Source organism: Chiloscyllium plagiosum, unplaced genomic scaffold, assembly GCF_037043375.1.
Source record: "Chiloscyllium plagiosum isolate Xiang-an unplaced genomic scaffold, Cpla_swu_hap1 HiC_scaffold_42, whole genome shotgun sequence".
In the NCBI taxonomy this organism is placed as follows: Eukaryota; Metazoa; Chordata; class Chondrichthyes; order Orectolobiformes; family Hemiscylliidae; genus Chiloscyllium; species Chiloscyllium plagiosum.
The window spans coordinates 83,547,900-83,692,078 of record NW_028270180.1 but is presented as its reverse complement, the minus strand read 5'-3'; the positions used below and the strand labels follow the sequence as shown (position 1 = coordinate 83,692,078).

Genomic DNA, 144,179 nt, shown 5'->3' with positions numbered 1-144,179 from the left:
ACAAGGGAGAGGAGCATTCCCCTGTTTTTTATATTTTATTAACAAGTACAAAAAAGAGGTTACAGCACAACAGTTAACATTTACAGCTGTATACAACAGCAATTTTACAAGGGAGAGGAGCAGCAAAGCTAGGCCTCAAGCCCTACTGTTCAACCAGTTTACAGGGAATTGAGGACAAACCACAAATCCCAATTTCAAATATCAAAAGACAGCAACAATGACATTTATGCATAAGGCAATCCTGTTACATTAAAAAGTGCAGACAATATAGACCCAGCAAGCCCCCGTCCCTCCCACCTTCCGACCACTCGAAGGCAGCCTGCTCCTACGCGCCTTCCGGCTCTCGGTCCGCCCTGACACACCTTTCGACCACCTCTAGGACTGTCCGCCCCAGTACCCACCTGGAGTGACAGCGCTGAGGACGGCTGCACACCTTCTAGCTCTCGGTCTGCCCCTACGTATCATTGGGCTCTCACCCACCCCGATGCACCATCTGGCCAGTGGCCTATCCTGGCACACCTTTCGGCCACCTCTAGGACAGCCTGTCCCCTTCCCTGGGACGACAGCGTGCAGGGCAGCCCACAAGCCTTCTGGATCTTAGCCCGCCCCTACGCGCTTTCTGGCTCTCGGCTGCTCTGACACAGCTTTCGACCACCTCTAGGACAGCCAGTCCCGATTACCCCTTTTCAGGATGACAGTGCTCAGAACGGTCTACCCACCATCTAGCTCTCAGGGAGACTGTCATCAGGGTGGCCTACCCACCATTCGGCTTTCGGGACAGCCTACCAACCTTCAAGTTCACAGGATGGCCTACCCACTCGCCGGCTCTTGGGGTGACAGCTTTCAGGACGACCCATGAGCCTCCCAGCTCACAGTAAGACCTGCCAGACCCAGGGACATGCAAGACAGTGCAGGTGATAAGCCCAACAAACCATATGACAGTTAATTACCAACAAACAGAGTCCTTTCTAGTCCAGAGTCTATTAGTACAGACATTTTTCTTCAAAATGTAGAGCCCATTTCCAGGCCTGAGGGGTGGAGAGAGTGCCATATAAGGCCTTGATGAGACCACATCAGAATCAGTCTGTACATTTTTCTCTCATTTAAAACATAAAATAATTACATTGACAGCAAGTTTCACCTGCCTTTTTCCTGGGATGAAGGGTTTATCTTATGAAGGAAGGTTGAACAAATTGGCTTTTACACATTTAAGTTTGGAAATCTGAGAGATCTTTTTGAAATGTATAAGTTTCTCTGAGGGGACATGATAAGGTGGTTGATGGGACACTGTAGAGAATCTAATGTGTGGTGTTCTTCACTCTGAGGGAGGAGCTTTGGATTCAAGTCCTACTCCAGGAGCTGATGGCCATAGGAAGGTGTCTTCATTGCTATTGTGAGACACTCAAGGGTATGGGCCAAGTGCTGCAAAATGGGATGAGAATAGCTCGGAGCTTGTCTTTTTGACCAGTGCAGACACGATGAGCTGAAGGGAAACTTATTATTTTGGTGCTCTAAACCTCAATAACCAGAGAGCACGGAGTCATAACATCATACAGTATGGAACAGACCATTCAGTTCAACCAGTCTGCGCTGACCAGTCATCCCAATCTGACCTAGTCCCATTTGCCAGCCTTTGGCACATACCTCTCTAACCTATTCCTAATCATGTACACATCTAGATGCCTTTTGAATATTGTCATTGTACCAGCCGCCTCCACCACCTCTTGGTAGCTCATTCCAAGCACACATCACCCATTGCATGAAAAAGTAACTCCTCAGGTCTTTCCCCTCTCACCTTATACCTATGCTTCTAGTTTTGGACTCCCCCACCCTCGGGAAAAGACCTTTGGCTATACAGCCGATGTGGAAGGAATCAAAATGGGGCAAGAACAGAAAAGGAGGTCAGCTAAACAACTCTGATCAGCAACAGAAAAGTGCAGCCAAGCACGTACGTAAGCTAGCTAGCTTACTGAAACTGGCTCCAGTTAAATGAGAAGACAGGAAGACCGAAACAACACTCAACAGGTGTTGTAGAAGTTTAAGGTCAATGATCTAATGCTAAACGTCACGTACCTAGATCAGGATCTGATTGATCAGTTGTGTTGCTAAGGCTTGGAATCAAAATGTAATTCGTGAAAGGAGAACGCCGATTTGTGTGTAAAAGTGTGATTGCAACTGCCTGTTTCAGACTCTCCAGGCAAGGGTGGGCTTTGATCCGGCTGGTTGAGTCTTCTTGCATGTATGTGATTAAGTAAGCTGTGTGAAGTGTACTATCATCCGGCTGATCATTTCAACATCTATCCATGCTCCTCCTGATTTTATGAACTTCTGTAAGGGTACCCCTCAGCATCCGACACTCCAGGGAAAATAGCCCTAGCCTATTCAACCTCTTACTGTAGCTCAAACCCTCCAATCTTGGCAACATCCTGGTAAATCTTTTCTGCACCCTCTCAAGTTTAACAACATCCTTTCTTTCGAAGGGCGACCAGAATTGTATGCAGTATTTTAAAAATGGTCTCACCAATGTCCTTGACAGACAATAGATCACACTTGGTAATGGCAAAGGCATATCAGAGATAGTCAAAGATACTCCTACTTATAGACAATAGGTGCAGGAGTAGGCCATTTGGCCCTTCGAGCCAGCACCACCATTCATTATGATCATGGCTAATCATCCACAATCAGTATCCTGTTCCTGCCTTATCCCCATAACCCTTGATTCCACTATCTTTCAGAGCTCTATCCATCTCTGTTACAGCTGCAATATTACATCCCAACTCCTATACTCAATGCACTGACCAATGAAGGTAAAGGTATCAAATACCTACTTCACCACCCTGTCTATCTGCAATGCAACTTTCAAAGAACTATATCCCTGCACACCATGTTCTTCTCTCTAAGGCAAAAGCTCTGTGTTCAAGTTCCATTCCAGGAGTTGATGACCACAGGAAAGTGTCTCCATTGCACTGGTGAGGCATGAAAGACAATGTTCCCAGTGCTGGAAAAATGAGACTGGAGTAGCAAGGAGCCTGTTTTGCCAGCGCAGACACGATGGGCTGAAGGATTTATTTTTCTGGTGCTCTCAACCTTTATGACCAGAGGGTACAGCTTGAAGTGTATTTTTGGAGCTAGATCCACTGGGAGAATTTGAGGATGAATTTTATGTTTGCTCAGCGAATGAGCATTGGGAGATGGTTTGAGAGGCAGGGATATGGGGAAATAGGCAGGTGACTGGCACTAGGCAATAGGAGTGAGAAAGGCCTGAGGGGCTGAATGGCCTTGTTCTCCACTGTAAGGTGAGTAACTGAGAGAAGGAGTGTGCATGGATCTTGCTGGAGCTGGGGGCGAGGAGAGTGCAGAGGAGTTGGGGAGGGAAAAAGCCATAGGCGAAGTTGAAAAGCTATCATTTCTACTTTCTCGTCTCTCTCACTCTCTCTTGTGCTTGCCTTTTAGAAACGTTGGCAATACCACCATGATATCCTCGACCAAGTCGTCTGGACGGCGCAACTGAAAGACCAGCCAAACATCAGCACCTCCATCTTCGTGGGCAGTGCCTACTTCATGGCCTCCAGAGAGTTTGTCGGCCATGTGTTTGACAGTGCCGAGATCCAGGCCTTCCTCAAGTGGTCGGAGGATACCTACAGCCCGGACGAGCATGTGTGGGCTACCCTGCACAGAATGCCCAATCTACCCGGCTCCATCCCATACACCCAAGGAGCCACCAGGACACTTGGCCGGGCAGTAAAGTGGTCCTTTGAGGCTGGTGACATTGAGAGGGGTGCCCTATACCCTCCCTGCACAGGAAGGTATCGCCACTTGGTTTGTGTGTATGGGGCAGGAGATCTACAATGGGTGGTCCGCCAGAGATGTTTCTTTGCAAATACATTTGACCCCAACATGGACAACACGGCAGTACAGTGCATGGAGGAATATCTCCGAAACAGGACACTTGGTAAAACTGGGGCTGGGTTGGAGGTTGGGACAGAGTAAACCTCAGTGATGGTGGTCGGGGTGGTGGGTGAGACATCGGAAACACTGAGAGACTGGGCACTGTGAAACTGGGCACTGTGAGACTGTATACTATAACACTGGCTGCTGTGAAGGCCAGGCACAGTGAGACTGCATGCTGTAACATGGCCACTGTAACACTAGACAGTGTGAGGCTGGGCACTATAGTGTTGGGCACTGTGGAGATTGGATACCTTAATACTATCCACTGTAACACTGGGCACTGTGAGACTTAGCACTGTAACATTAGTTATTGTGAGAGTCAAAATGTGTGGTGCTGGAAAAGCACAGCAGGTCAGGCAGCATCCAAGGAGCAGGAGAACCGATGTTTCAGGTATAAGCCCTTCATCAGGAATGTGGGGGAATAAGGGGATTGGGAGATAAATAGAGTGAGGGTGGGGCTTTTGGGGAAGGTAGCTGGGAAGGTGCTCGGTAAATCCAGCTGGGGGGTGATTGTGATTGGTCAGTGGGGAAGGTCGAACATATAGTTAGGAAGGAAGATGGACAGGTCAAGAGGGGAGAGCTGACTTGGAAGGTTGGATCTGGGATGAGGTGGGGGGAGAGGAGAGATTTGGAAACTAGTGATGTCAATGTTGATGCCATGTGGTTGAGGGTCCCAAGGCAGAAGATGAGGTGTTCTTCCTCCAGTCGTCAGATAGCTTGGATTTGGTGGTGCAGGAAGTGTCATTGTGGAGTGGGAGGGGGAGTTGAAGTGGTTGGCCACAGGTCGATGGGGTTATTTGTGCCCAGTCTCACAGGGACACATCCACCAATAATACTCAACACTGCACGAGTGGGCACTGCATTACTGGAACACTGCACGAGTGGGCACTGCATTACTGGAACACTGCACGAGTGGGCACTGCACTACTGGAACACTGCACGAGTGAGCACTGCATTACTGCAACACTGCACGAGTGGACACTGCATTACTGGAACACTGCACGAGTGAGCACTGCATTACTGGAACACTGCACGAGTGGGCACTGTACAGCTGGACACTGCAAGACCAGTGTTGTGACCATCTCTATTTTTTTATTTTTCTCATTTTGGTTTGGAACTGTGAGTCCAAATTGAGAATTGAACTTTGAACAGTGGCTCGTTCTTCTTAAAAAAAACTGGAGAGATAAAAGACTGATGTTTGCTGTTAGGGTCTGGCCAGGAAAGATAATGCAGGTGAATTACTGCTCTCTGAACACAGCAGACGCTTCAGCACCGAGATGTAGTTCTGCTCAGGGACTGACAGCTGGATGGATATTGAATGGGTCAGTCAGGAAGAGGAATGCTTCCAGGCAGGTAACCACAGAGAATAGTGAGAAAAAAGCAAAAACCATGAGTGAGTGAGCTCTGACTGGATTTTGGGCTTGGAGGAAGTGCTTCTTTGGAAGTTGCTGGACTGGTCTGGTCTTCTTTTTGGTTTGACTTTGTCTAGTTATTTCCCCAGATGTTAACTGGTTAAAAGGTCAAATGTGAGTCTTCGGGAATGAGTGTTAGTCTCCACAGGTCTGCAGAATTTGTTCGCATTGACTGGTGACTTTAAGTTCAAACATGGTGTACACTTCTTGTGCCTGTAATACAACCCATCATCAAAGGATTTCATGATGGCCTACTATTTATCATTGAAACTGTTATCAACTGGCAAATTAAAATAATAAACAAGTTTATCTCTTAATTGTCTGCTGGTGTGCGAATTGGAGGAGTGCATGGGTTTATGATCGTCTGTGTTCTGCTAAAGTGACATAAACAGAAATTAACAATTTATTAATTTATAAACTTGATATCCAAGATCTGTTATTTGTAAATTCTGGTAAGGAACAATTGAACGATTTTGAGGGTCATTGAATGGTTGAATGTCACTGTGTTGCAAATCCAGTGATCAGGAGGCTGGTTTTGGTTCAGCTTCATTTTCCTGTGTCACTCTGGACACCGTACCTCCAGGCCCAATAACTGTGGACATTGTCACTCTCTGTATGACACTGTCACGCCGGATACCGTACCTCTGGCACAATAACTCTGGACATTGCCACTCCCTGTATGACACTGTCAGTCCGGACACCGTACGTCCGGGCACAATAACTCTGGAAATTGACACTCCCTGTATGACACTGTCAGTCCGGAATCTCCAATGCTTGACACTGTCACCCTGGTTACAACACTGTCACTCTGGACATTATCACGAGATACTGTGAGATCAGACTGTGACACTGGACAGTGTAATGCTGGACATTGCGATGTCAGATGTTTTAACTATAGACACTAACACCAGAAATAGTGACACTGGATATCATTTGGATGCAAATAAAAATGAAAACAGTCAAAAAGAAAACAAATGAGATAGAATATACTTGTAGAAATGGGAACTAAATGGGACTGAATGAGAATGATTATGGCTGTTTAATGAACAGAAATCAGAACACTGCAATAATATCCACATCTAATTGAGGGTCTCGGGGTGGTTTGTATAAAGAATACCAGATATGCGGGAGTGAGTTTCAGACTGGAATCTAATCAAGGGGTTCGGGGTGGTTTCTGTACAAATGACGAAAGCTGACCTATGTGTGTGAATGTCCCGTGTTAGTCTAACATCCAGGGATTGTTTAATGGAGCTTGCTTCATACTTCAAGGACTCAGACATCTCCATTTTATCCATCTCGCACCAAAATTGACAGGGCAATGACAGCAGAAGATATACAAAGAGAAATGTTGCCTCTGTAATACCACATGTAATGCCAACTGTATACATCCAGGACAGGAACAATCCTGGGATTGATAAGAGTAAATCTCCCTCCACTCCATCCTATTCAAACACTCCCAGGACAGGGACAGAATGGTGTTAGGTACAGAGGAAGTACTCACCTTGACATTGTTCCCATCATTGTTCCTTTGGCCATGGGTTTGAAATGCCATCCCCACACTGTCATTGACCAGAGATCTGTCTCTGAATTTTGTTTCATCATTTAGGGATGTATTCAGCCCAGTGAGCCCTCACAGGCATAGACAGTGTGTCTGTCTCTCCTCTTCTGTCTCCTATTTCTCTCCTTGTGTGTGTGTCTCTCTCTCTCTCTCTTTGCCCCTCACTTCTCTGCCTCCCTCCCTCATCTCTGCTTTCTGTGGGTTTTCTGTGGGTTCGTGACACCATTGCGATGTTAAGAGAGACTGTACCATGAATGTCACAGTGTTTGCTGTGCCCTGGAGGGTGGAGGACTAGCTGGTGGGCAGTAAACAAGGTCATTTCCAGCTTGGTGAGCTAGTACCACCCCAGCCTCAAATTTACCTGCACCGTCTCAGACTCCTCCCTCCCCTTCCTAGACCTCTCCATTTCTATCTCGGGCGACCGACTCAACACAGACATTTACTACAAACCGACCGACTCCCACAGCTACCTAGATTACACCTCCTCCCACCATGCCCCCTGTAAAAATGCCTCCCATATTCCCAATTCCTTCGCCTCCACCGCATCTGCCCCCAGGAGGACCAATTCCACTACCGAACAGCCCAAATGGCCTCCTTCTTCAAAGACCGCAATTTCCCCTCCGACGTGGTTGACGATGCTCTCCACCGCATCTCCTCCACTTCCTGCACCTCCGCCCTTGAACCCTGCCCCTCCAATCGCCACCAGGACAGAACCCCACTGGTCCTCACCTTCCACCCCACCAACCTCCAGATACATGTACCATCCTCCGTCATTTCCGCTACCTCCAAACAGACCCCACCACCAGGGATATATTTCCCTCCGCACCCCTATCAGCATTCCGGAGAGACCACTCCCTCCGCAACTCCCTCGTCAGGTCCACACCCTCCACGAGCCCAATCTCCACTCCACTTCCCCTGCAACCACAAAAAGTGCAAAACTTGCGCCCACACCTCCCCCCTCACCTCCCTCCAAGGCCCCAATGGATCCTTCCATATCCATTGCAAATTCACCTGCACCTCCACACACATCATTTACTGTATCCGCTGCATCCGATGTGGTCTCCTCTACATTGGGGAGACAGGCCTCCCTCCAAGGCCCCAATGGATCCTTCCATATCCATTGGCGGAACGTTTCAGGGAACACCTCTGGGACACCCGCACCGACCAACCCAACCACCCCGTGACTGAATACTTTAACTCCCCCTCCTACTCCGCGAAGGACATGCAGGTCCTTGGGCTCCTCCATTGCCAGACCTTGGCCACACGACGCCTGGAGGAAGAGCGCCTCATCTTCTGCCTAGGAACCCTCCAACCACACGGGATGAATGTAGATTTCTCCAGCTTCCTCATTTCCCTCCCTGCACCTTATCTCAGTCCCAAACCCCGGATTCAGCGCCGCCCTCTTGACCTGCAATCTTCTTCCCGATCTCTCCGCCCCCACCCCTTTTCCGGCCTATCACCCTCGCCCTCACCTCCTTCCACCTATCGTATTCCCAGCACCCCTCCTCCAAATTCCCCCCCAACCTTTTATCTCAGCCCACTTGGCAAATTAGCCTCATTCCTGAAGAAGGGCTTATGTCCGAAACGTCGATTCTTCTGCTCCACAGATGCTGCCTGGCCTGCTGCGCTTTATCAGCACCACACTTTTCAATTCTGGTCTCCAGCATCTGCAGTCCTCACTTTCTTCGAGTTAGTACCATGTGGGGCTGCCTGAAGGGTCACTGCTAAAGACACAGGCACTTACAATTGATAGCAATGAGTAGCTGAAGGGAACAAATGTAATGTTTCAAGGTTCACTGAAAAGATCTACAGTGAGTGGGAGAGAAGGCTGTGGACCAAAGATATGGGCAACTTCATTGAGTGAGGAAGGAATTAGCAGATGGAATATAATGTGCAGCAGATATTTCCAAGCTAACTTAGTGACTGATTAAAATTCCCATTCCTTGCCCAGTCCATCCTTCTACACCCAAAGGTGATTTGTCGCTGTGGGACAGCTATGTAGGTCAAACTGCGGGATATGAAGATGGGAACTGTGAAGTGTTCCCAGTCTGAGCCACAACATGAGGAGCACAAGGATTGAGATTATTCTGTCGTGAAAGTTGAATGAGTTTTGGAAACAGGGTCCCTGTGATTGACAACACTATAAACCTGGCAGCATCCAGAACCAAAGTAAGGCATCAGAGGAATCACAGATGGAAGTGGGAAGGGACTGGGTAAGGGCAGAAAAATTCGAGTCAATGTTCTGGGGACATGAGTTTGAATCCTATCATGGCAGATGGTGGGAATTGAATTCAATTTCAGTGGAAAAGGAAGGAGTCTTCCCCATTAAAACATTGTTGTGAAAACCCGTCTGATACACTCATGTGCTTTAGGTAAGGAAATTTGCCATTTGACCTGGTCTGGCTTACATGTGACTCCAGACCCACAGCAATGTGCTTGACCTTTAACTACCTTCTAGGCAATTGGGGAAGGAAAATAATGCCAGCCCAACCAATGATGTTCCTATTTGGGAACAAATTTACATAAAGTCCTCCAGCTCTGGTACCGTCCTGGTAATCTTCATGTGCCATCTCTCCAAGATTGATGATTCTTTGGCAATGCAGTTCAGTTCAGTTCCCAGTTCAACGTTTAGCTCAATTAACAGGGTTTATGTAGCTCTAACTTTTAATGTTTGCTTTCATGATTAATTGCATTAGGTACTTATCTGTGATCATCACTCAACTTATCAAAGATCATAGAATCCCTACACTGCAGAAAGAGACCATTTGGCCCATTAAGTTAGTATCGACCCTCCACAACCCAGGCCCTGGTCATGACATGGGCTGCTTCAGGCACAGCCAACTCCATTTTCACCTGTAGCTCCATGATCAGCTTGTCTTTCTCCCTGCCTCACAATTATTCATCCCTTTGTCTGCCAGACTGCTCTTCTCTCTCTTTCTAGGCTCCATCTATTGGAGGAGCGGGACACAAGTAAGTTGTTCTCTCTTACTGGTTCCCTTCATGCGAGTTTCAGGTCTAGTCTGGTTGACCATCTCCTCACGAATTGACGAATTTGGTCCCTAGTGTTGCTACTGCGAATCTGATGCTCCCCAGTCAGAATCTGTTCTCCGTCTTTGCCATTTGAAGCACGTCTTTGAGGTGGTGTTTAAAGGGCAATCAACAATTAGGAGTGAAGTTATGTAATAATCAGCAAAAACAACTGAGACCATGTCTGTCCTGCTACCAGTTGTTAGGAAGAAGTACTTTACTGTGTTCATTGTGTGTGTTACCAATTTCAATGTCGAAGCTGAAACCGAATAGCATTCCTGTTTTCATTGCTCACTCATGTCTGAAACATACAGCTTTAACCATGCATTATATATCAGTCAGAACTATTTAATGTCTTCTGAAAACACTTCTGGGCCAGACCAGGTAAGATTCCCAGATTCCCTTTGGTGAAGGACATGAGTGAAGCAGATGTGTATTTATAGTAATTGGTGTTTGGTTCTGCAATGGGACTATGAAACTAACTTTCAATTCCAGGTGGATTAATTATTTGAGATTAAATTCTGCCAATTGCGCTATTTGTATCCTGGGTCACTGCATTATAAGTCCAGTGAGGTTCCCCCAGTCCAACTACATCACAATTTAATTATTCCCCAAATATCAACACCTTAGTTTCCTACAGTACTGTTTGTGTGTGCAGCAGCTCATTTGATTCTCTCTCCCCACCACTTACACCCATTTGTTACAGTGAAGCTGCTACAGTTTGATCTCAAAATGTGTGCATTTCAGTTGGAAAAAAAGAAATGATTCTGAAATTTTAACTTTATTAATTGGTTGGTTATTAATCATTTATTTCATTCTTAGATTATGGATAATCAGTTCATTTCAGATGGAAAGAAGTAGCTCTGATCACTGAGATAATGCAGGGCTGGTGTCTGAGTATTTGTGTGATCAAAGGATCAAAAAGTTGCCAACTATTTGGACTCGATATTACAGTGTGGTGTATTTCTCTCACCTCTATAAAGGATAAAGCAAAACACATGAGACATTACATTGGCTCAAGAAAAGCAATTCCTGGAATTCTGAAATAAAATGGGAGTGATGTGGAGTCTTCCTTGTTTCAACAAGATTCGGTGGAAAATTTCAGTAGCAGCTGGTGAGCATTGGGGTGTGGGTATAGTCACTGTCAAGCAGAGGGAGATGGAGCTGTGATTGTGAAGGTTTTATAGAGTCCTAGAGGTCTACAGCATGGAAACAGGCTTTTCGTCCCAATTTGACGATGCCACTCAGTTTTCACTGTTAAATAGTCCCATTTGCCTGTGTTTGGCCCATATACCCCCCCAGTTGTCCCTCACTCCCAGAGAATATGGATAAAGGGGACTCAGTAATAGCAGTGCCACTGAATTTCATGATAAAATGGTGAAACTTAACAATAAGTCTCGAAACAGAAAGTAATCCTTCATGTCGAGGAAACAGCAGTAATGAGGTGAGGTGATGTAATGCACATGAGCAGGACAAACAAGACAAGGAAATACACGATGAACAACAGGACCCTGGGAAGCATTGACAATTAGAGAGATTTGGGGTGAATGTACACCAGTCTCTGAAGGTAGATAAAGAATGGAGATAATATACTTGCTTTTATTAGCCTGACATCTTGTTTCTGTCCTTGGGATTTTCACTTGCGATCTCTTCCTCCCTTGAACTCTCTTTCTCTCATTCCCTCCCTCTGACTGTCATTATCTCATTCTCTCTCCCTCTCTCTATCTGTTGGTTCTTCTCTTTTTCTCTCAATGCATTTTCTCTCCCTCTTTCTCCCTGGCCCCTCTGCTCTGTCCCAGTTGCAGGGAAGGGGGATTGGGAAGATTTGGACTTCCCAAATGCAGTTAATGCAGTAGGATACACATTTCCCCTGTCTCTCCCAGGTTTTACCCTCACTGTTGTCCAAACCAGGCCAGGGGGTGGAGGGATGAGTGGAAGGGGCATAAAGTACCTTTCTCATTGAATGTGTGATTGGTTGGCTGCAGACTGGAATCTTGCTGTGCATTACAGCAGTCAGTCAAAAGACCAGTTAGTCTCTGAACATACTCACCATGTCCTTCAGCCCAGGGGTTGTGAGTCTGTGAGGGGAGGCGGAGTAGCCATGCCCCTGAGTTCTTGAGCAGAGGAATGGAAAGCAAGGAGGTGGTGAGAGAGAGCCAGGGAGAGGGGGAGTGTTTGATGGGGCTTGAGGGGATGAAGGGGCTGTTGTAGGAGAGAGAGAGAGATGGAGGGGTGAGAGGACAAAGAGGCAGAGTATGAGACAGGGCGGAAGAGCGGTCTCCCCAGGTGGGGGATTAACAATGCCATTCGGGGCAAGGCCTGAGTAGCTGGACAGCAGCAGGATTATTTAATGGGGGGTGTGGTGGGAGGATGGGGGGTTGTTGGTGGTTGTGGTGGTAGGGAGGCATGATGGGCTGAAAGGATTATCTATGTGATGTGAAGCTTCCATAATTCTGGGACTGTGATCTTGCTGTGCACGAAAGCAGTCAGCTACAGGCCAGTTAGTCCAGACAAACTCATTAATCTCTACACCAGGGAGTGGGGCTCAGCATGATATGGGGGAACAGCAAAATATTTGTGAGGGTACACATTTGATGAGGAATATATTTGGGAGGGCAAAATAATTGGGGAAGGGCAAACATTTGGGAGGGGAGTAAAATGGGAACAGAATAGGGGGATGCAATATTGTGTGGGCACTTTCAGATCTAAGAGAAAAAGACAGGGTGAAAGAGAGAATGAGAGAAAAAGAGACAGAGGGAATAAGTGACAGAGAGAAGAGAGGAAGAGTGGGGATGAAGAAACAGGAACAGAGAGAGAATAGAGAGATCGAGGAGGAGGAGAGCAAGCGAAGAACAGAGACGGGAGAGCTGGAGAATCTCAGAGAGGGAGAGAGAGAGAGAGAAGGGCAGAGGGAGAGATAGGGAAGAGAGAGAGAAATAGAAAGATGGAGACAGAGAGAAAGAGAAGGACAGTGAGAGGGAGATAGAAAGAGGGAGGCAGACAAAAGGACACAGAGAGAGAGGAAAAGTCAGACAGGAACAAACAGAAGTTAAGACATGGACAGACTGAAGTGGTGATACTCATATTCCAGTTAGTCCCAGCTCTCTTGATGGTGTCTCATATTCCCTCTCTCCCATGAGGTTTGCTTCAGCCTGGGAATGTATCAGTGTGTTGTATATTTGTGAGTAATCTCTGTGTCTGTGTCTCTGTCCAATGGAGTGTCTTTTGTTTTGGGGGTTAATTCCCTCTTTCTCTTTCTCTCTGTCTTGTGTTTAAAATGATACCCTCTGCTGAACACCCCATGCCATTGCACAAGCATCAACAGCATTTTCTTCGAGTGAACCTTTTTGGAATTGAAGTAACAGGTTGTTATTCCATCAAAAAAGTCTGATCCACTGCATTACTCCCTTGATGTAAAACATGCTGTGCCAGCAGCTACCCTGACATATACAATGTACTGGGGGAATGTTCAGCTCAGTGTTGTTGTTACTGCAAACATTTATAAACTTTCAATTGTTAGCTGGCAATAACAAGTCCTTTCAATACTACCTTACTCCCACCCTGATATACTTTCCAACCATGAATAACCACAAAGCAGTCTGGGGTTATTCAGCACCTAAATGTGATCTTCAATAAATCACCTCACTTTCACACAGTGATTCAAACAACATGAAAAATGACAAATAAAAACTGAAAGAACTGAGGATGTTGTAAATCAAAAACAAAAACAAAAGTTGCTGGAAAAGCTCAGCAGGTCTGGCAGCATTGGTGGAGAGAAATCAGAGGTAATGTTTCAATTTAAGTGGCCCTACCTCAGAACTGTCATCCAAACAGGAGCTGAACATACTAAACTGCCCTATGTGAGGTCAGTTCCCTGAATAGCCATCCCCAACCAGCAAAGGGTCTAGTCATGAACAACTACCCATAAAGTGAACACGGGCGAGCAGTCATTCCCACTCACCTCCTTTCCAATCACCCAGAATGCAAGGAAGATGCAATAAAAATTCTAAGAAGCAGATTGGCTAAAATTGCCCAGCAAGATCTTGAACTGACTTGTACTACAGCAATTATAATGGTTGGAATTTATATATCTATATAAATCTGCCTCTGTGGTGTGAATCACCATCACTGCTTGGACAGACATCCCATATGACAATTGGTGCAATGATGTCCCACACCATGATGCAAAGAGCATCATGTAAATCACGGTTGACAGATGATTCATATTCTTTTAGCAGTGTGCAACTGATGGACTATGAATCAACTGGTGATCCATTTACAGTTTCCAACTCACGAGTCTCTCAATGTTGAATTTCAGTTCAACTGGAGGGCACAACAGAGAGAAAGCACTGCAGATGCTGGAGATTAAAATTAAAGAGTGTGGTGCTGGAAAAGCACAGCAGGTCAGGCAGCATCCGAGGAGCAGGAGAATCAACATTTTGAGCATAAGCTCTTCATCAGGAATACACAATAGCAGCACTGACTTCCACTCTGTCGGGCCAAATGTTCTTGATCCTAATTGGAGCCTTGGAGCAGCACAAAAATATCAAATATCCAAAATCACACGTCAGTCACCATAAACCAACTTGGCTTTCACCTGTGAAAAATCCTTTTGGACCAAACAATTTCCACAGTGGTGAGGCCTCTGGACCAGGTCCAATAACAGAGATTTCACAAAGTTGATGGATTACTGCATCAAGGTGTAACACTATGGCCTCACAGTGAATTGGTCTAAAAATATATCCGGGCATTTATCTCTAAAATGTCAGTACCAACAAAATAATAAATACTTATGCAAATTAATAGCCTAAAATGAAATAACAATCCCAAGCAAATGTACATGGGAGTATCTTCACATAGACCATTATCGTTTGGTGAACATCAAAGGATAACAGCAACAAAGGGCAAGATGGGAAACATCCTGTTTGACAAAGTTGTTTGATCCTCTGTGGGACAGCTGCTACCACAACACTCCAGATCTCAGTGTTTGTCCTGTTAAACTGTGCACCACAGCACTATGCCTCTTTCTACAAATAGCATAACTCACACGTCTTTTTGAAAAACAAATAATTCAACAATACACATCATAAATGGAACCCTGTGCTTAACACCGCTCCCAGTGAGCTGTCCTCACAAATACTGTGTCCCCACACATCCACTGATTGATGAAAACACGTAGATAGTCAATGCCATCTGTGCTCACCATCAGTTATCACTCCATAATGACCTGCTCAACTCACCTTTTGCTAATATTGTAGCTGGGCTCCCATTTGGAGCAAGCTGCCTGAGCAAGATCCACTAACAACATCTCTTTCCATCAAGTAATGGGAAACACCAGGTGTCATTGAGAAGTGGGTCATTACAAAATCCATCTGAGAAATAGCAGGCTTTAAACTACTACAGGGAAAGACCATCTTGCTGAACACTTTCTTGACCAGATAGGGTCAGTGCTCAGCCAAATTCCATCAATGTGGCCTCAGTGTATACACATTCTGTACAGCATAGAGAAACCCACAATACTGCATATTACTCAGGAGCCTCCTATCTGAAACTATTCACTTTAAACTCAGTTAGTGAGCATACTGTCATCTGGCATATCAGGCGTACAGTGGAAATGTAGAGATTTATATAACTTAAGTTGTTACAAGATTTACTAGGCATACTAACAATGTGAAGGATGATGTAGCATACTTTCAAGATAACTAGCCTTCGAAAGTACATGTTGTTGTTTGTGAAATAACCTCTCCCTTCCTGCTGCTGGCAATGTCTCAGAATTGGAGAATGATCTCAAAATTGAAGAAGAGACAGTTTCAGAGACTATTTTATCTTGTCTGGTATCTCATTATTTTTAAAATCATTGAATGACAGCAGGTTTATTTTAATGATGTGATATCCAAAGACTGGATTAATTTGATCCTATTAGGTCTCACATGCTAATTCCAACTTGTATTCAAACAATAAGACTTGCAGATTTCACACACTATCAGTCCCATCAATATTGAAATATCTTTCAATATTCTTTTCAGCGATGACCTTTATTTTGCTGAGGCTAGTCAGCCAATCAATACCTCATGTTCTAGAACACCCTGAAAGCTGTTTTACTAAGTACTGTTATCCCACTGCTTTTCTTGTTAATTCAGTTTTGCACTAGGAGAAAGTGAGGACTGCAGATGCTGGAGATCAGAGCTTAAAAATGTGTTGCTGGAAAAGCGCAGCAGGTCAGGCAGCATCAAAGGAGAAGGAAAATCGACGTTTCGGGCATAAGCCCTTCTTCAGAAATGAGGAGGGTGTGCCAGGCAGGCTAAGATAAAAGGCAGGGAGGAGGGACTTGGGGGAGGGGTGTTGGGAATGCGATAGGTGGAAGGAGGTTAAGGTGAGTGTGATAGGCCGGAGAGGGGGTGGGACTGAGAAAAGGGGGAGGGGAAATGAGGAAGCTGGAGAAACTCTCCAACCACAAGGGATGAATGCAGATTTCTCCAGCTTCCTCATTTCCCCTCCCCCCACCTTTTCTCAGTCCCAACCCTCAGACTCAGCACCGCCTTCTTGACCTGCAATCATCTTCCCGATCTCTCCGCCCCCACCCCCTCTCCAACCTATCACCCTCACCTTAGCCTCCTTCCACCTATCACATTCCCAACCCCTCCCCCAAGGCCCTCCTCCCTACCTTTTATCTTAGCCTGCTTGGTACACCCTCCTCATTCCAGAAGAAGGGCTTATGCCCGAAACGTCGAATCTCCTTCTCCTTTGATGCTGCCTGACCTGCTGCGCTTTTCCAGCAACACATTTTTAAATTCAGTTTTGCAACCCATTTAGGAAATTCTATCTGGGAATAAGCACTCTGGTACAGAACCAAAAGCTGATGCTGACTACAACAACTGCTCGAAATCACACTAGGTAATACTTTCTTAAAACAAATACAAAGATAAACAGGAACAAATTCAGATCCTTATCCTCAGAATTCTCAAATAACAGAATCACATCGAACAGGAGAGGCCCTTTGGACCATCATTTTTGTCCCACCAAAATGGCACTAAATCTACATCAGTCCCATTTTCTACCACTTGGCCCATAGCCTTGAATGTTATGACATTTCAAGTGCTCTTCCAAGTACTTTTCTGAGGTTTCCGATTTCAATTTCAGGTCCCTTACCAACCTCTAGGTGGGAAGAATTTTCCTCATGTCCCCTCTGAACCTCCTGCCTTTCAGCTTAAAATTACACCACCCCGTTATAGGCCCTTTGACGAAGGGGAACAACTGCTTTCTATTCACCCTGTCTATGGTCTTCATAGATACTCCAATCTCTGTTCTTAGTGAAGCAACCCGAGTTTATCCAGCCTCCCTCTTCACAGCTAAATTGCTACAGTCTAAGCAACATTCTGCTGAACCTCCTTTGCACTCCCTCCAATGCAAACACATCCTTCCCATGCTGCGGTGACCAGAACTAAACACAATAGTCCAACTATGGCCTAATCAAAGTCCATCAGCACTTCCCTGCTCTTATAACCTACATCTTGACTATATCATCTACGCCTTCTTAACTACCCTATTAGCCAGTCCTGCCACCTTCAGAGATCTGTTAACAAGCACCTTAAGATCTTTTAGTTGCTTTATGCAGCCTGGTGTCCTCCCATTCACTGAGTACTGCCTTGTCTTGCAACTTCTGGCAAAATGTATCACGTCAGGTTTATCAGGATTAAATTTTATCTGCCGTTGATCTGCCTGTTTGACCAATCTACCTATTTTTGTTTGTAGCCTTAGAATATTTTCCTCACTGCCAACCACCCAGTCAATATTTGTGTCATCACAAACTTACTTAATATCCCCAACCACCCCCACCCCCACCCCCAACAACACACACATTCACTCACATACATGAACACACACACATATGCAGACATAGCTGAAAATGTGTTGCTGGAAAAGCGCAGCAGGTCAGGCAGCATCCAAGGAGCAGGAGAATCGACGTTTCGGGCATAAGCCCTTCTTCAGGAATCCTGAAGAAGGGCTTATGCCCGAAACGTCGATTCTCCTGTTCCTTGGATGCTGCCTGACCTGCTGCGCTTTTCCAGCAACACATTTTCAGCTCTGATCTCCAGCATCTGCAGCCCTTACTTTCTCCTCCCATATGCAGACATACACACACACACTCTTTATTATCATTTATGAATATCACAAACAATAAAAGATGCAAAATTGATCCCACTGGATACCAGTCTCCAATTACACTAACAGTCTTCTTTCAGCTTTGCCTCTGCTTCCTCTGACTGAGTCAATTTGCTAATTTATTCTGAATTCCATGTGTTTTTACTTTAGTTGTTAATCTCCTATGTGTGGCTTTGGGACAGTTCAGTGACTCAGTGCTTAGCACTGCTGCCTCACAGCACTAGGGCCCTGGGTTCGATTCCAGACTTGGGTGACTGTCTGTGTGGAGTTTACACATTCTCCCTGTGTCTGTGCGGGTTTCCTCTGGGTGCTTGTTTTCCTCCCACAGTCCAAAGGTGTGCAGGTTAGGTGAATTGGCCATGCTAAATTGCCCATAGAGATAGGTGCATTAGGCAGGGGTAAAGGTCGGGGAATGGGTCTGGGGGGCTAACCTTTTGAGTGTGGACTTGTTGGCCTGCATGGCCTGTTTCTATACTGTAGGGAATTGAATATAATCTTGTCAAAGGCTTTGCTAAAATCCATATAAACTACATCAATTGCCCTACTCTCCTCCAAAGACCTGGTCACTTCCTCGAAAAATTTCATCACACTTGTGATGCATTTTGTCCCTCTGACAAAACCACGCAAACAAAAAAGAACAAAGAAAATTACAGCACAGGAACAGGCCTTTCAGCCCTCCAAGCTTCTGCTGATCCAGATCCTCAATTAAAACCCGTCACCTATTTTCCAATGATCTATATCCCTCTGTCCCCTGGCCATTCTGTAGCTGTCTAGATACATCTTAAACAACGCTATCATTTCCATCTCTCCCTCCTCCTTGCGTAAAGAACTTTCCACGCATATTTCCCTTAACCCTTTCCCATCTCACCTTGAACTTGTGACCCCTAGTAATTAAGTCCCCCACCCTGGTAAAAAAAAAAGCTTCTTGCTATCCACCCTGTCTATACCTCTCATGGTTTTGTCGACCTCAGTCAGGATCCCCCCCCTCAAACTCCATCTTTTTAATGAAAATAATCTTATTCTACTCAACCTCTCTTTATAGCTAGCACCCTCCATACCAGGCAACATCCTGGTGAATCTCCTCTGCACCCTCTCCAAAGCATCCACATCCTTCTGGTAATGTCGCAACCAAAACTGTATGCTGTATTCCAAATGTGGCCAAACCAAAGTCCTATACATGACCTGACAAATCTTGTACTCAATACCCCATCCGATGTAGGAAAGCATGCTGTATGCCTTCTTGACCACTCTATTGACCTGCATTGCCACCTTCAGGGAAATATGGGCCTGAACATGCAGATCTCTCCGTATGTCAATTTCCTCAGGGCTTAAGTCCAAAGATGTGCAGGTTAGGTGAATTGACCTTGCTAAATTACACATCGTGTTTGGGGATATGTAAGCAAGGTGCATTAGATAGGGGAAGTCTAGACTAATTGGTGTAGGGGACTGGGTTGGTGTGGACTTGTTGGGCCAAATGGCCTGTTTCTACACTGTAGGGATTCTAATTTACTGTATAGTTTGCTTGAGAACTGGGTCTTCCAAAATGCATCACCTCGCATTTGCCTAGACTGAACTCCATCTGCCATTTCTCTGCCCAACTCTCCAATCTATCCATAATCTGCTGCATTCTCTGACAGTCCCCTTCACTAACTGCTACTCCACCACTGGTCATAGTTCTTCATTTTGAGAAACTCCGTTCCACTATTACTCACAGTCTCCTGTTGTCCAGCCAATTCTCTATCCACCTAGCTAGTACACCCTGGATCCCATGCAACTTCACTTTCTCCATCAGCCTGCCTTGGGGAACCTTATCAAACGCCTTATTGAAGTCCACGTATATGACATCTACAGCCCTTCTCTCATCAATCAACTTTGTCACTTCCTCAAATAATTTTGTTAAGTTGGTATTATCTCAGAGAATAGATAAGGGAGATCTAGTGGACATGGGTATTTAGATTTTCAGAAATCTTTTGACAAAGTCCCACATGAAAAGTTAGTTTGCAACACAAAGCAAATGGGATCGGGATAATACACTGACTTGAATTGAGAATTCATAGCAAACAAAACGTATATTGTTTGGAGTGGAAGGTAATGGCACTGGGTATTATAAGGTTCAATGCTTGGGTTCTAGTTATTCGCAATAGCCTTTGTGAGTTTTTTTTCATTCATGCGATGTATATACTGGGTTCTCTAGACTACTCTCAGATATTTTGTTTATTTATTAATTGGATAATTAATATGACAGGATACTTCATTTCTTTGACTTGCAGTCTGAACTTGAACTGAGTGTTTATGCAGCAATTTAAATTCACCAGTGAAACGCCAACCATTGCAAATATAAATTCTGAACTGTTGTAATGTCTCAGGTATGTTCCCCGAATGTTATAATAAAAGAATTCTATAATTCTTGCACCGACCACAGAATGATGAAAATGTCGGATAACAACAAAAGTAAAATCACAGACTTTCTTCTGCTTTCCACCTCTGGGTCACCGGGATTCTCTCCTTTGCTATGGCCCTTCAGTCTCTGATGGGCCCGACTTGTCACAAAAATATGTCTCACTGTCAGTACTGAGCGACAGAATTAAAGTGTATGGAACCAAGGGCATTAAAACCCAATCAAAACAGTCAAATCCCACCCAACGGGCACAGAAAAATAATTCTGCTTTGGATAACAGAAACAATTGGCAATTACCTCTGTCAGTTCGTATCTATAGTAGAAGGGGATGTTTTTAAAAATAGACCAGAATGCATGTTATTCAGAGGACGACAGCTGCATTTTTCTTGGCGCATTACTGTGTATCCACGTTCTGGAAACAGATGACAATTACATCGATCAAAGGAGGAGGTAACTATCAACCAGACAGAACAGTTTTTGGCTGAATGAATCAGAGCATTGTGAACACTACACATAGTGGTGAGATCCAGGAAAGACAGGGGAAATTAATACATTGAATCTGCCACAGAATAACCTCTGTGATTATAATAAATAGATCTGCTGTCACCACAGCCATGAGGTAACGGCTAGTGCACGTTGAGAGGCTGCACTTTCCTTTGGCCAGTATCATAATGCCGAGTAAACAGGTCCTTCTCCTGTTTAAGATACCCCTTAAAATTCATGTCTTTGAATAAGTTATTGTCATCTGACATAATATAGACAATAGGTGCAGGAGTAGGCCATTCTGCCCGTCGAGCCAGCACCACCATTCATTATGGTCATGGCTGATTATCCTCAATCAGTATCCTGTTCCTGCTTATCCCCAAAACCCTTGATTCCACTATCCTTAAGAGCTCTATCCAACTCTTTCTTGAAAGTATCCAGATACTTGGCCTCCACAGCCTTCTGGGGCAGAGCATTCCACACACCCACCACTCTCTGGATGAAGACGGTTCTCCTCAACTTTTTTCTAAATGGCCTACCCATTATTTTTAAACTGTGTCCTCTGGTTCGGGACTCACCCATCAGCGGAAACATGCTTCCTGCCTCCAGAGTGTTCAATCCTTTAATAATCTTATACGGCTCAATCAGATCCCCTCTCAGCCTTCTAAACTCAAGGGTTTACAAGCCCAGTCGCTCCAATCTTTCAAGTAAGATAGTCCCGCCATTCCGGGAATTGACCTCGTGAATCCAAGCTGCACTCCCTCAATAGCCAGAATGTCTTTCCTCAAATTTGGAGACCAAAACTGCACACAATATTCCATGTGCAGTCTCACCAGGGCCCTGCATAGCTGCAGAAGAACCTCTTTGCTTCTATGCTCAATTCCTCTTGTTATGAAGGCCAGCAAGCTATTAGCTTTCTTCACTGCCTGCTGTATCTGCGTGCTTGATGGGTCAAAATTAACTTCATTTAATCTGTCATGATAAAAGTGGGTGACATCAGCATCAGGCCAAGATGAACTGAATGGAAACAGACCAAGTAAAGTATTGCTGAAAATGCATTTGCAATCAAAAGACACAAATTTTAAAAAAGTATGTGATTTAATCTTTATAATGGAGCAAGTTGTCCTCTAAATTCTCGAATTTACATTCTCACCTGTTTACCTGTATTCAAAATCTTCCATGTTCATCATTAATTTATTTGCTTTCTTGGACAGGTGTGAATCACGTTTTGTAAAATCTCTATGAAAGTGTTAGCTGTTCTGTTATGATGTAAATGTTACCATCTGCTGTGATCGTGAAAGAAATGACCGATTTCATAGAATTAAGTGAAATGAAATGCAGGTAAGAATGCCAGAAACAACAGTAAGTTTGACAATTGGGAACAATCCTGTGTCACTGCACTGTCCAAACTTCTCGATTCCTTCTCTAAGTCCTTCTGATTATCCAACTCCGTCTCCTAAACCTATACCCTCTAGGTTTGCACTCCTCTCCCCTGGGAAAAAGACCTTGGTGATTCACCCTATCCATACCCCTCATGATTTTATTAACCTCTATAAGGTCACCCCTCAGCCTCCAATACTCCAGGAAAAATAGCCTCATCCTATTCAACTTCCCCCTACAGCTCAAACCTTCCAACCCTGGCAACATCCTCGTAAATCTTTCCTGAAACTTTGAGTTTAACAACATCTTTCCTACTACAGGGAGACCAGAATTGCACACAGCATTCCAAAAGGTCTAACCAATGTCCTGTATAGCCGCAACATGACTTTCTAACTCTCATACTCAACACGCTGAACAATAAAGGCAAGCACACCAAAAGCCTACTTCACTACCCTGTCTACCTGCGACTTCACTTTCAAGGAACAATGAACCTGCACCCCAAGGTCTCTTTATTTGACAACACTTCCCATTAAGTGTATTGGTCCTTTCCTGATTTGCCATACCAAAATACAAACCACATACTTATCTGAATTAAACTCCATTTGCCACTCCTTGGCACATTGGCCCATATGATGACTATTCCATTGTACTCTGACATAACCATCTGTCCTGTCCACTACACCACCAATTTTGGTGTGATTTGATTTTGATTATTATTTTATTGGCATGTGCATTTTACATAAAAAATACAATAAAAAAGTGAAAACATTTCATTTGTCACAATGACACAGCACTACTTTGAATAATTTAAGAATAAGAAAAAATGGAAAGATATGGCTGAAGATGAGCCGGCTAAACACGGTAATCAATGCCTATGCCATCATCCTCCAGTTCTTCCTCTTATGTAATGTGAACTGTTTTTAAAGTATCAATATTTATTTCCCGGAGTTCTCAAGCCCCCATTTCTTTTCAACAGTAAAAATTGATGTGAAATATTCAGTTACCATCTCTCCCACCTCCTGAGGTTCAACACAAAGACAACATTGTTGATCTTTAAAGGGTCCTACTCTCGCGCTCTCTCTCTCTCATTGCTCTCCTGCTCTTGAAGTGTTTATAGAATCTTTTTTGGGTTATCTTAAATCTTACTTGCCAAAGCTATCTAATTTTCCATTTTTGCCTTTCTGATTTCCTTTTTAAGCATGTTTCTACCCTCTTTATACCCTTCCAGCAACAGGACCATATGCTTCTGAATTCTCATTATCACACTTTTAAAGACTCCCACTTGTCAGTCATATTTTTACCTGTAAACGGTCTGCTCTAATCAACTTTTGAAAGTTATTGCATCATTCCCTTAAAATTTGCCTTATTCCAATTAAGAGCTTTAACTTTTTTGGAAGATTTATCCTTTTCCATAGCTATTTTAAAACTAACAGCATTACAATCACTAGTTCCAGTCACTTGCTCTGCCTTATTTTGCAAAAGATATTCAAGTTTTGCTCATTCTCTACAGGAACATTTATATATTGATAAAGAAAATTTTCTTGAACACATTTAACAAATTCTTCACCAACCAAAACTTTAACACTATGACAGTCCCTCAGAAATATCTATTCTAATTGCAGTAGTAATGTATTCCTTAATTAAATATGCCATTCCCTCTCCTCTCTTACTATCCCTCCTATAACACATAAAGCCTGAAATGTTGAGCTGCCTCTCTTGTCAATTCCTCAGCCAAGCTCCTGTAGTAGCTTTGACATCCCAAACCCACATTCCCATACATGCGCTGAGTTTATCAGCCTTACCTGAAAGTTAAATCATTCTCTGACCGCTCATGTCTGTCTTTTCGAATTAACTTGCTCTTTTCTGATTCAGAACCATCCTCATATTTCTGTCTATGCACTGTTACTTAGAAGCTCCCACCTCACCACTCGAAAAATGTTGGCAGGATCCGAAAGTAGAACTAGCAAATCTCCCCAGTCGGATATTGGTCCCTTTCCAGTTCAGGTGAAACCCATCCTTTTTGAACAGATCTTTTATGTCCCAGAAGAGATCCCAACGATGCAAGAGACTGAATCCCTGCACATTGCACCACCTTTTCAGCCATTGATTTATCAATCCTCTCCTTCCCTCAAGAGAAACCCCAAAAACGCAGAAATGATGTGCCGTCCACATTTCGGAAATAAGCCCTTCATCAGGAATGTGACTTGTTTTCAATAGATTCCAGTATCTGCAGTAATCTGCTCCTACATTTTCCCCTGTATCAGCTTTTATTTCTCCCTGCCTCACAATTATCCATCCCCTTTATCTGCGTCTCTTCTCTCTCTTTCTGGGCTCCATCTCCACCTATTGCAGGATTGAGAGCCACTAACTGCACTTTTTTCCCGAGCTACTTTCAGGACTGATGAAGGGTCACTGAATCTGAAACGTTACCTTTGTTTTAACTCCACAGAAGCTGCCAAACCTGCTGAGTTTCTCCAGCGATTTCTCTTTTCATCCACATTCACTTCCAGATGACGTTCCCAACGTGGGACCGCACTTGTATTGGCTATAAGCACGAGATTGACAGATGTTCTGATCAATCAGAGCTGGCTGAGAGTAAAGGCCCGCCCCAAGGGCTCACGCGGGGTCTCGAGGCGCGGCCGTTTAACCGACTCTGCGCGAGCTCGCGGTTAGGAATTTGGAGAGTTTATTTTCAAATGTTCCCAGTGAAGGTGAGAAAACATCTATGATACTAATCAGTAAACTGCTAATGTGCGGATACACTGAGGAGGAAAGTTTTTCTATCCAATTACCTGTCCAAATGATGTTGGCGCTCGGGGTTAACAGGACACCAGATCAGGATGAGATACATCCAAGGATTCTGATTGAAGTGAGAGGGGCACTGGCCACAACATTACAGTCTCCTCTGGACTGAGAGGAGGTGTCAGGAGACTGGAGGGTTATCAACATTATGACCTTGTTCTGTGAAGACTTGTAAGTTAATCCTGGAATTGACAGCCTTGTCAGTTTAACACTGGTGTTGGGAGAGTTTCTGGAAACAACTATTGTGATAAAACTGATAATCACATGTGTGGGATATTGGTAAAGTAGTGTTACTTCTGCAAGCTTAATTGCTTATGCAAGGTGAATGAGCTAACCTACACCAGTGTATAATGGTTTCAGCAAAGAACTGAGTCAGCTAAAATGTGCATACAAGAATGGAACATGCCTGCAAACACTGGAAGAGGTTACAGACAAATAGATAAGTTGAAAAAGAACATCAAGATATTCTAAGCTCAGCAAACTTCCCTCATGTCAGCACTGAGGCAAGCCAAGTCACTGATAGGGGGGAGGGTCACCCGGCTTGGAGTAGGGGAGAAGTAAACAAGGGCGGAGCACAGCTGGGCAGGGGCAGAACACAATAAGGAATATTGATAGGTTTGAAGGCCAATGAGGTAAACCGGGAAGTACTGAGAATTAAACTGTATAAATTGTGGAGTAATATTTGGATGGGGGTGGTAACTGCTAGTCACCCCTTCTTGCAAGAATGTTTCAATAAAATTTGCTGCTTCAGAATTTGACTCAGACTGAAATTTATTATATTGTGAGCTCTGTTTCTCACATCAAAAAAGGTGGGTTGGTTAAAAAATGTCAAGGGGAAATTGTGTAAAACTATCTTGCTGAAGTTTTCTGATGACTTAACAGAAAGGGTCAATGAGGGCAATGTTACTGATGTGATTAACATGGATTTCCAGAAGATAGCATACAACAAATTGTGCGGAAGATTATAAGTCATGGTACAAGAGGCATGGGCAACATGGATACAACATTAACTGAGTGATAGGAAAGAGAGTCAATGGTCAGTGGATATTTTTCTGGCTGGAGGAAGATTTGGAGTGGAGTTCCCAACGGGTCAATATTGGAACCGGCATGTTCCAGTAAGGAGAAAGGATAAGGATAGGGAAAGGTAAGGGAACCTTGGATAAAGAAGGAGGTTGTGAATTAACTCAAAAAGAAAAAAAGCAAATGGAAGGTTTAGGAAGCTAAGATTGGACAAGGACTGTAAAGAATATAAAGAAAGCAGGAAAGAATTCAAGCAGGAAATTAGTAGAGCAAGAAGGGACCACGAAATTGACAAATAGGTTTAAAGAGAATTCCAAGGTATTCTAGGCATACATTAAAAATAAAAACAAGAGGATAATGAGGGAGAAGGTAGGACCATTTGAGAATAAAGGAGGAACTTGTGCTTGGAGGCTTGCAAAATCCTAAATGAGTACTTTGTGTCAGTATTGACCCAGAAGAAGGATTGAGAGGATAATGAGATTAGTGTGGAGCATGCTAATGTGCAAGGGCATTTTGAGATCAAGAAAGTAGTGGTATTGGGTTTTTTGAAGAGCATTCAGGTTGATAAGTCGCAAGGACTTGATGCTTCCTACGCCAGGTTTTTGAGTGAGGCAAGAGAGGAGATTACTGGGACTTTGACCAAGACATTTGTATCTTCACTAGCCACTGGAGAGGTACCGGAGGACTGGCAAGCTGCTAATGTTGTTCCTCTGTTCAAGACTGCAATTAGGGATAATCCAAGAAATTATAAACTGGTGAGTCTTTCGTCAGTCATTGGGAAGCTATTGACAGAATTCTCCAGGATCTAAGCACATTTGGAAAAGCACTGCCTAATTAGGGGCAGTGAGCATGGCTTTGTGTAGGGCAGGTTGAGTCGTACTAACTTGGTTGAATTTTTTGAGGAGGTGATCGATGAGGATAGAGCGGGTGGATATTGTCTCCATGGACTTTAGTAAGATTTTTGACTAGGTCCCTCATGGTAGGCTCATCCAGAAGAGTATAATGCATGGGATCCACAGTAACTTGGCCGCATGGATTCAGAATTGGTTTGCCCATAGAAGGCAGAGAGTAGTTGTGGAAGGGTGTTTTTCTGGCTGGAGAATGGTGACTAGTGGTGTTCCGCAGGGAATCATACTGGGACCTCTGCTTTTTAACAGATATAAATGACTTGGATGGAGTTGTAGATGGGTGGGTTAGTAAGTTTGTAGATGATGCAAAGATCAGTAGAGTTGTGGATATTGTAGAAGGTTGTGAGAGGATGCAGCGGCATATAGATCAGTTGCAGATATGGGTGGAGAAATGGCAGATGGCGTTTAATCTGTCTAAGTGTGAAGTGCTACTCTTTAGGAGATCAAATGTTAAGGAAAAGTATATAGTTAAGAGCAGAACCCTGAACATATCGATGTACAGCAGGATATTAGGGTTCAAGTTTGTAGCTCCCTGAAAGTGGCCACGCATGTAGATAGGGTGTTAAGAAGGTGTCTGTCGTACTTCCAGTATTGGTCAGGACATTGAGTCCAAGAGTCAGGATGTCATGTTGCAGCTTTATATTATGTTGGTTAAGCATACTTAGACTATTGCATTCGGTTCGAAGTTAAAAATCACACAACACCAGGTTATAGTCCAACAGGTTTATTTAGAAGCACTCGCCTTCGCAGCGCTTTCGATGGTCATGGAATATAAGATCGTAAGACACAGAATTTATAGCAAAAGTTTACAGTGCGATGTAACTGAAATGATATATTGAAAAAGACCTGTGTCTTATAATCTTATACTCCACAACCACCTGATGAAGGAGCAGCACTCCAAAAGCTAGTGCTTCCAAATAAACCTGTTCGACTATAACCTGGTGTTGTCTGATTTTTAACTTTCTCTTCCATCATTGTATAATTTGCTCTAGAAATAGACTTGCCTCACCTATGAGATAGTATGCTTACTCGCATGACTTATGAACTGCCTTATCTGGACACTGTCGCTAATCAGCATTTGAATATAGAGTATTGACCCAAGTCGTGAGAACAATGCACCATTAATACCCACTCTTGGCAAGGTCTCAACTCTGCTGCATGCAAGTGTAAGTCGGCCATCTAGTGGCTAATTGTGGTACTGAGTCTAGTTAAGCAAATTGTCGTTGGGCCATTTATAAATCCCCACTGGACTGGAGCTTTTCGATGCAGTCGCGATCCATTTGTTTTATGGACTGGCTGCTACCCATGACATATTATGAGATGTAATAAGCTTGGTCAATTCCCAAGGTCTGCATCTGAGATTTTCTTCAACACCGTCCGTACGCCTTCTTGATCACTCGGTCGACCTGCATTGCCACCTTCAGGGCCTGAACACTCTGTATGTCAATTTTCCCAAGGGCATTTCCATTTACCGTGTAGTTCGCTCTCGAATTGGATCTTCCAAAATGCATCATCTCACATTTGCCCGAATTGAACTACGTCTGCCATTTCTCTGCCCAACTCTCCAATCTATTTATATTCTGCTGCATTCTCTGACAGTCCCCTTCATCATCTGCTAACCCACCAATCTCAGTGTCATCTGCAAATCAGACCACCTGTACATCACTCCAGATCATTGATGTATATAACAAACAACAGTGGTCTCAACACTGATCCCTGTGTTCTCCATTTTGAGGAACTCCCTTCAGTGCTACTCTCTGTGTCCTGTTGCCCAGCCAGATCTCCATCCATCTAGCTAATACACCCTGGAGCCCCCAGCAACTTCACTTTCTCCATCAGCCTACCATGGGGAACCTTATCAAATGGGAAAAAGTGAGGACTGCAGATGCTAGAGATCAGAGTTGAAAATGTGTTGCTGGAAAAGCGCAGCCGGTCAGGCAGCATCCAAAGAGTGGGAGAATCGACGTTTCGGGCATGAGCCCGAAGATTCCTGAAGAAAGGCTCATGCCCGAAACGTCGATTCTCCTGCTCCTTGGATGCTGCCTGACCTTCTGCGCTTTTCCAGCAACATATTTTCAGCTCTAACCTTATCAAATGCCTTACTGAAGTCCATGAGTATGACATCTACAGCCCTTCCCTCATCAATCAGCTTTGTCACTTTATTTTGAGATAAGATTAGATTTCTCAAAGAATTGTCTTCAGTTTTAAAAAAAAGCCAAGCTTTAAAATCCCTGTTTTGAATTAGATTACCTACAGTGTGGAAACAGGCCCTTCGGCCCAACAAGTCCACACCGACCCACCGAAACGTAACCCACCCAGACCCATTCTCCTACATTTACCCCTTACCTAACACTACGGGCAATTTAGCGTGGCCAATTCACCTAACCTGCACATTTTTGGATTGTGGGAGGAAACCGGAGCACCCGGAGGAAACCCACGCAGTCATGGGGAGAATGTGTAAACTCCACACAGTCAGTCGCCTGAGGCGGGAATTGAACCCGGGTCTCTGGCGCTGTGAGGCTGCAGTGCTAACCACTGTGCCACCGTGCCGCCCACTGTTACTCTTTCTTTCGTCAAAGCTTCCAATGGAAGTATTTCAAAATACGAACTATATTGCACTACTGTTACTTTAACTTGAAGTAGTTAAAACTCTCTTTGCTCAAAGTTTTTTGAAAAGAAACAAGCATTTGGAAAGGCCTTGGACATAAAGATGCAGGTTAGATGGAGATCTAAATGAAGACAGAATATACTCAAAATGAATTTCACTTCTGGTGAGAATCCAGAAGTCATTCAGGAAGGGCACTGCAAAACATCATTTTTTTCCCCAATCACTGCATAGTCAATTGCTCAAAACAGAAGAGACCTTTGAGATGATATTGTAAAATCAGGCAGTCAGTGGAATGAAGAAGGGCTCATGCCCGAAACGTCAATTCTCCTGCTCCTTGAATGCTGCGCTTTTCCAGCAACACATTTTCAGCATTTTTACATCATCCTTAGCTGCAAAATGCAGTCCAATTACTGAGCATGGGGAGAAGGCAGAAAGGTTTCATATTTAGTATGATTTTTATTGCTTTTGTAGGATGTTTCAGACAAGCTGACCAACCAATTTAGTTTTGAAACCTGTTGCGTCTTATGAAAAGTTGTCGGAGTTGTAAGATGTTTACCTGTTTTAAGGACATTCCCAGAACAGCTCCAATTATCATGCTCTGCTCCCAAGGCAAAACGTTTATTTCCCTCTACAGGAACTAAATAGTGCATCTACAGACCGAGTTATAACATAGATTAGGCAAACAATCCAAAATTGCACCTCATAAATCCATAATTTGAAGGTCTCTTATGGTAAAATCTGTGTGTCTTGTCAAGGAGGCCTGGGATCAAATCCCACCTGCTCCAGAGCTGTGCAATAACTTTGAACATAGAACATATCTACAAACAATGCACCTGAAATGGAGCTCCATTTGTGTTGAGAGGTTATGGATACATTATTTTCCAGCAATCTTGTTTTTAACTTACAGTTTAGCAACAGGGCCAACACTAGCAAGGCTTGTCATTCACTTCCATTGAGACAGTGCTGGTGAGTTGCCAACTTGAATAACTGGTCTATCTGGTGAAGATGCATCTGTACTGATATTAGGCAGGGACTTCCATGACTTTGATTCAGTGACAATGCAGGAATACCAATCTAGTTCCAAATTAAGGTAGGACACGAATGTGAAGGCACCTGTCAACTTTGTCTTTTTCAATGATGGAGATTCCAGAATTGGAAGCAACAGCTTGACAAGTGGCTCCAGGATACAGTAAGGACAGGAGCTGCACATGGTGCTTAACATTGTACGGTCATCAGTAAATATTCTCACCTCTGACATTATGAAGGAGCAAATAGATGCAAAGATTACAATAAAGCAAAAGATTTCCTCCCGATTTTGAAAAATCATTAGTTAAGTCCCAGTCAGAGAACTCTGCTCAACACTGGGTAACATAATATAGGACGAATGGCAACACACAAAAAGGGGATTCACTGAAATGGTATTGAGGATAAAGGATGATAGCAAGAATAGTTGGAACCAAGAGAAGCTAGGAATATTCTTCTTACAGCAGAGTAGGTGAAGGGAAGATTTGATAGAAACTATTTATAGAAAAGGAAACAGGCTCCACTGACAGCAGGATGAATGGCCAGTGGATGTATTTGATGGAGGAATGATAGTTGATCAAAGGTGGTTTGGTTCCAAATGGGACTTCCCTCCAAGTGTCCCTCTTCTCCATCTCCATTTACCTTTTCCCCAGGCAGAATTCAACCCTGTTCCCTATTCTCCCCCCATTCACCAATCCTTCCATTTCCCCTGCTCCCTATAGTACCTTGACCTCCACATCTCCCCCCAGTCTCCCTCAAGCCCTCCAACTTCCCTTTTGCTCCACCCTCAGTGAATGGAAGTTGGTTTATCTTGCTCTGTGACTGCATGGATAGAGCGTGCAAAAGCAGATAAGTTAGGAATACCATGCAAGAGGAATTGCTTACCTCTGCAGGGGCGATCACCAATCCGGCCAACCAAGGTGTTGGTTAGGCCTCCAGTGGAGGTGGCACAGGCCACATTCCCAAAACTGTCTAATGCAATAGCGCATGGTCACTATGTTAGCTAAAAACGAAGCTTAAGAAATTGGAAATCAAAATTAAAGTATCAGTGCACAGCCCTTCAGTATTAAACTACTTTAACCAGTTAAACACAGCAACTAGGTTAAAATGACCTCTACTTGTCCACTTGAACTGAAGCAAGTGTTAATGCTCCAATAATGACATAATATTGTTCGCAGATAGTCAAACTTCAGGACATGAAGTTAGTGCATGGTGTACTGAAGTTATGCTCACGTTTCTGCACAGCCTTAGTCACAAAGATAAAATCTTTTATGAGTGACGGCAGAAATTGAATCCCCCTCCCACTCTGACAAGGTCATGCAGGGTCCTGGGCCTCCTCCACCGCCACTCCCTCACCCCCCAACGCCTGGAGGAAGAATGTCTCATCTTCCGTCTCGGAACACTTCCATCCCAGGGCGTCAATGTGGGCTTCACCATTTCCTCATTTCCCCTCCCCCCAACTTACCCCAGTTCCAACCTTCCAGCTCAGCACCTTCCTCATAATCTGTCCCACCTGCCAATCTTCCTTTCCGCCTATCCACTCCACCCTCCTCTCTGACCTATTGCACACTTAGCTACCTTCTCCCTATCCCCACACCCCTCCCATTTATCTCTCCACCTCGGAGGCTCCCAGCCTCATTCCTGATGAAGGGCTCCTACCCGAAACATCGATTTTCTTGCTCTTCGGATGCTGCCTGACCTGCTGTGCTTTTCCAGCACCACTCTAATCTTGACTCTGATCTCCAGCATCTGCAGTCCTCACTTTCACCTAAAACTTTAACATAGCAGAAGGAAACTGCTGGTTACTGCAAGTATAAGTGATTAACTCTGATATCACATGCCCGGTGACCGTGTTCTGAGGATCTGTGTCCAATGTGATAAACACTATTGCGAATGTCACTATTTTAGGCAAATGGAGGGTGAATGAATAACATCCAAGTGTAAAAGTAGCTCTGGCCATAACCCAGGCTCGTGCTTCTTTCTACATTTTGGCTCAGATTCTGCAGATATGGGAATTCAGAAAATCATGCTCAACTCCAGCTCCACATCTAACACTATCGTGAAACAGGGAAGGTAACAGGCAACTTGATTCACACAAGTACCATATTGTAAGAAATGCTAATTATATTAAATGAGCCCACACTAAAACCCCATAACCATAATGATACTGAGGTCAATAAAAATCATTGTACAGGATTCTGTACAAGGTATAGTTTAATGAACAAGATAAGATAGAATTAAATACACTTCCATTTGCGAATCCACTGGGGTGGAAGCTGCTTGGAGGTTTCGCTGCCATCAATCCCCTAAACGTTCTGTAATCAAAGCCTCCATTGGGACTTCGGGAAGCCCCAATGTTTCAGCAAATCGCGATGCCCCTCGGTCACTCAGCATCACATGATTGGTCTGGAACAGCAGCAGCTTCCATTCAGCATTTAATTAAACAAATCACAACATATCACCAACAAAAACAGAATTTGCTGGAAGACTTTAGCAAGTCTGGAAGTGGCTGTGGAGAGAAATCAAGATTTAACATTTTGGGTTCAATGACTCTTCCACAGAGCTGCTAGTCACTAGGAAAGCGTTGTTTTTTTATGCAGAAGATAGAGTGGGTTGGGGGTGGGGGAGGGAAGGAGTAAAGTGGAGATGGAGCCCAGAGAGAGAGATAAACAGAGAAGTGGAGAAGTGGAGCAGCCTGGGAAATCAAATAGCTATTAGGGGGATAAATTAATGGCTAATAATGGGTTGTATGTAATAGCAGGCCATGCAAGTGCAAGGCTTGGGGTTGGGGCAAGGAATGGGAGAAGTTGTTTCAAGTTCTAAAATTGTTGAACTCAGAGTCTCGAAGGCTCTAGAGCTCTCAAATAGAAAATGAGGCACTGTTCTGGAACAATGCAGCAAGCCTGACACAGTGATGTAGGCCAGAGAGCAAGATGGGATGCTGAAGTTTCAAGCAACTGGAAGCTCAGGGACATTTTTTTGCACACAGAACATGGATGTCCTGCAAAGCAGTCACCCAGTCTATGCTGTTTCCCCAGTGTAGTAGAGACCACATTTTGAGCAGGGATTGCAGTAAACTAAATCGAGTGAAGTACAGATTAAGCATGACTTCATCTAGAAGGTGTGTTTAGCCGCTGAGATATTGATGGTGGAGGAAGTAAATGGGCAGATATTCCACCTTCTGGGGTTGCAGAATGAAGGAGGAGTGCACCAGAGTCTCCCAGAGGGAATGGTCCTTGCAGAAGGCTGATACGGGAGGAGAGGAGATGGGAGGACATATTTGTTGATGACATTTGGAGGTGGCAGAAATGGGGCTTATGGAGTGTAGAGAGACCTAACTCAGTTCTGCTTTTCTTCCCTTGTCCACATACCCCACAAAGAGACAACATAACTGGGCTCTATGTGGGTATCCATGGCCACCTCTCTGACCTGAAGAAGGTGAGTGCCATTAAGAGAAGCTGTTCAGGTGAGGATAAGCTCAGCCAGGTGGAGGAGGGTGGTGGTGGGTAGGGCCCATCAGGCTATTTTTCCAGGAAGAAGCAGAAAGCCCTGAGACCACCCTGATGGGGATGGATGGGGAAAGGATTGCTTGTCCACAGTAAAGGGGAGGTGGCTAGAGCCTGCAAACTGAAAATTCTGAAACTGACGTAAAGTATTAGAGAAATTATAGATATAAGTGGGAAGGGACTGGTCAATGGAAGAAAACCAGAATTGAGTTAGGTGTCTCTACACTGCATAAGCCCCATTTCTGCCACCTCCAAACACCATCAACAAACTGTTCTAGTAACTGTTTGTGTGGAGTTTGCACGTTCTCCTTGTGTCTGTGTGGGTTTCTTCAGGATGCTCCAGTTTCCTCCCACATTCCAAAGATGTGCAGGTTCGGTGAACTGGCCAAGCCTCCCATGAGAGGAAACATCCTCCCTGCATTTTCCCTGTCAAAGCCTATGTTTCAATGAGATCACGGCTCATTCTTCTGAATCCCAGTGAGTACAGTCCCAAACTGTTTAATGTTTGTTCATAAGACAATCCGTCCATTCTCGGGACCATCCAAGTGAATCTCCACTGAACTGCCTGCAATGGAATGATGCCTTTCCTTAAATAAAGGGACTGAAACTGTTCACAGTACTCCAGATGTAGTCTCACCAGCACCTTGTACAGTTACAGGAAGACTTCCCTACTCTTATACTCCAACCTCCTTGAAATAAGGGCCAACAATCACAATTGCCTTTTTTTTTCAGAATCCCTACAATGTGAAAACAGACCTTTCGGCCCAACAAGTCCACGCTGAGCCTCTGAAGAGTAACCCATTCAGACCCATTCCCCTACCCTACTACTCTACATTTACCCCAGTCTAATGCACCTAACTTGCACAGCCATGAACACTATGAGCCATTGGTTTAGCTCAGTTGGCAGGGCAGCTGGCTTGTAATACTAATAGCAGAAGTTCAAATGGCACATTGGCTGAGGTTACCAAGAAGGACTCTCCTTCTCAACCTTTCCCTTTGTCTGAGATCTCGTGATCTTCAGGTTAAACCACCATCAGTGACCTCTGTCTAATGAGAAATCAGGACTATGGTCACTTTGCCTTTTCTGTTCTGTATGATTTGAAATGGACTTTAATGGAGTGTATTGTACATATTATTTCATAAAATGCTGCATACTTTTGCAACAAAAAAAATCATTGATTCACATAAATTATCCAATTGTATTACTTAACAATTCAGTATCATCATATTCTACCTCATCAGTGTTCTGACGTGGATAGCTGCCAGAATTTGTTGACCCAAACTGTCCACAAAATCTTTGAAAATGCTGCAATCTGAATGTCCCTGTGGAGATTTCCAGAGAATATAGATAATTGGCTTCATTGACTCCAAGTTTAATTCAGTCGGGTTGGTCGAGGCAGAGTAATGCAGTCAAAAAATGCACGGAATTATTCGCAATGTCAACAAAATATATGACATGATCTTGGCCATCATTGGTATTCCGGGTAAGTGGGTTTGTACAGAAACTGTGTAAATATGCTGGTTTTACTGTGGGACTGATACTGCTGACCGTCTTTCTGCAGATACCAGGTCACTTTTTATCATATATTATCAAACTGGTCAGTTCGTCTCAATTAACTCTGGAGTTTTGATTTACTGCCTCGGATACGTGAGGTTCTGATTGTAGTTGGCATGACTGTTTAGTACAGTGATATCTAAACCAGCGATGCCTGCAAAAGAAAAATTGATATTATCAAATCAGAAACAGAAATTGCTGGAGAAACTCTGCAGGTCTGGCAGCAACTGTGGAGAGAAAGCAAAGTCAACGTTTTGAGCCTGGTGACCCTTCTACAGAATTAAATCTGTTCCAAAAGCTTTGGTTTTGTTTCTATTTGCTTCATCGTCCCAGCTCATCTTGCTCTCCTGCTCACACCCCTACCCAAATGGGGAATCCAGAGCAAACTGAGGTCCAGCTGCATTTGGTCCACTTTGGTGACTGAGGTCACTGCTCATGATATGGTTCTTTGGCAACGTGTTTAAACTTTGGTCAGAAGACAACTCTTCCATACAGGGCTTCATCCTCGTATTTGGACCTTCTGTTACTCATCTGCAAGAGGCCACTCAACTCATCATCCAGAGGTGTGATGGGAAATGGGGTAACATGATGGAATCTGGAGTGGAATTCTGGTCCAGGTAATGTCTAAAATTAGGAATGTCTAAAATTCCAGTACGATCTGACGATACAACCGGAATGGGATCCGATCTTCAACATTGTGCAGCTTTAGCTTCTCGTGACTCTAAAATAGGTGAGCGAAGTCAAAGAAAACCATTCCCATATTTCCAGCCTAATAAGAATTGTGCTTACATTTTAACTGATTCTGGGTTTACCTCCTTTCAGCTTCCTGAATTCCCACACCAGGCTGGGAAATGCTCAAACTGCAAAGTCAGTTAAATCAAGGTTCAAAAATCTCATTGAAACTTACAAAGATGTCAATCAGCTTTCAGGAAGTGGACTAAAGTTTATCCCATAAACTCTCTGTGTATTAAACCTTGGAATAGGTATGTCTGAGATTAAATGAGATCACAGTTGTGATGTTTAACCATTTGCTTAATTCAAAGTCCATGTCTTTTTGTATCAAAATACAGATATGATAACCTGGACTGGACTCGGACAGTATGTTTGCTTCAAACTATTTTAGTCTATTTTCTTTTCTCTTCCTAGCAACAGTTAATTTAGTGGCACTTAATATTTTGTCTCTGGAAAGTGTGGCCTGTCTTCCTGCACCTCTTGCTACCTGGTGGCCATGGCAGTATCTGATCTGATGGTTGTTATCACTGAGGTCATACTGAGGCAGATCAATGTTTATTATTTCCCTATATCTTTCTTGGATAAAACTCCTGTGTGAAGCATAAACTATGTCCTGTCAATAACAGCCACTTCTTGCTCTGTTTGGTTCATTGTCACTTTCAGCTTTGATCGTTTTGTCACTATTTGCTTCCAGAAAATGAAAAACAAAATATTCCCAAAGAGAAATGCTGTTGTAGTTCTAACAACAACCTACCGTGGTTTTGTATTTCAAAGCCGATCTATTATAGTGAATCCCAGCTGGGTGGGATTTAAATGGTTCCTTACAGTTCTTAATCCATTGTTGCCATTTGATCTAATTCTGCTGCTCAACGCTCTGACAGTCAGACACATTATAGTAGCCAGTCGAGTCCGTAAGGGACTGAGGGGTCAGAACAAAGAAGAGAATCACAGTGATCCAGAGATGGAGAGCAGAAGGAGGTCTATAATTTTACTCTCTACCATTTCTGGCAGCTTTGTTATTTTGTGATCCACATATGTAATAAATTTCATTTGCAATACTATTCCTCGAACTGATCCCATCGATGGAAATCATTCTTTACACGTATTTGAACAAGTCAGAGTTATTTTGGTGAATTGAAGTGGTTGCACAAATGCATTTATTTGTGGGGCAACATAGTCCAAATTCAGGCACCAGATCAAGAAAGCAGTGAAATGTTCTTTTACATAAATCAGCATTGTAATGAACAAATAGAACAGCATAGTGTCCAAATACAGATCCTAGTGTTTCCAAAGCATAGAAAGTTTATTAATATCTTAACTTGACATTTGCATATCTCTAGTGGCTGATTTTGTGGGTGGATGAATGAGATGCTGCTGGGGAACGGTGTGTAGGGGGATGCAGGTAGTGTTGTAGATGGTACAATAATTGTGATTCTGAAAAAACTGCACAGAGCTGGTATCCCATTATCAGGTCACCTTTTATCTACATGTGCACAGTACACTGGCTGTGGGTAGCCAGCTCAGAATCAGTCCCTGAAGTGAGGAGACTGAATTTCCTATTTTTTTTTTCTTTTCTCTTAAACTATTTCAGATGGTGGTAATTCTGTGTGAAATTGTGCTCTGTTATTATCCTTATGCAGCCTGTTTCAGAAGTCAATTGCTCATTCATTCTCTTTGCCCAATCTGTCTAAATCATAGAATCCCTACAATGCAGAAGGTGGGCCATTGGGTCCCTTAGCTTGTTGTCAAGGAAGAGCTGAATCTCATGGTCATTTGTACTATTAACAGACTTGTATAACAGATCTGTGTAATCACTGGATGGCCGTCTGTGAAAAGGATTGATGTTTACACTCAGAACCGCAATCAAAAAGTAAAACTTGCTGACTTTACAGGTTCATGTCAGTCTCATTCATACCTTGTGTTGATCCCGTGGGAATTGTGTGAAATAATTGCTGAAATAGGGAAGGGTCCAGCAATTCCTTTCCCTCCAGCTCAGTCTGAACAGCATCAAGAAGCTGTGACTCTGGGACTGGATCAGATCTGCAGCAATCTCGGCTGGTTCTAACAAGTCAGTCTGAGAGAGAGAGGTTTGTATGTGGATGTGGGGATGGCACGGGCTGGGTCCTGGTCACTGGATATCCCACACTTAGTCTTGGTTCAACCCTCCCTGTTCCACTAAGCTGCCATCATCTGACTGGTCGCACTGTATACTGCAAAGGTTGTGCATCCTGACAACATCAGCCTCTAAAAATTGTCAAATACCTAATAAAGGTGTGCCAGTACAGCTACAGTGCTGGCGTGGAATACAATGTCTACAGTATGAGATAACTGATGTATGGACAGTCCACAGTGTGCAACGTATTTACTATCTACAGTAATACAATATCTACAGTAACATCTATAATATTTGATAACTAATATACGGACACTCTGTAGTGTGCAAAGTGTGAACTTTCAACAGTGATTGCTGTCTACAGTGTGTGACAATGACACGTGGACAGTTAGCAGAGTGCACGTTTGTATTGTCAACAGTGTGGGAGACTGATATTTGAATATTTAGCTGAGTGCAGCCTGAATTGAACACACGGGTGCACAATGAGGTGCTGGGTCCTTTCCAGTCTTTACCATTGGACGATGCACCATTTGTTGAACTCTAAGACTGAATGGAGCCTTGTGGAGATCTGTGTTAGAGGCGAATATTTAACAGACAAATCGACAAAATTGCCGTTGGACACTGACAAGTTGACCCGACCCTGCAACCCGACATGAGATAGGGACCAGAGATGGTCAAAGTGAAATTACAGTGAATGCAGTGGGAGCATCAAAAAATGGCCTTTTAGGGACTGGAAGGGAGATTACTTAATTAATCTTCCCTTACAAATGTGATTTCTTGCAGAGTTTTGTTAGCGGGATCTCTGCAAGTGTCGGGGTCTCCAGTGTATTTGATGAGAGTGGGACAGGCACACATTGTGCAGATGGTAACTGGTTCCAAACTACGACCTGATCCTGACTGATTTTACACACACTGTTGATGCAGACCCTGTCATTCCCACAGGGGAACAGCTACAGCGCTGACCAATCTCTGACCCAGTATCAAACACAGACTGTCAGTAAAGTCTAACGCTGGGAATAATTACACACTTGAACATATGTTTATTACACAAATAACCATATGTTTATGACAAATTGAGTATAGCTTTATGTACAACTGAAGACAGGTAGTAATAAGAAATAATTAATAACAAACAGGTTTATTGTAAAATTGAACAAATTGCAGAGTATGGAGTACAGGAGTTGGAATGCCTTGTTGCAGGTGTACAGGAGCTCTTTGAAGAAGTAACAAAGAGGATTGATGAGGACAGAGCAGTAGATGTGATCTATATGGACTTCAGTAAGGCTTTGACAAGGTTCCCCATGGGAGACTGATTCGCAAGGTTAGATCTCATGGAATACAGGAAGAACTAGCCATTTGGATACAGAACTGGCTCAAAGGTAGAAGTCAGAGAGTGGTGGTGGAGGGTTGTTTTTCAGACTGGAGGCCTGTGACCAGTGGAGTGCCACAAGGATCCTCTACTTTTTGTCATTTACATAAATGATTTGGATGTGAGCATAAGAGGTACAGTTAGTAAGCTTGCAAATGACACCAAAATTGAAGGTGCAGTGGACAGCGAAGAGGGTTACCTCAGATTACAACAGGATCTGGACCAGATGGGCTAATGGGCTGAGAAGTGGCAGATGGAATTTAATTCAGACAAATGCGAGGTGCTACATTTTGGGAAAGCAAATCTTAGCAAGACTTATTTACTTAATGGTAAGGTCCCAGGGAGTGTTGCTGAACAAGGAGACCTTGGAGTGCAGGTTCATAGCTCCTTGAAAGTGGAGTCGCAGGTAGATAGGATAGTGAAGGCAGCGTTTGGTATGCTTTCCTTTATTGGTGAGAGTATTGAGTTATAGGAGTTGGGAAGTCATGTTGCAGCTGTGCAGGATATTGATTAGGCCACTGTTGGAATATTGCATGCAATTCCAGTCTCCTTCCTATTGGAAAGATGTTGTGAAACTTGAAAGGGTAAAGAAAAGATTTACAAGGATGTTGCCTGGGTTGGAGGATTTGAGCTATAGGGAGAGACTGAACAGGCTCCGGCTGTTTTCCTTGGAGCGTCGGAGGCTGAGGGGTGACCTTATAGAGGTTTACAAAATTATGAGGGGCATGGATAGGGTAAATAGGCAAAGTCTTTTCCCTGGGGTCGGGGAGTCCAGAACTAGAGGGCATAGATTTAGGATGAGAGGGGAAAGATATAAAAGAGACCTAAGGGGCAACTATTTCACGCAGAGGGTGGTACGTGTATGGAATGAGCTGCCAGAGGAAGTGATGGAGGATAGTACAATTGCAACGTTTAAGAGGCATTTGGATAGGTATATGAATAGGAAGGGTTTGGAGGGATATGGGCCGGGTGCTGGCAGGTGGGACTAGATTGGGTTGGGATATCTGCTCGGCATGAACGGGTTGGACTGAAGGGTCTGTTTCCATGCTGTACATCTCTATGACTCTATGACATGAGTGAGGTCACATTTGGAATACTGTACACAGTTCGAGTCACTCTACTATAGAAAGTAACTATTAAACTAGAAAGAGGGCAGAAAGGATTTACTAGGATGTTACCTGGACTGGAAGGTTTGAGCTACAAGAGATGAGATAGGATGGGACATTTTTCCCTGGAGTTTAGGAGATTCAGGGGTGACCTTATACAGAACTATAAAATCATGAAAGGCGTAGATAACGTAGGTCGCCAGCAACTTTTCCCCAAGGGAGTCTAAAACTCTGGGGCATATGTTTAAGGTGAGTGGAGAGAGATACAAAAGGGCATAGAAAGGCAGTTTTCTTCACACTGAGGATGGTGAGTGTCTGGAATGGGATGCCAGAGGTGGTGGAAGTGAGTACAATTTTATCATTTAAGAAACATTTAGACAGGTGTATGGATGGGTTAGATACGGGGGTACATGGACCAAACACAGGCAAAAGGGACTAGTTTAACGGTGAAAACTGGACAGCATAGGCACGCTGGCCGAAAGGCCTGTTTCTATGATGGCGATCTCTCGGACTCTTTTATAAAAGCTTCACAATCACAGCTCCATCTCCCTGTGCTCGACGGTGAATATCACCCACACACCAACACACACCAGCTGCTACTGAAAGTTTCTATTGAATACTCCACATCGTTCCCATTCTATTTCGGAATTCCAGGAATTGCTTTTCTTGAGCCAATGTAATATCTCATGTGTTTCACTTGATGGAGGTGAGAGAAATACACCTCTCAGTAATATCAATTCCAAATAGTTGGCAATTTCTTGATCCTTTGATCACACAAATACTCGGACACCAGCCCTGCATTCTCTCAGTGATCGGAGCTGCTTCTTTCCATCTGAACTGAACTGATTCCTCCATAATCTAAGAAAGAAATTAATGATTAATAACCAACCAATTAATAAAGTTAAAATGACAGAATCATTCATAATTTTCCAATTGAAACACACATTTTGAAATCAAACTGTGAGCAGCTACACAGTAACAAATGGGTGTAAGTGGTGGGGGAAAGAGAATCTAATGAGCTGCTGCACACACAGACAGTGCTGTAAGAAACTAAGGTGTTGATATTTGGGGAATGATGTAAATTGAGGATGTAGTTGGAGGGGGAAATCGCATTGGACTTGTAATGCAGTGACCTAGAGTACAAATGCCAGCAACTGGCTGAATTTTATCTCAAATAATTAAACCATCTGGAATTGAAAGTTAGTTTCATAGTCACCATTTTCATAGAACCTAATCAGTGATTGCTGTAAATACACATCTGCTTCACTCATGTCCATCACCAAAGGGAATCTGGGAATCTTACCTGGTCTGGCCCAGAGGTATTTTCAGAAGACATTAAATAGTTCTGACTGATATACAATGTGTTTAAAGATGTATGTTTCAGATATGAATATGAAATGAAAATGGGATGGATATGTGGTTTCAACTTTGGCACTGAAGCTTACAACACACGTAATTAACACGGTAATGACTCCTTCCTAACGACTGGTATCAAGACAGATATGGGCAAGGATTTTTATTTTGCTGATTTTACATCACTTCACACTGAAATGTTGATTGCATTTTGAACACCATCTCAAAGAAGTGCTTCAAATGGCAAGGACGGAGAATAGCTTCCGACTGGGGAGCATCAGATTCTCAGTAGCAACACAAGGGACCAAATTCGTGAGGACATTGTCAACCAGACTAGACCTGAAACTCGCGCAAAGGGAACCAATAAGAGATAACAACTTGTTTCAACTTAATGAGATGGGAATCGCGGAGGCCATGGGACTCAGCAGGAGAAAGAGCATCCACCAGAGGGTGGTAGTGAGAAGTGACTGAGGAAAATTCTGGAAGTTGAATCACTAGAACAGGGAAGGAGATTGCTGAGTATTCAGTGTCAAAGAACAGCTGGATTAACTCCTGGAAAGGGAGGGTGAACAGCAGTGTGTGTGATTCAGGTGGGAGCTAACCATCAACAACTTTAAGGCAGAGCAAAGAGTGTCTTTCAGCAAGGTGATGGTCCTCCAGGAGCAGTTGATGTTTGTCTCGTTGTGCGTCCCGGGGAACAGACTGTATAGCACAGAGTCTTGCGTCATGGAACTGCTCAGGATGAACCTTGACAAAGGCCACTGCATCTTTCTCCAGACTTCCTTTGCAAAGACAAATTCCAGAAGAAGATGTGTGACAGTCTCTCTCACCCCCACAACCCCTTAGAGAGTAGCATGCTGAGGCGAAGAGAGTCTGGGTTCGAGAGAGGCAGAGAGAGAGAGAGAGAGAGAGAGAGACAGACAGACAGAGAGAGAGACAGAAAAAGAGAGAAAAAAAAGAGAAGAGGATTCAACGACAGGAGCAGGGCTGTCTAGTTGCCTACATGCAGTGCCTTGGTGAGACCACACCTGAAGTCATGTGTATAGTTTTTGTCCCTTATCTAAGGAAGGACATTCATGCATAGAAGGAATACAACAAAGGTTTCCCAGACTGACTCGTGGGATAGCAGGACTGATGAATGAAGGGAGACTGGATCAGTTAGGACTATTTTCACTGTAGGTTAGAATAATATGGGGCACCTTTTAGAAACCTACAAAATTCTAACAGGAAAGGTCAGGGTAAACACAGGAAGGATGTTCCCAAGGTCCAGAACAAAGGGTCAATGTCTAAGGATCTGGGGTAGGCTATTTCGAGCTGAGCTGAGGATAAATTTCTTCACTCAGGTTGAAGTGAGTCTGAGAAATTCCCTGTCAGAGAGACTGTTTGTTGGCTAAAACACTGAATGGTTGGAAAGAAAAAGTTACATATTGTTCTCAAAAAGAACAGAAATTTCTGGTGAAACTCAGCAGGTTTACACATAGAGTCAGCTGTGAAGAAGGATCACTGGACTCGAAACATTAACTTTATTTTCTCTCCACAGATGCTGTCAGGCTTGTTGAGTTTCTTCAGCAATTTTGGCTTTTGTTTCAGGTTTCTACTATCCGTATTTCTTTGCTTTAGTATGTCATGTTGTGGCTGTGCAGGCCATTGCTTTGGCCACTTTTGAAATGCTGCATGCAGCTCTGGGCTTCTTGCTATAGGAAGGATGTTGTGAAAGTTGAAATGGTTCAGAAAGGATTTACAAGGATGTTGCTGGGGTTGGAGGGTTTGATCTAGAGGGAGAGGCTGAATAGGCTGGGGCTGTTACCCTTGAAGCGTGGGAGGCTGAGGGGTGACCTTATTGAGGTTTATAAAACAATGAGGGGCATGGGTAGGGCAAATAGACAAGATGTTTTCCCCAGGGTTAGGGGAGACCAAAACTAGGGGGCATAGGGTTAAGTTGAGGGGGCAAGATTTAAAAGGGTCCTAAGGGGCAACTTTTTCACACAGAGGGATGGTATGAGATTAGAGTGAGCTGCCAGAGGAAGTGGTGGAGGCTGGTACAATTACAGCATATAAAAGGCATCTGGATGGGTTTATGAATACGAAGGGTTGATGGGGATTAGGGCCAAATGTTGTCAAATAGAGTCTGTGATGATGCTGCTCCTTTAACAAGGTTCTATTGTACTTGGTTTTCTTCCCCGCAGAGAGATCGTAAAAGACACAGGTTCCAAAAGGTTTGGGTTTCGAAGGGTTTTACGGCCAGTTTGATTATAGCTACAGATACTGCCTCCAGCAAAAAGTTTTATTTTTAAAAGAATTTGTGCAATGAAAGGTGAATGGTCACTTCCGCCAGCTCAGCTTTTCTCTGGTTTGATTTGGTTTTTGGACGTCTGGCTATTCACTGAAAGCAGGCAGGTAGTGTTTTGAGGCTGCTGATCCAAGAAACAGTTACGTGAAAGAAGCAGGTTCGTGCTGATCCTCTCTGTCTGACATCTCTCTCCTGTAAGACCCTGTGTTGATGCTACCTTTTGCGCCACGAGGTGTTTATGGGGATTGTTGCAAGTATAGGGAACAACAGGTAAAGTCTGTTTGGTTTTTGGATAAGTGAGGTTATTTAGTGGGCAGCACGGTGGCACAGTGGTTAGCACTGCTGCCTCACAGCGCCTGAGACCCGGGTTCAATTCCGGCCTCAGGCGACTGACTGTGCGGAGTTTGCACATTCTCCCCTTGTCTGCATGGGTTTCCTCTGGGTGCTCCGGTTTCCTCCCACAATCCAAAAGATGTGCAGGTCAGGTGAATTGGCCACGCTAAATTGCCCGTAATGTTAGGTAAGGGGTAAATGTAGGGGTATGGGTGGGTTGCGCTTTGGCGGGTCGGTGTGGACTTGTTGGGCCGAAGGGCCTGTTTCCACACTGTAATGTAATCTAATCTGTAATCTAATCTAATTCTGCATTCGGTTCTCTTTTGCTTCTATTTCATTGACTAATCTTGTAAATAAATTTGGTTTTGTTTAAAATGAAGTGGTTTGACCAATGGCACCTCTCCTGGAATATCCACTTTACACCTTCTTAAAACAACGAGCAATGTTAGGGTCTGGGCTACTTTCTTGAAATGTTTTGAGGGGGTCTGGCCTGGTCCATAACAAGTCAGAGACATGTACAGCACAGAAACAGATCCTTCAGTCCTACTCGTCCATGCTGACCAGATATCCGAACCTAATCCAAAAATCATTCAACACCAGGTTATAGTCCAACAGGTTTAATTGGAAGCACTAGCTTTCGGAGCACTGCTCCTTCATCAGGTGGTTGTCCGGAACAGTGCTCCGAAAGCTAGTGCGTCCAATTAAACCTGTTGGACTACAACGTAGCGTTGAGTGATTTTTAACTCTGTATACCCCAGTCCAACACTGGCAGCTCCACATCCTAACCTAATCTAGTTCCATTTGCCAGCACTTGTCCCATTTCCTTCCTATTCTTGCGCCCACCCAGATGCCTTTTAAACATCATAATTGTACCAGCCTCCACTATTTCTCTGGCAGCTCATTCCATACACGCACCACCCTTTGCATGAAGAGGTTGCCCCTTAGGTCCCTTTTCGATGTTTCCCCTCACCCTAAACCTACGCCCTCTAGTTCTGGACACCCCCATCCCAGAGAAAGACCTTGTCTACTTACCCTAACCATGGGACTCATTATTTTATAAACCTCTATAAGGTCACCCCTCAACCTCCGACGCTCCAGAGAAAACAGAGTTTATTCAGCCTCTCCGTACAGCTCAAAGCCTCCAACACTGACAACAACTTTGTAAATCTTTTCTGAACCCTTCCAAGTTTCACAACATCCCTCCTCTCGGAGAGAGACGAGAATTGCACAGAATATTCCAAAAGTGGCCTAACCAATGTCATGTACAGCTTCAACATGACCTCCCAACTCCTAGACTCAGTCCTCTGACCAATAAAGGAAAGCATACCAAATGCCTTCTTCACTCTCCTATCTGTGACTCCACTTGCAAGGAACTAAGAACCTGCACTTCAAGGTCTCTTTGTTCAGCACAGTCCCCAGGACCTTCCCATTAAGTGTATAAGTCATGCCCTGATTTGCCTTTCCAAAATGTAGCACCTCACATTTATCTAAATTAAACTCCATCTGAACTAGATTAATTTGGGGTATCTGTTCGACATGGACAGTTAGACAAAAGAGCCTGTTTCCGTGCTGAACATCTCTATAACGCCAGGCAGATAAAGTTCTTAAGGGTTAAAGGGGTCAAAGATATCAGGGAGAAAACAGGAACAGGGTTCAAAGTTGGATAATCATCCATGGTATATATAATGATAGATCAGGGTCTATGGGCTGAATGGCCTGCTGCTGCTCTGATTTTCTATGTTCCGGTGAATTAATATGTTAAGCACCCCTGAAGAACTTGCTGTGGACATGACTTAAGGAAATTATTGTTTACAATACAATGGAAATGTTTAATGTTTTAACATATGCACTCACTGAATCAGCTCCAAATTCTTGCAGTTGATGATGAAGTTTCTCATTTTCGGAATGCAATCATCAGTGAATTTATTTCCATCCAGGTATAGCATTGACAATGATTCGCTCTGACTAAATGCCAACCTCAGGTCTTCAATGCAAGCAAATGTCAGATTGTTATCCTGCAAACTAAAGATTGAGAATTACAAATCAGTTTTCAATACAGCTCGAAAAGTTAAAAGAAATTCCACTGAGAAGGAAAAGCAATAATTGGATCAGCATAACAAAGTGAGAAAGCTTTTGAACCATCAGCCTCCTTTTCATTTTATTTGACTCAGTAATGACGAACTAATAATCAATTAACTTTAATGCTTTTAGTCTTTAACACTATTATTCCTTAATTGAAAGACATTACTCTTAATTTTGAAAAGAATATGTGTACCTACAGCCTCACAGAATCAAACAGGGTACAGTGCAGGAGGAGGTGATTCGAGGCTCCGAACGAGCAATTCACTTCCTGCCATTCTGTATCCCGTATCCCTGTGCACTGGGCCTTTCCAGACCAAAGTTTAATTCCTTTTTGAACACTTCAGTTGAACCGGCATCTGCCATGATGTCAGTCAGGCACAACATTCCAACCTTAACCAGTCACTGTGCAGAAAAGATTATCTCACATTGTTCTTGCTTCTTTTGGCAATTTCTTGAATTTTTGTGCTGATATACTTGATCATTTCATGGCAGTGAACAGTTTATTGCTACCGACTCTTTCCACTGTCATTATCATTTTTAATACTTCATTCAAATTACATCACAGCTTCCTTTCCTTAATGGAGACAGATCCAATGTTTGCAATCTATCTTCAGACCTTATGTTCAGGATCCATGAAATCCTTTTCATGAGACATTTCTTCCTTTCTCCGATGCCCTGCATCTCTCCTCAAGCATTGTAACAACGTGGGATGTAAACACATCAGCTTAGGCCAAATTTTATTAATTGAACAAAAAAATTAACTTTTTTACTTTCGTCTCTGAATCTTAACAACTCTTTTTGTTGAGAATCTGAAAATTGTCCTTCTCTAGTTGGAAGAAGTGTGGTTTGAACTGGCTCCTGAATGAATGGCTTAACTGTAACTTTAAAATAATGCTCTTTCCTTGATCTTTTAGCTAACGACCCTGTCCCATCATTCAGCATTTTAAACATCTCCATTGGTTACCATGTGACCATAATTTCCACAAAAAGATTCTGATTCAATTTCTCCCTCATATCTTCCTGTTGAAATTTGATTGCAGTCTAATATATACTTGTTGTGCAGAACAGAACAGAATACTCCAGGTGCAGTCTAGCAAGATCGAAGAATGTGGTGCTGGAAAAGCATAGCCGGTCAGGCAGCATCCGAGGAGCAGGAAAATCGACATTTCGAACATAAACCCTTCATCAGGAATCCTAATGAAGGGTTTATGTTCAAAGCATCGATTCTCCTGCTCTTCAGATGCTGCCTGACTGGCTGTGCTTTTCCAGCACCACACTCTTGACTCTGATCTCCAGCATCTGCAGTCCTCACCTTCCCCTATATTTTCAACAGTGGTCATGCCAAAGATACAGCAAATTCCCGACTTGCCGCAAATCATTGCACATAAAATTTGGGGTTAATGTTGGGAAGATTACCTACTCCAATCGCTTTGTTTTGCATTCCGAATGCGCCAATGATGCAGACAAAATGTTGACTCCTGTATCTCCAATGTTATTGTCATTCAGCCTAACAGCCAAGGAAAAAAAAAACAATCAAGGAGTGGGAAATCTCTCCGATTAACATAACATAAAATTCACCTTACAGAAACTCCATCCAATTGTTTCTCATTGACACACTGAGGCATGGGCAGATCGAACAGTGTTGTGCAGTATTAGAAAACAGATTGAAATCTTGCATAACTATTCTCACTGAATTAGTTGGTGACCAGTGAACACATATTTCAAACAATAGATTAATTGTTTGGTGAAAAATGAGAGGTGTACAGTTCTTATCATATATTTTACTCAGTAAATTGCTGTTACTCGTTCACTGACTGAAAGGCTATTGACAGTACAACCCAGCACAACTCTGAAAAGAGGAATTTGATATATACCTGAAGGAGAAAACATGTGATAGCTTTGAGGGAAGAGGAGGGGAATAGGATGAAGTGTGTAGGCCATTTAAGGAGCCAGTGCAGACATAATTGGCCAGATGGCCTTATTATGTACTACCCATTTTATGACCTGGAAATAGAATATATATTTTAACCCAAAACTGGACACATAGGATTCAGGGAGAGCTTGCCAATTGGATACAAAATTGGCTTATCAGGAGACAATGTGGAGGGTTGTTTTTCAGACTTGGAGGCCTGTCACCACCGATGTTCCACGGGGATCGGTTCTGGCTTGTGTTTTGTTTGTCACTTATAGAAACGATTTGGATGAAAATACAGGAGGCATGGTTAGTAAGTTTGCAAATGATATCAAAATTGGTGGCATAGTAAAGAAGATGATTTTCTAAGGGATTTTGACAAAATGGGTCAATGGGTTGAGAAATGGCAGATGGAGTTCAATCTAGATAAATGCATTTTGATACAACAAACTTGGGGAGAGGTTAATCAGTTAATGGGAGGGCTTTGGACAGTGTTGTACAACAGAGAGAGCTAAGGATTCAGGTACATAATTCTTTGAAGTTTGCATTGATGAGGCCTCTTCTGGAATACTGTGTCCAGTTATAATCACTTAGGTAAAAGAAGAATATTGTTAAGGTGGAGGAGGTTCAGAAAAGGTTTACCAGGAAGCTTTGATATGGAAGGTTTGAGTTATAAGGAGAGGCTGGATAGACTGGGATTTTTTTCCCACTGGAGCATAAGAGGTTGAGAGGTGACCTCAGAGGGTTATAAAATCATCAGCGGTATAAAAAGGCTTAATGGTAGGTGTCTTTTCCCGAGGATGGGGGATTTCAAGACTAGGGGCACATTTTTAAGGTGAGAGGACACAGAGTTAAAAAAGTCACAAGAAGAAATTTTTTTAAACTCAGAGGGTAGTTCCTGAGGAAGTGGTGGATATGGGTGCAATTAGTGGCAGATGGAGTTTAATTCAGATAAATGCAAGTTGCTGCATTTTGGGAAAGCAAATCTTAGCAGGACTTATACACTTAATGGTAAGGTCCTAGGGAGTGTTGCTGAACAAAGAGACCTTGGAGTGCAGGCTCATAGCTCCTTGAAAATGGAGTTGCGGGTAGATAGGATAGTAAAGAAGGTGTTTGGTATGCTTTCCTTTATTGGTCAGAGTATTGAGTACAGGAGTTGGGAGGTCATGTTGCGGCTGTACCAGACATTGGTTAGGCCACTGTTGGAATATTGTGTGCAATTCTGGTCTCCTTTCTATTGGAAAGATGTTGTGAAACTTGAAAGGGTTCAGAAAAGATTTACAAAGATGTTGCCAGGGCTGGAGGATTTGAGCTATATGGAGAAGCTGAACAGGCTGGGGCTGTTTTCCCTGGAGCATCGGAGGCTGTGGGGTGACCTTATAGAGGTTTACAAAATTATGAGGGGCATGGATAGGCTAAATAGACAAAGTCTTTTCCCTGGGGTTGAGTAGTCCAGAACTAGAAGGCATAGGTTTAGGGTGAGAAGGGAAAGATATAAAAGAGACCTAAGGGGCAACTTTTTCACACAGAGGGTGGTACGTGTATGGAATGAGCTGCCAGAGGATGTGGTGGAGGCTGGTACAATTGCAACATTTAAGAGGCCTTTTGATGGGTATATCAATAGGAAGGGTTTGGAGGGATATGGGCTGGGTGCTGTCAGGTGGGACGAGGTTGGGTTGGGATATCTGGTCGGCGTGGACAGGTTGGACCGAAGGGTCTGTTTCCATGCTGTACATCTCTATGACTCTAAAAGATATTTCGATAAATACATGAGAAGGAAAGGTTCGGAGGGATATGGGCCTGGAGCAGGCAGGTGGGACTAGTTTAGTTGGGATTACGTTCAGCATGGACTGGTTGGACCAAAGGATCTGTTTCCATGTTATTTGACTCTATGATAAGTTGAACGCAAGACAAAAAATTGATTGTCTTATATCAAATTTTTTAAAACATTTGTGCAATTATATTGCATTGAACTCATCCATATGTAATCCAGCAAAGAGTAAAAGCAGTGGTTAATTGTGAGGCATTATTGCCCTGCCTGGATAACACAACAAAGAAAAAGACTTATAGACATCAATCAATCAATAAATTCCTGCTTCTCTGATGCATTTAACAATACACAAGCTATGTTTTAAGTTCCAAGCAGAATGGATAATTGTTCATCCCAACAGTCATGTAAAATATGTGGTGATGAGCTGCCCAATCTCCCTGCTGCTGAGGTGAATGGTGAATTTTGTGCTACCACAAAGGGCAGATCATGCCTCCTGTAAATCACAGACTGTTGAACCTCTATTTCAAACCCACCCTGACCCTCACCCGTAACAGTTTCAGATACATGAATGGCAGCCTTGCTGTGTTAGCAACGTATTCTGCATTGAACTAGGTACAGCATTCACTTACTATTTATCTAGTGAATGGTTGGGTCAAATACAATATCAGAATAGCTTTGGTTTGTAAAAGTAAACTACAAAGGATGATATTCATCTCTGCAATGGCACACAATTGGTGACAGAGGTTGGGTTCAACAGTTTGATTTGCCACCTGATCTCCATTGCTATTCTCTGTCAGTGAACTGTGTTCAGTCACACACCAGGTCTGTTCATTTAATTGAGGGCCTCTTAGGATTAGTGTTCAAAACTTCGCCAACTTTTCGTTGAATTTATTATTTTATCAATTTTGATTTGTAGCTGTGAACTGCAATGAGCTGGAAATGATCTTTGGATTGTGAACAGCAACTTGTGTTTCAACAAAACAAACAAACAAGCTGCTGTTTGTTCGTGAGGTGGGGCCTCACAGGTAATGGCAGGTTAGCTCTTGATCAATAGGATCCTGTAGATGTTTCAGCACAGTGGGAGAGCAGCACATTGAACCAGATAAGAAATGTTTGGGAATTGATCAGGCCAGTACCTGGGAATTGTTGTGAACAAGCCTGGGATAGAACATAAAATCAAAAGAACTGTGGATACTGGACATAAGAAACAAAAACAAAAATTGAGGGAAAAGCACAGCAGGTCTGGCAGCATCTGTGGATAGATATATTTCGGTCCAATGAGCTTTCCTCAGAACAGCAATTTCCATTTGTTTTTGGGAGAGAACGAGATGGTCAAACATAGGCATAGATCACAGTTTAAGTTGGTTTTTGGGAGTGTGCTTTTGAGAGAATGAACTTAGCTATTGACGTTACAGCATGAAGATTTAAATGCTCCCTGCCTAACCTTCCACTTTATTTCAGAATTTCAGTTCTCAGAGTGAATTCAAAGGTGGCACAGATCGATATCTTCAGAAAATTAACAAAGAAACCATTAAATATACATTGAGAGTAAGATATGAAAACCACTTAATCTGGCCAGTTTTGTTACTTTATTTTAATTATCCCTTCACTGTGTTTACTTGTCTGTCTGTCTGTCTTTTGTGTGAATTGCCCTGAAAACAAGGTTATTGGTTTCAAACTTTGTTGTTTAAGTTTGCTATGCTAAAGTTCCTCTTTTGATAATAAATTGCTTTTTTTTTGTTGTTTCAGTTATTAACCTACCGTCTAGGTTTCATTATCAACAGAGTCTGCGATTGGTTATAAAGTCTGGTTAGGAATTGCTGAGGTTAAAATCTTTGAAGGTTTTAATTTTACTCTGTTGTGAACACAGAGGTACAATGATTTGGCTCAGTTCTTTGTTTCCTTGTCATAGCACTAGTTAAAGACTCTGCCAGACTCCTTGTGGCTTTGAATGTCTCACAGTGTAAGACCAACCAAGTTCGTCTGGTGCCTTTTTTTTTGTTATAGTTAGAGCACTCAGTATCAAGGTCAATGCGGTAGTAGCGTTAAAAATAAATAAAAAGCATGGAAAACTCCTTGACTCTCAGAAAAAAAACGAATAGTAATTGTGATTCAGCTACTATAGTGACAAGTGGCTCAACAGTTAGCATTGTTTCCTCACAGCACCAGGGATCTGGGTTTGATTCCACCCCTGGGTGACTGTCTGTGTGGAGTTTGCACATTTGCCCAGTGTCTGCGGGGGTTGCCTCTGGGTACTCCGATTTCCTCCCATAGTCAACTATGTGCAGGTTAGATGGACTGATCATGCTAAATTGCCCATAGTTTCCAGGGATGTGCAGACTAGATGGGTTATAGAGTCATAGAGATGTACAACAAGGAAACAGACCCTTTGGTCCAACTCGTCCATGTCGACCAGATATCCTTAATTAATCTAATCACATTTGCCAGCATTTGGCCCATATCCCTCTAAATGATTCCTATTCATAAACCCTCCAGATGCCTTTTAAATGTTGTAATTGCACCAGCCTGCACCACTTCCTCTGGCAGCTCATTCCATACCCACACATTCTTTGTGTGAAGAAGTTGCCCCTTAAGTACCTTTTAAATCTTCCCCCTCTCACTCCCAGATCCCAAGGAAAAGACCTTGCCTATTTACCCTAAACATGTTCCTCATGACTTTATAAACTCGATATATAAGGTCATCCTCAGCCTTCAATGCTCCAGGGAAAACAGTCCCAGTCCATTCAGCCTCTCCCTATAGGTCAAACGCTCCAACCCTGGCAACATCCTTCTAAATCTTTTCTGTAGCCTTTCATGTCCCTTAGGAAATGCAGGGATAGGGGAGGGGTCTGGATGGGATGCACTTCAGAGGGTTGTTGCAGACTAGATGGTCCAAATGACCGTTTTATGCTCTGTAGAGATTCTAAGTTCCTATGAAATTCATATCAGGTGGAATTTATAAGAGAAAATCAATGGGTCATTGCTGACATGTTATCTAATTTCACCCGGATCAATACATACCTTAGAACTTTGCACTTGTGGATTGCAGGGGCCAATCGTTTGATCCCCTCCTCCTGAATATAACATTTCTCCAAATTCAACTCCATCACTGACTCACAAAGTTGTACAACATGAGACATTACAAAACAGTCCATTGGGTTTAATCTCAGTGCATTTTTTGGATTGGAGTCCCCAAAGTTCAAACGCTCCACAGATCCAATGGTCTTCTGAACTAAAGCTCTATTCTGAGACTCCGACAAATAATGGAATATGTTCAGCAGTTTCCTCTTTCCAGTGGCTCTGTCCATGTTTTTGATTTCTGCCTGAACATTGGCCTGCAGCCAGTCTATCACCTGACAGGTCGTGTGATGAGACAGCGGACCCAGGAATGGTTCCAGATTTCGGGATGAAGTGGGTGTTGAAAGACCAACTAAAAATCGAATAAAAATCTCAAACCGACCATCATCCTTCTTAAAAGCACAGTGAAGCGTTTCCACCACGTTCTGATGCTTTGGACTCAAATACTGAGCCAGGGCGGCCAAGAATTCCTGGATGGTAAGGTGGAGAAATGTGTACACAATGTTTTTAGCTGTGTCATCCCTTTCCAAGATCTCCATCATGAATCCTGAAATGAATTTGCTGGACTCCAGCTGATGCTGAATGAAGTGATTCTCATTAAAAATAATTCTCCTTTTCGAAACTCCCTGGTAAGCCAACTCCCCGAGTCGCTGTAAAACCATCCGCTGGTCCTCAACATCTCGCTTGTGGTTGTCCAAGAGATTGGAAAGGTAGATGGAGAAAAGTTGAGTGATAGTTTTGGGAAGAGGTTGCTTGCACTTCATCTGTGTAAAGAGTGGGCCTAAGGTTGAGCAAATGATCCAGCAATATGAAGGGTTGTAGCACATGGTGTACAGGATCTCATTCTCCTCGATGTGTTTGAAGACATTGGTAGCGAGTTGCTCACTGCCAAAAAACTTTCTGAAAAATTCTTTTCTTTCATAAGCAAGATAGCCCAGGATCTCAGCCCAAAGGTTGACATTGGCCTTTTCCAATGAGTCAAGGGCATTCGGCCGGCTGGTAACCAGCACAGAACAACCTCTGAGCAGCTGTTGCTGTACCAGGGAGTGCACCATTTCAAAAACTTCACATCTGCAGTCAGGCGCAACACAGTGATTCGCAGAGACATCACCAGCCACGCGGCCAGTGAAATCAATCTGGTGTTTGTACTCATCTAATCCATCAAAAACCAAGAGAAGATATTCAGGTTTCATCCAGATATCTTCAATTATCTTTTCTAAATAAGGGTACTGATCCAATACCATTTCAGTCAGAGAAACGGCTCTGTTGATGGCATTAAGATTTCGAAATGTGAAATGTAGAACAAATTGGAACTGAGGATAGATGTTTCCTGCTGCCCATCCTCTGCACCATTGTTGTCTTACCAATGCTAGCCACTCCGCTAACCACCGTGGTGCCAGACAGGCTGGAGTGGCCAAAACTGCTCCTGAATAATTGATCAATCCGGATTTTTTCAAGTTCGCTGGTGAGGTACTTCCGCTGCCATTCTTCATGTTCCCTGCCTCTGGAAAGGAGCTCGTGTTCCACTAGTCTCCGTTCACGCAGAGTGGAAATAATGATAAGCTCTGTATATCGATCAGTGAGGGAAATGGTCGTAATTTTGCTGTCTCCTTTGATGGTGTGTTTGACCACATGCTCGGTTTGGTGGAGGAGGTGTTGCTTGTGTTGATCTTGTATACCTTTCATGACAATGATCAAAATTATGTTGGCATTGTTCTTATTTGTTAATTAACTACATTAAAACAATTAACGAGAAGCAAGGAGGAGTTTGAGTTGGGTAGCAATACAAAATATGTGAGTCGAATCCAAATTTTACTACGCTGTGCTAGAAATTAATCTTATCGAATAAATATTGAATTAAATTAAATATAAATCAGGGAGAATCAGATGGATTATAGTAGATTTTACATTATAACAGACAAGCCCCTACACTCTATCGTCATCTCCATTTGAGGAGAATTTACCATTGGAACATGTGAGAAGCCAAATATTATCACATTGTTCACTTATTATTATTTACTGTATTCATTTTTGTTTTGTCTGTTGTCCCCAGTGGAGATAGTATCAGAGTGTTTATAAGATTGATGTCTGCTTCAATCTCAGACAATTTATACCTAATGTAAACATATGGCACACTGGCTGAATAGGGACTGTGCATAATACTCACTTTTTCAATGCTTAATGTTGGGAACAGGATGACAAACCAGTGATACAATTAAATGTGCTATGTGAACCATAATTATAAAATAACACTGTCGATGTATAAGGATCACATTGGGATCTTCCACCAATTTTATCAACTCATTGTCCATTTCAGTGCGAAAGCTGAAGCCTCTCATTGTACAGTCTAAGATTGTATGTGAATGGACTCCCTATCTATTCTGAATCTTCATGTTAATCTACCTATACCCAGCTTGACCCCATATTTGATTTCATGTTTAACAAGTCCGCGACATAGACGAAGCAAATCTTACCTCGATATGAGCCTAAATATGTTTCCAAGTCAACTAATTGCCTGGCCAGACAATTGAGTACAGTATTTGACACAGCTACTCTATGTCAGTAAGATTTCAGCAAATATGGGCTCTTCACAAATCCAATGTTTCAGCACGGTATGTAGAAATGTGTTTCTGGGATATGTGACTTATTGAAAAACAATTCCTTATCTAGTCCTGGTTGATCAATTAGGTCAAGCTAATATCATTGTAGCCCTATTTGTGCCTTCATTCAATGCCCAAACAACATGTGTGCAATCTGATACATGTTGAACTCTAGTACATATGCAGTTGGTAGAAATATGACACTTGGATGTTTAAAGATTCTGTTTCTACACGTGACCCATATCCACACTTTCTTTAGGTCAATGTGCGTTTCAAGTCATTGCCCAGGGTGGAGCCGACATATGAATCAAGACCTTCTTCAACCAGTACATACATATCAGTTCAGTCTGTCCACACTATGGGACCACACTCTAACTTCTGTATTCATCAGATCTGACTTCATCAGTAACTAGTCTAGAACCAATTGTGATCCTATAAATGACATCATCTTTACTCAGTCTGTCATGTATATGATTTAAGCTTTAACTGGGTCTGGAGCTTTATGTGACTCCAGCCCAATACAGACTTTGTAGACTCCGAGACTCTGGCAATATTGAGGTTTACATTTGCATAAAGCCACCCGAAGGCCTTGTATTGACAGTAAAAGCAAGACTTCTTTTCAGACCCTGATGTGACTGAAGGGAAAAGAAATAATGGCCTGACAAAGTACCAGGGAAGATCTTGAAACCAACTGACTTGCAAAACTGAATGTGACTTTGTGGTTCAGCATCTAAAACTGGAAGGTTGGGCTCAGTCTGCTCCAGAGCAGCTGGGAAAATCAAAATGAGCATTCAGCAATTTCCAACAAAGCTCAATATCACACATGTGGCATATAATCTGTGGCAGATGGAACACTGTCCATGCCCAAGTTCCAGTTCATTTGCTTCGTGTTGTAACTTGGATTGCATTTTATAGAAACAGTTCATGGTAATAATTTGGAGGGTTTGTTTCCTTTCAGTGATGAAATGTGAGACACAAATAAAATGTTAGAACTTAATTAATGCGGTACGTTTTTATGATTAACGATTACTTTTATTTTGACTTACCTTTGAGGTGATCTGATAGCTCTCCTTCCATCTCTCCGATGCGTGCATTATAAAGCAAGTCAAAACCTGGGAAAGATGTTTCATTTCATTAATAGTGTGTGGCAGCCTCACCCATTAAAGAGGCAACCATGTTTGATTGCTAGAAATACTTGGACTGTACAATACCTCTGCTCTGAATTTCTTTCAGAATGAGTTTCAGTTTTGGCTTTGATTCTTGCATTTTCACCAATGTTTCCCAAAATATTCGTTCTCTGCAGCCATTGGTTTTGGTCACTTTGTTCAGAAGATGTTTTGTTGCTTCCTTTCTCTGTTGATGCTCTGACAGATTACGGATATACTGGAATAAAAGAGAAGAACAGGTAAAATAGAAAGGGAAACAGGAAAAGGGAAACAATAGATGAAGGAACGGAATGGAAGAATGAATTGAAGAAGGAAATGAGGGAAAAAGAAAGATAGGAAAGAAAGAAACAAAGGAAGAACAATGAAATAAACCAGAAAGAAACAAGAAAAAGAAGAAATAGAAAGGAAAACAATGAAAGAGAGAAAATGATAAACAGCAGTGTCGTAATTATGAAAAGCTGTTACATTAATGATGTTCGATTGGTGAAGAATATTCATCTCAGCACACTGATGAGACCTTGCCTCCACTTGTGAAGAAGAACTATGAGGGAGACATTAGTAGTAGGAAAAAACAAGGGCTGCAGATGCTGGAAACCAGATTCTAGATTAGAGTGGTGCTGGAAAAGCACAGCAGTTCAGGCAGCATCCGAGAAGCAGGATAATCGATGTTTTGGGCAAAAGCCCTTCATCAGGAATAGAGGAATCTATTGGATATGACATGAAACTTGCAGTTAACAAGTCATGTGATAAACAAAACTGGATTCTACAATATTGGAAGTGGAAGTTTTGGGGTTTGGGTTTGAATCCATAACACTTGAACTATGATGCGAACATGAGATCCATGTTGTCACTTTAATAGCTTGTTGTGCATTGCCTTTGATGCTAGAACCACAACACCTTCAATGAATTCCTACATTAAAAGTGGACTAGTTTCACTGCTATATCCAAAAAAACAAAAAGGAAATCCAAAACAATAGATTAGAAATTTTGTAGGAAACATTGAAAAGTTTGTAATTGCCAGGATTTTATTACAGTAAGAATTGAAAAGATATCAACGGTCATTATGGTATTTGGGGCAATTTGGGTAACTAGTTCTGATAACATCATGAAACTCCAATAATTGAAGTCATAAATATCCTTCAGCTCACCAACAGACACAATATTAACATCACTGCAACTGCATGAAGTGTTGCCTTTTCAACATGTGTGCTGACAAAGAACAAAGAGAATTTACAGTCCAGGAATAGGCCCTTTGGTCCTCCAAGCCTAAACCGATCCAAATGTACTGTCTAAACCTGTCGCTAAATTCCTAAGCATCTGTATCCCTCTGCTCCCCAACTACTCATGCATCTGTCCAGATGCATCTTAAATAAATCTACTGTGCCTGCCTCTACCACCTCTGCTGGCAACGCGCTCCAGACACCCACCACCCTCTGTGTGAAGTACTTGCCGCGTGAATCCCCCTTAACCCTTCCATCTCTCACCTTGAAAGCGTGACCTCTTGTTATTGAATCCTTCACCCTGGGTAAAAGCTTATCTCTATCCACCCTGTCTATATCCTTTATGATTTTGTAAACCTCAATCAGGCCCCCCCCTCAATCTCCTTTTTTCTAATGAAAATAAACCTAACCTACTCAACCTCCCTTCATAGTTAGCACCTTTCAGACCAGACAACACCCTCGTAAACCTTCTCTGCAACCTCTCCAAAGTGTCCACATCCTTTTGGTAATGTGGCAACCAGAACTGTACACAGTATTCTAAATGTGGACGAACCAATGTCTTGTACAATTTTAACGTGACTTGCCAGCTCTTATATTCAATACCCCGTCCAATGAAGGCAAGCATACTGTATGTCTTCTTGACCAGTCTATCCACCTGTGCAGAAACCTTCAGGATACAAAGGACCTGCACTCCCAGATCTCTCTGCTCATCAACTTTTCCCAAGGCTCTTCCATTCATTGTATAATTCACTCTTGAATTAGTCTCGCCTAAATGCATCATCTCACATTTGACTGGATTGAAAACCATCTTTTCCGCCCAACTCTCCAGTCTATCTATACCCTCCTGTATTCTCTGACAGTCCCTTATGCTTTCTGCTACTCCACCAATCTTCATGTCATCTGCAAACTTACTGATCATACCAACAGTGCCCTCTTCCAGATCATTTATGTATATCTCAAACAACAGTGGCCCCAACACTGACCCCTGTGGACCACCACTGGTCACCTTCCTCCATTTCGAGAAACTCCCTTCAACTACTACTGTCTGTCTCCTGTTGCTCAACCAGTTCTTTATCCACCGAGCTAGAACACCCTGCACACCATGTGACTTCACTTTCTCCATAAGTCTACAATGGGGAACCTTATCAACTGCCTTACTAAAGTCCATGCATACGACATCAACAGCCCTTCCTTCATCTATCAACTTGGTCACTTCCTCGAAGAACTCTAATAAGTTGGTAAGGCACGATCTCCCCCGCACAAAACCATGTTGTCTAACACTGATAAGCCCATTATTTTCCAAATATAAATAGATCCTATCCCTCAGTACCTTCTCCAGCAACTTTCCCACCACCGACGCCAGGCTCACTGGTCTGTAGTTACCCACAATATTCCTACTACCCTTCTTGTAAAGGGGGACAACATGAGCAACCTTCCAGTCCTCCGGCACCTCACCTGTATTTAAGGATGCTACAAAGATATCTGTCAGGCCCCAGCTATTTCCTCTCTCGCCTCCCTCAGCAACCTGGGATAGATCCCATCTGGTCCTGGGGATTTGTCCACCTTAATAACCTCTAGCCTGCCCAACACATCCTCCCTACTTGTGTAAGAGTGATCCATTCCACCAAGGATATGCAAGTCCTGGGCCTCCTCCACCACTAAATCCTAACCACCTGATATCTGGAGGAAGAATGTCTCATCTTCTGCCTTGGGACCCCCCAACCACCCAGAATCAATATGGGTTTCACCATTTTCCTCATTTCCCCTTCCCCCACCTTCTCCTAGATCCAACCTTCCAACTCAGCACTGCCCTCTTGAACTGTCCTACCTGTCCATTTACCTCCTACCAATCTGCTCCACCCTCCTCTCCAACCTATCACCTTCACCTTTATCTACCTATTGCATTCCCAGCTACCTTCCCCCCCCCCCCCCCCCCGCCAGCCCAACCCTATCTCTCAGTCCCCTTGGGCCACCACCCCCCATTCCTGATGAAGAGCTTGTGCCCGAAACGTCGACTCTCCTGCTCCTCGGATGCTACCTGACCTGCTGTGCTTTTCCAGCACCAGAGATTCTGATCTCCAGCATCTGCAGTCTCACTTTCTCATCCTTAAAATTAAATTGGGCGATTTTTCTTTTTCAATTTCTTTCTGGTTAGTGCAGACATGCTGCACTGAATTGCTTTATTCTGTATCTTTATATTCCTATCGTACCAAACCCACAACCCTGATATTCAATCTACAAACAATCTGGACTTGGAAATATTCTACCTTTCATTCACTGCAGCTGTTTAATAATCCTGGATCTCAATCCTATCGAGAATTCAGCTAGATTACATCAAATCGAGTGCAATGCTTCATGAAAGCATATCATTCCCAACTTGGCAAGAACAATTAATGACGCAATGCAAATACTCACCGAGCCACTGGGGAGGAAACTTAATGAAATGATAAATTTGCATGTTATTATATTTCACTTTGATGTCATAATCATTATCTGACTTAGCTTGATGGTTCATGTTTCTTCCACCAAGGAATAATTTGTTTTTGGAATCATGAAATGTTACCTTCACAGCTCTGGTCTTAATTTGTAAACATTTTCCCGAAGGTTTTTTTTTACTGTGGAATAGCTGGCATGATATACTTTTATAAATGTATGTCATCTGCCCCAGCATGAAAGGCTCTTCCCTTTAATATGAATTGATAATTTTTCAATTCTTGGTGACAGGCATATTCACTATGGCAAAACTGTATTCATTACATGTAACTTGTTTTTGTTTTGTTTAAAAATATTTTGTCGTTGTAAGAAATCATTTTGAATGAACTCTGCGTGTTAATTTCAAGTCACATTTACCAGTTTGTTTTGTATTTTTTACAATGTGACACATGAGCACGTGGAAAATCTATATTATGATTTGACTATAGACCAATTACTTAACCTAAAAAGTAGACACAGTGAGTTCAAGGAACTTAGTCAGTGAAAAAAGCTGAATAATTCTCCAGCAACAAACAGCAACAGATTTTACTTAATTATATTTATGACAGTGGGCCAAAATGTATGCACCATTTATATTCAACATCCAGAATTAACAAGAGGCAAATATGGGAACAGACTTTGATAGAGCACACTACGGAGCATATTGATTAGCAAAAGTAATTAGAACAGTGTCCAGAGATTTCTCAGCTAAACTCACCGAACATGAATAACATGGAACACTACCAAGTCAAGAAAACTTCACAAGGGGTTGTAATTCCTCACTTTCAATGATCTGGACAGGACACTTCTTCAAGAGTCCCTCAACATTACCTGCCTCAGTGACATGAGTGGCACCTTCCTGGTACTTGAACTTGAACTTCATAAGGTGACCTGTTTAAAACTTGACAACATATTTCTTATTTTTTTTAGATTCCTCACAGTGTGGAAACAGGCCCTTCGAAGAGTAACCTACCCAGACCCATGTCCCTCTGACTAACGCACCTAACCTATGGGCAATTTAACATGGCCAACTCACCTGACCTGCACATCTTTGGACTGTGGGAGGAAACCGGAGCACCCGGAGGAAACCAACGCAGACACGGGGAGAAATGTGCAAACTCCACACAGACAGTTGCCGGAGGCTGGAATCGAACCTGGGATCTTGGTGCTGTGAGGCAGCAATGCTAACCACTGAACCATCGTGCCACCCCGTGACAATGTTTCACTTATTTCTAGGTCGAGCCAAACTTAGCTCTTTCAGTTCTGAATTACACAATGACCATAGTGTTAGGGCTTAAACCAAAAGCTGCATACAACATAAACTGAAGAATTCCATCATAATTGATTTGGAACTCACTGGGTATTCCAGCGTCTCCCTTAAAACTGCTGACACCAATCCCTCCCCACCATGGTATTTTTATTTGTGCTCTCTGCTAGGATCTTGTTGCTTGCAGAGCACACACAAGCAATTCTTCCCAGTGAAATATTCATCATGGCATTTCTTCCATCTCGCTAAAACTGATCTGGGGTATCCTGACATTCTCTGATATGTGGTTTTCATCATCACATGAGTTCATCCACTAACCACTAAGCCATGGGGTCCCACCTCACTAATTTCTATTTTGCTCTCAGTTCGTTATCGGTCCTTCAAGTAAACAACTTTTCATTATTGTTTTTTCTTTGAAAAAAATATTGTTTCAGTATTTTCTATTTTCTGGTGCATTTTTATTTTCGTATGCCTGACCCTTACTTTTATTGTTTTTCATATCATTAATGAGATGCACAACCTTGTTACTTTTTCTTAAATTTCCAAAGGTTCCTTCAATTACATGCCCACTTCAATCATTTTACTGATTAATAATAGAATAATGGAAAAATTCTATCATGTAACTTACAGCGTAATTTCCATTGCTCAATGAATCAGTTGCTGTTAATGTCAGGGCAATGCTCTCCACCAAGTCTAATATTGTATCCTCCAAACTCTCATAGTAGAATCGGGTAATCAGGTTGAACTCCCTGTCGCTGTAACTATTCAGCAATTGACTAATTCCTTTTCCATCATCGTCTGTCCGAAGAAAGTGAACAAAACATGCAATTAAAAAATCTAATGTAAAAAGTTAAAGAAATATCACACCAAAAACCTTCTATTTTCAACCATTGATACAAAATATTAATTTGCAATAAATAATTGTGCGATTTTACTCGCAGACTCTTCCTGTCTCTGTGTAGCAATTTCACAAGGATTAATGGTCTCTTTCTCCTCCTACATGACAGAGTCATAAACCTAAATTGTTTCAGTTCTCATTAGTTATTTCTAATCACTCTGCCCATAGATATTGCCCATTTAGGGTAGCAGGCTGAACTTGAACACACTTAAGAATTCTAACCCTGCACCATAGGAGCCCTTCATTGCTGTGTTTTATTAGTATATGTTTCTACCCAAAAGTGTTATCACATAAAAATGAGTTCTTTCCCACTCCAACTTCTTTTGTTGTTTTTTTTGTATAACGAGCAGCCACCACCAGTAAAAACTCATGTGTATCCAATTGATGATTTACAAGCGCAGCCTTTTTTGGGCAATGCAATACCAAATATAAACATGGCAGGGGACGTAGTGGGAAGAGAGGGAAGGGATAAAATTGAAATGGAGTTGGACGGGAAATAAAGCACTGTATGCCTCTGTGGTGTTCCATCCCTCTAAAGGCATTGAGATGGACATTCTGCGCCCCATCGCCAAGGACACCTGGGCTTGAATGGAACCACAGAAGGACAGATAGTTACCTCCCTCCACAGCCACACTGCCAAGACCTGTTTACAACCAGCGTGACCATCCAATTGATGTTACGAGCTGGTTCAGTAAACTGAATTTTGTGTTTCCATGTAGCAGGATCGTGAGCCGAGATGATCTCTCCTGCTGCCACAGATCATGTATGAGGGGATAAAACAACTGTTTTTGTTCATAGGTGGTCTGCCCAGTGGCCAAGCACCAAATACCATTCATCTGCAAGTTGTGCTCAGGCTATGCAGTCTCCTGAGATGCCTGCCATGCTGTTTACCATTCTGATAGCCACAGTTACTTCTCAGCCTTTCCTGAAATTGTAACATTCTATCCTGGAGTGTCTGATACTCATCAGGGAATATTGCCAGTAACACAGCTGATCTTTGAACTTTACCTTTTCCATTTCTTCCTTTCATTGAAGTACATTGTATTTGTCCCACATTTACTCCGTCCGTCATAATTTTGCATTTGTTCACAAGCTAAACAGAAGAATATGTACCATTGTTAGACTGATCAAAATGCTGGCGGAATTTTGTTGCTGCTGCTATTCAACAAATGTAAGCAAACTACATTCTAATAACAGCAAAATGATCGTGTTGATATCAAAATGCAATGACACTAAAAATATTTAACTGTATTGATTAAGATGAAGAGTCATCTAGACTCGGAACGTTAGCTTGTTCTCCCTCTGTGAATGCTATCTGACCCGCTGTGATTTCCAGCATTTGTTGTTTTCAGTTCCGATTCCAGCATCTGCAGTCATTTGTTCCCGCACCTTGATTAAGATCTCAGTGTGTTACCTTCTGGTTATATGATTGTCGTAGAGATCGACAGCACAGAAGAAGGTGATTCTGATTTATCCCCTTTTTCACACCTCTCAGTGACAGGTTGAGCAGGTTAATATTTAACCGACACTATCAACACCCAGCACAGTCAAGGCTTCCTGTGACCCGGCATGAAACGGTCTCACTCAGTGGGAGCTTCCACATCAATCCCGAAGGAGCGGGCTCGGGTTTGAGGACACACCTTGAGGGGCTGAGGCAGCGGAAGGAGCTTCCGGGGCCAGACCTGGAGGGGAGTGACGTCACAATGCCAGAGTAACGTTTTGGACAGAAGGGCTGCTGATTGGTCAGTAACGGTCAGATGACTCACTGTTCTTACCTGAAACCTCCATTCACCTTTCCCTCCCCATCAGGTTTAAGGGCAATGGGAGTCAGGCTGGTGGGGGAGCAGTACAGTCCTGGGATTTAGAGTGGGATCTAGACTGCTATTTCTAGAATTAATTGCACATTTAATGTTCTTTAATGAGATTCTAACTCTAGGGCCATCTAGTTTGCTGGAAGTTAATTTTAATAGACATTAATTTTCAATGAAATAGTTGTGAGAAGATTAAAATGGCAGTACACTGGGTAGTTTGCTTATCATATCAAATGTGGGAAATAAGAGACAGTTCGAATAGTCATGCCAACCAAACCTGTGGGACCTGTCCAATTGTAGCTTCTGTCAGATTACATGGGTCAGAGTGGGGACACACTTCGGGGCATTCAGGAAAGTGGGTGGAATGCATCATAGACAGAAGTTTTAGAGTCGTGGACACTACCAAGGTTCAGGTAGGTAGCTGGAAGGGACAGGCAGTTGGAGACTGGGACACCCCTGTGGCTAAACCATCTCCAACATGTATACTGTTTTGGATATTGAGAGGAGAGGAGTGGAGTGGTGGGTAGGGTCCGATCAGGGGATAACAACAGCAGCTGCCAGAACAGTGCTACCACAGCTGGCACTGTTGTTCAACAGGCAGGATCAAAGTGCAGAAAACCAGTACTAATAGCGGTCTCCATAGGCATTTCTGTGGCTGCAAAAGGGACCAGGATGGTGCATGGCCTCCCTTGTTCCAGGGTCAAGGATGTCTGTGAGTGGGCATAGAACATTGTCAAAAGGAACAATGAGTTGAAGCTGTACAGGACATTGGTTAGGCCACTTTTGGAATATCGTGTGCAATTCTGGTCTCCCTCCTGTAGGAAGGATTTGTGAAACTTGAAACATTTCAGAAATGATTTGCAGGAATGTTGTCAGGGTTGGAGGATTTGAGCTATAGGGAGAGGCTAACAGGCTGGGGCTGCTTTCACTGGAGTGTCGGAGGCTGAGGGGTGATCTTATAGAAGTTTATAAAATCGTGAAGGGGCATGGATGGGATCAATCGACAAAGTATTTTCCCTGGGATGGGGGAGTCCAGAACTAGAGGGTTCAGAGGGATATGGACCAAGGTGCTGGCAAGTGGGACTAGATTAGGTTAGGATAGCTGGTTGGCATAGATGAGTTGGACCAAAGGATCTGTTTCCACGCTGTACATCTCTATGACTCTGAGCAGCCAAAGAGTGTGGTACAGGTTGGTATGAATAACATAGGCAACCCCTCTGGGGTTCACATCTCGGGATTACTCCATGTGCCAGTGAGGCGAGGAATAGGAAGACAGTGCAGTGAAAAACATTGCTAAAAGGCTGTCGGATGGATGGCTTCCAATATGTGGATCGTTGGAATGTCCTCCAGGGCGATTGGGACCTCAACAAGAAGGAAGGATTTAATGCAAATTGGAGAGGCACCAATATCCTGGCAGAGAGGTTTGCTGGTGTTACTCGGTAGGTGTTTAATGCAGGTGGGAGAAAGGGAGGACTGCAGATGCTGGAGATCAGAGTCGACTGTGGTGCTGGAAAAACACAGCAGGTCAGATAGCATCTGAGGAGTAAGAGAGTCAACGTTTCAGTCATAAGCTCTTTATCAGGAATGGGGCTCGTGGGCCAGGGGCCTGAGAGATCAAAGGGAGAAGGCTGGGGCTGGGGGGAAATGTAACTGGAAATTTGTTAGGTAGGTGAAAGTGGCAGGGAAAGGTGATAGGGTGGAGTGGATAGGTGGGAAGGAAAATGGACAGGTCAAGAGGGTGGTGCTGAGTTGGAGGCATGGGACTGGGATAAGATGGAGGGAGAGGAAATGAGGAAACTGGTGAAATCCATATTGATCCTGTGTGGTTGCAGGGTCCCAAAGTGGAAGATGAGGTGTTCTTCCTCCAGGTGTCGGGTGGTTTGGGTTTGGTGATGGAGGAGGCCCAGGACCTGCTTGTCCTTGGTGGAGTGAGAGGGGGAGTTAAAGTGTTCGGGGGGATGGGGTTGGTTGGCGCTGGTGTCCCAGAGATATTCTCTGAAATAATCCGCAAGTTGGCGTCCTGTCTCCCCATTGTCAAGGAGACTACATCGGGTGCAACGGATACAGTCAATGACTGTGGAAGTACAGGTAAATCTCTGTCAGATGTGGAAGAATCCTTTGGGGCCTGGAATAGAGGTGGGGGGGAGGTGTACGTGGGATCGATGTGGACTTCACCAGTTTACTCATTTCCCCTCCCCTGCACATTATCACAGTCTCAACCCTCCAACTCGGCACCGCCCTCCTGATCTGTCCATCTTCCTTTTCACCTCCTCCTCTCCGACTATCACCTTCTCCCACCCCCCCACGTTCACCTACTTATCATATTCCCCCACTCCCCCCAGCCCCATACCCCTCCCATTTATCTCTCAGCCCCCCTGAACTTCAAGCCTGATTCTTGATTGAGGGCTTTTGCCTGAAACATCGAGTCTCCTGCTTTTCGGATGCTGCCTGAGCTGCTGTTCTTTTCCAGCAGCGCACTCTCAATGAAGTAGAAGAACAAACAGGAAGCGGTTACTGAACACTGCAGGACTGGCGATCTGAAGTGAATTTGTTCTAATGCAAGGATTATGACACATTAAACAGATGAACTTAGGGCTTGGATTCATGCATATAACTATGACATTGTAGCTATTACTTGGTTCAAAGAAGGAAAAGAATGGTAGCTAAATGTTCTATATTTTATCATGCAAAATAGAGAGGGATGTAAAAGATGTTGAGGATTATTGATTAGGGAGAATATCACAGGTTTACTGAGGGAGGACATCTTGGAGGGCTTATCCAGTGAGGTCATATGGGTAGAGCTCAGGAATAAGAGGGCTGCAAACCTTTCAATGGGTTTGTATTACAGGCTTCCCAACAGCCAGTGGGAGACAGAGGAACATATCCATGGAGAGTCAATGGAAAAATGTGAAAACACCAGGTTTGTGGTGATGTGTGATTTTAACATTCTAGAAATTGACAAGGACTGTCTTAAGGAAAGGGGCTTTTGTGTGGGTGGGGGTAGAATGTGTTAGTTGAGTCCAAGAGGATTTCTTGAAGCAATATGTCTCTAGTCCAATTGAGGAAGGGAAATACTTGACCCGGTATTAAGGAATGAGCCCAGTCACGTGATCAAAGTTTCAGTGGACGAACATTTTGGGAACACTGACCATAATTCTGCAAGTTATACATTACTTATGATGAGGATAAAAGTGGTTCCTGGCAAAATTGGGAGAAGCTAACGATGGCGATATTAGTCACAAACTGGTGCATAGAGATGGGAGTAGCTGTTTGCAGATAATATGAGACTCTTTTAAAGGCTAGTGAATTCCAGACCAGCGTTTCATGTGAAAGTGAAGGATAATGATGGCTAGATTCAAGTGCTTTGGATGACAATTGGTTAAGCTACTTTTGGAATACTGTGTGCAATTCTGGTCTCTCTCAATAAGTTGTGAAACTTCAAAGGGTGCAGTAAAGATTTACAAGGATGTTGTTAGGGTTGGAGGCTTTGAGCTACAGGGAGAAGCTGAATAAACGGAAGCTATTTTCCCTCTAGCATTGGAGGCTGAGGGGTGACTTTTTAGAGTTTTATGAAATCATAAGGTACATGTATAGGGTGAATAGTCAATGTCTTTTTCCCAGGGTATGAGAGTCCAATGTCAGAAGGCATAGGTTTAAGATGAGAGAGGAAAGGTAGAAAAGGGACCTAAGGGGCAACGCTTTCACACAGAGGGTGGTGCATGTCTGGAATGAACTGCCATTGGAAGGGATGGAGCTGGGACAATTACAACATTTAAAAGGCATCTGGATAGGTACGTGCATAGGAAGGGTTTAGAGAGATATTGTCCAAAGCTGAAAAATGTGTTGCTGGAAAAGCGCAGCAAGTCAGGCAGCATCCAAGGAGCAGGAGAATCGATGTTTCGGGCATAAGCCCTTCTTCAGGAATGAGGAGGGTGTGCCAAGCAGGCTAAGATAAAAGATAGGGAGGAGGGATTTGGGGGAGGGAGGAGGGAGGAGGGAAAGCGATAGATGGAAGGAGGTTAAGGTGAGGGTGATAGGCCGGAGAGGGTGTGGGGGCGGAGAGGTCGGGAAGAAGATTGCAGGTCAAGAAGGTGGTGCTGAGTCCGAGGTTTGGGACTGAGATAAGGTGGGGGGAGGGGAAATGAAAACGCTGGAGAAATCTGCATTCATCTCTTGTGGTTGGAGAGTTCCTAGGCGAAAGATGAGGCGCTCTTCCTCCAGGCATCGTGTTGCCATGGTCTGGCGATGGAGGAGGCCAAGGACCTGCATGTCCTTGGCGGAATGGGAGTGGGAGAGGGAGTTAAGGTGTTCAGCCACGGGGCGGTTGGGTTGGTTGGTTGGTGCGGGTGAGGGAAAAGCCAGGTCCAGTTGAGGACAAAGAAGGAAATTTCTGCATGAAGCCAGAGGATGTGGGTGAGGACCTTAGTGAATAATTTGCATGTGTATTCAAAAGAAATGGACATGGTGAATCTAGACAAGGGTATGTTGATAATTCTAGGGCATGTCTATATAAAAAAAGAAGGAAGTGTTGGGCTTTTCAAAAATCCATGAGGTTACAAGTTCCCAGGAGCTGATGGTAGCTATTCTAGGGAGGACATTTCTGGGTCCTTGTACAAAATCTTTAAATCCTCTTTAGTTACAGGGAGATCCAAGAGGACTGGACAATAGCCAGTGTTGTTCCCTTGTTTCAGAAGGGCAACACGGATAATATAGGAAATGCAGTGAACCTTATGTCAGTGGTAATTTAACATACCTGGTCAGTATGGATGGGTTGGACCGAAGGGCCTGTTTCCTTGCAGTTCAACTCCATGACTCTATACCGCCAAGCCAAGGGATCTTGGAGAAGATTCTTAGGGCCAGGATTTACTCACATTTGGAAAAAAAAGGACTAATTAGGGACAGGCAGCAAGGCTTTGTGTGGAGAAGGTCATGTCTCACAAACTTGATTGAGATTTTTGAGGAAGTGGCAAAGATCCCTGAAGAGAGCAGAGTGGCAGATATTGTCTCATTGGATTTTAGCAAGGCCTTTGTCAAGGTCGGTCATGGTAAGCAGATACTGGGGGTGAAATCATATGGCCATATGACCAGTATTGTTGCACAGGGATCAGTATTGAGACCCCTCATTTGTTCATAAATAATTTGGAGGAGAATGTCCATCATCTGATCAGTAAGTTTGCCGATAACACAAACATTGAGGGAGCTATGGATAATGTGGAGGATTGCCAGAGGATACAGCAGGATTATAGATAATCTGGAGATTTGGGTGAAGAAATGGCAGATGGACTTTAATCTGGAAAAACATGAGCTGATATATTTGGAAGGTCCAATGAATAAGGGAAGTTACACAGTAATTGGCAGAACCCTTAGAAGCATTAAAGTACAGGGGCTTGAAGCATACAGGTCCACAGTTCCCAGAAAGGGACAATGTCAGTGGATGAGGTAGTCTCGAAGGCATATGGCATGCTTGCCTTCATTGTTTAGGACACAGAGTATAAAAATTGGCAAGCCATGTTGCACAGCGTTAGCAAGGTCGCATTTGGAATATTGTGTACAGTTCTGGGTCATTGCATCATGACCAGAAACACGTGAGAGCATTGGAGAGGGTACAGAAAATGTTCTCCAGGATTTTGTCTGGTTTGGGAGGCATAATCTGTGAAGGAGATTGGACAAGATTGGTTTTTACTTGAACACCAGAGGCTGAAAGGCGGCCTGATAGAGATTTACAAAATTATGAAAGGCATGGATAGAATGCAGTTTTTTTTCCCCAGGATAGAAATCTCAATTACTAGGGGACATAGATTTAAGGGTAAAGGGGGAATGATTAAAGGAGATGGGAGGGGCAATTTCTTTTTCCACAGAGGGAACTTCCTGAGGAAGTGGTGGATGTGGGTGTAATTACAATGTTTAGAAAGAGATGAGAGAAGTGCATGAATAGGAAAGGTTTGGAGAGTTGTAGGCCAGGAGCAGGCAGGTGGGACTAGTTTAGTTTGGGATTATACTCGGCATGGACGGGTTGGACTGAAGGGTCTGTTTCCGTGCTGTATGACAATATGACTGACTCAATGTGCCTGGAATGCGCTTTCAGAGGATGTGGTCGAAGCAGACATTATAGCAATGTCTATTGGCATTTTGACAGACATGATTGGCAGGAAATAAAAGGATACAGACAATACAATATACAATACTGTTCACCTCCATCAACATCGACCTGGCAAAGGAAACACTTACCACACTTTTAGAAGAGACCATCTCACACACCCCAACCACCATCCAATCACATTACCAACGAAAACATCATGAAGCTAGTGGACGTGTGCCTCACCACCCACTTCACCTTCAACAACATAATCTACCAACAAACCAACGGCACACCCATGGGATCTCCGCTATCAGGATTCATAGCGGAAGCGGTAATGCAAAGACTACAACAAACAGCCCTACCGACCATCAAACCAAAAGTCTGGGTCCGCGACACAGATGACACCTTTGTCATCACAAAACGAAACAAGATAGAAGAGACATTTAACATCATCAACAACACCCTCACAGGAATAAAGTTCACCAAGGAGGAAGAAACCAACAACAAACTCGCATTCCTAGACGTCACAGTCGAAAGAAAGGACAAGGGCGAACTACAAACCTGCGTATACATGGTGTTCATGGATGCAGATCATTAGCTGTCTATGTAGTGTACAAAATCCAATGCAAGGACTGCATAAAATACTACATAGGACAAACAGGAAGACAGCTAACGATCCGCATCCATGAACACCAACTAGCCACGAAACGACACGACCAGCTATCCTTAGTAGCCACACACGCAGATGACAAGCAACATGAGTTCGACTGGGACAACACTACTATTATAGGACAAGCCAAACAGAGAACCCGTCCATGCCGAGCATAATCCCAAACTAAACTAGTCCCACCTGCCTGCTCCTGGCCTATAACTCTCCAAACCTTTCCTATTCATGTACTTCTCTCATCTCTTTCTAAACATTGTAATTACACCCACATCCACCACTTCCTCAGGAAGTTCCCTCTGTGGAAAAAGAAATTGCCCCTCCCACCTCCTTTAATCATTCCCCCTTTACCCTTAAATCTATGTCCCCTAGTAATTGAGATTTCTATCCTGGGGAAAAAAAACTGCATTCTATCCATGCCTTTCATAATTTTGTAAATCTCTATCAGGCTGCCTTTCAGCCTCTGGTGTTCAAGTAAAAACCAATCTTGTCCAATCTCCTTCACAGATAATACCTCCCAAACCAGACAAAATCCTGGAGAACATTTTCTGTACCCTCTCCAATGCTCTCACGTGTTTCTGGTCATGATGCAATGACCCAGAACTGTACACAATATTCCAAATGCGACCTTGCTAACGCTGTGCAACATGGCTTGCCAATTTTTATACTCTGTGTCCTAAACAATGAAGGCAAGCATGCCATATGCCTTCGAGACTACCTCATCCACTGACATTGTCCCTTTCTGGGAACTGTGGACCTGTATGCTTCAAGCCCCTGTACTTTAATGCTTCTAAGGGTTCTGCCAATTACTGTGTAACTTCCCTTATTCATTGGACCTTCCAAATATATCAGCTCATGTTTTTCCAGATTAAAGTCCATCTGCCATTTCTTCACCCAAATCTCCAGATTATCAATAATCCTGCTGTATCCTCTGGCAATCCTCCACATTATCCATAGCTCCCTCAATGTTTGTGTTATCGGCAAACTTACTGATCAGATGATGGACATTCTCCTCCAAATTATTTATGAACAAATGAGGGGTCTCAATACTGATCCCTGTGCAACAATACTGGTTATATGGCCATATGATATCACCCCCAGTATCTGCTTACCATGACAGACCTTGACAAAGGCCTTGCTAAAATCCAGTGAGACAATATCTGCCACTCTGCTCTCTTCAGGGATCTTTGCCACTTCCTCAAAAATCTCAATCAAGTTTGTGAGACATGACCTTCTCCACACAAAGCCTTGCTGCCTGTCACTAATTAGTCCTTTTTTTTCCAAATGTGAGTAAATCCTGGCCCTAAGAATCTTCTCCAAGATCCCTTGGCTTGGCGGTATAGAGTCATGCAGTTGTACAGCAAGGAAACAGGCCCTTCGGTCCAACCCATCCATACTGACCAGGTATGTTAAATTACCACTGACATAAGGTTCACTGCATTTCCTATATTATCCGTGTTGCCCTTCTGAAACAAGGGAACAACACTGGCTATTGTCCAGTCCTCTTGGATCTCCCTGTAACTAGAGGATTTAAAGATTTTGTACAAGGACCCAGAAATGTCCTCCCTAGAATAGCTACCATCAGCTCCTGGGAACTTGTAACCTCATGGATTTTTGAAAAGCCCAACACTTCCTTCTTTTTTTATATAGACATGCCCTAGAATTATCAACATACCCTTGTCTAGATTCACCATGTCCATTTCTTTTGAATACACATGCAAATTATTCACTAAGGTCCTCACCCACATCCTCTGGCTTCATGCAGAAATTTCCTTCTTTGTCCTCAACTGGACCTGGCTTTTCCCTCACCCGCACCAACCAACCAACCCAACCGCCCCGTGGCTGAACACCTTAACTCCCTCTCCCACTCCCATTCCGCCAAGGACATGCAGGTCCTTGGCCTCCTCCATCGCCAGACCATGGCAACACGATGCCTGGAGGAAGAGCGCCTCATCTTTCGCCTAGGAACCCTCCAACCACAAGAGATGAATGCAGATTTCTCCAGCTTTCTCATTTCCCCTCCCCCCACCTTATCTCAGTCCCAACCCTCGGACTCAGCACCACCTTCTTGACCTGCAATCTTCTTCCCGACCTCTCCGCCCCCACTCCCTCTCCGGCCTATCACCCTCACCTTAACCTCCTTCCATCTATCGCTTTCCCTCCTCCCTCCTCCCTCCCCCAAATCCCTCCTCCCTACCTTTTATCTTAGCCTGCTTGGCACACCCTCCTCATTCCTGAAGAAGGGCATATGCCCGAAACATCGATTCTCCTGCTCCTTGGATGCTGCCTGACTTGCTGCGCTTTTCCAGCAACACATTTTTCAGCTTTGGACAATATCTCTCTAAACCCTTCCTATACACGTACCTATCCAGATGCCTTTTAAATGTTGTAATTGTCCCAGCTCCATCCCTTCCAATGGCAGTTCATTCCAGACATGCACCACCCTCTGTGTGAAAGCGTTGCCCCTTAGGTCCCTTTTATACCTTTCCTCTCTCATCTTAAACCTATGCCTTCTGACATTGGACTCTCATACCCTGGGAAAAAGACATTGCCTATTCACCCTATACATGTACCTTATGATTTCATAAAACTCTAAAAAGTCACCCCTCAGCCTCCAATGCTAGAGGGAAAATAGCTTCCGTTTATTCAGCTTCTCCCTGTAGCTCAAAGCCTCCAACCCTAACAACATCCTTGTAAATCTTTACTGCACCCTTTGAAGTTTCACAACATATTGAGAGAGACCAGAATTGCACACAGTATTCCAAAAGTAGCTTAACCAATTGTCATCCAAAGCACTTGAATCTAGCCATCATTATCCTTCACTTTCACATGAAATGCTGGTCTGGAATTCACTAGCCTTTAAAAGAGTCTCATATTATCCGCAAACAACTCCTCCCATCTATATGCTCCAGTTTGTGACTAATATCGCCATCGCTAGCTTCTCCCAATTTTGCCAGGAACCACTTTTATCCTCATCATAAATAATGTATAACTTGCAGAATTATGGTCAGTGTTCCCAATATGTTCTTCCACTGAAACTTTGATCACGTGACTGGGCTCATTCCTTAATACCGGATCAAGTATTTCCCTTCCTCAATTGGACTAGAGACATATTGCTTCAAGAAATCCTCTTGGACTCAACTAACACATTCTACCCCCACCCACACAAAAGCCCCTTTCCTTAAGACAGTCCTTGTCAATTTCTAGAATGTTAAAATCACACATCACCACAAACCTGGTGTTTTCACATTTTTCCATTGACTCTCCATGGATATGTTCCTCTGTCTCCCACTGGCTGTTGGGAAGCCTGTAATAAAAACCCATTGAAAGGTTTGCAGCCCTCTTATTCCTGAGCTCTACCCATATGACCTCACTGGATAAGCCCTCCAAGATGTCCTCCCTCAGTAAACCTGTGATATTCTCCCTAATCAATAATCCTCAACATCTTTTATATCTCTCTCTATTTTGCATGATAAAATATAGAACTTTAAGCTACCATTCTTTTCCTTCTTTGAACCAAGTAATAGCTACAATGTCATAGTTATATGCATGAATCCAAGCCCTAAGTTCATCTGTTTAATGTGTCATAATCCTTGCATTAGAACAAATTCACTTCAGATCGCCAGTCCTGCAGTGTTCAGTAACCTCTTCCTGTTTGTTCTTCTACTTCATTGAGAGTGCGCTGCTGGAAAAGAACAGCAGCTCAGGCAGCATCCGAAGAGCAGGAGACTCGATGTTTCAGGCAAAAGCCCTCCATCAAGAATCAGGCTTGTAGTTCAGGGGGGCTGAGAGATAAATGGGGCTGGAGAGAGTGGGAGAATATGATAAGTAAGTGAAGGTGGGGGGGGTGGGGGAAGGTGATAGTCTGAGAGGAGGATGGAGCGGATAGGTGAAAAGGAAGATGGACAGATCAGGAGGGCGGTGCCGAGTTGGAGGGTTGAGACTGTGATAATGTGCAGGGGAGGGGAAATGAGGAAACTGGTGAAGTCCACATTGATCCCACGTACACCTCCCCCCCACCTCTATCCAAGGCCCCAAAGGATTCTTCCACATCTGACAGAGACTTACCTGTACTTCCACAGTCATTGACTGTATCCGTTCCACCTGAAGTGGTCTCCTTGCCATTGGGGAGACAGGACGCCAACTTGCGGATTATTTCAGAGAATATCTCTGGGACACCAGCGCCAACCAACCCCATCCCCCCGAACACTTTAACTCCCCCTCTCACTCCACCAAGGACAAGCAGGTCCTGGGCCTCCTCCATCACCAAACCCAAACCACCCGACACCTGGAGAAAGAACACCTCATCTTCCACTTTGGGACCCTGCAACCACACAGGAGCAATATGGATTTCACCAGTTTCCTCATTTCCTCTCCCTCCACCTTATCCCAGTCCCATGCCTCGAAATCAGTACCATCCTCTTGACCTGTCCATTTTCCTTCCCACCTGTCCACTCCACCCTATCACCTTTCCCTGCCACTTTCACCTACCTAACAAATTTCCAGTTACATTTTCCCCCAGCCCCAGCCTTCTCCCATTGATCTCTCAAACCCCTGACCCACAAGCCCCATTCCTGATAAAGAGCTTATGACTGAAACGTTGACTCTCTTACTCCTCAGATGCTACCTGACCTGCTGTGCTTTTCCAGCACCACAGTCGACTCTGATCTCCAGCATCTGCAGTCCTCCCTTTCTCCCACCTGCTTTAAACACCTACCGAGTGACACCAGCAAACCTCCCTGCCAGGATATTGGTGCTTCTCCAATTTGCGTTAAATCCTTCCTTCTTGTTGAGGTCCCAATCGCCCTGGAGGACATTCCAACGATCCACATATTGGAAGCCATCCATCCGACAGCCTTTTAGCAATGTTTTTCACTGCACTGTCTTCCTATTCCTCGCCTCACTGGCACATGGAGTAATCCCGAGATGTGAACCCCAGAGGGGTTGCCTATGTTATTCATACCAACCTGTACCACACTCTTTGGCTGCTCAGAGTCATAGAGATGTACAGCGTGGAAACAGATCCTTTGGTCCAACTCATCTATGCCAACCAGCTATCCTAACCTAATCTAGTCCCACTTGCCAGCACCTTGGTCCATATCCCTCTGAACCCTTCTTAGTCATGTACCCATTCCAGATGCATTTTAAATGCTGTAGTTGTACCAGACTCCACCACTTCCTCTGGTAGCTCATTCCATACAAGCACCACCCTCTGTGTGAAAACGCTGCCCCTTAGGTCCTTTTTTTTATCTTTCCCCTCTCACCTAAACCTATGCCCTCTAATTCCAGACTCCCCCACCCCAGGGAAAATACTTTGTCGATTGATCCCATCCATGCCCCTTCATGATTTTATAAACTTCTATAAGATCACCCCTCAGCCTCCGACACTCCAGTGAAAACAGCTCCAGCCTGTTCAGCCTCTCCCTATAGCTCAAATCCTCCAACCCTTGCAACATTTCTGCAATTCATTTCTGAAATGTTTCAAGTTTCACAAATCCTTCCTACAGGAGGGAGACCAGAATTACACACAATATTCCAAAAGTGGCCTAACCAATGTCCTGTACAGCTTTAACTCATTGTTCCTTTTGACAATGTTCTATGCCCACTCACAGACATCCTTGACCCTGGAACAAGGGAGGCCATGCATCATCCTGGTCCCTTTTGCAGCCACAGAAATGCCTATGGAGACCGCTATTAGGACTGGTTTTCTGCACTTTGATCCTGCCTGTTGAACAACAGTGCCAGCTGTGGTAGCACTGTTCTGGCAGCTACTGTTGTTATCCCCTGATCGAGCCCTACCCACCACTCCACTCCTCTCCTCTCAAAATCCAAAACGGTATACTTGTTGGAGATGGTTTATCCAGTCTCCAACTGCCTGTCCCTTCCAGCTACCTGCCTGAACCTTGGTAGTGTCCAGGACTCTAAAACTCCTGCCTATGGCGCTTTCCACCCACTTTCCTGAATGCCCCAAAGTGTGTCCCCACTCTGACCCATGTAATCTGACAGAAGCTACAATTGGACAGTTCCCACAGGTTTGGTTGGCATGACTGTTCGAACTGTCTCTTATTTCCCACATTCGATATGATAAGCAAACTACCCAGTGTACTGCCATTTTAATCTTCTCACAACTACTTCATTGAAAATTAATGTCTACTAAAATTAACTTACAGCAAACTAGATGGCCCTAAAGTTAGAATCTCATTAAAGAACATTAAATATTCAATTAATTCTAGAAATAGCAGTCTAGATCCCACTCTAAATCCCAGGACTGTACTGCTCGCCCACCAGCCTGACTCCCATTGCCCTCAAACCTGATGGGGAGGGAAAGGTGAATGGAGGTTTCAGGTAAGAACAGAGTGAGTCATCTGACCGTTACTGACCAATCAGCAGGCCTTCTGTCCAAAACGTTACTCTGGCATTGTGACGTCACTCCCCTCCAGGTCTGGCCCCGGAAGCTCCTTCCGCTGCCTCAGCCCCTCAAGGTGTGTCCTCAAACCCGAGTCCGCTCCTTCGGGATTGATGTGGAAGCTCCCACTGAGTGAGACCGTTTCATGCCGGGTCACAGGAAGCCTTGACTGTGCTGGGTGTTGGTAGTGTCAGTTAAATATTAATCTGCTCAACCTGTCACTGAGAGAGGTGTGAATAAGGGGATAAATCAGAATCACCTTCTTCTGTGCTGTCGATCTCTACGGCAATCATATAACCAGAAGGTAACACACTGAGATCTTAATCAAGGTGCGGGAACAAATGACTGCAGATGCTGGAATCGGAACTGAAAACAACAAATGCTGGAGATCACAGCGGGTCAGATAGCATTCACAGAGGGAGAACAAGCTAACGTTCCGAGTCTAGATGACTCTTCATCTTAATCAATACAGTTAAATATTTTTAGTGTCATTGCATTTTGATATCAACACGATCATTTTGCTGTTATTAGAATGTAGTTTGCTTACATTTGTTGAATAGCAGCAGCAACAAAATTCCGCCAGCATTTTGATCAGTCTAACAATGGTACATATTCTTTTGTTTCGCTTGTGAACAAATGCAAAATTATGACGGACGGAGTAAATGTGGGACAAATACAATGTACTTCAATGAAAGGAAGAAATGGAAAAGGTAAAGTTCAAAGATCAGCTGTGTTACTGGCAATATTCCCTGATGAGTATCAGACACTCCAGGATAGAATGTTACAATTTCAGGAAAGGCTGAGAAGTAACTGTGGCTATCAGAATGGTAAACAGCATGGCAGGCATCTCAGGAGACTGCATAGCCTGAGCACAACTTGCAGATGAATGGTATTTGGTGCTTGGCCACTGGACAGACCACCTATGAACAAAAACAGTTGTTTTATCCCCTCATACATGATCTGTGGCAGCAGGAGAGATCATCTAGGCTCACGATCCTGCTACATGGAAACACAAAATTCAGTTTACTGAACCAGCTCGTAACATCAATTGGATGGTCACGCTGGTTGTAAACAGGTCTTGGCAGTGTGGCTGTGGAGGGAGGTAACTATCTGTCCTTCTGTGGTTCCATTCAAGCCCAGGTGTCCTTGGGGATGGGGTGCAGAATGTCCATCTCAATGCCTTTAGAGGGATGGAACACCACAGAGGCATACAGTGCTTTATTTCCCGTCCAACTCCATTTCAATTTTATCCCTTCCCTCTCTTCCCACCACGTCCCCTGCCATGTTTATATTTGGTATTGCATTGCCCAAAAAAGGCTGCGCTTGTAAATCATCAATTGGATACACATGAGTTTTTACTGGTGATGGCTGCTCGTTATACAAAAAAAACAACAAAAGAAGTTGCAGTGGGAAAGAACTCATTTTTATGTGATAACACTTTTGGGTAGAAACATATACTAATAAAACACAGCAATGAAGGGCTCCTATGGTGCAGGGTTAGAATTCTTAAGTGTGTTCAAGTTCAGCCTGCTACCCTAAATGTGTAATATCTATGGGCAGAGTGATTAGAAATAACTAATGAGAACCGAAACAATTTAGGTTTTTGACTCTGTCATGTAGGAGGAGAAAGAGACCATTAATCCTTGTGAAATTGCTACACAGAGACAGGAAGAGTCTGCGAGTAAAATCGCACAATTATTTATTGCAAATTAATATTTTGTATCAATGGTTGAAAGTAGAAGATTTTCGGTGTGATATTTCTTTAACTTTTTACATTCAATTTTTTAATTGCATGTTTTGTTCACTTTCTTCGGACAGACGATGATGGAAAAGGAATTAGTCAATTGCTGAATAGTTACAGCGACAGGGAGTTCAACCTGATTACCCGATTCTACTATGAGAGTTTGGAGGATACAATATTAGACTTGGTGGAGAGCATTGCCCTGACATTAACAGCAACTGATTCATTGAGCAATGGAAATTACGCTGTAAGTTATATGATAGAATTTTTTGATTATTCTATTATTAATCAGTAAAATGATTGAAGTGGGCATGTAATTGAAGGAACCTTTGGAAATTTAAGGAAAAGTAACAAGGTTGTGCATCTCATTAATGATATGAAAAACAATAAAAGTAAGGGTCAGGGGTACAAAAATAAAAATGCACCAGAAAATAGAAAATACTGAAACAATATTTTTTTCAAAGAAAAAACAATAATGAAAAGTTGTTTACTTGAAGGACCGATAACGAACTGAGAGCAAAATAGAAATTAGTGAGGTGGGACCCCATGGCTTAGTGGTTAGTGGATGAACTCATGTGATGATGAAAACCACATATCAGAGAATATCAGGATACCCCAGATCAGTTTTAGCGAGCTGGAAGAAATGCCATGATGAATATTTCACTGGGAAGAATAGCTTGTGTGTGCTCTGCAAGCAACAAGATCCTAGCAGAGAGCACAAATAAAAATACCATGGTGGGGAGGGATTGGTGTCAGCAGTTTTAAGGGAGACGCTGGAATACCCAGTGAGTTCCAAATCAATTAGGATGGAATTCTTCAGTTTATGTTGTATGCAGCTTTTGGTTTAAGCCCTAACACTATGGTCATTGTGTCATTCAGAACTGAAAGAGCTAAGTTTGGCTCGACCTAGAAATAAGTGAAACATTGTCACGGGATGGCACGATGGTTCAGTGGTTAGCATTGCTGCCTCACAGCACCAAGATCCCAGGTTCGATTCCAGCCTCCGGCAACTGTCTGTGGGGTGTTTGCACATTTCTCCCCGTGTCTGCGTTGGTTTCTTCCGGGTGCTCTCTGCGTTGGTTTCCTCCCACAGTCCAAAGATGTGCAGGTCAGGTGAGTTGGCCATGTTAAATTGCCCATAGGTTAGGTGCATTAGTCAGAGGGACATGGGTCTGGGTAGGTTACTCTTCGAAGGGCCTGTTTCCACACTGTAGGGAATCTAAAAAAAACAAGAAATATGTTGTCAAGTTTTAAACAGGTCACCTTATGAAGTTCAAGTTCAAGTACCAGGAAGGTGCCACTCATGTCACTGAGGCAGGTAATGTTGAGGGACTCTTGAAGAAGTGAGGAATTACAACCCCTTGTGAAGTTTTCTTGACTTGGTAGTGTTCCATGTTATTCATGTTCGGTGAGTTTAGCTGAGAAATCTCTGGACACTGTTCTAATTACTTTTGCTAATCAATATGCTCCGTAGTGTGCTCTATCAAAGTCTGTTCCCATATTTGCCTCTTGTTAATTCTGGATGTTGAATATAAACGGTGCATACATTTTGGCCCACTGTCATAAATATAATTAAGTAAAATCTGTTGCTGTTTGTTGCTGAAGAATTATTCAGCTTTTTTCACTGACTAAGTTCCTTGAACTCACTGTGTCTACTTTTTAGGTGAAATAATTGGTCTCTAGTCAAATCGTAATATAGATTTTCCACGTGCTCATGTGTCACATTGTAAAAAAGTACAAAACAAACTGGTAAATGTGACTTGAAATTAATACGCAGAGTTCATTCAAAATGATTTCTTACAACTACAAAATATTTTTAAACAAAACAAAAACAAGTTACATGTAATGAATACAGTTTTGCCATAGTGAATATGCCTGTCACCAAGAATTGAAAATTTATCAATTCATATTAAAGGGAAGAGCCTTTCATGCTGGGGCAGATGACATACATTTATAAAAGTATATCATGCCAGCTATTCCACAGTAAAAAAAAAACCTTCGGGAAAATGTTTACAAATTAAGACCAGAGCTGTGAAGGAAACATTTCATGATTCCAAAAACAAATTATTCCTTGGTGGAAGAAACATGAACCATCAAGCTAAGTCAGATAATGATTATGACATCAAACTGAAATATAATAACATGCAAATTTATCATTTCATTAAGTTTCCTCCCCAGTGGCTCGGTGAGTATTTGCATTGCGTCATTAATTGTTCTTGCCAAGTTGGGAATGACATGCTTTCATGAAGCATTGCACTCGATTTGATGTAATCTAGCTGAATTCTCGATAGGATTGGGATCCAGGATTATTCAACAGCTGCAGTGAATGAAAGGTAGAATATTTCCAAGTCCAGATTGTTTGTAGATTGAATATCAGGGTTGTGGGTTTGGTACGATAGGAATATAAAGATACAGAATAAAGCAATTCAGTGCAGCATGTCTGCACTAACCAGAAAGAAATTGAAAAAGAAAAATCGCCCAATTTAATTTTAAGGATGAGAAAGTGAGACTGCAGATGCTGGAGATCAGAATCTCTGGTGCTGGAAAAGCACAGCAGGTCAGGTAGCATCCGAGGAGCAGGAGAGTCGACGTTTCGGGCACAAGCTCTTCATCAGGAATGGGGGGTGGTGGCCCAAGGGGACTGAGAGATAGGGTTGGGCTGGCGGGGGGGGGGGGGGGGGGGGGTGAAGGTAGCTGGGAATGCAATAGGTAGATAAAGGTGAAGGTGATAGGTTGGAGAGGAGGGTGGAGCAGATTGGTAGGAGGTAAATGGACAGGTAGGACAGTTCAAGAGGGCAGTGCTGAGTTGGAAGGTTGGATCTAGGAGAAGGTGGGGGAAGGGGAAATGAGGAAAATGGTGAAACCCATATTGATTCTGGGTGGTTGGGGGGTCCCAAGGCAGAAGATGAGACATTCTTCCTCCAGATATCAGGTGGTTAGGATTTAGTGGTGGAGGAGGCCCAGGACTTGCATATCCTTGGTGGAGTGGATCACTCTTACACAAGTAGGGAGGATGTGTTGGGCAGGCTAGAGGTTATTAAGGTGGACAAATCCCCAGGACCAGATGGGATCTATCCCAGGTTGCTGAGGGAGGCGAGAGAGGAAATAGCTGGGGCCTGACAGATATCTTTGTAGCATCCTTAAATACAGGTGAGGTGCCGGAGGACTGGAAGGTTGCTCATGTTGTCCCCCTTTACAAGAAGGGTAGTAGGAATATTGTGGGTAACTACAGACCAGTGAGCCTGGCGTCGGTGGTGGGAAAGTTGCTGGAGAAGGTACTGAGGGATAGGATCTATTTATATTTGGAAAATAATGGGCTTATCAGTGTTAGACAACATGGTTTTGTGCGGAGGAGATCGTGCCTTACCAACTTATTAGAGTTCTTCGAGGAAGTGACCAAGTTGATAGATGAAGGAAGGGCTGTTGATGTCGTATGCATGGACTTTAGTAAGGCAGTTGATAAGGTTCCCCATTGTAGACTTATGGAGAAAGTGAAGTCACATGGTGTGCAGGGTGTTCTAGCTAGGTGGATAAAGAACTGGTTGAGCAACAGGAGACAGACAGTAGTAGTTGAAGGGAGTTTCTCGAAATGGAGAAAGGTGACCAGTGGTGGTCCACAGGGGTCAGTGTTGGGGCCACTGTTGTTTGAGATATACATAAATGATCTGGAAGAGGGCACTGTTGGTATGATCAGTAAGTTTGCAGATGACATGAAGATTAGTGGAGTAGCAGAAAGCATAAGTGACTGTCAGAGAATACAGGAGGGTATAGATAGACTGGAGAGTTGGGCGGAAAAGTGGCAGATCGTTTTCAATCCAGTCAAATGTGAGATGATGCATTTAGGCGAGACTAATTCAAGAGTGAATTATACAATGAATGGAAGAGCCTTGGGAAAAGTTGATGAGCAGAGAGATCTGGGAGTGCAGGTCCTTTGTATCCTGAAGGTTTCTGCACAGGTGGATAGACTGGTCAAGAAGACATACAGTATGCTTGCCTTCATTGGACGGGGTATTGAATATAAGAGCTGGCAAGTCACGTTAAAATTGTACAAGACATTGGTTCGGCCACATTTAGAATACTGTGTACAGTTCTGGGCGCCACATTACCAAAAGGATGTGGACACTTTGGAGAGGTTGCAGAGAAGGTTTACGAGGGTGTTGTCTGGTCTGAAAGGTGCTAGCTATGAAGGGAGGTTGAGTAGGTTAGGTTTATTTTCATTAGAAAAAAGGAGATGGGGGGGGGGGCTGATTGAGGTTTAGAAAATCATAAAGGATATAGACAGGGTGGATAGAGATAAGCTTTTAACCAGGGTGAAGGATTCAATAACAAGAGGTCAGGCTTTCAAGGTGAGAGATGGAAGGGTTAAGGGGGATTCACGCGGCAAGTACTTCACACAGAGGGTGGTGGGTGTCTGGAGCGCGTTGCCAGCAGAGGTGGTAGAGGCAGGCACAGTAGATTTATTTAAGATGCATCTGGACAGATGCATGAGTAGGTGGGGAGCAGAGGGATACAGGTGCTTAGGAATTGGGCGACAGGTTTAGACAGTACATTTGGATCGGTTTAGGCTTGGAGGACCAAAGGGCCTATTCCTGGACTGTAAATTCTCTTTGTTCTTTGTCAGCACACATGTTGGAAAAGGCAACACTTCATGCAGTTGTAGTGATGTTAATATTGTGTCTGTTGGTGAGCTGAAGGATATTTATGACTTCAATTATTGGAGTTTCATGATGTTATCAGAACTAGTTACCCAAATTGCCCCAAATACCATAATGACCGTTGATATCCTTTCAATTCTTACTGTAATAAAATCCTGGCAATTACAAACTTTTCAATGTTTCCTACAAAATTTCTAATCTATTGAATTGGATTTCCTTTTTGTTTCTTTGGATATAGCAGTGAAACTAGTCCACTTTTAATGTAGGAATTCATTGAAGGTGTTGTGGTTCTAGCATCAAAGGCAATGCACAACAAGCTATTAAAGTTACAACATGGATCTCATGTTCGCATCATAGTTCAAGTGTTATGGATTCAAACCCAAACCACAAAACTTCCACTTCCAATATTGTAGAATCCAGTTTTGTTTATCACATGACTTGTTAACTGCAAGTTTCATGTCATATCCAATAGATTCCTCTATTCCTGATGAAGGGCTTTTGCCCAAAACATCGATTATCCTGCTTCTCGGATGCTGCCTGAACTGCTGTGCTTTTCCAGCACCACTCTAATCTAGAATCTGGTTTCCAGCATCTGCAGCCCTTGTTTTTTCCTACAACTAATGTCTCCCTCATAGTTCTTCTTCACAAGTGGAGGCAAGGTCTCATCAGTGTGCTGAGATGAATATTCTTCACCAATCGAACATCCTTAATGTAACAGCTTTTCATAATTACGACACTGCTGTTTATCATTTTCTCTCTTTCATTGTTTTCCTTTCTATTTCTTCTTTTTCTTGTTTCTTTCTGGTTTATTCCATTGTTCTTCCTTTGTTTCTTTCTTTCCCATCTTTCTTTTTCCCTCATTTCCATCTTCAATTCATTCTTCCATTCCGTTCCTTCATCTATTGTTTCCCTTTTCCTGTTTCCCTTTCTATTTTACCTGTTCTTCTCTTTTATTCCAGTATATCTGTAATCTGTCAGAGCATCAACAGAGAAAGGAAGCAACAAAACATCTTCTGAACAAAGTGACCAAAACCAATGGCTGCAGAGAACGAATATTTTGGGAAACATTGGTGAAAATGCAAGAATCAAAGCCAAAACTGAAACTCATTCTGAAAGAAATTCAGAGCAGAGGTATTGTACAGTCCAAGTATTTCTAGCAATCAAACATGGTTGCCTCTTTAATGGGTGAGGCTGCCACACACTACTAATGAAATGAAACATCTTTCCCAGGTTTTGACTTGCTTTATAATGCACGCATCGGAGAGATGGAAGGAGAGCTATCAGATCACCTCAAAGGTAAGTCAAAATAAAAGTAATCGTTAATCATAAAAACGTACCGCATTAATTAAGTTCTAACATTTTATTTGTGTCTCACATTTCATCACTGAAAGGAAACAAACCCTCCAAATTATTACCATGAACTGTTTCTATAAAATGCAATCCAAGTTACAACACGAAGCAAATGAACTGGAACTTGGGCATGGACAGTGTTCCATCTGCCACAGATTATATGCCACATGTGTGATATTGAGCTTTGTTGGAAATTGCTGAATGCTCATTTTGATTTTCCCAGCTGCTCTGGAGCAGACTGAGCCCAACCTTCCAGTTTTAGATGCTGAACCACAAAGTCACATTCAGTTTTGCAAGTCAGTTGGTTTCAAGATCTTCCCTGGTACTTTGTGAGGCCATTATTTCTTTTCCCTTCAGTCACATCAGGGTCTGAAAAGAAGTCTTGCTTTTACTGTCAATACAAGGCCGTCGGGTGCCTTTATGCAAATGTAAACCTCAATATCGCCAGAGTCTCGGAGTCTACAAAGTCTGTATTGGGCTGGAGTCACATAAAGCTCCAGACCCAGTTAAAGCTTAAATCATATACATTACAGACTGAGTAAAGATGATGTCATTTATAGGATCACAATTGGTTCCAGACTAGTTACTGATGAAGTCAGATCTGATGAATACAGAAGTTAGAGTGTGGTCCCATAGTGTGGACAGACTGAACTGATATGTATGTACTGGTTGAAGGTGGTCTTGATTCATATGTCGGCTCCACCCTGGGCAATGACTTGAAACGCACAGTGACCGAAAGAAAGTGTGGATATGGGTCACGTATAGAAACAGAATCTTTAAACATCCAAGTGTCATATTTCTACCAACTGCATATGTACTAGAGTTCAACATGTATCAGATTGCACACATGTTGTTTGGGCATTGAATGAAGGCACAAATAGGGCTACAATGATATTAGCTTGACCTAATTGAACAACCAGGACTAGATAAGGAATTGTTTTTCAATAAGTCACATATCCCAGAAACACATTTCTACACACAGTGCTGAAACATTGGATTTGTGAAGAGCCCATATTTGCTGAAATCTTACTGACATAGAGTAGCTGTGTCAAATACTGTACTCAATTGTCTGGCCAGGCAATTAGTTGGCTTGGAAACATATTTAGGCTCATATCGAGGTAAGATTTGCTTCGTCTATGTCGCGGACTTGTTAAAACATGAAATCAAATATGGGGTCAAGCTGGGTATAGGTAGATTAACATGAAGATTCAGAATAGATAGGGAGTCCATTCACATACAATCTTAGACTGTACAATGAGAGGCTTCAGCTTTCGCACTGAAATGGACAATGAGTTGATAAAATTGGTGGAAGATCCCAATGTTATCCTTATACATCGACAGTGTTATTTTATAATTATGGTTCACATAGCACATTTAATTGTATCACTGGTTTGTCATCCTGTTCCCAACATTAAGCATTGAAAAAGTGAGTATTATGCACAGTCCCTATTCAGCCAGTGGGCCATATGTTTACATTAGGTATAAATTGTCTGAGATTGAAGCAGACATCAATCTTATAAACACTCTGATACTATCTCCACTGGGGACAACAGACAAAACAAAAATGAATACAGTAAATAATAATAAGTGAACAATGTGATAATATTTGGCTTCTCACATGTTCCAATGGTAAATTCTCCTCAAATGGAGATGACGATAGAGTGGAGGGGCTTGTCTGTTATAATGTAAAATCTACTATAATCCATCTGATTCTCCCTGATTTATATTTAATTTAATTCAATATTTATTCGATAAGATTAATTTCTAGCACAGCGTAGTAAAATTTGGATTCGACTCACATATTTTGTATTGCTACCCAACTCAAACTCCTCCTTGCTTCTCGTTAATTGTTTTAATGTAGTTAATTAACAAATAAGAACAATGCCAACATAATTTTGATCATTGTCATGAAAGGTATACAAGATCAACACAAGCAACACCTCCTCCACCAAACCGAGCATGTGGTCAAACACACCATCAAAGGAGACAGCAAAATTACGACCATTTCCCTCACTGATCGATATACAGAGCTTATCATTATTTCCACTCTGCGTGAACGGAGACTAGTGGAACACGAGCTCCTTTCCAGAGGCAGGGAACATGAAGAATGGCAGCGGAAGTACCTCACCAGCGAACTTGAAAAAATCCGGATTGATCAATTATTCAGGATCAGTTTTGGCCACTCCAGCCTGTCTGGCACCACGGTGGTTCGTGGAGTGGCTGGCATTGGTAAGACAACAATGGTGCAGAGGATGGTCCATGAATGGGCAGCAGGAAACATCTATCCTCAGTTCCAATTTGTTCTACATTTCACATTTCGAAATCTTAATGCCATCAACAGAGCCATTTCTCTGACTGAAATGGTATTGGATCAGTACCCTTATTTAGAAAAGATAATTGAAGATATCTGGATGAAACCTGAATATCTTCTCTTGGTTTTTGATGGATTAGATGAATACAAACACCAGATTGATTTCACTGGCCGCGTGGCTGGTGATGTCGCTGCGAATCACTGTGTTGCGCCTGACTGCAGATGTGAAGTTTTTGAAATGGTGCACTCTCTGGTACAGCAACAGCTGCTCAGAGGTTGTTCTGTGCTGGTTACCAGCCGGCCGACTGCCCTTGACTCATTGGAAAAGGCCAATGTCAACCTTTGGGCTGAGATCCTGGGCTTTCTTGCTGATGAAAGAAAAGAATTTTTCAGAAAGTTTTTTTGGCAGTGAGCAACTCGCTACCAATGTCTTCAAACACATCGAGGAGAATGAGATCCTGTACACCATGTGCTACAACCCTTCATATTGCTGGATCATTTGCTCAACCTTAGGCCCACTCTTTACACAGATGAAGTGCAAGCAACCTCTTCCCAAAACTATCACTCAACTTTTCTCCATCTACCTTTCCAATCTCTTGGACAACCACAAGCGAGATGTTGAGGACCAGCGGATGGTTTTACAGCGACTCGGGGAGTTGGCTTACCAGGGAGTTTCGAAAAGGAGAATTGTTTTTAATGAGAATCACTTCATTCAGCATCAGCTGGAGTCCAGCAAATTCATTTCAGGATTCATGATGGAGATCTTGGAAAGGGATGACACAGCTAAAAACATTATGTACATATTTCTCCACCTTACCATCCAGGAATTCTTGGCCGCCCTGGCTCAGTATTTGAGTCCAAAGCATCAGAACGTGGTGGAAACGCTTCACTGTGCTTTTAAGAAGGATGATGGTCGGTTTGAGATTTTTATTCGATTTTTAGTTGGTCTTTCAACATCCACTTCATCCCGAAATCTGGAACCATTCCTGGGTCCGCTGTCTCATCACACGACCTGTCAGGTGATAGACTGGCTGCAGGCCAATGTTCAAGCAGAAATCAAAAACATGGACAGAGCCACTGGAAAGAGGAAACTGCTGAACATATTCCATTATTTGTCGGAGTCTCAGAATAGAGCTTTAGTTCAGAAGACCATTGGATCTGTGGAGCGTTTGAACTTTGGGGACTCCAATCCAAAAAATGCACTGAGATTAAACCCAATGGACTGTTTTGTAATGTCTCATGTTGTACAACTTTGTGAGTCAGTGATGGAGTTGAATTTGGAGAAATGTTATATTCAGGAGGAGGGGATCAAACGATTGGCCCCTGCAATCCACAAGTGCAAAGTTCTAAGGTATGCATTGATCCGGGTGAAATTAGATAACATGTCAGCAATGACCCATTGATTTTCTCTTATAAATTCCACCTGATATGAATTTCATAGAATCATAGAATCTCTACAGAGCAGCAAACAGTCATTTGGACCATCTAGTCTGCAACAACCCTCTGAAGTGCATCCCATCCAGACCCCTCCCCTATCCCTGCATTTCCTAAGGGACATGAAAGGCTACAGAAAAGATTTAGAAGGATGTTGCTAGGGTTGGAGCGTTTGACCTATAGGGAGAGGCTGAATGGACTGGGACTGTTTTCCCTGGAGCATTGAAGGCTGAGGATGACCTTATATATCGAGTTTATAAAGTCATGAGGAACATGTTTAGGGTAAATAGGCAAGGTCTTTTCCTTGGGATCTGGGAGTGAGAGGGGAAAGATTGAAAAGGTACTTAAGGGGCAACTTCTTCACACAAAGGATGTGTGGGTATGGAATGAGCTGCCAGAGGAAGTGGTGCAGGCTGGTGCAATTACAACATTTAAAAGGCATCTGGAGGGTTTATGAATAGGAATCATTTAGAGGGATATGGGCCAAATGCTGGCAAATGTGATTAGATTAATTAAGGATATCTGGTCGACATGGACGAGTTGGACCAAAGGGTCTGTTTCCTTGTTGTATATCTCTATGACTCTATAACCCATCTAGTCTGCACATCCCTGGAAACTATGGGCAATTTAGCATGATCAGTCCATCTAACCTGCACATAGTTGACTGTGGGAGGAAATCGGAGTACCCAGAGGCAACCCCCGCAGACACTGGGCAAATGTGCAAACTCCACACAGACAGTCACCCAGGGGTGGAATCAAACCCAGATCCCTGGTGCTGTGAGGAAACAATGCTAACTGTTGAGCCACTTGTCACTATCGTAGCTGAATCACAATTACTATTCGTTTTTTTTCTGAGAGTCAAGGAGTTTTCCATGTTTTTTATTTATTTTTAACGCTACTACCGCATTGACCTTGATACTGAGTGCTCTAACTATAACAAAAAAAAAGGCACCAGACGAACTTGGTTGGTCTTACACTGTGAGACATTCAAAGCCACGAGGAGTCTGGCAGAGTCTTTAACTAGTGCTATGACAAGGAAACAAAGAACCGAGCCAAATCATCGTACCTCTGTGTTCACAACAGAGTAAAATTAAAACCTTCAAAGATTTTAACCTCAGCAATTCCTAACCAGACTTTATAACCAATCGCAGACTCTGTTGATAATGAAACCTAGACGGTAGGTTAATAACTGAAACAACAAAAAAAAGCAATTTATTATCAATGTAGGAACTTTAGCATAGCAAACTTAAACAACAAAGTTTGAAACCAATAACCTTGTTTTCAGGGCAATTCACACAAAAGACAGACAGACAGACAAGTAAACACAGTGAAGGGATAATTAAAATAAGTAACAAAACTGGCCAGATTAAGTGGTTTTCATATCTTACTCTCAATGTATATTTAATGGTTTCTTTGTTAATTTTCTGAAGATATCGATCTGTGCCACCTTTGAATTCACTCTGAGAACTGAAATTCTGAAATAAAGTGGAAGGTTAGGCAGGGAGCATTTAAATCTTCATGCTGTAACGTCAATAGCTAAGTTCATTCTCTCAAAAGCACAGTCCCAAAAACCAACTTAAACTGTGATCTATGCCTATGTTTGACCATCTCGTTCTCTCCCAAAAACAAATGGAAATTGCTGTTCTGAGGAAAGCTCATTGGACCGAAATATATCTATCCACAGATGCTGCCAGACCTGCTGTGCTTTTCCCTCAATTTTTGTTTTTGTTTCTTATGTCCAGTATCCACAGTTCTTTTGATTTTATGTTCTATCCCAGGCTTGTTCACAATAATTCCCAGGTACTGGCCTGATCAATTCCCAAACATTTCTTATCTGGTTCAATGTGCTGCTCTCCCACTGTGCTGAAACATCTACAGGATCCTATTGATCAAGAGCTAACCTGCCATTACCTGTGAGGCCCCAGCTCACGAACAAACAGCAGCTTGTTTGTTTGTTTTGTTGAAACACAAGTTGCTGTTCACAATCCAAAGATCATTTCCAGCTCATTGCAGTTCACAGCTACAAATCAAAATCGATAAAATAATAAATTAAACGAAAAGTTGGCGAAGGTTTGAACACTAATCCTAAGAGGCCCTCAATTAAATGAACAGACCTGGTGTGTGACTGAACACAGTTCACGGACAGAGAATAGCAATGGAGATCAGGTGGCAAATCAAACTGTTGAACCCAACCTCTGTCACCAATTGTGTGCCATTGCAGAGATGAATATCATCCTTTGTAGTTTACTTTTACAAACCAAAGCTAATCTGATATTGTATTTGACCCAACCATCACTAGATAAATAGTAAGTGAATCCTGTACCTAGTTCAATGCAGAATACGTTGCTAACACAGCAAGGCTGCCATTCATGTATCTGAAACTGTTACGGGTGAGGGTCAGGGTGGGTTTGAAATAGAGGTTCAACAGTCTGTGATTTACAGAAGGCATGATCTGCCCTTTGTGGTAGCACAAAATTCACCATTCACCTCAGCAGCAGGGAGATTGGGCAGCTCATCACTACATATTTTACATGACTGTTGGGATGAACAATTATCCATTCTGCTTGGAACTGAAAACATCGCTTGTGTATTGTTAAATGCAACAGAGAAGCAGGAATTTATTGATTGATTGATGTCTATAAGTCTTTTTCTTTGTTGTGTTATCCAAGCAGGGCAATAATACCTCAAAATTAACCATTGCTTTTACTCTTTGCTGGATTACACATGGATGAGTTCAATGGAATATAATTGCACAAATGTTTTAAAAAATTTGATATAAGACAATCAATTTTTTGTCTTGCGTTCAACTTATCATAGAGTCAAATAACATGGAAACAGATCCTTTGGTCCAACCAGTCCATGCTGAACGTAATCCCAACTAAACTAGTCCCACCTGCCTGCTCCAGGCCCATATCCCTCCGAACCTTTCCTTCTCATGTATTTATCGAAATATCTTTTAGAGTCATAGAGATGTACAGCATGGAAACAGACCCTTCATTCCAACCTGTCCACGCCAACCAGATATCCCAACCCAACCTAGTCCCACCTGACAGCACCCAGCCCATATCCCTCCAAACCCTTCCTATTGATATACCCATCCAAATGCCTCTTAAATGTTGCAATTGTACCAGCCTCCACCACATCCTCTGGCAGCTCATTCCATACACGTACCACCCTCTGTGTGAAAAAGTTGCCCCTTAGGTCTCTTTTATATCTTTCCCTTCTCACCCTAAACCTATGCCCTCTAGTTCTGGACTACTCAACCCCAGGGAAAAGACTTTGTCTATTTAGCCTATCCATGCCCCTCATAATTTTGTAAACCTCTATAAGGTCATCCCACAGCCTCCGATGCTCCAGGGAAAACAGCCCCAGCCTGTTCAGCTTCTCCATATAGCTCAAATCCTCCAGCCCTGGCAACATCTTTGTAAATCTTTTCTGAACCCTTTCAAGTTTCACAACATCTTTCCAATAGAAAGGAGACCAGAATTGCACACAATATTCCAACAGTGGCCTAACCAATGTCTGGTACAGCCGCAACATGACCTCCCAACTCCTGTACTCAATACTCTGACCAATAAACGAAAGCATACCAAACACCTTCTTTACTATCCTATCTACCTGGGACTCCATTTTCAAGGAGCTATGAGCCTGCACTCCAAGGTCTGTTTGTTCAGCAACACTCCCTAGGACCTTACCATTAAGTGTATAAGTCCTGCTAAGATTTGCTTTCCCAAAATGCAGCAACTTGCATTTATCTGAATTAAACTCCATCTGCCACTAATTGCACCCATATCCACCACTTCCTCAGGAACTACCCTCTGCGTTTAAAAAAATTTCTTCTTGTGACTTTTTTAACTCTGTGTCCTCTCACCTTAAAAATGTGCCCCTAGTCTTGAAATCCCCCATCCTCGGGAAAAGACACCTACCATTAAGCCTTTTTATATCGCTGATGATTTTATAACCCTCTGAGGTCACCTCTCAACCTCTTATGCTCCAGTGGGAAAATAATCCCAGTCTATCCAGCCTCTCCTTATAACTCAAACCTTCCATATCAAAGCTTCCTGGTAAACCTTTTCTGAACCTCCTCCACCTTAACAATATTCTTCTTTTACCTAAGTGACTATAACTGGACACAGTATTCCAGAAGAGGCCTCACCAATGCAAACTTCAAAGAATTATGTACCTGAATCCTTAGCTCCCTCTGTTGTACAACACTGTCCAAAGCCCTCCCATTAACTGATTAACCTCTCCCCAAGTTTGTTGTATCAAAATGCATTTATCTAGATTGAACTCCATCTGCCATTTCTCAACCCATTGACCCATTTTGTCAAAATCCCTTAGAAAATCCTCTTCTTTACTATGCCACCAATTTTGATATCATTTGCAAACTTACTAACCATGCCTCCTGTATTTTCATCCAAATCGTTTCTATAAGTGACAAACAAAACACAAGCCAGAACCGATCCCCGTGGAACATCGGTGGTGACAGGCCTCCAAGTCTGAAAAACAACCCTCCACATTGTCTCCTGATAAGCCAATTTTGTATCCAATTGGCAAGCTCTCCCTGAATCCTATGTGTCCAGTTTTGGGTTAAAATATATATTCCATTTCCAGGTCATAAAATGGGTAGTACATAATAAGGCCATCTGGCCAATTATGTCTGCACTGGCTCCTTAAATGGCCTACACACTTCATCCTATTCCCCTCCTCTTCCCTCAAAGCTATCACATGTTTTCTCCTTCAGGTATATATCAAATTCCTCTTTTCAGAGTTGTGCTGGGTTGTACTGTCAATAGCCTTTCAGTCAGTGAATGAGTAACAGCAATTTACTGAGTAAAATATATGATAAGAACTGTACACCTCTCATTTTTCACCAAACAATTAATCTATTGTTTGAAATATGTGTTCACTGGTCACCAACTAATTCAGTGAGAATAGTTATGCAAGATTTCAATCTGTTTTCTAATACTGCACAACACTGTTCGATCTGCCCATGCCTCAGTGTGTCAATGAGAAACAATTGGATGGAGTTTCTGTAAGGTGAAGTTTATGTTATGTTAATCGGAGAGATTTCCCACTCCTTGATTTTTTTTTTTTCCTTGGCTGTTAGGCTGAATGACAATAACATTGGAGATACAGGAGTCAACATTTTGTCTGCATCATTGGCGCATTCGGAATGCAAAACAAAGCGATTGGAGTAGGTAATCTTCCCAACATTAACCCCAAATTTTATGTGCAATGATTTGCGGCAAGTCGGGAATTTGCTGTATCTTTGGCATGACCACTGTTGAAAATATAGGGGAAGGTGAGGACTGCAGATGCTGGAGATCAGAGTCAAGAGTGTGGTGCTGGAAAAGCACAGCCAGTCAGGCAGCATCCGAAGAGCAGGAGAATCGATGCTTTGAACATAAACCCTTCATTAGGATTCCTGATGAAGGGTTTATGTTCGAAATGTCGATTTTCCTGCTCCTCGGATGCTGCCTGACCGGCTATGCTTTTCCAGCACCACATTCTTCGATCTTGCTAGACTGCACCTGGAGTATTCTGTTCTGTTCTGCACAACAAGTATATATTAGACTGCAATCAAATTTCAACAGGAAGATATGAGGGAGAAATTGAATCAGAATCTTTTTGTGGAAATTATGGTCACATGGTAACCAATGGAGATGTTTAAAATGCTGAATGATGGGACAGGGTCGTTAGCTAAAAGATCAAGGAAAGAGCATTATTTTAAAGTTACAGTTAAGCCATTCACTCAGGAGCCAGTTCAAACCACACTTCTTCCAACTAGAGAAGGACAATTTTCAGATTCTCAACAAAAAGAGTTGTTAAGATTCAGAGACGAAAGTAAAAAAGTTAATTTTTTTGTTCAATTAATAAAATTTGGCCTAAGCTGATGTGTTTACATCCCACGTTGTTACAATGCTTGAGGAGAGATGCAGGGCATCAGAGAAAGGAAGAAATGTCTCATGAAAAGGATTTCATGGATCATGAACATAAGGTCTGAAGATAGATTGCAAACATTGGATCTGTCTCCATTAAGGAAAGGAAGCTGTGATGTAATTTGAATGAAGTATTAAAAATGATAATGACAGTGGAAAGAGTCGGTAGCAATAAACTGTTCACTGCCATGAAATGATCAAGTATATCAGCACAAAAATTCAAGAAATTGCCAAAAGAAGCAAGAACAATGTGAGATAATCTTTTCTGCACAGTGACTGGTTAAGGTTGGAATGTTGTGCCTGACTGACATCATGGCAGATGCCGGTTCAACTGAAGTGTTCAAAAAGGAATTAAACTTTGGTCTGGAAAGGCCCAGTGCACAGGGATACGGGATACAGAGTGGCAGGAAGTGAATTGCTCATTCGGAGCCTCGAATCACCTCCTCCTGCACTGTACCCTGTTTGATTCTGTGAGGTTGTAGGTACGCATATTCTTTTCAAAATTAAGAGTAATGTCTTTCAATTAAGGAATAATAGTGTTAAAGACTAAAAGCATTAAAGTTAATTGATTATTAGTTCGTCATTACTGAGTCAAATAAAATGAAAAGGAGGCTGATGGTTCAAAAGCTCTCTCACTTTGTTATGCTGATCCAATTATTGCTTTTCCTTCTCAGTGGAATTTCTTTTATCTTTTCGAGCTGTATTGAAAACTGATTTGTAATTCTCAATCTTTAGTTTGCAGGATAACAATCTGACATTTGCTTGCATTGAAGACCTGAGGTTGGCATTTAGTCAGAGCGAATCATTGTCAATGCTATACCTGGATGGAAATAAATTCACTGATGATTGCATTCCGAAAATGAGAAACTTCATCATCAACTGCAAGAATTTGGAGCTGATTCAGTGAGTGCATATGTTAAAACATTAAACATTTCCATTGTATTGTAAACAATAATTTCCTAAAGTCATGTCCACAGCAAGTTCTTCAGGGGTGCTTAACATATTAATTCACCGGAACATAGAAAATCAGAGCAGCAGCAGGCCATTCAGCCCATAGACCCTGATCTATCATTATATATACACCATGGATGATTATCCAACTTTGAACCCTGTTCCTGTTTTCTCCCTGATATCCTTGACCCCTTTAACCCTTAAGAACTTTATCTGCCTGGCGTTATAGAGATGTTCAGCACAGAAACAGGTTATTTTGTCTAACTGTCCATGCTGAACAGATACCCCAAATTAATCTAGTTCAGATGGAGTTTAATTTAGATAAATGTGAGGTGCTACATTTTGGAAAGGCAAATCAGGGCATGACTTATACACTTAATGGGAAGGTCCTGGGGACTGTGCTGAACAAAGAGACCTTGAAGTGCAGGTTCTTAGTTCCTTGCAAGTGGAGTCACAGATAGGAGAGTGAAGAAGGCATTTGGCATGCTTTCCTTTATTGGTCAGAGGACTGAGTCTAGGAGTTGGGAGGTCATGTTGAAGCTGTACATGACATTGGTTAGGCCACTTTTGGAATATTCTGTGCAATTCTCGTCTCTCTCCTAGAGGAGGGATGTTGTGAAACTTGGAAGGGTTCAGAAAAGATTTACAAAGTTGTTGTCAGTGTTGGAGGCTTTGAGCTGTACGGAGAGGCTGAATAAACTCTGTTTTCTCTGGAGCGTCGGAGGTTGAGGGGTGACCTTATAGAGGTTTATAAAATAATGAGTCCCATGGTTAGGGTAAGTAGACAAGGTCTTTCTCTGGGATGGGGGAGTCCAGAACTAGAGGGCGTAGGTTTAGGGTGAGGGGAAACATCGAAAAGGGACCTAAGGGGCAACCTCTTCATGCAGAGGGTGGTGCGTGTATGGAATGAGCTGCCAGAGAAATAGTGGAGGCTGGTACAATTATGATGTTTAAAAGGCATCTGGGTGGGCACAAGAATAGGAAGGAAATGGGACAAGCGCTGGCAAATGGAACTAGATTAGGTTAGGATGTGGAGCTGCCAGTGTTGGACTGGGGTATACAGAGTTAAAAATCACTCAACGCTACGTTGTAGTCCAACAGGTTTAATTGGGAGCACTAGTTTTCGGAGCACTGTTCCGGACAACCACCTGATGAAGGAGCAGTGCTCCGAAAGCTAGTGCTTCCAATTAAACCTGTTGGACTATAACCTGGTGTTGAATGATTTTTGGATTAGGTTCGGATATCTGGTCAGCATGGACGAGTTGGACTGAAGGATCTGTTTCTGTGCTGTACATGTCTCTGACTTGTTATGGACCAGGCCAGACCCCCTCAAAACATTTCAAGAAAGTAGCCCAGACCCTAACATTGCTCGTTGTTTTAAGAAGGTGTAGAGTGGATATTCCAGGAGAGGTGCCATTGGTCAAACCACTTCATTTTAAACAAAACCAAATTTATTTACAAGATTAGTCAATGAAATAGAAGCAAAAGAGAACCGAATGCAGAATTAGATTAGATTACAGATTAGATTACATTACAGTGTGGAAACAGGCCCTTCGGCCCAACAAGTCCACACCGACCCGCCAAAGCGCAACCCACCAATACCCCTACATTTACCCCTTACCTAACACTACGGGCAATTTAGCATGGCCAATTCACCTGACCTGCACATCTTTTGGATTGTGGGAGGAAACCGGAGCACCCAGAGGAAACCCACGCAGACACGGGGAGAATGTGCAAACTCCACACAGTCAGTCGCCTGAGGCCAGAATTGAACCCGGGTCTCAGGCGCTGTGAGGCAGCAGTGCTAACCACTGTGCCACCGTGCTGCCCACTAAATAACCTCACTTATCCAAAAACCAAACAGACTTTACCTGTTGTTCCCTATACTTGCAACAATCCCCATAAACACCTCGTGGCGCAAAAGGTAGCATCAACACAGGGTCTTACAGGAGAGAGATGTCAGACAGAGAGGATCAGCACGAACCTGCTTCTTTCACGTAACTGTTTCTTGGATCAGCAGCCTCAAAACACTACCTGCCTGCTTTCAGTGAATAGCCAGACGTCCAAAAACCAAATCAAACCAGAGAAAAGCTGAGCTGGCGGAAGTGACCATTCACCTTTCATTGCACAAATTCTTTTAAAAATAAAACTTTTTGCTGGAGGCAGTATCTGTAGCTATAATCAAACTGGCCGTAAAACCCTTCGAAACCCAAACCTTTTGGAACCTGTGTCTTTTACGATCTCTCTGGGGGGAAGAAAACCAAGTACAACAGAACCTTGTTAAAGGAGCAGCATCATTACAGACTCTATTTGACAACATTTGGCCCTAATCCCCATCAACCCTTCGTATTCATAAACCCATCCAGATGCCTTTTATATGCTGTAATTGTACCAGCCTCCACCACTTCCTCTGGCAGCTCACTCTAATCTCATACCATCCCTCTGTGTGAAAAGGTTGCCCCTTAGGACCCTTTTAAATCTTGCCCCCTCAACTTAACCCTATGCCCCCTAGTTTTGGTCTCCCCTAACCCTGGGGAAAACATTTTGTCTATTTGCCCTACCCATGCCCCTCATTGTTTTATAAACCTCAATAAGGTCACCCCTCAGCCTCCCACGCTTCAAGGGTAACAGCCCCAGCCTATTCAGCCTCTCCCTCTAGATCAAACCCTCCAACCCCAGCAACATCCTTGTAAATCCTTTCTGAACCATTTCAACTTTCACAACATCCTTCCTATAGCAAGAAGCCCAGAGCTGCATGCAGCATTTCAAAAGTGGCCAAAGCAATGGCCTGCACAGCCACAACATGACATACTAAAGCAAAGAAATACAGATAGTAGAAACCTGAAACAAAAGCCAAAATTGCTGAAGAAACTCAACAAGCCTGACAGCATCTGTGGAGAGAAAATAAAGTTAATGTTTCGAGTCCAGTGATCCTTCTTCACAGCTGACTCTGTTTCTCTATGTGTAAACCTGCTGAGTTTCACCAGAAATTTCTGTTCTTTTTGAGAACAATATGTAACTTTTTCTTTCCAACCATTCAGTGTTTTAGCCAACAAACACTCTCTCTGACAGGGAATTTCTCAGACTCACCTCAACCTGAGTGAAGAAAGTTATCCTCAGCTCAGCTCGAAATAGCCTACCCCAGATCCTTAGACATTGACCCTTAGTTCTGGACCTTGGGAACATCCTTCCTGTGTTTACCCTGACCTTTCCTGTTAGAATTTTGTAGGTTTCTAAAAGGTGCCCCATATTATTCTAACCTACAGTGAAAATAGTCCGAACTGATCCAGTCTCCCTTCATTCATCAGTCCTGCTATCCCACGAGTCAGTCTGGGAAACCTTTGTTGTATTCCTTCTATGCATGAATGTCCTTCCTTAGATAAGGGACAAAAACTATACACATGACTTCAGGTGTGGTCTCACCAAGGCACTGCATGTAGGCAACTAGACAGCCCTGCTCCTGTCATTGAATCCTCTTCTCTTTTTTTTCTCTCTTTTTCTGTCTCTCTCTCTCTCTCTGTCTGTCTGTCTCTCTCTCTCTCTCTCTGCCTCTCTCGAACCCAGACTCTCTTCGCCTCAGCATGCTACTCTCTAATGGGTTGTGGGGGTGAGAGAGACTGTCACACATCTTCTTCTGGAATTTGTCTTTGCAAAGGAAGTCTGGAGAAAGATGCAGTGGCCTTTGTCAAGGTTCATCCTGAGCAGCTCCATGACGCAAGACTCTGTGCTATACAGTCTGTTCCCCGGGACGCACAACGAGACAAACATCAACTGCTCCTGGAGGACCATCACCTTGCTGAAAGACACGCTTTGCTCTGCCTTAAAGTTGTTGATGGTTAGCTCCCACCTGAATCACACACACTGCTGTTCACCCTCCCTTTCCAGGAGTTAATCCAGCTGTTCTTTGACACTGAATACTCAGCAATCTCCTTCCCTGTTCTAGTGATTCAACTCCCAGAATTTTCCTCAGTCACTTCTCACTACCGCCCTCTGGTGGATGCTCTTTCTCCTGCTGAGTCCCATGGCCTCCGCGATTCCCATCTCATTAAGTTGAAACAAGTTGTTATCTCTTATTGGTTCCCTTTGCGCGAGTTTCAGGTCTAGTCTGGTTGACAATGTCCTCACGAATTAACGAATTTGGTCCCTTGTGTTGCTACTGAGAATTTGCTCCCCAGTCGGAATCTATTCTCCGTCCTTGCCATTTGAAGCACTTCTTTGAGATGGTGTTCAAAGTGCAATCAACATTTCAGTGTGAAGTGATGTAAAATCAGCAAAATAAAAATCCTTGCCCATATCTGTCTTGATACCAGTCGTTAGGAAGGAGTCATTACCGTGTTAATTACGTGTGTTGTAAGCTTCAGTGCCAAAGTTGAAACCAGATATCCATCCCATTTTCATTTCATATTCATATCTGAAACATATATCTTTAAATACATTGTATATCAGTCAGAACTATTTAATGTCTTCTGAAAATACCTCTGGAACAGACCAGGTAAGATTCCCAGATTCCCTTTGGTGATGGACATGAGTGAAGCAGATGTGTATTTACAGCAATCACTGATTCGGTTCTATGAAAATGGTGACTATGAAACTAACTTTCAATTCCAGATGGTTTAATTATTTGAGATAAAATTCAGCCAGTTGCTGGCATTTGTACTCTAGGTCACTGCATTACAAGTCCAATGCGATTTCCCCCTCCAACTACATCCTCAATTTACATCATTCCCCAAATATCAACACCTTAGTTTCTTACAGCACTGTCTGTGTGTGCAGCAGCTCATTAGATTCTCTTTCCCCCACCACTTACACCCATTTGTTTGATTTCAAAATGTGTGTTTCAATTGGAAAATTATGAATGATTCTGTCATTTTAACTTTATTAATTGGTTGGTTATTAATCATTAATTTCTTTCTTAGATTATGGAGGAATCAGTTCAGTTCAGATGGAAAGAAGCAGCTCCGATCACTGAGAGAATGCAGGGCTGGTTTCCGAGTATTTGTGTGATCAAAGGATCAAGAAATTGCCAACTATTTGGACTTGATATTACTGAGAGGTGTATTTCTCTCACCTCCATCAAGTGAAACACATGAGATATTACATTGGCTCAAGAAAAGCAATTCCTGGAATTCCAAAATACAATGGGAACGATGTGGAGTATTCAATAGAAACTTTCAGTAGCAGCTGGTGTGTGTTGGTGTGTGGGTGATATTCACCGTCGAGCACAGGGAGATGGAGCTGTGATTGTGAAGCTTTTATAAAAGAGTCCGAGAGATCGCCATCATAGAGATAGGCCTTTCGGCCAGCGTGCCCATGCTGTCCAGTTTTCAACGTTAAACTAGTCCCTTTTGACTGTGTTTGGTCCATGTACCCCCGTATCTTACCCATCCATACACCTGTCTAAATGTTTCTTAAATGATAAAATTGTACTCACTTCCACCACCTCTGGCATCCCATTCCAGACACTCACCATCCTCAGTGTGAAGAAAACTGCCTTTCTATGCCCTTTTGTATCTCTCTCCTCTCACCTTAAACATATGCCCCAGAGTTTTAGACTCCCTTGGGGAAAAGCTGCTGGCTACCTACCTTATCTACGCCTCTCATGATTTTATAGTTCTGTATAAGGTCACCCCTGAATCTCCTAAACTCCAGGGAAAAATGTCCCATCCTATCTCATCTCTTGTAGCTCAAACCTTCCAGTCCAGGTAACATCCTAGTAAATCCTTTCTGCCCTCTTTCTAGTTTAATAGTTACTTTCTATAGTAGAGTGACTCGAACTGTGTACAGTATTCCAAATGTGACCTCACTCATGTCATAGAGTCATAGAGATGTACAGCATGGAAACAGACCCTTCAGTCCAACCCGTTCATGCCGAGCAGATATCCCAACCCAATCTAGTCCCACCTGCCAGCACCCGGCCCATATCCCTCCAAACCCTTCCTATTCATATACCTATCCAAATGCCTCTTAAACGTTGCAATTGTACTATCCTCCATCACTTCCTCTGGCAGCTCATTCCATACACGTACCACCCTCTGCGTGAAATAGTTGCCCCTTAGGTCTCTTTTATATCTTTCCCCTCTCATCCTAAATCTATGCCCTCTAGTTCTGGACTCCCCGACCCCAGGGAAAAGACTTTGCCTATTTACCCTATCCATGCCCCTCATAATTTTGTAAACCTCTATAAGGTCACCCCTCAGCCTCCGACGCTCCAAGGAAAACAGCCGGAGCCTGTTCAGTCTCTCCCTATAGCTCAAATCCTCCAACCCAGGCAACATCCTTGTAAATCTTTTCTTTACCCTTTCAAGTTTCACAACATCTTTCCAATAGGAAGGAGACGAGAATTGCATGCAATATTCCAACAGTGGCCTAATCAATGTCCTGCACAGCTGCAACATGACTTCCCAACTCCTATACTCAATACTCTCACCAATAAAGGAAAGCATACCAAACGCTGCCTTCACTATCCTATCTACCTGCGACTCCACTTTCAAGGAGCTATGAACCTGCACTCCAAGGTCTCCTTGTTCAGCAACACTCCCTGGGACCTTACCATTAAGTATATAAGTCCTGCTAAGATTTGCTTTCCCAAAATGTAGCACCTCGCATTTGTCTGAATTAAATTCCATCTGCCACTTCTTAGCCCATTAGCCCATCTGGTCCAGATCCTGTTGTAATCTGAGGTAACCCTCTTCGCTGTCCACTGCACCTTCAATTTTGGTGTCATTTGCAAGCTTACTAACTGTACCTCTTATGCTCACATCCAAATCATTTATGTAAATGACAAAAAGTAGAGGATCCTTGTGGCACTCCACTGGTCACAGGCCTCCAGTCTGAAAAACAACCCTCCACCACCACTCTCTGTCTTCTACCTTTGAGCCAGTTCTGTATCCAAATGGCTAGTTCTTCCTGTATTCCATGAGATCTAACCTTGCGAATCAGTCTCCCATGAGGAACCTTGTCAAAGCCTTACTGAAGTCCATATAGATCACATCTACTACTCTGTCCTCATCAATCCTCTTTGTTACTTCTTCAAAGAACTCCTGTACACCTGCAACAAGGCATTCCAACTCTTGTACTCCATACTCTGCAATTTGTTTGATTGTACAATAAACCTGTTAGTTATTAATTATTTCTTATTATTATCTGTCTTCAGTTGTACATAAAGCTATACTCAATTTGTCATAAACATATGGTTGTTTGTATAATAAACATATGTTCAAGTGTGTAATTATTCCCAGCGTTAGACTTTACTGACAGTCTGTGTTTGATACTGGGTCAGAGATTGGTCAGCGCTGTAGCTGTTCCCCTGTGGGAATGACAGGGTCTGCATCAACAGTGTGTGTAAAATCAGTCAGGATCAGGTCGTAGTTTGGAACCAGTGACCATCTGCACAACGTGTGCCTGTCCCACTCTCATCAAATACACTGGAGACCCGACACTTGCAGAGATCCCGCTAACAAAACTCTGAAAGAAATCACATTTGTAAGGGAAGATTAATTAGGTAATCTCCCTCCCAGTCCCTAAAAGGCCATTTTTTGATGCTCCCACTGCATTCACTGTAATTTCACTTTGACCATCTCTGGTCCCTATCTCATGTCGGGTTGCAGGGTCGGGTCAACTTGTCAATGTCCAACGGCAATTTTGTCGATTTGTCTGTTAAATATTCGCCTCTAACACAGATCTCCACAAGGCTCCATTCAGTCTTAGAGTACAACAAATGGTGCATCGTCCAATGGTAAAGACTGGAAAGGACCCAGCACCTCATTGTGCACCCGTGTGTTCAATTCAGGCTGCACTCAGCTAAATATTCAAATATCAGTCTCCCACACTGTTGACAATACAAACGTGCACTCTGCTAACTGTCCACATGTCATTGTCACACACTGTAGACAGCAATCACTGTTGAAAGTTCACACTTGACACACTACAGAGTGTCCGTATATTAGTTATCAAATATTATAGATGTTACTGTAGATATTGTATTACTGTAGATAGTAAATACGTTGCACACTGTGGACTGTCCATACATCAGTTATCTCATACTGTAGACATTGTATTCCACGCCAGCACTGTAGCTGTACTGGCACACCTTTATTAGGTATGTGACAATTTTTAGAGGCTGATGTTGTCAGGATGCACAACCTTTGCAGTATACAGTGCGACCAGTCAGATGATGGCAGCTTAGTGGAACAGGGAGGGTTGAACCAAGACTAAGTGTGGGATATCCAGTGACCAGGACCCAGCCCGTGCCATCCCCACATCCACATACAAACCTCTCTCTCTCTGTCAGACTGACTTGTTAGAACCAGCCGAGATTGCTGCAGATCTGATCCAGTCCCAGAGTCACAGCTTCTTGATGCTGTTCAGACTGAGCTGGAGGGAAAGGAATTGCTGGACCCTTCCCTATTTCAGCAATTATTTCACACAATTCCCACGGGATCAACACAAGGTATGAATGAGACTGACATGAACCTGTAAAGTCAGCAAGTTTTACTTTTTGATTGAGGTTCTGAGGGTAAACATCAATCCTTTTCACAGACGGCCATCCAGTGATTACACAGATCTGTTATACAAGTCTGTTAATTGTACAAATGACCATGAGATTCAGCTCTTCCTTGACAACAAGCTAAGGGACCCAATGGCCCACCTTCTGCATTGTAGGGATTCTATGATTTAGACAGATTGGGCAAAGAGAATGAATGAGCAATTGACTTCTGAAACAGGCTGCATAAGGATAATAACAGAGCACAATTTCACACAGAATTACCACCATCTGAAATAGTTTAAGAGAAAAGAAAAAAAAAAATAGGAAATTCAGTCTCCTCACTTCAGGGACTGATTCTGAGCTGGCTACCCACAGCCAGTTTACTGTGCACATGTAGATAAAAGGTCACCTGATAATGGGATACCAGCTCTGTGCAGTTTTTTCAGAATCACAATTATTGTACCATCTACCTGCATCCCCCTACACACCGTTCCCCAGCAGCATCTCATTCATCCACCCACAAAATCAGCCACTAGAGATATGCAAATGTCAAGTTAAGATATTAATAAACTTTCCATGCTTTGGAAACACTAGGATCTGTATTTGGACACTCTATGCTGTTCTATTTGTTCATTACAATGCTGATTTATGTAAAAGAACATTTCACTGCTTTCTTGATCTGGTGCCTGAATTTGGACTATGTTGCCCCACAAATAAATGCATTTGTGCAACCACTTCAATTCACCAAAATAACTCTGACTTGTTCAAATACGTGTAAAGAATGATTTCCATCGATGGGATCAGTTCAAGGAATAGTATTGCAAATGAAATTTATTACATATGTGGATCACAAAATAACAAAGCTGCCAGAAATGGTAGAGAGTAAAATTATAGACCTCCTTCTGCTCTCCATCTCTGGATCACTGTGATTCTCTTCTTTGTTCTGACCCCTCAGTCCCTTACGGACTCGACTGGCTACTATAATGTGTCTGACTGTCAGAGCATTGAGCAGCAGAATTAGATCAAATGGCAACAATGGATTAAGAACTGTAAGGAACCATTTAAATCCCATCCAGCTGGGATTCACTATAATAGATCGGCTTTGAAATACAAAACCACGGTAGGTTGTTGTTAGAACTACAACAGCATTTCTCTTTGTGAAATATTTAGTTTTTCATTTTCTGGAAGCAAATAGTGACAAAACGATCAAAGTTGAAAGTGACAATGAACCAAACAGAGCAAGAAGTGGCTGTTATTGACAGGACATAGTTTATGTTTCACACAGGAGTTTTATCCAATAAAGATATAGGGAAATAATAAACATTGATCTGCCTCAGTATGACCTCAGTGAAAACAACCATCAGATCAGATACTGCCATGGCCACCAGGTAGCAAGAGGTGCAGGAAGACAGGCCACACTTTCCAGAGACAAAATATTAAGTGCCACTAAATTAACTGTTGCTAGGAAGAGAAAAGAAAATAGACTAAAATAGTTTGAAGCAAACATACTGTCCGAGTCCAGTCCAGGTTATCATATCTGTATTTTGATACAAAAAGACATGGACTTTGAATTAAGCAAATGGTTAAACATCACAACTGTGATCTCATTTAATCTCAGACATGCCTATTCCAAGGTTTAATACACAGAGAGTTTATGGGATAAACTTTAGTCCACTTCCCGAAAGCTGATTGACATCTTTGTAAGTTTCAATGAGATTTTTGAACCTTGATTTAACTGACTTTGCAGTTTGAGCATTTCCCAGCCTGGTGTGGGAATTCAGGAAGCTGAAAGGAGGTAAACCCAGAATCAGTGAAAATGTAAGCACACTTCTTATTAGGCTGGAAATATGGGAATGGTTTTCTTTGACTTCACTCACCTATTTTAGAGTCACGAGAAGCTAAAGCTGCACAATGTTGAAGATCGGATCCCATTCTGGTTGTATCTTCATATCATACTGGAATTTTAGACATTCCTAATTTTAGACATTACCTGGACCAGAATTCCACTCCAGATTCCATCATGTTATCCCATTTCCCATCACACCTCTGGCTGATGAGTTGAGTGGCCTCTTGCAGATGAGTAACAGAAGGTCCAAATACGAGGGTGAAGCCCTGTATGGAAGAGTTGTCTTCTGACCAAAGTTTAAACACGTTGCCAAAGAACCATATCATGAGCAGTGACCTCAGTTACCAAAGTGGACCAAATGCAGCTGGACCTCAGTTTGCTCTGGATTCCCCATTTGGGGAGGGGTGGGAGCAGAAGAGCAAGATGAGCTGGGACAATGAAGCAAATAGAAACAAAACCAAAGCTTTTGGAACAGATTCAATTCTGTAGAAGGGTCACCAGGCTCAAAACGTTGACTTTGCTTTCTCTCCACAGATGCTGCCAGACCTGCAGAGTTTCTCCAGCAATTTCTGTTTCTGATTTGATAATATCAATTTTTCTTTTGCAGGCATCGCTGGTTTAGATATCACTGTACTAAACAGTCATGCCAACTACAATCAGAACCTCACGTATCCGAGGCAGTAAATCAAAACTCCAGAGTTAATTGAGACGAACCGACCAGTTTGATAATATATGATAAAAAGTGACCTGGTATCTGCAGAAAGACGGTCAGCAGTATCAGTCCCACAGTAAAACCAGCATATGTACACAGTTTCTGTACAAACCCACTTACCCGGAATACCAATGATGGCCAAGATCATGTCATATATTTTGTTGACATTGCGAATAATTCCGTGCATTTTCTGACTGCATTACTCTGCCTCGACCAACCCGACTGAATTAAACTTGGAGTCAATGAAGCCAATTATCTATATTCTCTGGAAATCTCCGCAGGGACATTCAGATTGCAGCATTTTCAAAGATTTTGTGGACAGTTTGGGTCAACAAATTCTGGCAGCTATCCACGTCAGAACACTGATGAGGTAGAATATGATGATACTGAATTGTTAAGTAATACAATTGGATAATGTATGTGAATCAATGATTTTTTTGTTGCAAAAGTATGCAACATTTTATGAAATAATATGTACAATACACTCCATTAAAGTCCATTTCAAATCATACAGAACAGAAAAGGCAAAGTGACCATAGTCCTGATCTCTCATTAGACAGAGGTCACTGATGGTGGTTTAACCTGAAGATCACGAGATCTCAGACAAAGGGAAAGGTTGAGAAGGAGAGTCCTTCTTGGTAACCTCAGCCAGGGTGCCATTTGAACTTCTGCTATTAGTATTACAAGCCAGCTGCCCTGCCAACTGAGCTAAACCAACGGCTCATAGTGTTCAGGGCTGTGCAAGTTAGGTGCATTAGACTGGGGTAAATGTAGAGTAGTAGGGTAGGGGAATGGGTCTGAATGGGTTACTCTTCAGAGGCTCAGCGTGGACTTGTTGGGCCGAAAGGTCTGTTTTCACATTGTAGGGATTCTGAAAAAAAAAGGCAATTGTGATTGTTGGCCCTTATTTCAAGGAGGTTGGAGTATAAGAGTAGGGAAGTCTTTCTGTAACTGTACAAGGTGCTGGTGAGACTACATCTGGAGTACTGTGAACAGTTTCAGTCCCTTTATTTAAGGAAAGGCATCATTCCATTGCAGGCAGTTCAGTGAAGATTCGCTCGGATGGTCCCGAGAATGGATGGATTGTCTTATGAACAAACATTAAACTGTTTGGGACTGTACTCACTGGGATTCAGAAGAATGAGCCGTGATCTCATTGAAACATAGGCTTTGACAGGGAAAATGCAGGGAGGATGTTTCCTCTCATGGGAGGCTTGGCCAGTTCACCGAACCTGCACATCTTTGGAATGTGGGAGGAAACTGGAGCATCCTGAAGAAACCCACACAGACACAAGGAGAACGTGCAAACTCCACACAAACAGTTACTAGAACAGTTTGTTGATGGTGTTTGGAGGTGGCAGAAATGGGGCTTATGCAGTGTAGAGACACCTAACTCAATTCTGGTTTTCTTCCATTGACCAGTCCCTTCCCACTTATATCTATAATTTCTCTAATACTTTACGTCAGTTTCAGAATTTTCAGTTTGCAGGCTCTAGCCACCTCCCCTTTACTGTGGACAAGCAATCCTTTCCCCATCCATCCCCATCAGGGTGGTCTCAGGGCTTTCTGCTTCTTCCTGGAAAAATAGCCTGATGGGCCCTACCCACCACCACCCTCCTCCACCTGGCTGAGCTTATCCTCACCTGAACAGCTTCTCTTAATGGCACTCACCTTCTTCAGGTCAGAGAGGTGGCCATGGATACCCACATAGAGCCCAGTTATGTTGTCTCTTTGTGGGGTATGTGGACAAGGGAAGAAAAGCAGAACTTAGTTAGGTCTCTCTACACTCCATAAGCCCCATTTCTGCCACCTCCAAATGTCATCAACAAATATGTCCTCCCATCTCCTCTCCTCCCGTATCAGCCTTCTGCAAGGACCATTCCCTCTGGGAGACTCTGGTGCACTCCTCCTTCATTCTGCAACCCCAGAAGGTGGAATATCTGCCCATTTACTTCCTCCACCATCAATATCTCAGCGGCTAAACACACCTTCTAGATGAAGTCATGCTTAATCTGTACTTCACTCGATTTAGTTTACTGCAATCCCTGCTCAAAATGTGGTCTCTACTACACTGGGGAAACAGCATAGACTGGGTGACTGCTTTGCAGGACATCCATGTTCTGTGTGCAAAAAAATGTCCCTGAGCTTCCAGTTGCTTGAAACTTCAGCATCCCATCTTGCTCTCTGGCCTACATCACTGTGTCAGGCTTGCTGCATTGTTCCAGAACAGTGCCTCATTTTCTATTTGAGAGCTCTAGAGCCTTCTAGACTCTGAGTTCAACAATTTTAGAACTTGAAGCAACTTCTCCCATTCCTTGCCCCAACCCCAAGCCTTGCACCTGCATGGCCTGCTTTTACATACAACCCATTATTAGCCATTAATTTATCCCCCTAATAGCTATTTGATTTCCCAGGCTGCTCCACTTCTCCACTTCTCTGTTTATCTCTCTCTCTGGGCTCCATCTCCACTTTACTCCTTCCCTCCCCCACCCCCAACCCACTCTATCTTCTGCATAAAAAAACAACGCTTTCCTAGTGACTAGCAGCTCTGTGGAAGAGTCATTGGACCCAAAATGTTAAATCTTGATTTCTCTCCACAGCCACTGCCAGACTTGCTAAAGTCTTCCAGCAAATTCTGTTTTTGTTGGTGAAATGTTGTGATTTGTTTAATTAAATGCTGAATGGAAGCTGCTGCTCTTCCAGACCAATCATGTGATGCTGAGTGACCGAGGGGCATCGCGATTTGCTGAAACATTGGTGTTTCCCGAAGTCCCAATGGAGGCTTTGATTACAGAACGTTTAGGGGATTGATGGCAGTGAAACCTCCAAGCAGCTTCCACCCCAGTGGATTCGCAAATGGAAGTGTATTTAATTCTATCTTATCTTGTTCATTAAACTATACCTTGTACAGAATCCTGTACAATGATTTTTATTGACCTCAGTATCATTATGGTTATGGGGTTTTAGTGTGGGCTCATTTAATATAATTAGCATTTCTTACAATATGGTACTTGTGTGAATCAAGTTGCCTGTTACCTTCCCTGTTTCACGATAGTGTTAGATGTGGAGCTGGAGTTGAGCATGATTTTCTGAATTCCCATATCTGCAGAATCTGAGCCAAAATGTAGAAAGAAGCACGAGCCTGGGTTATGGCCAGAGCTACTTTTACACTTGGATGTTATTCATTCACCCTCCATTTGCCTAAAATAGTGACATTCGCAATAGTGTTTATCACATTGGACACAGATCCTCAGAACACGGTCACCGGGCATGTGATATCAGAGTTAATCACTTATACTTGCAGTAACCAGCAGTTTCCTTCTGCTATGTTAAAGTTTTAGGTGAAAGTGAGGACTGCAGATGCTGGAGATCAGAGTCAAGATTAGAGTGGTGCTGGAAAAGCACAGCAGGTCAGGCAGCATCCGAAGAGCAGGAAAATCGATGTTTCGGGTAGGAGCCCTTCATCAGGAATGAGGCTGGGAGCCTCCGAGGTGGAGAGATAAATGGGAGGGGTGTGGGGATAGGGAGAAGGTAGCTAAGTGTGCAATAGGTGAGAGAGGAGGGTGGAGTGGATAGGCGGAAAGGAAGATTGGCAGGTGGGACAGATTATGAGGAAGGTGCTGAGCTGGAAGGTTGGAACTGGGGTAAGTTGGGGGGGGGGGGAGGGGAAATGAGGAAATGGTGAAGCCCACATTGATGCCCTGGGATGGAAGTGTTCCGAGACGGAAGATGAGGCATTCTTCCTCCAGGCGTTGGGGGGTGAGGGAGTGGCGGTGGAGGAGGCCCAGGACCTGCATGACCTTGTCAGAGTGGGAGGGGGAGTTCAATTTCTGCCGTCACTCATAAAAGATTTTATCTTTGTGACTAAGGCTGTGCAGAAACGTGAGCATAACTTCAGCACACCATGCACTAACTTCATGTCCTGAAGTTTGACTATCTGCGAACAATATTATGTCATTATTGGAGCATTAACACTTGCTTCAGTTCAAGTGGACAAGTAGAGGTCATTTTAACCTAGTTGCTGTGTTTAACTGGTTAAAGTAGTTTAATACTGAAGGGCTGTGCACTGATACTTTAATTTTGATTTCCAATTTCTTAAGCTTCGTTTTTAGCTAACATAGTGACCATGCGCTATTGCATTAGACAGTTTTGGGAATGTGGCCTGTGCCACCTCCACTGGAGGCCTAACCAACACCTTGGTTGGCCGGATTGGTGATCGCCCCTGCATAGGTAAGCATAAGGTATTCCTAACTTATCTGCTTTTGCACGCTCTATCCATGCAGTCACAGAGCAAGATAAACCAACTTCCATTCACTGAGGGTGGGGCAAAAGGGAAGTTGGAGGGCTTGAGGGAGACTGGGGGGAGATGTGGAGGTCAAGGAACTATAGGGAGCAGGGGAAATGGAAGGATTGGTGAATGGGGGGAGAATAGGGAACAGGGCTGAATTCTGCCTGGGGAAAAGGTAAATGGAGATGGAGAAGAGGGACACTTGGAGGGAAGTCCCATGTGGAACTAAACCACCTTTGATCAACTATCATTCCTCCATCAAATACATCCACTGGCCATTCATCCTGCGTCAGTGGAGCCTGTTTCCTTTTCTATAAATAGTTTCTATCAAATCTTCCCTTCACCTACTCTGCTGTAAGAAGAATATTCCTAGCTTCTCTTGGTTCCAACTATTCTTGCTATCATCCTTTATCCTCAATACCATTTCAGTGAATCCCCTTTTTGTGTGTTGCCATTCGTCCTATATTATGTTACCCAGTGTTGAGCAGAGTTCTCTGACTGGGACTTAACTAATGATTTTTCAAAATCGGGAGAAAATCTTGTGCTTTATTGTAATCTTTGCATCTATTTGCTCCTTCATAATGTCAGAGGTGAGAATATTTACTGATGACCGTACAATGTTAAGCACCATGTGCAGCTCCTGTCCTTACTGTATCCTGGAGCCACTTGTCAAGCTTTTGCTTCCAATTCTGGAATCTCCATCATTGAAAAAGACAAGGTTGACAGGTGCCTTCACATTCGTGTCCTACCTTAATTTGGAACTAGATTGGTATTCCTGCATTGTCACTGAATCAAAGTCATGGAAGTCCCTGCCTAACATCAGTACAGATGCACCTTCACCAGATAGACCAGTTGTTCAAATCGGCAACTCACCAGCACTGTCTCAATGGAAGTGAATGACAAGCCTTGCTAGTGTTGGCCCTGTTGCTAAACTGTAAGTTAAAAACAAGATTGCTGGAAAATAATGTATCCATAACCTCTCAACACAAATGGAGCTCCATTTCAGGTGCATTGTTTGTAGATATGTTCTATGTTCAAAGTTATTGCACAGCTCTGGAGCAGGTGGGATTTGATCCCAGGCCTCCTTGACAAGACACACAGATTTTACCATAAGAGACCTTCAAATTATGGATTTATGAGGTGCAATTTTGGATTGTTTGCCTAATCTATGTTATAACTCGGTCTGTAGATGCACTATTTAGTTCCTGTAGAGGGAAATAAACGTTTTGCCTTGGGAGCAGAGCATGATAATTGGAGCTGTTCTGGGAATGTCCTTAAAACAGATAAACATCTTACAACTCCGACAACTTTTCATAAGACGCAACAGGTTTTAAAACGAAATTGGTTGGTCAGCTTGTCTGAAACATCCTACAAAAGCAATAAAAATCATACTAAATATGAAACCTTTCTGCCTTCTACCCATGCTCAGTAATTGGACTGCATTTTGCAGCTGAGGATGATGTAAAAATGCTGAAAATGTGTTGCTGGAAAAGCGCAGCATTCAAGGAGCAGGAGAATTAACGTTTCGGGCATGAGCCCTTCTTCATTCCACTGACTGCCTGATTTTACAATATCATCTCAAAGGTCTCTTCTGTTTTGAGCAATTGACTATGCAGTGATTGGGAAAAAAAAATGATGTTTTGCAGTGCCCTTCCTGAATGACTTCTGGATTCTCACCAGAAGTGAAATTCATTTTGAGTATATTCTGTCTTCATTTAGATCTCCACCTAACCTGCATCTTTATGTCCAAGGCCTTTCCAAATGCTTGTTTCTTTTCAAAAAACTTTGAGCAAAGAGAGTTTTAACTACTTCAAGTTAAAGTAACAGTAGTGCAATATAGTTCGTATTTTGAAATACTTCCATTGGAAGCTTTGACGAAAGAAAGAGTAACAGTGGGCGGCACGGTGGCACAGTGGTTAGCACTGCAGCCTCACAGCGCCAGAGACCCGGGTTCAATTCCCGCCTCAGGCGACTGACTGTGTGGAGTTTGCACATTCTCCCCGTGACTGCGTGGGTTTCCTCCGGGTGCTCCGGTTTCCTCCCACAATCCAAAAATGTGCAGGTTAGGTGAATTGGCCACGCTAAATTGCCCGTAGTGTTAGGTAAGGGGTAAATGTAGGAGAATGGGTCTGGGTGGGTTACGTTTCGGTGGGTCGGTGTGGACTTGTTGGGCCGAAGGGCCTGTTTCCACACTGTAGGTAATCTAATTCAAAACAGGGATTTTAAAGCTTGGCTTTTTTTTTAAAACTGAAGACAATTCTTTGAGAAATCTAATCTTATCTCAAAATAAAGTGACAAAGCTGATTGATGAGGGAAGGGCTGTAGATGTCATACTCATGGACTTCAGTAAGGCATTTGATAAGGTTCGAGCTGAAAATATGTTGCTGGAAAAGCGCAGCAGGTCAGGCAACATCCAAGGAGCAGGAGAATCGACGTTTCGGGCATGAGCCTTTCTTCAGGAATCTTCGGGCTCATGCCCGAAACGTCGATTCTCCCACTCTTTGGATGCTGCCTGACCGGCTGCGCTTTTCCAGCAACACATTTTCAACTCTGATCTCCAGCATCTGCAGTCCTCACTTTTTCCCATTTGATAAGGTTCCCCATGGTAGGCTGATGGAGAAAGTGAAGTTGCTGGGGGCTCCAGGGTGTATTAGCTGGATGGATGGAGATCTGGCTGGGCAACAGGACACAGAGAGTAGCAATGAAGGGAGTTCCTCAAAATGGAGAACTGTGACCAGTGGTGTTCCACAGGGATCCGTGTTGAGACCACTGTTGTTTGTTATTTTCATCAATGATCTGGAGTGATGTACAGGTGGTCTGATTTGCAGATGACACTGAGATTGGTGGGTTAGCAGATGATGAAGGGGACTGTCAGAGAATGCAGCAGAATATAAATAGATTGGAGAGTTGGGCAGAGAAATGGCAGACGTAGTTCAATCCGGGAAAATGTGAGATGATGCATTTTGGAAGATCCAATTCGAGAGCGAACTACACGGCAAATGGAAATGCCCTTGGGAAAATTGACGTACAGAGTGTTCAGGCCCTGAAAGTGGCAATGCAGGTCGATCGAGTGATCAAGAAGGCGTACGGCATGCTTTCCTTCATCGGACGGTGTTGAAGAAAATCTCAGATGTAGACCTTGGGAATTGACCAAGCTTATTACATCTCATAATATGTCATGGGTAGCAGCCAGTCCATAAAACAAATGGATCGTGACTGCGTCGAAAAGCTCCAGTCCAGTGGGGATTTATAAATGGCCCAACGACAATTTGCTTAACTCGACTCAGTACCACAATTAGCCACTAGATGGCCGACTTACACTTGCATGCAGCAGAGTTGAGACCTTGCCAAGAGTGGGTATTAATGGTGCATTGTTCTCAGGACATGGGTCAATACTCTGTCGCTAATCAGCATTTGAATACAGTCTCCAGATAAGGCAGTTCATGAGTCATGCGAGAAAGCATACTATCTCATAGGTGAGGCAAGTCTATTTCTAGAGCAAATTATACAATGATGGAAGAGAAAGTTAAAAATCAGACAACACCAGGTTATAGTCGAACAGGTTTATTTGGAAGCACTAGCTTTTGGAGTGCTGCTCCTTCATCAGGTGGTTGTGGAGAATAAGATTATAAGACACGGGTCTTTTTCAATATATCATTTCAGTTACATCGCACTGTAAACTTTTGCTATAAATTCTGTGCCTTACGATCTTATATTCCATGACCATCGAAAGCGCTGCGAAGGCTAGTGCTTCGAAATAAACCTGTTGGACTATAACCTGATGTTGTGTGATTTTTAACTTTGAACCGAATGCAATAGTCTAAGTATGCTTAACCAACATAATATAAAGCTGCAACATGACATCCTGACTCTTGGACTCAATGTCCTGACCAATACTGGAAGTACGACACACACCTTCTTAACACCCTATCTACATGCGTGGCCACTTTCAGGGAGCTACAAACTTGAACCCTAATATCCCGCTGTACATCGATATGTTCAGGGTTCTGCTCTTAACTATATACTTTTCCTTAACATTTGATCTCCTAAAGAGTAGCACCTCACACTTAGACAGATTAAACGCCATCTGCCATTTCTCCGCCCATATCTGCAACTGATCTATATGCCGCTGTGTCCTCTCACAACCTTCTACAATATCCACAACTCTACTGATCTTTGCATCATCTACAAACTTACTAACCCACCCATCTACAACTCCACCCAAGTCATTTATATCTGTTAAAAAGCAGAGGTCCCAGTATGATTCCCTGCGGAACACCACCAGTCACCATTCTCCAGCCAGAAAAACACCCTTCCACAACTACTCTCTGCCTTCTATGGGCAAACCAATTCTGAATCCATGCGGCCAAGTTACTGTGGATCCCATGCATTATGCTCTTCTGGATGAGCCTACCATGAGGGACCTTATCAAAAGCCTTACTAAAATTCATGGAGACAATATCCACCCGCTCTACCCTCATCGATCACCTCCTCAAAAAATTCAACCAAATTAGTACAACACAACCTGCCCTACTCAAAGCCATGCTCACTGGCCCTAATTAGGCAGTGCTTTTCCAAATGTGCTTAAATCCGATCCTGGAGAATTCTGTCAATAGCTTCCCAACGACTGACGAAAGACTCACCAGTTTATAATTTCCTGGATTATCCCTAATTGCAGTCTTGAACAGAGGAACAACATTAGCTACTTGCCAGTCCTCCGGTACCTCTCCAGTGGCTAGTGAAGATACAAATATCTTGGTCAAAGTCCCAGTAATCTCCTCTCTTGCCTCACTCAAAACCCTGGCGTAGGTAGCATCAAGCCCTTGCGACTTATCAACCTTAGTGTTCTTCAAAAAACCTAATACTTTCTTGATCTCAAAATGCCCTTGCATATTAGCTTGCTCCACACTAATCTCATTATCCTCCAAATCCTTCTTCTGGGTCAATACTGACACAAAGTACTCATTTAGGATTTTGCAAGCCTCCAAGCACAAGTTCCTCCTTTACTCTCAAATGGTCCTACCTTCTCCCTCATTATCCTCTTGTTTTTATTTTTAAATGTATGCCTAGAATACCTTGGAATTCTCTTTAAACCTATTTGTCAATTTCATGGTCCCTTCTTGCTCTACTAATTCCCTGCTTGAATTCTTTCCTGCTTTCTTTATATTCTTTACAGTCCTTGTCCAATTTTAGCTTCCTAAACCTTCCATTTGCTTTTTTTCTTTTTGGAGTTAATTCACAACCTCCTTCTTTATCCAAGGTTCCCTTACCTTGCTATCTTTATCCTTTCTCCTTACTGGAACATGCCGGTCCCAATATTGACCCGTTGGGAACTCCACTCCAAATCTTCCTCTAGCCAGAAAAATATCCACTGACCATTAACTGAGTGATAGGAAAGAGAGAGTCAATGTTGTATCCATGTTGCCCGTGCCCCTTGTACCATGACTTATAATCTTCCGCACAATTTGTTGTATGCTATCTTCTGGAAATCCATGTTAATCACATCAGTAACATTGCCCTCATTGACCCTGTTAAGTCATCAGAAAACTTCAGCAAGATAGTTTTACACAATTTCCCCTTGACATTTTTTAACCAACCCCCTTTTTTGATGTGTGAGAAACAGAGCTCACAATATAATAAATTTCAGTCTGAGTCAAATTCTGAAGCAGCGAAATTTATTCAAACATTCTTGCAAGAAGGGGTGACTAGCAGTTACCACCCCCATCCAAAAATTACTCCACAATTTATACAGTTTAATTCTCAGTACTTCCCCATTTACCTCATTGGCCTTCAAACCTATCAATATTCCTTATTGTGTTCTGCCCCTGCCCAGCTGTGCTCTTGTTTACTTCTCCCCTACTCCAAGCCGGGTGACCCTCCCCCCTATCAGTGACTTGGCTTGCCTCAGTGCTGACATGAGGGAAGTTTGCAGAGCTTAGAATATCTGGATGTTCTTTTTCAACTTATTTATTTGTCTGTAACCTCTTCCAGTGTTTGCAGGCATGTTCCATTCTTGTATGCACATTTTAGCTTACTCAGCTCTTTGCTGAAACCATTATACACTGGTGTAGGTTAGTTCATTCACCTTGCATAAGCAATTAAGCTTGCAGAAGTAACACTAATTTACCAATATCCCACACACGTGATTATCAGTTTTATCACAATAGTTGTTTCCAGAAGCTCTCCCAACACCAGTGTTAAACTGACAAGGCTGTCAATTCCAGGATTAACTTACAAGTCTTCACAGAACAAGGTCATAATGTTGATAACCCTCCAGTCTCCTGACACCTCCTCTCAGTCCAGAGGAGACTGTAATGTTGTGGCCAGTGCCCCTCTCACTTCAATCAGAATCCTTGGATGTATCTCATCCTGATCTGGTGTCCTGTTAACCCCGAGCGCCAACATCATTTGGGCAGGTAATTGGATAGAAAAACTTTCCTCCTCAGTGTATCCGCACATTAGCAGTTTACTGATTAGTATCATAGATGTTTTCTCACCTTCACTGGGAACATTTGAAAATAAACTCTCCAAATTCCTAACCGCGAGCTCGCGCAGAGTCGGTTAAACGGCCGCGCCTCGAGACCCCGCGTGAGCCCTTGGGGCGGGCCTTTACTCTCAGCCAGCTCTGATTGATCAGAACATCTGTCAATCTCGTGCTTATAGCCAATACAAGTGCGGTCCCACGTTGGGAACGTCATCTGGAAGTGAATGTGGATGAAAAGAGAAATCGCTGGAGAAACTCGGCAGGTTTGGCAGCTTCTGTGGAGTTAAAACAAAGGTAACGTTTCAGATTCAGTGACCCTTCATCAGTCCTGAAAGTAGCTCAGGAAAAAAGTGCAGTTAGTGGCTCTCAATCCTGCAATAGGTGGAGATGGAGCCCAGAAAGAGAGAGAAGAGATGCAGATAAAGGGGATGGATAATTGTGAGGCAGGGAGAAATAAAAGCTGATACAGGGGAAAATGTAGGAGCAGATTACTGCAGATACTGGAATCTATTGAAAACAAGTCACATTCCTGATGAAGGGCTTATTTCCGAAATGTGGACGGCACATCATTTCTGCGTTTTTGGGGTTTCTCTTGAGGGAAGGAGAGGATTGATAAATCAATGGCTGAAAAGGTGGTGCAATGTGCAGGGATTCAGTCTCTTGCATCGTTGGGATCTCTTCTGGGACATAAAAGATCTGTTCAAAAAGGATGGGTTTCACCTGAACTGGAAAGGGACCAATATCCGACTGGGGAGATTTGCTAGTTCTACTTTCGGATCCTGCCAACATTTTTCGAGTGGTGAGGTGGGAGCTTCTAAGTAACAGTGCATAGACAGAAATATGAGGATGGTTCTGAATCAGAAAAGAGCAAGTTAATTCGAAAAGACAGACATGAGCGGTCAGAGAATGATTTAACTTTCAGGTAAGGCTGATAAACTCAGCGCATGTATGGGAATGTGGGTTTGGGATGTCAAAGCTACTACAGGAGCTTGGCTGAGGAATTGACAAGAGAGGCAGCTCAACATTTCAGGCTTTATGTGTTATAGGAGGGATAGTAAGAGAGGAGAGGGAATGGCATATTTAATTAAGGAATACATTACTACTGCAATTAGAATAGATATTTCTGAGGGACTGTCATAGTGTTAAAGTTTTGGTTGGTGAAGAATTTGTTAAATGTGTTCAAGAAAATTTTCTTTATCAATATATAAATGTTCCTGTAGAGAATGAGCAAAACTTGAATATCTTTTGCAAAATAAGGCAGAGCAAGTGACTGGAACTAGTGATTGTAATGCTGTTAGTTTTAAAATAGCTATGGAAAAGGATAAATCTTCCAAAAAAGTTAAAGCTCTTAATTGGAATAAGGCAAATTTTAAGGGAATGATGCAATAACTTTCAAAAGTTGATTAGAGCAGACCGTTTACAGGTAAAAATATGACTGACAAGTGGGAGTCTTTAAAAGTGTGATAATGAGAATTCAGAAGCATATGGTCCTGTTGCTGGAAGGGTATAAAGAGGGTAGAAACATGCTTAAAAAGGAAATCAGAAAGGCAAAAATGGAAAATTAGATAGCTTTGGCAAGTAAGATTTAAGATAACCCAAAAAAGATTCTATAAACACTTCAAGAGCAGGAGAGCAATGAGAGAGAGAGAGCGCGAGAGTAGGACCCTTTAAAGATCAACAATGTTGTCTTTGTGTTGAACCTCAGGAGGTGGGAGAGATGGTAACTGAATATTTCACATCAATTTTTACTGTTGAAAAGAAATGGGGGCTTGAGAACTCCGGGAAATAAATATTGATACTTTAAAAACAGTTCACATTACATAAGAGGAAGAACTGGAGGATGATGGCATAGGCATTGATTACCGTGTTTAGCCGGCTCATCTTCAGCCATATCTTTCCATTTTTTCTTATTCTTAAATTATTCAAAGTAGTGCTGTGTCATTGTGACAAATGAAATGTTTTCACTTTTTTATTGTATTTTTTATGTAAAATGCACATGCCAATAAAATAATAATCAAAATCAAATCACACCAAAATTGGTGGTGTAGTGGACAGGACAGATGGTTATGTCAGAGTACAATGGAATAGTCATCATATGGGCCAATGTGCCAAGGAGTGGCAAATGGAGTTTAATTCAGATAAGTATGTGGTTTGTATTTTGGTATGGCAAATCAGGAAAGGACCAATACACTTAATGGGAAGTGTTGTCAAATAAAGAGACCTTGGGGTGCAGGTTCATTGTTCCTTGAAAGTGAAGTCGCAGGTAGACAGGGTAGTGAAGTAGGCTTTTGGTGTGCTTGCCTTTATTGTTCAGCGTGTTGAGTATGAGAGTTAGAAAGTCATGTTGCGGCTATACAGGACATTGGTTAGACCTTTTGGAATGCTGTGTGCAATTCTGGTCTCCCTGTAGTAGGAAAGATGTTGTTAAACTCAAAGTTTCAGGAAAGATTTACGAGGATGTTGCCAGGGTTGGAAGGTTTGAGCTGTAGGGGGAAGTTGAATAGGATGAGGCTATTTTTCCTGGAGTATTGGAGGCTGAGGGGTGACCTTATAGAGGTTAATAAAATCATGAGGGGTATAGATAGGGTGAATCACCAAGGTCTTTTTCCCAGGGGAGAGGAGTGCAAACCTAGAGGGTATAGGTTTAGGAGACGGAGTTGGATAATCAGAAGGACTTAGAGAAGGAATCGAGAAGTTTGGACAGTGCAGTGACACAGGATTGTTCCCAATTGTCAAACTTACTGTTGTTTCTGGCATTCTTACCTGCATTTCATTTCACTTAATTCTATGAAATCGGTCATTTCTTTCACGATCACAGCAGATGGTAACATTTACATCATAACAGAACAGCTAACACTTTCATAGAGATTTTACAAAACGTGATTCACACCTGTCCAAGAAAGCAAATAAATTAATGATGAACATGGAAGATTTTGAATACAGGTAAACAGGTGAGAATGTAAATTCGAGAATTTAGAGGACAACATGCTCCATTATAAAGATTAAATCACATACTTTTTTAAAATTTGTGTCTTTTGATTGCAAATGCATTTTCAGCAATACTTTACTTGGTCTGTTTCCATTCAGTTCATCTTGGCCTGGTGCTGATGTCACCCACTTTTATCATGACAGATTAAATGAAGTTAATTTTGACCCATCAAGCACGCAGATACAGCAGGCAGTGAAGAAAGCTAATAGCTTGCTGGCCTTCATAACAAGAGGAATTGAGCATAGAAGCAAAGAGGTTCTTCTGCAGCTATGCAGGGCCCTGGTGAGACTGCACATGGAATATTGTGTGCAGTTTTGGTCTCCAAATTTGAGGAAAGACATTCTGGCTATTGAGGGAGTGCAGCTTGGATTCACGAGGTCAATTCCCGGAATGGCGGGACTATCTTACTTGAAAGATTGGAGCGACTGGGCTTGTAAACCCTTGAGTTTAGAAGGCTGAGAGGGGATCTGATTGAGCCGTATAAGATTATTAAAGGATTGAACACTCTGGAGGCAGGAAGCATGTTTCCGCTGATGGGTGAGTCCCGAACCAGAGGACACAGTTTAAAAATAATGGGTAGGCCATTTAGAAAAAAGTTGAGGAGAACCGTCTTCATCCAGAGAGTGGTGGGTGTGTGGAATGCTCTGCCCCAGAAGGCTGTGGAGGCCAAGTATCTGGATACTTTCAAGAAAGAGTTGGATAGAGCTCTTAAGGATAGTGGAATCAAGGGTTTTGGGGATAAGCAGGAACAGGATACTGATTGAGGATAATCAGCCATGACCATAATGAATGGTGGTGCTGGCTCGACGGGCAGAATGGCCTACTCCTGCACCTATTGTCTATATTATGTCAGATGACAATAACTTATTCAAAGACATGAATTTTAAGGGGTATCTTAAACAGGAGAAGGACCTGTTTACTCGGCATTATGATACTGGCCAAAGGAAAGTGCAGCCTCTCAACGTGCACTAGCCGTTACCTCATGGCTGTGGTGACAGCAGATCTATTTATTATAATCACAGAGGTTATTCTGTGGCAGATTCAATGTATTAATTTCCCCTGTCTTTCCTGGATCTCACCACTATGTGTAGTGTTCACAATGCTCTGATTCATTCAGCCAAAAACTGTTCTGTCTGGTTGATAGTTACCTCCTCCTTTGATCGATGTAATTGTCATCTGTTTCCAGAACGTGGATACACAGTAATGCGCCAAGAAAAATGCAGCTGTCGTCCTCTGAATAACATGCATTCTGGTCTATTTTTAAAAACATCCCCTTCTACTATAGATACGAACTGACAGAGGTAATTGCCAATTGTTTCTGTTATCCAAAGCAGAATTATTTTTCTGTGCCCGTTGGGTGGGATTTGACTGTTTTGATTGGGTTTTAATGCCCTTGGTTCCATACACTTTAATTCTGTCGCTCAGTACTGACAGTGAGACATATTTTTGTGACAAGTCGGGCCCATCAGAGACTGAAGGGCCATAGCAAAGGAGAGAATCCCGGTGACCCAGAGGTGGAAAGCAGAAGAAAGTCTGTGATTTTACTTTTGTTGTTATCCGACATTTTCATCATTCTGTGGTCGGTGCAAGAATTATAGAATTCTTTTATTATAACATTCGGGGAACATACCTGAGACATTACAACAGTTCAGAATTTATATTTGCAATGGTTGGCGTTTCACTGGTGAATTTAAATTGCTGCATAAACACTCAGTTCAAGTTCAGACTGCAAGTCAAAGAAATGAAGTATCCTGTCATATTAATTATCCAATTAATAAATAAACAAAATATCTGAGAGTAGTCTAGAGAACCCAGTATATACATCGCATGAATGAAAAAAAACTCACAAAGGCTATTGCGAATAACTAGAACCCAAGCATTGAACCTTATAATACCCAGTGCCATTACCTTCCACTCCAAACAATATACGTTTTGTTTGCTATGAATTCTCAATTCAAGTCAGTGTATTATCCCGATCCCATTTGCATGTGTTGCAAACTAACTTTTCATGTGGGACTTTGTCAAAAGATTTCTGAAAATCTAAATACCCATGTCCACTAGATCTCCCTTATCTATTCTCTGAGATAATACCAACTTAACAAAATTATTTGAGGAAGTGACAAAGTTGATTGATGAGAGAAGGGCTGTAGATGTCATATACGTGGACTTCAATAAGGCGTTTGATAAGGTTCCCCAAGGCAGGCTGATGGAGAAAGTGAAGTTGCATGGGATCCAGGGTGTACTAGCTAGGTGGATAGAGAATTGGCTGGACAACAGGAGACTGTGAGTAATAGTGGAACGGAGTTTCTCAAAATGAAGAACTATGACCAGTGGTGGAGTAGCAGTTAGTGAAGGGGACTGTCAGAGAATGCAGCAGATTATGGATAGATTGGAGAGTTGGGCAGAGAAATGGCAGATGGAGTTCAGTCTAGGCAAATGCGAGGTGATGCATTTTGGAAGACCCAGTTCTCAAGCAAACTATACAGTAAATTAGAATCCCTACAGTGTAGAAACAGGCCATTTGGCCCAACAAGTCCACACCAACCCAGTCCCCTACACCAATTAGTCTAGACTTCCCCTATCTAATGCACCTTGCTTACATATCCCCAAACACGATGTGTAATTTAGCAAGGTCAATTCACCTAACCTGCACATCTTTGGATTTAAGCCCTGAGGAAATTGACATACGGAGAGATCTGCATGTTCAGGCCCATATTTCCCTGAAGGTGGCAATGCAGGTCAATAGAGTGGTCAAGAAGGCATACAGCATGCTTTCCTACATCGGATGGGGTATTGAGTACAAGATTTGTCAGGTCATGTATAGGACTTTGGTTTGGCCACATTTGGAATACAGCATACAGTTTTGGTTGCGACATTACCAGAAGGATGTGGATGCTTTGGAGAGGGTGCAGAGGAGATTCACCAGGATGTTGCCTGGTATGGAGGGTGCTAGCTATAAAGAGAGGTTGAGTAGAATAAGATTATTTTCATTAAAAAGATGGAGTTTGAGGGGGGGGATCCTGACTGAGGTCGACAAAACCATGAGAGGTATAGACAGGGTGGATAGCAAGAAGCTTTTTTTTTACCAGGGTGGGGGACTTAATTACTAGGGGTCACAAGTTCAAGGTGAGATGGGAAAGGGTTAAGGGAAATATGCGTGGAAAGTTCTTTACGCAAGGAGGAGGGAGAGATGGAAATGATAGCGTTGTTTAAGATGTATCTAGACAGCTACAGAATGGCCAGGGGACAGAGGGATACAGATCATTGGAAAATAGGTGACGGGTTTTAATTGAGGATCTGGATCAGCAGAAGCTTGGAGGGCTGAAAGGCCTGTTCCTGTGCTGTAATTTTCTTTGTTCTTTTTTGTTTGCGTGGTTTTGTCAGAGGGACAAAATGCATCACAAGTGTGATGAAATTTTTCGAGGAAGTGACCAGGTCTTTGGAGGAGAGTAGGGCAATTGATGTAGTTTATATGGATTTTAGCAAAGCCTTTGACAAGATTATATTCAATTCCCTACAGTATAGAAACAGGCCATGCAGGCCAACAAGTCCACACTCAAAAGGTTAGCCCCCCAGACCCATTCCCCGACCTTTACCCCTGCCTAATGCACCTATCTCTATGGGCAATTTAGCATGGCCAATTCACCTAACCTGCACACCTTTGGACTGTGGGAGGAAAACAAGCACCCAGAGGAAACCCGCACAGACACAGGGAGAATGTGTAAACGCCACACAGACAGTCACCCAAGTCTGGAATCGAACCCAGGGCCCTAGTGCTGTGAGGCAGCAGTGCTAAGCACTGAGTCACTGAACTGTCCCAAAGCCACACATAGGAGATTAACAACTAAAGTAAAAACACATGGAATTCAGAATAAATTAGCAAATTGACTCAGTCAGAGGAAGCAGAGGCAAAGCTGAAAGAAGACTGTTAGTGTAATTGGAGACTGGTATCCAGTGGGATCAATTTTGCATCTTTTATTGTTTGTGATATTCATAAATGATAATAAAGAGTGTGTGTGTGTATGTCTGCATATGGGAGGAGAAAGTAAGGGCTGCAGATGCTGGAGATCAGAGCTGAAAATGTGTTGCTGGAAAAGCGCAGCAGGTCAGGCAGCATCCAAGGAACAGGAGAATCGACGTTTCGGGCATAAGCCCTTCTTCAGGATTCCTGAAGAAGGGCTTATGCCCGAAACGTCGATTCTCCTGCTCCTTGGATGCTGCCTGACCTGCTGCGCTTTTCCAGCAACACATTTTCAGCTATGTCTGCATATGTGTGTGTGTTCATGTATGTGAGTGAATGTGTGTGTTGTTGGGGGTGGGGGTGGGGGTGGTTGGGGATATTAAGTAAGTTTGTGATGACACAAATATTGACTGGGTGGTTGGCAGTGAGGAAAATATTCTAAGGCTACAAACAAAAATAGGTAGATTGGTCAAACAGGCAGATCAACGGCAGATAAAATTTAATCCTGATAAACCTGACGTGATACATTTTGCCAGAAGTTGCAAGACAAGGCAGTACTCAGTGAATGGGAGGACACCAGGCTGCATAAAGCAACTAAAAGATCTTAAGGTGCTTGTTAACAGATCTCTGAAGGTGGCAGGACTGGCTAATAGGGTAGTTAAGAAGGCGTAGATGATATAGTCAAGATGTAGGTTATAAGAGCAGGGAAGTGCTGATGGACTTTGATTAGGCCATAGTTGGACTATTGTGTTTAGTTCTGGTCACCGCAGCATGGGAAGGATGTGTTTGCATTGGAGGGAGTGCAAAGGAGGTTCAGCAGAATGTTGCTTAGACTGTAGCAATTTAGCTGTGAAGAGGGAGGCTGGATAAACTCGGGTTGCTTCACTAAGAACAGAGATTGGAGTATCTATGAAGACCATAGACAGGGTGAATAGAAAGCAGTTGTTCCCCTTCGTCAAAGGGCCTATAACGGGGTGGTGTAATTTTAAGCTGAAAGGCAGGAGGTTCAGAGGGGACATGAGGAAAATTCTTCCCACCTAGAGGTTGGTAAGGGACCTGAAATTGAAATCGGAAACCTCAGAAAAGTACTTGGAAGAGCACTTGAAATGTCATAACATTCAAGGCTATGGGCCAAGTGGTAGAAAATGGGACTGATGTAGATTTAGTGTCATTTTGGTGGGACAAAAATGATGGTCCAAAGGGCCTCTCCTGTTCGATGTGATTCTGTTATTTGAGAATTCTGAGGATAAGGATCTGAATTTGTTCCTGTTTATCTTTGTATTTGTTTTAAGAAAGTATTACCTAGTGTGATTTCGAGCAGTTGTTGTAGTCAGCATCAGCTTTTGGTTCTGTACCAGAGTGCTTATTCCCAGATAGAATTTCCTAAATGGGTTGCAAAACTGAATTTAAAAATGTGTTGCTGGAAAAGCGCAGCAGGTCAGGCAGCATCAAAGGAGAAGGAGATTCGACGTTTCGGGCATAAGCCCTTCTTCTGGAATGAGGAGGGTGTACCAAGCAGGCTAAGATAAAAGGTAGGGAGGAGGGCCTTGGGGGAGGGGTTGGGAATGTGATAGGTGGAAGGAGGCTAAGGTGAGGGTGATAGGTTGGAGAGGGGGTGGGGGCGGAGAGATCGGGAAGATGATTGCAGGTCAAGAAGGCGGTGCTGAGTCTGAGGGTTGGGACTGAGAAAAGGTGGGGGGAGGGGAAATGAGGAAGCTGGAGAAATCTGCATTCATCCCTTGTGGTTGGAGAGTTTCTCCAGCTTCCTCATTTCCCCTCCCCCTTTTCTCAGTCCCACCCCCTCTCCGGCCTATCACACTCACCTTAACCTCCTTCCACCTATCGCATTCCCAACACCCCTCCCCCAAGTCCCTCCTCCCTGCCTTTTATCTTAGCCTGCCTGGCACACCCTCCTCATTTCTGAAGAAGGGCTTATGCCCGAAACGTCGATTTTCCTTCTCCTTTGATGCTGCCTGACCTGCTGCGCTTTTCCAGCAACACATTTTTAAGCTCTGATCTCCAGCATCTGCAGTCCTCACTTTCTCCTAGTGCAAAACTGAATTAACAAGAAAAGCAGTGGGATAACAGTACTTAGTAAAACAGCTTTCAGGGTGTTCTAGAACATGAGGTATTGATTGGCTGACTAGCCTCAGCAAAATAAAGGTCATCGCTGAAAAGAATATTGAAAGATATTTCAATATTGATGGGACTGATAGTGTGTGAAATCTGCAAGTCTTATTGTTTGAATACAAGTTGGAATTAGCATGTGAGACCTAATAGGATCAAATTAATCCAGTCTTTGGATATCACATCATTAAAATAAACCTGCTGTCATTCAATGATTTTAAAAATAATGAGATACCAGACAAGATAAAATAGTCTCTGAAACTGTCTCTTCTTCAATTTTGAGATCATTCTCCAATTCTGAGACATTGCCAGCAGCAGGAAGGGAGAGGTTATTTCACAAACAACAACATGTACTTTCGAAGGCTAGTTATCTTGAAAGTATGCTACATCATCCTTCACATTGTTAGTATGCCTAGTAAATCTTGTAACAACTTAAGTTATATAAATCTCTACATTTCCACTGTACGCCTGATATGCCAGATGACAGTATGCTCACTAACTGAGTTTAAAGTGAATAGTTTCAGATAGGAGGCTCCTGAGTAATATGCAGTATTGTGGGTTTCTCTATGCTGTACAGAATGTGTATACACTGAGGCCACATTGATGGAATTTGGCTGAGCACTGACCCTATCTGGTCAAGAAAGTGTTCAGCAAGATGGTCTTTCCCTGTAGTAGTTTAAAGCCTGCTATTTCTCAGATGGATTTTGTAATGACCCACTTCTCAATGACACCTGGTGTTTCCCATTACTTGATGGAAAGAGATGTTGTTAGTGGATCTTGCTCAGGCAGCTTGCTCCAAATGGGAGCCCAGCTACAATATTAGCAAAAGGTGAGTTGAGCAGGTCATTATGGAGTGATAACTGATGGTGAGCACAGATGGCATTGACTATCTACGTGTTTTCATCAATCAGTGGATGTGTGGGTACACAGTATTTGTGAGGACAGCTCACTGGGAGCGGTGTTAAGCACAGGGTTCCATTTATGATGTGTATTGTTGAATTATTTGTTTTTCAAAAAGACGTGTGAGTTATGCTATTTGTAGAAAGAGGCATAGTGCTGTGGTGCACAGTTTAACAGGACAAACACTGAGATCTGGAGTGTTGTGGTAGCAGCTGTCCCACAGAGGATCAAACAACTTTGTCAAACAGGATGTTTCCCATCTTGCCCTTTGTTGCTGTTATCCTTTGATGTTCACCAAACGATAATGGTCTATGTGAAGATACTCCCATGTACATTTGCTTGGGATTGTTATTTCATTTTAGGCTATTAATTTGCATAAGTATTTATTATTTTGTTGGTACTGACATTTTAGAGATAAATGCCCGGATATATTTTTAGACCAATTCACTGTGAGGCCATAGTGTTACACCTTGATGCAGTAATCCATCAACTTTGTGAAATCTCTGTTATTGGACCTGGTCCAGAGGCCTCACCACTGTGGAAATTGTTTGGTCCAAAAGGATTTTTCACAGGTGAAAGCCAAGTTGGTTTATGGTGACTGACGTGTGATTTTGGATATTTGATATTTTTGTGCTGCTCCAAGGCTCCAATTAGGATCAAGAACATTTGGCCCGACAGAGTGGAAGTCAGTGCTGCTATTGTGTATTCCTGATGAAGAGCTTATGCTCAAAATGTTGATTCTCCTGCTCCTCGGATGCTGCCTGACCTGCTGTGCTTTTCCAGCACCACACTCTTTAATTTTAATCTCCAGCATCTGCAGTGCTTTCTCTCTGTTGTGCCCTCCAGTTGAACTGAAATTCAACATTGAGAGACTCGTGAGTTGGAAACTGTAAATGGATCACCAGTTGATTCATAGTCCATCAGTTGCACACTGCTAAAAGAATATGAATCATCTGTCAACCGTGATTTACATGATGCTCTTTGCATCATGGTGTGGGACATCATTGCACCAATTGTCATATGGGATGTCTGTCCAAGCAGTGATGGTGATTCACACCACAGAGGCAGATTTATATAGATATATAAATTCCAACCATTATAATTGCTGTAGTACAAGTCAGTTCAAGATCTTGCTGGGCAATTTTAGCCAATCTGCTTCTTAGAATTTTTATTGCATCTTCCTTGCATTCTGGGTGATTGGAAAGGAGGTGAGTGGGAATGACTGCTCGCCCGTGTTCACTTTATGGGTAGTTGTTCATGACTAGACCCTTTGCTGGTTGGGGATGGCTATTCAGGGAACTGACCTCACATAGGGCAGTTTAGTATGTTCAGCTCCTGTTTGGATGACAGTTCTGAGGTAGGGCCACTTAAATTGAAACATTACCTCTGATTTCTCTCCACCAATGCTGCCAGACCTGCTGAGCTTTTCCAGCAACTTTTGTTTTTGTTTTTGATTTACAACATCCTCAGTTCTTTCAGTTTTTATTTGTCATTTTTCATGTTGTTTGAATCACTGTGTGAAAGTGAGGTGATTTATTGAAGATCACATTTAGGTGCTGAATAACCCCAGACTGCTTTGTGGTTATTCATGGTTGGAAAGTATATCAGGGTGGGAGTAAGGTAGTATTGAAAGGACTTGTTATTGCCAGCTAACAATTGAAAGTTTATAAATGTTTGCAGTAACAACAACACTGAGCTGAACATTCCCCCAGTACATTGTATATGTCAGGGTAGCTGCTGGCACAGCATGTTTTACATCAAGGGAGTAATGCAGTGGATCAGACTTTTTTGATGGAATAACAACCTGTTACTTCAATTCCAAAAAGGTTCACTCGAAGAAAATGCTGTTGATGCTTGTGCAATGGCATGGGGTGTTCAGCAGAGGGTATCATTTTAAACACAAGACAGAGAGAAAGAGAAAGAGGGAATTAACCCCCAAAACAAAAGACACTCCATTGGACAGAGACACAGACACAGAGATTACTCACAAATATACAACACACTGATACATTCCCAGGCTGAAGCAAACCTCATGGGAGAGAGGGAATATGAGACACCATCAAGAGAGCTGGGACTAACTGGAATATGAGTATCACCACTTCAGTCTGTCCATGTCTTAACTTCTGTTTGTTCCTGTCTGACTTTTCCTCTCTCTCTGTGTCCTTTTGTCTGCCTCCCTCTTTCTATCTCCCTCTCACTGTCCTTCTCTTTCTCTCTGTCTCCATCTTTCTATTTCTCTCTCTCTTCCCTATCTCTCCCTCTGCCCTTCTCTCTCTCTCTCTCCCTCTCTGAGATTCTCCAGCTCTCCCGTCTCTGTTCTTCGCTTGCTCTCCTCCTCCTCGATCTCTCTATTCTCTCTCTGTTCCTGTTTCTTCATCCCCACTCTTCCTCTCTTCTCTCTGTCACTTATTCCCTCTGTCTCTTTTTCTCTCATTCTCTCTTTCACCCTGTCTTTTTCTCTTAGATCTGAAAGTGCCCACACAATATTGCATCCCCCTATTCTGTTCCCATTTTACTCCCCTCCCAAATGTTTGCCCTTCCCCAATTATTTTGCCCTCCCAAATATATTCCTCATCAAATGTGTACCCTCACAAATATTTTGCTGTTCCCCCATATCATGCTGAGCCCCACTCCCTGGTGTAGAGATTAATGAGTTTGTCTGGACTAACTGGCCTGTAGCTGACTGCTTTCGTGCACAGCAAGATCACAGTCCCAGAATTATGGAAGCTTCACATCACATAGATAATCCTTTCAGCCCATCATGCCTCCCTACCACCACAACCACCAACAACCCCCCATCCTCCCACCACACCCCCCATTAAATAATCCTGCTGCTGTCCAGCTACTCAGGCCTTGCCCCGAATGGCATTGTTAATCCCCCACCTGGGGAGAACGCTCTTCCGCCCTGTCTCATACTCTGCCTCTTTGTCCTCTCACCCCTCCATCTCTCTCTCTCTCCTACAACAGCCCCTTCATCCCCTCAAGCCCCATCAAACACTCCCCCTCTCCCTGGCTCTCTCTCACCACCTCCTTGCTTTCCATTCCTCTGCTCAAGAACTCAGGGGCATGGCTACTCCGCCTCCCCTCACAGACTCACAACCCCTGGGCTGAAGGACATGGTGAGTATGTTCAGAGACTAACTGGTCTTTTGACTGACTGCTGTAATGCACAGCAAGATTCCAGTCTGCAGCCAACCAATCACACATTCAATGAGAAAGGTACTTTATGCCCCTTCCACTCATCCCTCCACCCCCTGGCCTGGTTTGGACAACAGTGAGGGTAAAACCTGGGAGAGACAGGGGAAATGTGTATCCTACTGCATTAACTGCATTTGGGAAGTCCAAATCTTCCCAATCCCCCTTCCCTGCAACTGGGACAGAGCAGAGGGGCCAGGGAGAAAGAGGGAGAGAAAATGCATTGAGAGAAAAAGAGAAGAACCAACAGATAGAGAGAGGGAGAGAGAATGAGATAATGACAGTCAGAGGGAGGGAATGAGAGAAAGAGAGTTCAAGGGAGGAAGAGATCGCAAGTGAAAATCCCAAGGACAGAAACAAGATGTCAGGCTAATAAAAGCAAGTATATTATCTCCATTCTTTATCTACCTTCAGAGACTGGTGTACATTCACCCCAAATCTCTCTAATTGTCAATGCTTCCCAGGGTCCTGTTGTTCATCGTGTATTTCCTTGTCTTGTTTGTCCTGCTCATGTGCATTACATCACCTCACCTCATTACTGCTGTTTCCTCGACATGAAGGATTACTTTCTGTTTCGAGACTTATTGTTAAGTTTCACCATTTTATCATGAAATTCAGTGGCACTGCTATTACTGAGTCCCCTTTATCCATATTCTCTGGGAGTGAGGGACAACTGGGGGGGTATATGGGCCAAACACAGGCAAATGGGACTATTTAACAGTGAAAACTGAGTGGCATCGTCAAATTGGGACGAAAAGCCTGTTTCCATGCTGTAGACCTCTAGGACTCTATAAAACCTTCACAATCACAGCTCCATCTCCCTCTGCTTGACAGTGACTATACCCACACCCCAATGCTCACCAGCTGCTACTGAAATTTTCCACCGAATCTTGTTGAAACAAGGAAGACTCCACATCACTCCCATTTTATTTCAGAATTCCAGGAATTGCTTTTCTTGAGCCAATGTAATGTCTCATGTGTTTTGCTTTATCCTTTATAGAGGTGAGAGAAATACACCACACTGTAATATCGAGTCCAAATAGTTGGCAACTTTTTGATCCTTTGATCACACAAATACTCAGACACCAGCCCTGCATTATCTCAGTGATCAGAGCTACTTCTTTCCATCTGAAATGAACTGATTATCCATAATCTAAGAATGAAATAAATGATTAATAACCAACCAATTAATAAAGTTAAAATTTCAGAATCATTTCTTTTTTTCCAACTGAAATGCACACATTTTGAGATCAAACTGTAGCAGCTTCACTGTAACAAATGGGTGTAAGTGGTGGGGAGAGAGAATCAAATGAGCTGCTGCACACACAAACAGTACTGTAGGAAACTAAGGTGTTGATATTTGGGGAATAATTAAATTGTGATGTAGTTGGACTGGGGGAACCTCACTGGACTTGTAATGCAGTGACCCAGGATACAAATAGCGCAATTGGCAGAATTTAATCTCAAATAATTAATCCACCTGGAATTGAAAGTTAGTTTCATAGTCCCATTGCAGAACCAAACACCAATTACTATAAATACACATCTGCTTCACTCATGTCCTTCACCAAAGGGAATCTGGGAATCTTACCTGGTCTGGCCCAGAAGTGTTTTCAGAAGACATTAAATCGTTCTGACTGATATATAATGCATGGTTAAAGCTGTATGTTTCAGACATGAGTGAGCAATGAAAACAGGAATGCTATTCGGTTTCAGCTTCGACATTGAAATTGGTAACACACACAATGAACACAGTAAAGTACTTCTTCCTAACAACTGGTAGCAGGACAGACATGGTCTCAGTTGTTTTTGCTGATTATTACATAACTTCACTCCTAATTGTTGATTGCCCTTTAAACACCACCTCAAAGACGTGCTTCAAATGGCAAACACGGAGAACAGATTCTGACTGGGGAGCATCAGATTCGCAGTAGCAACACTAGGGACCAAATTCGTCAATTCGTGAGGAGATGGTCAACCAGACTAGACCTGAAACTCGCATGAAGGGAACCAGTAAGAGAGAACAACTTACTTGTGTCCCGCTCCTCCAATAGATGGAGCCTAGAAAGAGAGAGAAGAGCAGTCTGGCAGACAAAGGGATGAATAATTGTGAGGCAGGGAGAAAGACAAGCTGATCATGGAGCTACAGGTGAAAATGGAGTTGGCTGTGCCTGAAGCAGCCCATGTCATGACCAGGGCCTGGGTTGTGGAGGGTCGATACTAACTTAATGGGCCAAATGGTCTCTTTCTGCAGTGTAGGGATTCTATGATCTTTGATAAGTTGAGTGATGATCACAGATAAGTACCTAATGCAATTAATCATGAAAGCAAACATTAAAAGTTAGAGCTACATAAACCCTGTTAATTGAGCTAAACGTTGAACTGGGAACTGAACTGAACTGCATTGCCAAAGAATCATCAATCTTGGAGAGATGGCACATGAAGATTACCAGGACGGTACCAGAGCTGGAGAACTTTATGTAAATTTGTTCACAAATAGGAACATCATTGGTTGGGCTGGCATTATTTTCCTTCCCCAATTGCCTAGAAGGTAGTTAAAGGTCAAGCACATTGCTGTGGGTCTGGAGTCACATGTAAGCCAGACCAGGTCAAATGGCAAATTTCCTTACCTAAAGCACATGAGTGTATCAGACGGGTTTTCACAACAATGTTTTAATGGGGAGGACTCCTTCCTTTTCCACTGAAATTGAATTCAATTCCCACCATCTGCCATGATAGGATTCAAACTCATGTCCCCAGAACATTGACTCGAATTTTTCTGCCCTTACCCAGTCCCTTCCCACTTCCATCTGTGATTCCTCTGATGCCTTACTTTGGTTCTGGATGCTGCCAGGTTTATAGTGTTGTCAATCACAGGGACCCTGTTTCCAAAACTCATTCAACTTTCACGACAGAATAATCTCAATCCTTGTGCTCCTCATGTTGTGGCTCAGACTGGGAACACTTCACAGTTCCCATCTTCATATCCCGCAGTTTGACCTACACAGCTGTCCCACAGCGACAAATCACCTTTGGGTGTAGAAGGATGGACTGGGCAAGGAATGGGAATTTTAATCAGTCACTAAGTTAGCTTGGAAATATCTGCTGCACATTATATTCCATCTGCTAATTCCTTCCTCACTCAATGAAGTTGCCCATATCTTTGGTCCACAGCCTTCTCTCCCACTCACTGTAGATCTTTTCAGTGAACCTTGAAACATTACATTTGTTCCCTTCAGCTACTCATTGCTATCAATTGTAAGTGCCTGTGTCTTTAGCAGTGACCCTTCAGGCAGCCCCACATGGTACTAACTCGAAGAAAGTGAGGACTGCAGATGCTGAAGACCAGAATTGAAAAGTGTGGTGCTGATAAAGCGCAGCAGGCCAGGCAGCATCTGTGGAGCAGAAGAATCGACGTTTCGGACATAAGCCCTTCTTCAGGAATGAGGCTAATTTGCCAAGTGGGCTGAGATAAAAGGTTGGGGGGGAATTTGGAGGAGGGGTGCTGGGAATACGATAGGTGGAAGGAGGTGAGGGCGAGGGTGATAGGCCGGAAAAGGGGTGGGGGCGGAGAGATCGGGAAGAAGATTGCAGGTCAAGAGGGCGGCGCTGAATCCGGGGTTTGGGACTGAGATAAGGTGCAGGGAGGGAAATGAGGAAGCTGGAGAAATCTACATTCATCCCGTGTGGTTGGAGGGTTCCTAGGCAGAAGATGAGGCGCTCTTCCTCCAGGCGTCGTGTGGCCAAGGTCTGGCAATGGAGGAGGCCAAGGACCTGCATGTCCTTCGCGGAGTAGGAGGGGGAGTTAAAGTATTCAGTCACGGGGTATTGGTTGGGTTGGTCGGTGCGGGTGTCCCAGAGGTGTTCCCTGAAACGTTCCGCCAATGGATATGGAAGGATCCATTGGGGCCTTGGAGGGAGGCCTGTCTCCCCAATGTAGAGGAGACCACATCGGATGCAGCGGATACAGTAAATGATGTGTGTGGAGGTGCAGGTGAATTTGCAATGGATATGGAAGGATCCATTGGGGCCTTGGAGGGAGGTGAGGGGGGAGGTGTGGGCGCAAGTTTTGCACTTTTTGTGGTTGCAGGGGAAGTGGAGTGGAGATTGGGCTCGTGGAGGGTGTGGACCTGACGAGGGAGTTGCGGAGGGAGTGGTCTCTCCGGAATGCTGATAGGGGTGGGGAGGGAAATATATCCCTGGTGGTGGGGTCTGTTTGGAGGTAGCGGAAATGACGGAGGATGGTACATGTATCTGGAGGTTGGTGGGGTGGAAGGTGAGGACCAGTGGGGTTCTGTCCTGGTGGCGATTGGAGGGGCAGGGTTCAAGGGCGGAGGTGCAGGAAGTGGAGGAGATGCGGTGGAGAGCATCGTCAACCACGTCGGAGGGGAAATTGCGGTCTTTGAAGAAGGAGGCCATTTGGGCTGTTCGGTAGTGGAATTGGTCCTCCTGGGGGCAGATGCGGTGGAGGCGAAGGAATTGGGAATATGGGAGGCATTTTTACAGGGGGCATGGTGGGAGGAGGTGTAATCTAGGTAGCTGTGGGAGTCGGTCGGTTTGTAGTAAATGTCTGTGTTGAGTCGGTCGCCCGAGATAGAAATGGAGAGGTCTAGGAAGGGGAGGGAGGAGTCTGAGACGGTGCAGGTAAATTTGAGGCTGGGGTGGTACTAGCTCACCAAGCTGGAAATGACCTTGTTTACTGCCCACCAGCTAGTCCTCCACCCTCCAGGGCACAGCAAACACTGTGACATTCATGGTACAGTCTCTCTTAACATCGCAATGGTGTCACGAACCCACAGAAAACCCACAGAAAGCAGAGATGAGAGAGGGAGGCAGAGAAGTGAGGGGCAAAGAGAGAGAGAGAGAGACACACACACAAGGAGAGAAATAGGAGACAGAAGAGGAGAGACAGACACACTGTCTATGCCTGTGAGGGCTCACTGGGCTGAATACATCCCTAAATGATGAAACAAAATTCAGAGACAGATCTCTGGTCAATGACAGTGTGGGGATGGCATTTCAAACCCATGGCCAAAGGAACAATGATGGGAACAATGTCAAGGTGAGTACTTCCTCTGTACCTAACACCATTCTGTCCCTGTCCTGGGAGTGTTTGAATAGGATGGAGTGGAGGGAGATTTACTCTTATCAATCCCAGGATTGTTCCTGTCCTGGATGTATACAGTTGGCATTACATGTGGTATTACAGAGGCAACATTTCTCTTTGTATATCTTCTGCTGTCATTGCCCTGTCAATTTTGGTGCGAGATGGATAAAATGGAGATGTCTGAGTCCTTGAAGTATGAAGCAAGCTCCATTAAACAATCCCTGGATGTTAGACTAACACGGGACATTCACACACATAGGTCAGCTTTCGTCATTTGTACAGAAACAACCCCGAACCCCTTGATTAGATTCCAGTCTGAAACTCACTCCCGCATATCTGGTATTCTTTATACAAACCACCCCGAGACCCTCAATTAGATGTGGATATTATTGCAGTGTTCTGATTTCTGTTCATTAAACAGCCATAATCATTCTCATTCAGTCCCATTTAGTTCCCATTTCTACAAGTATATTCTATCTCATTTGTTTTCTTTTTGACTGTTTTCATTTTTATTTGCATCCAAATGATATCCAGTGTCACTATTTCTGGTGTTAGTGTCTATAGTTAAAACATCTGACATCGCAATGTCCAGCATTACACTGTCCAGTGTCACAGTCTGATCTCACAGTATCTCGTGATAATGTCCAGAGTGACAGTGTTGTAACCAGGGTGACAGTGTCAAGCATTGGAGATTCCGGACTGACAGTGTCATACAGGGAGTGTCAATTTCCAGAGTTATTGTGCCCGGACGTACGGTGTCCGGACTGACAGTGTCATACAGGGAGTGGCAATGTCCAGAGTTATTGTGCCAGAGGTACGGTATCCGGCGTGACAGTGTCATACAGAGAGTGACAATGTCCACAGTTATTGGGCCTGGAGGTACGGTGTCCAGAGTGACACAGGAAAATGAAGCTGAACCAAAACCAGCCTCCTGATCACTGGATTTGCAACACAGTGACATTCAACCATTCAATGACCCTCAAAATCGTTCAATTGTTCCTTACCAGAATTTACAAATAACAGATCTTGGATATCAAGTTTATAAATTAATAAATTGTTAATTTCTGTTTATGTCACTTTAGCAGAACACAGACGATCATAAACCCATGCACTCCTCCAATTCGCACACCAGCAGACAATTAAGAGATAAACTTGTTTATTATTTTAATTTGCCAGTTGATAACAGTTTCAATGATAAATAGTAGGCCATCATGAAATCCTTTGATGATGGGTTGTATTACAGGCACAAGAAGTGTACACCATGTCTGAACTTAAAGTCACCAGTCAATGCGAACAAATTCTGCAGACCTGTGGAGACTAACACTCATTCCCGAAGACTCACATTTGACCTTTTAACCAGTTAACATCTGGGGAAATAACTAGACAAAGTCAAACCAAAAAGAAGACCAGACCAGTCCAGCAACTTCCAAAGAAGCACTTCCTCCAAGCCCAAAATCCAGTCAGAGCTCACTCACTCATGGTTTTTGCTTTTTTCTCACTATTCTCTGTGGTTACCTGCCTGGAAGCATTCCTCTTCCTGACTGACCCATTCAATATCCATCCAGCTGTCAGTCCCTGAGCAGAACTACATCTCGGTGCTGAAGCGTCTGCTGTGTTCAGAGAGCAGTAATTCACCTGCATTATCTTTCCTGGCCAGACCCTAACAGCAAACATCAGTCTTTTATCTCTCCAGTTTTTTTTAAGAAGAACGAGCCACTGTTCAAAGTTCAATTCTCAATTTGGACTCACAGTTCCAAACCAAAATGAGAAAAATAAAAAAATAGAGATGGTCACAACACTGGTCTTGCAGTGTCCAGCTGTACAGTGCCCACTCGTGCAGTGTTCCAGTGATGCAGTGTCCACTCGTGCAGTGTTGCAGTAATGCAGTGCTCACTCGTGCAGTGTTCCAGTAGTGCAGTGCCCACTCGTGCATTGTTCCAGTAATGCAGTGCCCACTCGTGCAGTGTTCCAGTAATGCAGTGCCCACTCGTGCAGTGTTGAGTATTATTGGTGGATGTGTCCCTGTGAGACTGGGCACAAATAACCCCATCGACCTGTGGCCAACCACTTCAACTCCCCCTCCCACTCCACAATGACACTTCCTGCACCACCAAATCCAAGCTATCTGACGACTGGAGGAAGAACACCTCATCTTCTGCCTTGGGACCCTCAACCACATGGCATCAACATTGACATCACTAGTTTCCAAATCTCTCCTCTCCCCCCACCTCATCCCAGATCCAACCCTCCAAGTCAGCTCTCCCCTCTTGACCTGTCCATCTTCCTTCCTAACTATATGTTCGACCTTCCCCACTGACCAATCACAATCACCCCCCAGCTGGATTTACCGAGCACCTTCCCAGCTACCTTCCCCAAAAGCCCCACCCTCACTCTATTTATCTCCCAATCCCCTTATTCCCCCACATTCCTGATGAAGGGCTTATACCTGAAACATCGGTTCTCCTGCTCCTTGGATGCTGCCTGACCTGCTGTGCTTTTCCAGCACCACACATTTTGACTCTCACAGTAACTAATGTTACAGTGCTAAGTCTCACAGTGCCAAGTGTTACAGTGGATAGTATTAAGGTATCCAATCTCCACAGTGCCCAACACTATAGTGCCCAGCCTCACACTGTCTAGTGTTACAGTGGCCATGTTACAGCATGCAGTCTCACTGTGCCTGGCCTCCACAGCAGCCAGTGTTATAGTATACAGTCTCACAGTGCCCAGTTTCACAGTGCCCAGTCTCTCAGTGTTTCCGATGTCTCACCCACCACCCCTACCAACATCACTGAGGTTTATTCTGTCCCAACCTCCAACCCAGCCCCAGTTTTACCAAGTGTCCTGTTTCGGAGATATTCCTCCATGCACTGTACTGCCGTGTTGTCCATGTTGGGGTCAAACGTATTTGCAAAGAAACATCTCTGGCGGACCACCCATTGTAGATCTCCTGCCCCATACACACAAACCAAGTGGCGATACCTTCCTGTGCAGGGAGGGTATAGGGCACCCCTCTCAATGTCACCAGCCTCAAAGGACCACTTTACTGCCCGGCCAAGTGTCCTGGTGGCTCCTTGGGTGTACAGGATGGAGCCGGGTAGATTGAGCATTCTGTGCAGGGTAGCCCACACATGCTCGTCCGGGCTGTAGGTATCCTCCGACCACTTGAGGAAGGCCTGGATCTCGGCACTGTCAAACACATGGCTGACAAACTCTCTGGAGGCCATGAAGTAGGCACTGCCCACGAAGATGGAGGTGCTGATGTTTGGCTGGTCTTTCAGTTGCGCCGTCCAGACGACTTGGTCGAGGATATCATGGTGGTATTGCCAACGTTTCTAAAAGGCAAGCACAAGAGAGAGTGAGAGAGACGAGAAAGTAGAAATGATAGCTTTTCAACTTCGCCTATGGCTTTTTCCCTCCCCAACTCCTCTGCACTCTCCTCACCCCCAGCTCCAGCAAGATCCATGCACACTCCTTCTCTCAGTTACTCACCTTACAGTGGAGAACAAGGCCATTCAGCCCCTCAGGCCTTTCTCACTCCTATTGCCTAGTGCCAGTCACCTGCCTATTTCCCCATATCCCTGCCTCTCAAACCATCTCCCAATGCTCATTCGCTGAGCAAACATAAAATTCATCCTCAAATTCTCCCAGTGGATCTAGCTGCAAAAATACACTTCAAGCTGTACCCTCTGGTCATAAAGGTTGAGAGCACCAGAAAAATAAATCCTTCAGCCCATCGTGTCTGCGCTGGCAAAACAGGCTCCTTGCTACTCCAGTCTCATTTTTCCAGCACTGGGAACATTGTCTTTCATGCCTCACCAGTGCAATGGAGACACTTTCCTGTGGTCATCAACTCCTGGAATGGGACTTGAACACAGAGCTTTTGCCTTAGAGAGAAGAACATGGTGTGCAGGGATATAGTTCTTTGAAAGTTGCATTGCAGATAGACAGGGTGGTGAAGTAGGTATTTGATACCTTTACCTTCATTGGTCAGTGCATTGAGTATAGGAGTTGGGATGTAATGTTGCAGCTGTAACAGAGATGGATAGAGCTCTGAAAGATAGTGGAATCAAGGGTTATGGGGATAAGGCAGGAACAGGATACTGATTGTGGATGATTAGCCATGATCATAATGAATGGTGGTGCTGGCTCGAAGGGCCAAATGGCCTACTCCTGCACCTATTGTCTATAAGTAGGAGTATCTTTGACTATCTCTGATATGCCTTTGCCATTACCAAGTGTGATCTATTGTCTGTCAAGGACATTGGTGAGACCATTTTTAAAATACTGCATACAATTCTGGTCGCCCTTCGAAAGAAAGGATGTTGTTAAACTTGAGAGGGTGCAGAAAAGATTTACCAGGATGTTGCCAAGATTGGAGGGTTTGAGCTACAGTAAGAGGTTGAATAGGCTAGGGCTATTTTCCCTGGAGTGTCGGATGCTGAGGGGTACCCTTACAGAAGTTCATAAAATCTGGAGGAGCATGGATAGATGTTGAAATGATCAGCCGGATGATAGTACACTTCACACAGCTTACTTAATCACATACATGCAAGAAGACTCAACCAGCCGGATCAAAGCCCACCCTTGCCTGGAGAGTCTGAAACAGGCAGTTGCAATCACACTTTTACACACAAATCGGCGTTCCCCTTTCACGAATTACATTTTGATTCCAAGCCTTAGCAACACAACTGATCAATCAGATCCTGATGTAGGTACGTGACGTTTAGCATTAGATCATTGACCTTAAACTTCTACAACACCTGTTGAGTGTTGTTTCGGTCTTCCTGTCTTCTCATTTAACTGGAGCCAGTTTCAGTAAGCTAGCTAGCTTACGTACGTGCTTGGCTGCACTTTTCTGTTGCTGATCAGAGTTGTTTAGCTGACCTCCTTTTCTGTTCTTGCCCCATTTTGATTCCTTCCACATCGGCTGTATAGCCAAAGGTCTTTTCCCGAGGGTGGGGGAGTCCAAAACTAGAAGCATAGGTATAAGGTGAGAGGGGAAAGACCTGAGGGGTTACTTTTTCATGCAATGGGTGATGTGTGCTTGGAATGAGCTACCAAGAGGTGGTGGAGGCGGCTGGTACAATGACAATATTCAAAAGGCATCTAGATGTGTACATGATTAGGAATAGGTTAGAGAGGTATGTGCCAAAGGCTGGCAAATGGGACTAGGTCAGATTGGGATGACTGGTCAGCGCAGACTGGTTGAACTGAATGGTCTGTTCCATACTGTATGATGTTATGACTCCGTGCTCTCTGGTTATTGAGGTTTAGAGCACCAAAATAATAAGTTTCCCTTCAGCTCATCGTGTCTGCACTGGTCAAAAAGACAAGCTCCGAGCTATTCTCATCCCATTTTGCAGCACTTGGCCCATACCCTTGAGTGTCTCACAATAGCAATGAAGACACCTTCCTATGGCCATCAGCTCCTGGAGTAGGACTTGAATCCAAAGCTCCTCCCTCAGAGTGAAGAACACCACACATTAGATTCTCTACAGTGTCCCATCAACCACCTTATCATGTCCCCTCAGAGAAACTTATACATTTCAAAAAGATCTCTCAGATTTCCAAACTTAAATGTGTAAAAGCCAATTTGTTCAACCTTCCTTCATAAGATAAACCCTTCATCCCAGGAAAAAGGCAGGTGAAACTTGCTGTCAATGTAATTATTTTATGTTTTAAATGAGAGAAAAATGTACAGACTGATTCTGATGTGGTCTCATCAAGGCCTTATATGGCACTCTCTCCACCCCTCAGGCCTGGAAATGGGCTCTACATTTTGAAGAAAAATGTCTGTACTAATAGACTCTGGACTAGAAAGGACTCTGTTTGTTGGTAATTAACTGTCATATGGTTTGTTGGGCTTATCACCTGCACTGTCTTGCATGTCCCTGGGTCTGGCAGGTCTTACTGTGAGCTGGGAGGCTCATGGGTCGTCCTGAAAGCTGTCACCCCAAGAGCCGGCGAGTGGGTAGGCCATCCTGTGAACTTGAAGGTTGGTAGGCTGTCCCGAAAGCCGAATGGTGGGTAGGCCACCCTGATGACAGTCTCCCTGAGAGCTAGATGGTGGGTAGACCGTTCTGAGCACTGTCATCCTGAAAAGGGGTAATCGGGACTGGCTGTCCTAGAGGTGGTCGAAAGCTGTGTCAGAGCAGCCGAGAGCCAGAAAGCGCGTAGGGGCGGGCTAAGATCCAGAAGGCTTGTGGGCTGCCCTGCACGCTGTCGTCCCAGGGAAGGGGACAGGCTGTCCTAGAGGTGGCCGAAAGGTGTGCCAGGATAGGCCACTGGCCAGATGGTGCATCGGGGTGGGTGAGAGCCCAATGATACGTAGGGGCAGACCGAGAGCTAGAAGGTGTGCAGCCGTCCTCAGCGCTGTCACTCCAGGTGGGTACTGGGGCGGACAGTCCTAGAGGTGGTCGAAAGGTGTGTCAGGGCGGACCGAGAGCCGGAAGGCGCGTAGGAGCAGGCTGCCTTCGAGTGGTCGGAAGGTGGGAGGGACGGGGGCTTGCTGGGTCTATATTGTCTGCACTTTTTAATGTAACAGGATTGCCTTATGCATAAATGTCATTGTTGCTGTCTTTTGATATTTGAAATTGGGATTTGTGGTTTGTCCTCAATTCCCTGTAAACTGGTTGAACAGTAGGGCTTGAGGCCTAGCTTTGCTGCTCCTCTCCCTTGTAAAATTGCTGTTGTATACAGCTGTAAATGTTAACTGTTGTGCTGTAACCTCATTTTTGTACTTGTTAATAAAATATAAAAAACAGGGGAATGCTCCTCTCCCTTGTAAAATTGCTATCTCTTGTATACAGTTGTAAATGTTAACTGTTTTTGTAAACTATTTTGTAACTGTTTAATAAAATTTATAAACAGGAGATTCAGCGGTCTTCTCAATTTAGGGGACCTACTCTGTGCTGACTGGGTCACAGTCAGTGTGTTACTGTTGGTTTCTGCTTGTTTTTTGTATGGGGGAAACCTGATTCCTGAACTGGCTGAATTATTTAGCCAGTTTGTTAACTGGCATTCCTTTAGGGAGGACTGATTGTTAAACTCCTGATGTACATATTGTGTTTCAGGTGTAACTCAGTTCTCATTAGGCGATTGTTGTTTCACTGACTGGTTACAGTCTGTGTGTTATTCTTTTCTTCACTTTTGAGAAAAGGACAATGTTAATTTTGTGGTAGGG

General features: G+C 43.3%; 4 protein-coding genes across 4 annotated transcripts; 2 read left to right on the top strand and 2 right to left on the bottom strand.

Annotated features, from left to right (window-relative positions):
- Positions 1-1,861: 1,861 nt before the first annotated feature.
- On the top strand, positions 1,862-3,990 carry LOC148137969 (beta-1,3-galactosyl-O-glycosyl-glycoprotein beta-1,6-N-acetylglucosaminyltransferase 3-like). Its single transcript, XM_087982130.1, has 2 exons — positions 1,862-1,948; positions 3,454-3,990. The coding sequence occupies exons 1-2, from the start codon at positions 1,862-1,864 to the stop codon at positions 3,988-3,990; spliced, it is 624 nt and encodes a 207-aa protein (XP_087838256.1).
- A 37,337-nt stretch (positions 3,991-41,327) lies between these two features.
- LOC122546230 (NACHT, LRR and PYD domains-containing protein 3-like) lies at positions 41,328-64,496 on the bottom strand. Its single transcript, XM_087982128.1, is given in 9 exon segments — positions 41,328-41,972; positions 46,945-47,112; positions 48,593-48,679; positions 53,877-55,274; positions 55,276-55,612; positions 57,580-57,645; positions 57,745-57,916; positions 63,287-63,456; positions 64,448-64,496. Coding segments are annotated over 9 exon segments (2,535 nt in total). The 3' UTR covers positions 41,328-41,884.
- A 2,179-nt stretch (positions 64,497-66,675) lies between these two features.
- On the top strand, positions 66,676-101,989 carry LOC148137968 (NACHT, LRR and PYD domains-containing protein 3-like). The gene is given in 9 exon segments (XM_087982127.1): positions 66,676-66,806; positions 80,309-80,504; positions 85,872-86,043; positions 86,143-86,208; positions 88,177-88,970; positions 88,972-89,924; positions 95,118-95,204; positions 96,685-96,852; positions 101,817-101,989. Coding segments are annotated over 9 exon segments (2,655 nt in total). The 3' UTR covers positions 101,905-101,989.
- Positions 101,990-139,791: 37,802 nt separating this feature from the next.
- Positions 139,792-141,920, bottom strand: LOC148137967 (beta-1,3-galactosyl-O-glycosyl-glycoprotein beta-1,6-N-acetylglucosaminyltransferase 3-like). Its single transcript, XM_087982126.1, has 2 exons — positions 141,834-141,920; positions 139,792-140,328 (listed from the first exon to the last, which is right to left on the bottom strand). Exons 1-2 carry the CDS (start codon positions 141,918-141,920, stop codon positions 139,792-139,794), a joined length of 624 nt encoding a protein of 207 aa, XP_087838252.1.
- Between the last annotated feature and the right edge of the window lie 2,259 nt (positions 141,921-144,179).

Bases quoted from the DNA above. Each gene is read 5' to 3' on its own strand.
- LOC148137969 (XM_087982130.1), top strand. From the start codon at position 1,862: ATGTGGAAGGAATCAAAATGGGGCAAGAACAGAAAAGGAGGTCAGCTA. The intron at 1,949-3,453 runs GTACGTAAGCTA...CTTGCCTTTTAG, and splicing joins AGAAAAGTGCAGCCAAGCAC to AAACGTTGGCAATACCACCA.
- LOC148137967 (XM_087982126.1), bottom strand. From the start codon at position 141,920: ATGTGGAAGGAATCAAAATGGGGCAAGAACAGAAAAGGAGGTCAGCTA. The intron at 140,329-141,833 runs GTACGTAAGCTA...CTTGCCTTTTAG, and splicing joins AGAAAAGTGCAGCCAAGCAC to AAACGTTGGCAATACCACCA.